This window comes from Amia ocellicauda, chromosome 4 (genome assembly GCF_036373705.1).
Source record: "Amia ocellicauda isolate fAmiCal2 chromosome 4, fAmiCal2.hap1, whole genome shotgun sequence".
Lineage (NCBI taxonomy): Eukaryota > Metazoa > Chordata > Actinopteri > Amiiformes > Amiidae > Amia > Amia ocellicauda.
In genome coordinates, this window is record NC_089853.1 from 965,240 (window position 1) to 1,070,914 (window position 105,675).

At 43.0% G+C, this 105,675-nt stretch overlaps 2 protein-coding genes and 1 long non-coding RNA gene across 3 annotated transcripts; 2 read left to right on the forward strand and 1 right to left on the reverse strand.

The window, feature by feature from the left end:
• The first annotated feature begins 17,170 nt into the window (after nt 1-17,170).
• On the forward strand, nt 17,171-51,085 carry LOC136747526 (mucin-5AC). The gene is made up of 49 exons (XM_066700407.1): nt 17,171-17,326; nt 18,130-18,207; nt 18,493-18,561; nt 18,696-18,957; nt 19,239-19,353; nt 19,908-19,998; nt 20,147-20,253; nt 20,617-20,833; nt 21,008-21,133; nt 21,384-21,501; nt 21,792-21,930; nt 22,169-22,279; nt 22,575-22,644; nt 22,926-23,063; nt 23,708-23,872; nt 24,034-24,128; nt 24,397-24,523; nt 24,622-24,877; nt 25,051-25,103; nt 25,328-25,428; nt 25,699-25,850; nt 25,983-26,121; nt 26,348-26,458; nt 26,705-26,884; nt 27,297-27,536; nt 27,752-27,908; nt 28,038-28,166; nt 30,274-30,424; nt 30,534-30,577; nt 30,697-30,987; nt 31,355-40,933; nt 41,293-41,555; nt 41,970-42,144; nt 42,661-42,911; nt 43,508-43,691; nt 43,882-44,092; nt 44,198-44,373; nt 44,757-44,826; nt 45,317-45,447; nt 46,225-46,256; nt 46,491-46,653; nt 46,990-47,091; nt 47,301-47,341; nt 47,485-47,607; nt 48,008-48,106; nt 48,950-49,078; nt 49,204-49,243; nt 49,915-50,032; nt 50,336-51,085. Exons 1-49 carry the CDS (start codon nt 17,248-17,250, stop codon nt 50,598-50,600), a joined length of 16,263 nt encoding a protein of 5,420 aa, XP_066556504.1. The 5' UTR covers nt 17,171-17,247; the 3' UTR covers nt 50,601-51,085.
• A 3,603-nt stretch (nt 51,086-54,688) lies between these two features.
• Nucleotides 54,689-105,290, forward strand: LOC136747529 (mucin-5AC). Its single transcript, XM_066700409.1, has 48 exons — nt 54,689-54,801; nt 55,977-56,045; nt 58,487-58,748; nt 65,023-65,137; nt 69,567-69,657; nt 69,807-69,913; nt 73,392-73,602; nt 73,768-73,893; nt 74,140-74,257; nt 74,548-74,686; nt 74,924-75,034; nt 75,311-75,380; nt 75,694-75,831; nt 76,155-76,319; nt 76,479-76,573; nt 76,858-76,984; nt 77,079-77,334; nt 77,574-77,626; nt 78,099-78,199; nt 78,446-78,597; nt 78,726-78,864; nt 79,096-79,206; nt 79,403-79,582; nt 79,729-79,968; nt 80,104-80,260; nt 80,357-80,485; nt 81,873-82,023; nt 82,154-82,197; nt 82,323-82,613; nt 84,884-92,461; nt 93,377-93,663; nt 93,831-94,005; nt 94,344-94,594; nt 94,724-94,907; nt 95,077-95,296; nt 96,464-96,642; nt 96,810-96,879; nt 97,056-97,186; nt 97,334-97,365; nt 97,510-97,678; nt 98,080-98,184; nt 98,387-98,427; nt 98,709-98,831; nt 99,273-99,371; nt 99,605-99,733; nt 100,009-100,048; nt 100,499-100,622; nt 104,485-105,290. Exons 1-48 carry the CDS (start codon nt 54,723-54,725, stop codon nt 104,702-104,704), a joined length of 14,184 nt encoding a protein of 4,727 aa, XP_066556506.1. The 5' UTR covers nt 54,689-54,722; the 3' UTR covers nt 104,705-105,290.
• Nucleotides 58,884-62,988, reverse strand: LOC136747532 (uncharacterized). Its single transcript, XR_010816528.1, has 2 exons — nt 62,943-62,988; nt 58,884-60,075 (listed from the first exon to the last, which is right to left on the reverse strand). It is a non-coding gene; the product is annotated as an uncharacterized LOC136747532 (long non-coding RNA).
• Nucleotides 105,291-105,675: the final 385 nt, after the last annotated feature.

Consider the following 105,675-nt stretch of genomic DNA (forward strand, 5'->3'; position numbering starts at 1 on the left):
ATGTCATTTTTCACATATAATGCTACCCCACCCCCTCTTCGATTTTGCCTGTCTCTCCTAAACTGTGTGTATCCTTCCAACTTGTATTCATGCCCATAATTTTCTGTAAGCCATGTTTCTGTCACTCCTACAACATTATACTCACACGCCAGCACTGTGACTTCCAAGTCTAACATCTTGTTCCTTATACTCCTGGCATTGAGGTACAGACATTTCACGTCTTTCCTACTAGCAGTTTCCCTTGGTTTTCTTTCCTTAGAGGAACATCTCCCATTGTCAGAGCTCCCTGCCCCCCTGGTTCCTAGTTTAAATGATTCTCAATTTCTCTGCACATACGCTCTCCCAATGCATTAGCCCCCCTTCTGTTTAGATGTAGACCGTCCGGTTTGTACAGGTCCCATCTATCCCAGAAGAAAGACCAATACTATATAAACCTAAACCCCTTTTTTTTGCTTGATTGATCAAGCATTGACCATAGTCAATAGTATTGGCAGCGCTGAGGTGGTGAAGGGCCCCCAAATCAAATTCTGCTTAGGGCCCCATAAAGCCCTGGGTATGGTTGTGGCAGGTTGTGCGATAATGTTAGATATTGCAATGGCAACATGTCCTGTGATGTCCAAATTCAGAATATTATCGCACATTGCATATTTTATCCTTATTGTGCAGCCATAATCATAACATTAATATTCAATTACATATCGATCCATAACCAAATTAAGTGGCTTAATTTACTTTAGGTGATATTGTGATCGTCACAATACAAAAAAAAAAGGATGATGGAATCTTTAGGTATTTATGACCTGGCCATATCTTTTAATGTTACTTTTTTCAAAAGGTGCATGGAGGCCCCTTGATCAGCCTTCAACATTGGTCTCAAACTCAATACCTCGAGCAGCGCAGTGTCTGTGGATAGGTCTACTTATTTCAGCAATCACACTGTCACCTATGTTTTCTCACATGAGGTAACTATTTAGTGATTTCAGGTGGTGTGGTGCAGGCTTGGAACAAAGAACTGCAGGACTGCAGCCCTTGAGAACAGGATTGAGAGCACTGGCCTACTATATTATAGTGGACAGTACAAAAAGCTTTGGGAAAAACAGACCTGATCAGCTTGTGATTACTTTCTATATGCCATAGACTATTTGGTGCAGGAACATTGTACTGACGACGCCATGCAGTCCGGATGGGTAACCTTCGCATCAAGATTGCTCCTGGATCAAGTCGCCGGCATTGACGCCCTTAATTGATGCCCTGATTGAAAATGGAGAGTCACATATATTAAAAATAATAACTGAAGAAAACGTAATTAGATGGATGTTATTAAGGGAGTAGTATATACGATGTATTGTGGACTGATAAAGACTAGGGAGCATGTGGCTCCTTAAATTCCTTAAACAAGCAACCAGCAGTTAGACAAATATGCACAATCAAATTTGATACTGGTTAAACCCATGTCATTTGGAACTGGTTGTCACGTTTAACCTCGGGGGCTCGGGAACAGGGGACCCAAGTGCAGTGCTGGATCCCGGGATGGTCGGACATGCGTGGTTCGGAAATCAGCAAAGCAGGGCAAACAAAGGCTGGGCACAGACGTGGTCGTGGTCACTGGCGGGGGTCGTGGGACAGGAACAGAGACAGGGACAGGGACAGGGACAGGTATTGTAGAAGGAACTGACAAAACTTCGCCCCGACTGAGGGAAGTGAGGGGATTATAAAGGGAACAGAACCTTGGTTGGGAGGTGCATGGTGAATGGGAGCAGAGTGTGAGAGAACAAGTGCACAAGGGTTGACCGGAATGTTAATAGACTGATTGCTGGGAGAGTGCTAAGAAAGGCAGGGAATTGGCGGCCCCTAATGGGGATAGAGCGGGAGTGCTAGGGGACCATGACACTGGTCTTCTTGAGGTTAAACAAACACTAATTCTTACTATGAATTCGTATGCCCCTGGATCGTGTATGTCCCAGCATCATTTTTAGCCAGCATTTGGATAAGTGCGTTGAATCTCCATCACCAAGGCATCCAAATCGTCATCGTTAATAGTAGATTATAGGTCTGATTTTCTACATTAGAAAACAATTACATATATTTTAGCTAACTTGCAGGGGAAAAAATAAACATGTAACATCTACATCTCATAGTATAGTAACTCAGGTTGGAAGCGCTTGAACTCGCTATTCCACACAGTGCTGGTGGCAAAATGAATCACAGCTTTTGGTCAAAGCTGCTGTTAATAATAACTGTAGGCCTAACTTGCTGTGTGTAATGTTAACTTTAACGTTTTAGCTAACTTTAACTGCTGACGAACAACTTTGCTATCCACCTATCTCCCGTCATAACAATTTTCTGGTGGAAATATATGCCACTCATACTCCGTTTCTCCCATCTATTTCTATTTCATATTGTTACACAAGATTGCATAATTGTTTAATGTCAGTCATGTTTTAATTGTGTTTACTGACCCTTGCGTCTTTAGGCGTCTACCTGTATTATAAGTGTTTTTGCCACCAGTTTCGTCATTGTAGCATCAGTTCGAGAGTGTACTGATTTGATGTCCAGTTTCTCGGGTTGACAGCCCAGACAACACGCAGGCAGTGAGCATGTCGCCTGAACCATCCAGAGGGGCGTCCCGCACATTCGCCAGGGGTGTTGCTAGGATTTGAGGACATCCGAGGCTTAGCCCGAACATCTCAATCAATCAATCAATCAATCAATCAATCAATCAATTTTTATTTGTATAGCGCCCTTCGCAGGGTAGCAACAGAGCGCTTTACAGACTGGTAAACATACAACAAATGTACAGCAAAATACATAAATATAATAAAATAAAATATAGACCTTTAAACATTTTACATGATCTAGAATAAAATGAGTGAACATTTAAGTAAATAAACCATTTAGGCACGGAGGAGAGAAAAACAAAACTCCTATGGATGGCATGTAGGAGAAAATGAATCTCTGGCTTAAGGCCTAGGCCCTCCAGGCAGTATAGTTATTACAGCAGCAAGGAGATCAGAAAGTTCTTTATTGGTGCTGCTGGCTGTGCTCTTCCCTCTGGAGGAGGCCTCTTGCTGGCTATCGGGGGTGAGGGGATTGGACCATCAACAGACTTTGGGTTGCAATGGCTTGTTAGACCTTGGGTGTGGATGCCCTGTTGACCCTCCGTGGTGAGGTATCTCTGGGGTGGGTTGTGCCTCATCAGACGTCCATGGTGGGGGACGAGGTGCCTCGTTGGACCCTCAGAGGGGGCTGTTGCTGGAAGACAAGAAGGCCGTCGTGCTCAGATACTGGTCATGCAGTGCAGGACATTTCAAGGAAGACAGTTGTGCAATTGCATGTCCATGGCACACCGGCGGCACTATGGGCTAGAAAAACAGAGATTAAACAGATGAGTCTTCAGACGTGATTTAAAGGCTAAGACAGAGAGGACATCTCTTACATTGGCTGGAAGATCGGTCCACAGCTTTGGGGCCCTATAACTGAATGCTCGACCACCTGCAGTTTTCTTGTGTATTTTAGGGAGCACTATGTAACCGGCTTCCTGTGATCTGACCTGTGGCTGACCTGGAGTGTATTCGATAAGGAGATATTTAGTAGGGAGGTGCCAGTCCCTTAAGTGCTTTAAATGTTAAGAAGAGCACTTTAAAGTCTATCCTGTAGGCAGCCAGTGAAGAGAAGCCAATACTGGAGTGATGTGTTCAATATTTTTTTTAGTTAGAATTCTTGCAGCAGCATTTTGGACTGAAGTGCAGAAATAGCTCTGTTTGTGCTGCCTGACAGAATGGCATTACAGTAATCCAATCTAGATGTCACAAATGCGTGTATCAATTTCTCAGTGTCCTGTAACGAGAGGAATTGTCTCAGTCTAGCAATGTTTCTAAGCTGTAGGAATGAAGATCTCGACACATTCTGAATGTGTGATTCAAATGATAGATTATGATCACAGATGACAGCCAGGTTTTGTGCCATCTCCTTAGGGGAGAAATTAAAGTTATCATTACTCAGTTTTGTTAGGGCATGATGAACAGTTCGATTTTTGTCTCCTAAAATTAAGACTTCTGTTTTGTCAGAATTAAGCATAAAAATTTTTTTTGTCATCCATGTTTTAATCTCAGACAGACAGCAGATTCGTTTTTCTAGGTCTATGGTATTGTTTGGATTTACTGACAGATATAATTGTGTGTCGTCTGCGTAACTGTGAAAGTTAATATTATGTCGTCGAATTATATCATCTAAAGGGAGCATGTACAATGAAAAAGTATAGGTCTGAGGACTGAGCCCTGTGGGACTCGTTAATCTGTACATATTGGAGTCTGTTTGACAGATATGATTTTAACCATGACAGCACATTGTGAGATAAGCCAATACGGTTTTCTAAGCGGTGTAACAAGAATTTGTGTTCGATTGTGTCAAAAGCCGCACTGAAGTCTAATAAAATAATAACACGGGCGTGCCCTACGTCGGAGGACTGAAACATGTCATTCAATACATTTAACAGGGCCGTTTCCGTACTATCGCCGGAACAGAAGCCTGATTGGAATTTTTCATAATGATGATTATCAGTTAAAAAAGCTTCCAACTGGTTTGCAACCGCTTTCTCTGGAACCTTAAAAAGGAAGGGAAGGTTTGAGATAGTTAGATAGTGTTTAAGTTGGTTTGGGTCGGCACTGGATTTCTTAAGAAGTGTTTTTTTACAGCTATTTTAAACGATTCAGGAACAGATCCTGAGGATCAAGAGACATTAATAATATTGTGTATTCTGTGAATAATTAATGGCAGAGATTGTTTTAGTAGTTTAGTGGGTATAGGGTCTAGTGCGCAGGTTGTAGTTTTCATTTTAGTAATTAAGGAGACCAATTCCTGGTGATTTACTACGTTAAACGAGTCCAAGGTAGGCAGGGGCTGCCTCTACGGCATTCTGTTTTAAGTGAGCGAGTGTGTTTGTCAAACCATGGTGAGTGTTTTGTTGGTTTAATTTGTCGAGTCCTTAATGGGGCTACTGTATCTAAAGCAGTGCTTAGTGTATTGTTGAAATTATTTAATAATTCATCTGCAGATCCTGTTTTGATAAAGCTAGCATTTGGCAACAGGGTAGTGAATTTATGCAGTGAGTTTCTATGTTCCTCTCCTGTGTTTCTGATTCTACTCCAGGCAGCTCAAATATAATAAGGCAGTGGTCGGAAATCGTCTGGTTTTGGGGTGATATTATTAGGTTGTGAATCTCTACCCCATGGGAAATAACTAGATCTAGTGTGTGATTGTGACAATGTGTGGGTCCAGACACATGCTGAGTGAAGCCTACAGACTCCAATAGGGACAAGAAACTAACAGTGAGGGGGTCGTCTTAAATGTCAATATGTATGTTAAAGTCCCCCAAAATAATGAGTTTATCATAGTGTATGGCTAAGTCAGATAAGAGATCGCTAAATTTGGTCAAAAAAAGGAATAGGGGCCTGGTGGCCTATAAATAGCTATAAGCTGAAGCTATAACCCCCCCCCCCCCCCCCACGGCCTGTTGCATGGACCTTCTGGCAGTAAGAGTAGTCATTAGGGGAGGCTTCTACTAATGCAATAGTGTCGTCTGGTCTTAACCAGGTCTCAGTCAAGGTGAGCACATCTACAGTGAGGGAAAAAAGTATTTGATCCCCTGCTGATTTTGTACGTTTGCCCACTGACATAGAAATGATCAGTCTATAATTTTAATGGTAGGTGTATTTTAACATTGAGAGACAGAATAACAGCAAAACAATCCAGAAAAACGCATTTCATAAAAGTTATAAATTGATTTGCATGTTAATGAGGGAAATAAGTATTTGATCCCCTATCAATCAGCAAGATTTCTGGCTCCCAGGTGTCTTTTATACAGTTAACGAGCTGAGATAGGAGCACTCTCTTAAAGGGAGTGCTCCTAATCTCAGCTCGTTACCTGTATAAAAGACACCTGTCCACAGAAGCAACCAATCAATCAGATTCCAAACTCTCCACCATGGCCAAGACCAAAGAGCTGTCCAAGGATGTCAGGGACAAGACTGTAGACCTACACAAGGCTGGAATGGGCTACAAGACCATCGCCAAGCAGCTTGGTGAGAAGGTGACAACAGTTGGTGCGATTATTCGCAAATGGAAGAAACACAAAATAACTGTCAGTCTCCCTCGGTCTGGTGCTCCATGCAAGATCTCACCTTGTGGAGTTTCAATGATCATAAGAATGGTGAGGAATCAGCCCAGAACTACAAGGGAGGATCTTGTTAATGATCTCAAGGCAGCTGGGACCATAGTCACCAAGAAAACAACTGGTAACACACTACGCCGTGAAGGACTGAAATCCTGCAGCGCCCGCAAGGTCCCCCTGCTCAAGAAAGCACACGTACAGGCCCGTCTGAAGTTTGCCAATGAACATCTGAATGATTCAGAGGAGAACTGGGTGAAAGTGTTGTGGTCAGATGAGACCAAAATCAAGCTCTTTGGCATCAACTCAACTCGCCGTGTATGGAGGAGGAGGAATGACCCCAAGAAGACCATCCCCACCGTCAAACATGGAGGTGGAAACATTATGCTTTGGGGGTGTTTTTCTGCTAAGGGGACAGGACAACTGCACCACATCAAAGGGACAATGGATGGGGCCATGTACTGTCAAATCTTGGGTGAGAACCTCCTTCCCTCAGCCAGGGCATTGAAAATGGGTCGTGGATTTGTATTCCAGCATGACAATGACCCAAAACACACAGCCAAGGCAACAAAGGAGTGGCTCAAGAAGAAGCACATTAAGGTCCTGGAGTGGCCTAGCCAGTCTCCAGACCTTAATCCCATAAAAAATCTGTGGAGGGAGCTGAAGGTTCGAGTTGCCAAACGTCAGCCTCGAAACCTTAATGACTTGGAGAGGATCTGATTTTGAGTGGGACAAAATCCCTCCTGAAATGTGTGCAAACCTGGTGGCCAACTACAAGAAACGTCTGACCTCTGTGATTGCCAACAAGGATTTTGAAGGGGTCAAATACTTATTTCCCTCATTAACATGCAAATCAATTTATAACTTTTTTTAAATGCATTTTTCTGGATTTTTATGTTGTTATTCTTTCTCTCACTGCTGATCATTTCTTTGTCAATAGGCAAACGTACAAAATCAGCAGGGGATCAAATACTTTTTTCCCCCACTGTATGTGTGTGTCAGTTATGGTGTCATTTATTAAGGCTGCTTTGCTAGGTAGTGAGCGGATGTTTAAGACAGCAAGCTTATACATGGGAGAAGTAGTGTGAGCAGGTAATTTGTGTCATGTAGTTTTAACTTTTATTAGATTGATCTTTTTTTTATTTTTCTAAGAGTATCTACGTGCTCCTCCAACATGTGTACTTGTTCCGCCAACTCCTTATTAACTACGCAATTTGTGCAAGTAAAATGATCATTTTGGTCGGTGGATCTAACCATGGTAAACATTCTGCATGACAAACAGTAAATGGCATTAGAAAAATACATATTAGAAGTGTACATATTTGTGTGCCGCTGTTGTTTTTGCTTCACTTCTCGGAGGCAGATCCGCGGTGCAGGCGCTCCTGTGTGGGGCGCTGTTGTTGTTGCTCTTGCTGCACTTCAGAGGCGCAGAGACTCCCGGTCACGTCCACACGTCTGCTGTCTCGTTGGATCACTCGCTCTCTCAGGTCTGTGGGGGGGTCTGGGGAGATCCTCCCCCGGAATTGTTTTAGATAACAAGCTCTATTTTGATGCTTTTTTTTAATGCTATTTTTATACACTCTGGCACCTTACTTACATAATAACATAAGAAAGTTTACAAACGAGAGGAGGCCATTCGACCCATCGTGCTCGTTTGGTGTCCATTAATATCTAAGTGATCCAAGAATCCTATCCAATCTATTTTTAAATGGTCCCAAACTTTCATCTTCTACCACATCGCTAGGGAGTTTGTTCCAGATTGTGACAACTCTCTGTGTAAAGAAGTGTCTCCTGTTTTCCATTTTGAATGCCTTGAAGCCCAATTTCCATTTGTGTCCCCAGGTGCGTGTGTCCCTGCTGATCTGGAAAAGCTCCTCTGGTTTGATGTGGTCGATGCCTTTCATGATTTTGAAGACTTGGATCAAGTCCCCATGTAGTCTCCTCTGTTCCAGAGTGAAAAGGTTCAGGTCCCTCAGTCTCTCAGTAGGACTTTCCCTTCAGACCTGGAATAAGTCTGGTTGCTCTCCTCTGAACTGCCTCTAGAGCAGCAATATCCCTCTTGAAGTGTGGTGCCCAGAACTGCACACAGTATCCAGATGAGGTCTAACTAGCGCATTGTACAGTCTTAACATTACTTCCCTTAACATAACACCTGACCCTGGGTCCGTAACAATTATATTCGGGGCTACACTCAAAAGATTTGGGGCTGCAGCCCCAGCAAAAATGGCTGGCGACACCGCAGTTCACAACTCTATCTGGACTGGCTGGTGCTTTGGGTGTGTGTGTCTCTGTGTGTGTGTGTCTGTGTGTGTGTCTGTGTGTGTGTGTGTGTGTGCGTGTGTGGGTGGGTTTATGTGGTTTACGAGGATATTTTTAGGTTACACACTGGTAATTACAAGGTTATTGTCACATGTTATTATTATGTTAATGATAAGCGTCACACGTTGAACACGTGACCTATTACAAGGCTTATAAAAATGGATGTTTGATGCACAACGCCCTCTTCTGCTTCATCCCCTTGGCATTAGCTGACGAGCCTGTGTACATGCCTGAGAAACAATACTTTAATAAAAGCAATCAAGATTTACATATGTTCTCACTGGTCTTTGAATCCTGTGTTCTCGGAAACGGTGCTTCAGCTCCACAGGCCCTACGAAGGGGTAATGGAAAGCCTAGCAAGAGACCTGTACAACTTTCTTGACCTTGTGGCCAAGGACATGACAGTTATTATGTTATAAAGGTGGTTTATGAGGTCATTGCTAATGTCCCCATAATCCAAATTGCTTAAAAACATACTAAATTATGTTTTATTGAAAATGTAAAAATGCAGAAAGTTTTTATGAGGGTTAGGTTTAGGATTAGGGGATAGAATCTATAGTTTGTACAGTATAAAAATCATTATGTCTATGGAGAGTCCTCATAATGATAGCGGCATCAACATGTGTGTGTGTGTGTGTGTGTGTGTGTGCACTGGGGGGGAGGTTGGTCTGGGGAGGAGACCAACACAGACACGCAAGTAGACGTCTGTATATAATCGCACAGCAGTACTGTTATGGTAAATAAAATATATTATTGCAATTGGATCAAAAGACCCGGGGCTTAAGCCCCGGAAGCCCAGGCCTAATGACGCCACGGACCTGCGCTTCAAGTAACTGGACATCTTCCACACGAACACAGTGCTCAATCAGTCCCAAACCATTTACAACTTCTACATCCATGTCTGTGTCTTGAAGAGCACTTATCCGCCCGAGTATTTAAAAGAAGTCTTCAATACAGGCCAAAATAGTATCCAACGATAAACCATGTTGATCAGTTTGATCTGCCAAGAATAGCATTATATCTCGGAGCCACCGATGTCTTCTGTATCGTCTGTGCAACAACTTGCATAGAGAGTCAATGCTGTTCTGGTGCTGTTGCTTTGGTCTGAATCTGTGAGATAACCACACCCCATTCATTTGAATATACCACATGGAAATGTGGCATTATGAAATAAAAGTCCCCTGAAATAAAAATAGTCATAAAAAACATAATTTTGAAAAATAAAAAACGATTTATTTATATATTGACTCATTTAAATATTTATATTTACATTTATGTATATATTTATTGTCTCATTGATTTATTTCAGGATTGATTTCATAGCCATATTTATTTATTTATTTGTTTGTTTGTTTGTTTGTTTGTTTAATATTGACTCAAACGACATTCCATAGGATTCTTTTCTCAGGTTGTTCCACTCCAAATTGTACCACTCCCAATTGCTAGTTTTAACTTTTTATTTTTATACATTTTTGACAGATTATAATCTCTTTCCTTCTAAACTTCAGATTCTGACTTCAGGTTAGGGGTAATTATTTGAAATTCATATCAAAGCAGTCTTTGCCATTCCTCTCCCTTGATTCCTACAGGGTGGGTATTGGGGGTGTGATGGCTTTGAGGAATGTGAAAAATGGTTCAAATGTTACCTAGAGTTTCTTACTCTCTATATTGTCAAGTCTTAGTTCTATCAATTACATTTTCAAGTCCCTCAAAGCAGGACCTTACAGTTGACACCAAACAAGCCAGGTGTTCTTTTTCGGTGACATTACATTTGAGTCCCAGGGGGGCTGGTTTGATGCCCATGTCAGTGTCAAATAGGATGTGTGAATAATTTTCTTACCAAATGTTAATATTGTATTTTATGTGAAATATAAATGGTCCAATGGTTGTTTTAGCTAATGCTCTTTCTTTTAATAGTTAATGTGGCTTATTCATGTTTTGGTTCTGAGGTAGAATTACTTCAGTATCATTAAATTAGTTTTAAGTCACCTTTTACTGTTTGTTACAAGCTGAGGGAGAAGCTGGGTAAAACTTCTGTTAGCAGCATGTAGTTTGTATTTGGGTTTGTTGCCCTGGTCTATGGAATATATAAAGTGCCTTGAATGTCTGAGTTTCACAGAATAAATCTTCAGGTGCAATGTGGTGCTGCTCTCAATGGCAGCCCATGTGTCAGTTAGGGTGTCTCCAGCATGGACATGTTATCTGTCCAGGCCTGTGTTGTAAAACTTAAGTCCTTTGACACAAGCCTAAATTTCTCGGTTAGGAAGGTATATGAATTTCTGAATATATTTGCCAAAATAAGGTTGTATGATTTATAGGTGTATATATGTATAATTTAGAAGCTGTTATACATTTTAAATCAGCTGCCAAAGGTTTAGATTTACTGGGTTCATCTTAAGTTCTTTCACCTGGTCCTGTAATCCTTCTGCCTCTATAAGAGCTCTCAAAGTCCAGTGACTACAGCCAAAGTAAATCCCCAAGCACCATCCACATGGCTTTAAAATGTATCGCCAAGCTGCCTTTGAACAGCCCTCTGGCCGTGCAAATGAGGAAGACTGCTGTGACATATGCCTCCGTCCAGACTGCACAGGCCACTTGCAGCAAGTGACCTTCTCCTTGGGCACTGTTTCCAGACACGCCTGCTTCACAAATTATCGCAGCTTGAACAATACAACTGCAAGGGTGGGGGCATTGCAATCTATCACTATGTTGCCATATGAAGTGCTCTTATTTACTTGGTAACCCCCCCTTTTCTACTTTTTCCTTTCACTGGTTCAATTACCTATACAAAGGTCAGCTCTAGCTAATCCACATTTGAGTGATTAAATTCCACTAATTGTCTATAATAGACTTGTGCTTGTGGTTTTTTATTTATTTTACTTTTTACTTTTACTTTTTGCATATTGCATTGGTCTGGGGTTGTGTTTGGCCAGCTCTCAGGCATTTGTTCTAGTGACAATGGTATCAGCACCACCTCTTCGTTATACAGGATGTGGTAGTTTCAGACTAGGCAGCCCTCTGTTGCGGTATTGTGTGGTAGGATACTAGGTTAGCCATAACCGCTCCTGTACATGGCACAAGCCTCAAGTCTGAATGGAAGAGAAATCTTTACTGGGAAACTGATATGATCCCCAGGATACAAGTGCAGGACAACACCCGAAGTCCAAAACCTGGTTTTGTCTAAATGAGCCAATTTGTTATGTAGGAGGGCACTGTGGGGCTGTAACTCCCTTCTCTTCCAGTATATACCCCCCTGGTAGGGACATAACTTATTAACAGCCATGTGTTTTACAGAAAGGGCTGCTGGAAGTATCCAGTAGTTATTGACTATGCAAGTCTGCAGTTTACTTGAAGGCTACATTGCTGTGTGAATTACCACTTCAATAGGAAATTAGATTCGATCACCTCCAATAACCATATTTAACTCATGCAAATATTAATTAAGTTTTATAATATATAACTTTTAAAGTTAGGTATTACATATCATTTAAAAGTTTTTATATATGTAAACATATAGGGCATTAATTAGATTCCTTAACATATACAAAACGTATGGAAACTTGGTATGTTATGGTCTGTTTAATTTCTTATGTTGTTCGCTGTTCTCAGGACTCACCGCACCTAAAGAGTCAACAGAATTACATGGGAAGACAAACAGAGAGGGACTGACGCTACACTGAGTTTAATCAGGTTTGATTTACCAAGCAGGTTGATATTGACACATGGGTGGTGAGTGGCGGCCTGATTGACAGAGGACTGCTTAGTGTCATTACCAGTAACGCCATCATTGTTTACCGCTTAATCGTTGGGCTGAGGAGATGTTTGAAGCTGCAGACCAGAACACACTGCAGGGTGGTTTTGTGTCAAGGAGTTCTGTCTAAATGGGGACATCTGCCCTCCCTGCTATTCTGGAAACCAACCAATGCACAGCAACAACAATCATAAAGAGGAAGTTGTTGCGCAGGATTGGATGTCAAGACAAACTAAATTGCAACATTTTCCAAATGGGAAATGCAAAGTAAAACCTAGAAAAACATCATCTGAAGTACCTGTTTTTCCATAGTTTTCCCAATGTCCGTTTTATCAACCGAAACCCCAAACTAGAGTTTAGCACAAGCTTCCCAATGTGCAGCTGGCCAGCACCACCACCCCTCCTTGAACGATGGCAATCTGCTAAAGTGACGCCAGTACACGCCAGCGGTCTCCTTCTGGTCAGCAGAGATGAGAATATGAGGAGTGATTTCTGAAGCCCAAATGAAACACTGAGCATGCCAAAGCACAGGCAGAGAAACCTGATGTCCTGGGGCTCAGACTCTCTGTACCTGGGTCAATGGCATGCGGTTCAGTCTGGAGGAAGTACACATTATTTACTCTTATAAAAGAGGCAACAATTACTCAAATTAGCACAAATGGAAATCCAAGCTCACTTGTGTGTTATGAACCTGGACTGCTGTTACCCTGCAAGATTGAATTTCTCACATCAGCATTTCTGATTTATTTAATAATTGTCCCCTCAAACCTTCAAGAGAACCTGCATTGCTCTTATTAATAATAATTATTATTAAAATGTCATTAGGATTTTAGAACCTGTTCATTTGTTTGATAAGTTACCTGGAGAGATTCATATCTTGAACACCTTTACCTGAGAAAATCTGACAGAGAAAATGTTTTCTGTTTTTGACGAGTGGGTGTGGGCGAAGTTGTTAGATATGATATTTGTATTATGATACACTTGAAAAGACCGATTTCACTTATGTGCGTAAGACTTATGTCTAATCGTAATCTTTACATCTCTGACTGGTCACGGTTTGCATTGTGGGGGTAAAATGACTAATATTTGTAGTTGCTAATAGTACACCAGAACAAATATGAATAAGTACAAGGCATAATGGGAAATTATGTGCTCTATCTGAATCAACAAGAGGTTTATTAGGTAATAAAATAATATAGAGAGACAAGAGACAGAGATACAGAGTATCTCCAGACTCGGCAATGGATCTGAGCCCCAAGAGAATCGGGTGCGGCCATTCGTGGGTTGAGACCATAAGACAGAAAAAAGAAAACTCCATAATTGGGATAAATTGGTTAATATGCAACTCTGGATGTTACCATTGACTCTCCACAGGAATTAGATATGTTGAAACTTCCTCCAATGCCATTGTCTTGACATGTTCAACATACTGGGACATAAATGCTCTCCCCTGATTAAAATTCAACGACAAACAAAGATTACACAGAACATGACATGACCAGCTGAGATGAGATTTACAATGCCATCATTGAACAAGTTCTTAAAGCAAAAATTATTACAAAATAATATAATTCAATAAGTGGCATTGAGTTAATTGACTGGTTAATTAAAGCTAAGATAATTGGGCATGTCAAACAGTATCAGCAAAGGACACATTTCTCATCACTGATTCCAACCACAATCCTTGTGAACTGACGAGAGAATCCCTTCTGCTACTGAGCTAACCAGACAGCTGAGGTAATCCCCAAGATAAATTAAGCAGTCTGGCCTCTCCCTCTCTCTGGTTCTGCTTTACTAACAGAGGACAACCCACCACACACCACCAGGTCACACACGGCGCAAGTTGTAGTTCTGGGTTGCTTATCCCAGTAGAGTTCTCTCCCCGTCAGTTACACATAAATCCGCGATTGAATGAATGAATAAATAAAGCATTCATTTAAAGATGTGGACACCATTTTATATGATCCTGTCTTCCCCCTGTACAGGCAGAGGCTGCTAAGGAAGCCATGATCTCACCCTAGCTTATCAGAGCCCCCATCGCCAAGGCTGTCATAAAGTGTCTGGCCCACATCATGCTGGGAGGGATGCTCTGCTCCTACCGGGACACATCACCTGGTCCAGCTCTGGGGCACCAAGTTTTATGCAGACTTATTGTAATGAGTACGTTGTAGCAAAAACAACAGGTATGTCTCACATTTAAGCCCACGGCAATCTTGCTGTTAGTATAAGAAAGACCTTCAATCTTTATTTATTCTGGAGGCTCTAATGTGTTGTCAATGTTAGCTGAATGAAAGGCAAGATAAATACACAAATGCACACAAACCCAAGCGCTGATGATTAGAAAGAGATTGACACCCAGGGGTGGAGAGAGGGCACACATACACACACACACTGCTTCTGTCTTTTTCCTCCTGCTTTGCACATCGGACAGTCAGTTATTGCTGAAATGTGCTCAATGTGTTTCAATGCTTCTTGGACTTTTTACTACCCATGAAAAGGATGAACTTCAAAAACGTCCAATTACACTTTTAATCCTTTTAAGCATAATTTATTTATTTAAGGTTGCCATGAAATGTATATTCTACAGTCATGTCTCCTTCCATCTGAATTACTTTTACAGCCAGGAAAAGAACCTTCCCCTTGGTAATGACATGAGGTAAACACAAGGCACTGCTTTTTGGGCCATTGACCCCATCGCCTGATAAAGACAAGAATTGTGTTTAATGTGTATTGTCCTTTAGCTGCCACTGGTCACCCTGTGTTCATTTTGTGTGCACATCAACAAACCCAGTGAAAACCTGATAGGTACACCCGTTCTCATGTGTAAATGGAAAAGTTAAAGAAAGAGAGACAGAATGTATTAGATGTCTAGCAAATTCTCCCTCCTGTCTCTCTGACTCTGTGTCAGATCTTGGCAGTGCACTGTGCCCAGTGTTGGCATTAAATCCTCCAATAGCAAGACGTCATCTCATTCCCTCAGCTGGAGCATGGATGTCAACCCTGCAATATCCCACTACCCATAAAAACCACAGACAGCATTACTGTAACACGTCAACATCCCTCCAGTGGAGATGACATCCCAATATGATTAACAGTGTGTGTGCGCTCAATGTCCTTCCGTATGAAATTTGCAAAGATGTTATAGATTCTCCTCATCCAACCAGTCTGGGCACTGTTAGCAGCTCATTCAACTGCGGGAATGCAGTAACATTCACCCTGAAGGAATATTCTAAGTTTTTCCTTGTATCAGCGGGCAGATATAGGATATGAGTTCACAAAAGGCCACAAGACTGGTATTCTCAGCACATCCAACTGACACTTTAGTTTCTCTAGAAAAGATTACAAAGATACAAAGAGGAAGGTCTTTTATAACCAAGCCATGGGCTTAGCCTCAGTGTAGCTGTGAGAGCTGGGGTGGGGGAGATGGGCAGGGATGGGTACTGAGGGACAGAGGACATGTTTCCTGTATTTCCTCCTGGATGGGGAGTTGGGACTATAATAATAATAATAGTAATAATAATAATAATAATAATAATAATAATAATAATAATAATAACAACAATAATAATAATAATAATAATAATAGTAATAATAATAATAATAATAATAATAATAATAATAATAATAATAACAACAATAATAATAATAATAATAATAATTATAATTATTATTATTATTATTATTATTATTATTATTATTATTATTATTATTATAGCCTGATACCTTTACATTATACATGGAATATTGACCAATTGATTGATGAGTTTTGTTGTAGAGCTGAGAATTCAAACATTGCCAAAATGTCCTGGGGATTATGGGAGCAGGATTCCAGACCTAGTCTGTGTTCACAGCTGCAATATCGAAACATATGTATTAAAAAAATCTCTGATTATCCACCTGCACCACTGCCAAGGTGGCAGCCAGCAGTCCTGCACACCTTTTTGAAATCCAGGATGTAGTTCCTGTGTTGGCCAGTGACTCATTCTGCCTAATTTACCAAATCAACAGCCACTGTGACTTTCCATTGAGACATGAGAAATGACCTAGTGGATGATAGCTGTTCGATGTGTGCTTAGGATTCTGGAGCATTTATTGGGATTACAGCAGGACAAAAGCTAGGCATTATTCATTCAGATGAATGCCCACATACAGGCTTGCTATGATGTTCCTTTGGACTACATTACACCTGGAACACAATATATTAATTCTTATGTTTCAACATTAATATAGGAATCACTGCATTGAGAGGAACCTGTCAAACTTGTGCATTCCCAAATGGTATTGATTACAGTCATTTCACAAAGGCAAATTTCTTCAACTAGTTTACGATTTTGTCTCAGCTCAAACAGCCGACATCAGCCCAGTTATGTACTCATGATAAGGGAGATTAAATTGTATTTCCTTTCCAATGTAATCATTTTCTGTCACTTCTAAAGCCTGATTGCTAAATGAATGTATTTGTGGACATTTTAGGAGAGCCATTGCATATATATATATATATATATATATATATATTACTTGTGTAGACCTTACAAAAAATCCTTTCATGTTCCCGTAATATGCATGCTGGACTGGAATGCGCAGTATCTTAGTCTCAATAACTTTTATGTTTCACAAGCACTTGATATCTTGATCAACTTCAGCCTACCCTGCAGAGCTCAAAAGATATCATTGTCTGACTGCGTGAAACGAAGGCAAGAAAGAAAATTAGAAAGTCACAATTTCACACTTTGAACTGTTCTTGTCCGTTCTGAGCGCTGCCTTTTGAAACCCAGTGAAGGGAAGGTCAATGAGAAGAATGCCCAAGCGAGCGCAGAGAGGCAGATGCTTGGGGTTGGGTGTCTTTGCCTAAATTGGACAAGGTGCCAAGCTCAGCCCTCAGCTCCACCTCTGTCTTTGACTTAGAAGAAAGATTGGCTCTTAATCAACACCAGCAGTATAAGACCCACAGGCAGAGCCCAGGGGAGAGCATCTTGCTGTGGAGCACCTGTCAGCGAACCCCCAGGGAACCATGGGGACAGCGAGGAGGATGACCATGTGGGCACTGATCTGGATGTCGATGTCTGTTGGATACGGCTCCATGCAGAAAGGTAGGCGGATGGGATTTTCAATACACCATTACAGTGCAGAGTGCTTGCTCTTGGGGGTCTAAACCTAATACAAATAGGAAATCAGGAAAGCATGGTCCTACTAGAATTTGTATAGTGTACATGAATACATACCTAAACACATACAGACTCTCCCAAACACGCACATAGACTCTCTGGGTGTCAGAACAGTATCCTTTTTGGCAAAAACTTATCTGCATCTTTGTAACACCTTAGCAATAGTATCTTGCTGGTGAGGCGCCTGGTGAAGCTGGTGAAGCGGATTTTAGTTGCTGCTGTTTTTTTGTTCTTTCCATGAAGCAACAAGAAGTGTTTATGAACAATTGATTTTAGAATTACAACAAAGTTGAATTTAAGAATGTGAAATTAGTTGTGTTGTGTTTTCTTCTTAGAAGGTTAATACATTATGTATTTTGTATCTAATTCTAATAATCTGTCTGATATGATGTTGAAAATTGATGATATTGATTATTGGTTGTGTATCTATAGTATTCTATCTGAATATCAATAGCTAAAGAATAATTACAACAGTCTACAATCTTCCATTAGTTTCCACTGAGCTCCATTTTTAGCAATTTCAGCAGCGGTGGGCAGGATAAAAATAACTGACTTATACTATTGGTATTATATACCATTTTAAACAAAAGGATAGACCTCTACATGTTAGTCTGTAATGGAGTTTTAATCCTCACAAAGTTCCAAATACAGCTCAAATATATCTATCTGACTGATTTATAGTGGTGACAATCTGTAATTGTATACATCTGGTGTTTGTCTTTATGCAGGAGCTAATCAACAACAACAACAAACACAGCAAACAGACTATGACTACGGTGACACTGTTCAGCAGCAACAAACCACAGGTAATTCAAAGGCAACAGGCAGACTCCAGAATCAGACAGGCCCGCTGGGACACCTGGCTGCCACCCACAGCTTAGAATCAATGCTGCCGTAGAACAGACTAGCTATTTTCTTTAAGTGTCTTCATGAAGATTTAATTGTTTCTCGAGACCTCAAAGCATTAGAGTAAACAAGGGAAGTAGCCCGTGTTTTCTGCTTGTTTTCCTCAGCCTGAGCATGCTCAATACAATGTGAATAGCTGCTGAGGAATCACTAATTATTATCCATTTGCATCTGTCATTTCTTAGACAGACCACCGAGCCCTGGCCAAAAGGTCACGATCATCCCTTCGATGACCAAGATACCCATGATACCAGGTAACACTAATACAAAATGTGTATTGAGTGCCTTTACTAACTACAGACCTCAGCTATGTGGCCCTTCCATGTTGACATTTTGATTAAGCTAAAGTGCCCGGTTCATCGATGTCTCTGCCCCCCGTCTTCCCCAGGAGTGAGCCCGGCGCACAATGGCCAGGTGTGCAGCACGTGGGGTAACTACCACTTCAAGACCTTCGATGGAGACATTTTCCAGCTGCCATCCACCTGCAACTACATCCTGAGCTCCCAGTGCAAGAGCAGCTACGAGGACTTCAACATCCAGCTGCGGCGCCAGGTGGTGAACGAGCTGCCCACCATCACCAAGATCACCATGAAGCTGGACGGCATGGTCCTAGAGCTCGGGAGCGACTCCATCACCATCAACGGGAAACGGTGAATGCTTTGTCTCGACCCATGTACAGTGCTGTGACAACGATACACATCTGGGGCACGAGGGCCAGAAGCTTACCCTGAGGCTCTCAAAGCATGACCTCGAGTTGGGCTCTTTGTGGAATAATTTAAAGTTATCAAAGTTTGAGAGGTTTTTTGTTTTGTTTAAATTAGTATATTAAGTAGCCAGATAGCAGAGCAAGGCCAATAGGAGTGCACCAACATTTTAGTCAGCTGATGGAATTCTGATGAATACATTCTGATGATGAATCCATTCCTTCCAGGGTGACCCTGCCATTCAGCCAATCTGGAGTTCTCATTGAGAAGAGCACCTCCTACATTAAGATCACTGCCAAGCTGGGTCTGGTTGCCATGTGGAATGGAGATGATGCCTTCTTGGTACGAAACTATTCTATGTAATCTGATCTTTGTAAATAATTTAAGATTGATGAACCAAATAACAAAATACCATCTGGGGACTGAACCCCATTGTACCACACATTTAGGCTACTCACTTAGGTACGAACAATATATTCTGAGGCCAACACCCTTCAGTATCAGATAATATACTACTCACACAATGAAAGATAAGAGACAGATAAGATAAAACTCACTCAATGGGTCTCCTAGAGCTGCTCCTGAAATGGCCTCCACCTTTGGCAATGCGGAGGCAGCAGGGGAATCACACCCTGCTAACGTGCTTGTGACTAAGTTGATAGGCTTGAAGAGCAACCAACTCACAGCACTTTAATCAAACCAGTCTCCTACTATGCTACGAGTTTCATTGACAGTGATGGGTAGTATCAAATATACATATTGATACATTTTAATAAAGTAAAATAGTAGGGAGGCCTGGATTCCTACAGTCCTTAATTTACTAAACTATGATCAATGTGTAACAAACATCACCCATTTCTGATGTGTGAATTCAAGCTGTGCATAATATTCGACAGCTGGAGATGGACGAGAAATACAGGAACCAGACCTGTGGGCTCTGTGGGGACTTCAATGGGGTCCAGCTCTATGATGAGTTCATTAAAAACGGTAAGCCACCTCTACCTGCGACAGAAGACGCTGAGTGACAGCAGAACAGTATGTCAGGTTCAGCTGTCGGTGTTATATCACATTGCATTTAATGGAAAATCAAGATATCTCTGACACAAAATCCAAATTCTCAAACTCACTTTTAAAGGCATGAAAATATCTCCCCTTGACTTTGGACACTTCTGGAAGATGGACGGCCCCACAGAAACCTGTGAGGAACCCACACCTGTGTCTGATAGGAACTGCTCAGGGCTGGTAAATGTCTTAATTCCTCTCTTGCTCCAAAGCTCACAAAAGAAAATGAACAGATATTGTGCCTTCTCAATGTCATAATCAATTCCAAGATATACAGCTATGGAAAAAATAAAGACACCACTCCAAGGTCTCTTAATTCCTTCCAGAGCTGTATGCCTGATTGATAGTTACTGGGTTAATACCTACACAGTAACCACAGTAACAACTCTAGAGCCATTATCACCTCAACAGCACAATGCAAATTCAAGTTTCTTAAACAGTGTGTTTGCCTGTTGTAAATTAAGTCACTGTGTGTTTCACTGCATTACAGTGTCATTACAGGTGCAATAAATCCCTGTCCTTGTTGCTCTTTCCTTGTCACAGACATCAGTGTGTGAGCAGCTCCTGTCCAGCCCAGCCTTCAGCAGCTGTATGAGCCTGGTCTCCATTGACTCCTTCATCCAGGCCTGTGTAGAGGACATGTGCCACTGTGGCAACAGCACCAGCACTTTCTGCCTTTGCAACACACTGTCTGAATTCTCCCGGCAGTGTGTGCACGCCGGCGGACAGCCGCAGCAGTGGAGGACCGTAGAGTTCTGCTGTACGTCTCCCCCCAATCTTCTGCTACTGTCTTCTTGTGAACAAGGGGTTATTTTACTGAAGGAAGCATTAGACTTCATGTAGAGCTGACATGAAAATGAAAGAAGTCACAGTGCAGCTGCATATAAAACTAGACAATCCATTAAACCTGACTGAAGCCTCCTGTGTTCTGCAGCTAAGAAATGCCCTTTCAACATGGAGCACCAGGAGTGTGGGATCCCCTGTGCTGACACCTGCTCCAACCCAGAGAGAGGCCAGCTGTGCGAGGACCACTGCACTGATGGCTGCTTCTGCCCCCCAGGTACCTGCTGCTCCACTGGCTGGAGCTCCTCTCTCTGCTCTGCGCTGCTCTTCAGTCTCACACTGCTTGCTGCCCTGTTGTAACGTGACTGTGCAGCGATTGGGCGAGCTTGTGTGTTTTGCATGATTACAGCTGTACTAGCCTGGATTACTGTATGTTATTATTCTAGCGCAAAGTCAAGTTCTAGGTCTTCGTGCCTTCATACACTCTGATAGGGCTTTTCCTGACTGACTGTGATTGTCTTCCTAAGGCACTGTCTTCGATGACATCAACCAGACTGGCTGTGTCCCAGTGCAGCAGTGCTCCTGCAGCCACAATGGAGACACATACAAACCTGGAGAGTCCTACTCCAGCCACTGCAGCCACTGGTGAGCAAGGGCCCACTTTCTGTCCTCTGTCACAGGGCGCAGGCCAGCATGCATAATCAGACAACATCATCAAGGGAGACAAGACATGTATCTGGCTAACTGAAAGAGTATTGAAGAGAAGAGTATGTTTTCACCAACCTATAAGTATGAATAAATTAATGAATAACAATAACACATCTGATAGAGCATCTGAGCTACTCGGCAAATGCTTAGAGTGAAGAAAGGTTTTGATGCAACACAACACGTGCCTCCAGCAAATGTATACATCAGCTCTGTAACTGTCTGTGCAGCACCTGCAATGGAGGCCAGTGGAGCTGCCAAGACCTGGACTGCCCGGGGACCTGCTCTGTAGAGGGAGGCTCCCACATCACCTCCTATGATGGGAAACCCTTCACCTTCCATGGAGACTGCTCCTACGTCCTCTCCAAGGTGTGCGATACCACCTACCAGTTGTTTGGATTTTTGTGTGTTTTAAAAGGATCAGGAGCAATTAGTCAGCTGTATGGGCTCACATTGTATTGAAGGTCCTACTGCTGTGAATGCATACATCTTTCTCTGATTGCATACTGATCTCCTAACTTACTTCCTGATTAATTACCATATGAATTGTTTTTCATTGCACTCTTCCTTGTTTTCTTGTCTTGTGCTGTTTCTGTTTCTGCTGTAGCAATGCAACAGCAGTGCATTCACAGTTCTGGGAGACCTTGTCAAGTGTGGACTGACAGAGACTGAGACCTGCTTGAAGGCTGTGACCCTGGCCATCTCAGGAGGGACAACTGTAAGTCATCTTAAAAGGACTTTCTTAATCAACCACTGACATGAATACAGACAAACAACATCTCTGATGAAGTTTGTGAAGCACCTTGTTGTCCAGCACTGGTGTGCAGGCTGGGAATTACCCAAGTTATGAGAAGAAGGACCTCTTTGAGCCCTGAGGTTAGAAATGAACTATCTATGCCAGGACAAGTCTTTCTTCAAGTCTGACCTGGAACAACCAGTAAGTGGTAGCACATGTATCAGCAGTAAAAGCTACCAGGATCTCTGTGTATTGACACTGCATTTGTAATTCCCAGGTGATCAGCCTCCTGCCTTGTGGAAGTGTCTTTGTGAATGGCATCTTTTCTCAGCTGCCTCTGACCACAGGTGAGACCTATTCCCTTATCAGTACTGTAGCTCCAAATCACAGAGGCATGAGCTATACTGATGTGTCTGTGAAATGCATAGTGTGCCTCCGGGAACCAGGTGAATGGGCACACTGGAAGCAGGTAACTGATGAACGGATTTGCAGGGCTCTGCTCAGTTACCCAGTTTGCAGCTGGGTCTGTTGGCACTCATTGTTATCCAATTCAATTAACTGGTTTCAGTCTAATGCTAATGCTCTAACCCTTATTTGTTGAATTTTCTGTGTGTCTTGTTCCTCACAGCTGACGTAATCATCTTCAGACCTTCCACATTCTACATTGTTGTCGAAACCTCCATGGGGCTCCAGTTAGAGGTCCAGCTCACCCCAATCATGCAAGTCTACATCACTGCCAGCTCCTCCAACAAGGGGATGACATGTGGTATGCCTAGCCTCAGCACTACTGACCCCACCCCCTGATCTGTGAAAGCTCTAGGGCCACCTGTCTCACATGAAGCCCTGTATTAGCACTTTTTAGCAATGATCAGCACTGACTATAACATGGCTAGATTTCCAGTCTATGAAAAATAATAATCTACTAATACTTCTTATTTATTGAGTACCTTTCATACCACAAAGGTTCATGACGCTTCACAAAAGAAAAAGAGCCCAAAGATGCAATTAACATATAGAATAAAACAAGAGATACAAACAGTAGAGTAATACAACACTAAAATACATAAAACATGATACAAAACTGTTCCAATATTAGCAAATAAAATAAAGTAATAAATAGCAGAGAATTACACATTGACACTAAAATGAATAAAACAGCTAAAACAGAATAACACTATTTAAAACAAGTACAATTGATTTAATATGCTAGTCTATATATGAACCCATAGGTCTTAAGCCTAGATTTAATAGTTACAAGTGAGTCACAAAAGAGATCAGAAACTTATGGCGTAATTTAGCCCTGCAGTACAATGCATCTCTCTCTCTGAAGCAAGTCTACAAACTGGATACAACATGATACATATAATCAGAGGGTGGCTGTAGCTGATAAATTACTCCTCTCCTCTCCAGGTCTCTGTGGAAATTTCAACAATGTCCAAGCTGACGATTTCAAAACCACCAGTGGGGTAGTGGAGGGAACAGCCGCAGCCTTCGCCAACACTTGGAAGACCAGAGCCAGCTGCTCGGATGTGACGAACAGCTATGAAAACCCCTGCAGCCTGAGTGTGGAGAACGGTACGACATTCTGGGACACCAGTCTGTGTCAATCTCCCCCCCCCTACGCCTTAACTACTGACTGGGGCTCTGTACTGTTCAGGGGTCTGGGAAACTGGGCTCACACATCTTAAGGAAATACTTGCATAACTTATCCTCACATTTCTCTCCCCATTTCACAGAGAAGTATGCCAAGCACTGGTGCTCCATGCTCTCAGACCCTAATGGAGTGTTTGCTCCCTGCCACTCTGTCATCAACCCAGATACCCAGAAATCAGTATGTGTCTCTTTACTTCTTGCAAAACACAACCATCAGGAGGATACAATAGTATTTACAAACAGACATTTTTTTTCTACTGCCCTCAAAATATAATGTATTAGTCTGCATCCAACAAATGTCATTATTTGTGCAATAAGTCAGGCAAACTGGTGTTCTGTGAGTCAGGATACTTCTGACACCTCTTGCATCTTGAGCATTGTTGACAGTGTTCTCCTAGACAAAGGCTTTTTCAATGTTAACCTATGACCTCCTTTCCTTTCCCCAGAACTGCCTCTACGACAGCTGCAACTGTGAGAAAAGCGAGGACTGCATGTGTGCTGCCATCTCCTCCTATGTCCATGCCTGCGCTGCGAAGGGCATCACGCTGGACAGCTGGAGATCCAGTATCTGCAGTAAGTGTGTTTAGGTGTCAGAAGCCTATGGGGTTTCAGGGACAGTGAACTGAAGGTGTTTGTGCTGAGACTGAAACCCTGCTTCTCCCCCCCCTCAGCCAAATACTCCAGCAACTGCCACAAGACCCTGGTCTATGGGTACAGCATGACCAGCTGCCAGCGCACCTGCCGCTCCCTCAGCGAGCCGGACCACACCTGCCAGGTCCAGTTCGTGCCTGTGGATGGCTGTGGCTGTGCCGAGGGGACCTACATGGACGAGGAGGGCAAGTGCGTCCCGCCCACTGAGTGCCCATGCTACAACAAGGGCTCAGTAGTGCCGGCAGGGGAGGTCATCAGCAAGAATGGAGCCATGTGGTAAGAGGCATCGTTGATCATTGTCACTGAGCACTAACCGATCCAACAGGTTTACCGCTTTTAACACAGAAGCCACTGACTTATGCTGTCTATGTCCCTGTGTCTTCTGTTGCTGCACACAATTAAAGTACAGCTGTGTATTATCTTTATTACTCTTCTCATTCTCTTTACAGCACTTGCAAACATGGGAAACTGAACTGCATTGGACGCCCAGCACCCAGCATAAGTGAGTCTGAGCTTACATCAGTCTACACCTGAAGGGGGAATTTCATTGTTAAACAAATGGTGATCCGACACCACGTTTCTTCTGTACTTGCTCTGAGATTTGTGGTAGCCTTGGTAAAACTTGTTGGTGAATATTGGGACACATTAGTTTATGTCAGGACTTGGGAACACCAAGAAAGATATGGGGATATATAATGCTTGCCTATTGTTTCTTTCGTTTTGTAGCCTGTAAGAAACCAATGGTGTTTTTCAACTGCTCTGAGGCTGGGGCAGGAGCCAAGGGATCTGAGTGCCAGAAGGGCTGCCAGACACTGGACATGGAGTGTGTAAGTGGGGCAGATTCTTCACACTAATTAATATTGAATGCAGGCCTGAGTTGTGTGCTTACTTTGCATTATTTCACATGAACACAGTCTGCATGTGTAGGATGTAAACCACTGCACTCCCCACCAGAGAAGCATTGTACTCGACACGAACTACAGCACAAACTGATGGGGAAGGATTCTCATGGGGCAACTTCTACACGTGCTCAAGCTTTGCTCTAGACCAGATTCATGCTATACCCAGATGGAATAATACCTCACCTCTCCTTACAGATCAGCACAGAGTGTATTTCGGGCTGCATGTGTCCTGAGGGGCTGGTTTCTGATGGGAAAGGAGACTGTGTACAGGAAGAACTCTGTCCTTGCGTCCACAATGGAGCTTCGTTCCAACCAGGGCAACAGACCAAAGTGGACTGCAACACCTGGTACTCTCATCTCTCAGAGGGCATCTTATTTGTTACAATATGCAATACAGAAAGCAGCACAGAAACTTATAAAACTACATAGAAAATATGTATCTGCTCTGTATTTGTTCACACATGTCGTTTTCCTTTTAGTACTTGCAAAAACAGGAAATGGCAGTGTACCACTAACCAGTGTCAGGGCACCTGTGCCATCTATGGAGATGGGCATTACATCACGTTTGATGGGAAGAGATTCAGCTTCAATGGAGACTGTGAATACACTCTCACTCAGGTACATCTCAGCGTGTCCATTCTACTTATGAATCATAGTGAAAAGAGCAGGACCAAGCTTCCTTCAACCACATTAGAATAGCAGTTTACTTGGGTTCTCTGCATCACTTATATCTTTTCTTCCATGACATGAATGAAGAGAAAAACAGATGTCCAATTTGATCCTGGCTATATGATACAATTAAGGGTAATTTGTGATCCCACTGCTCTATCTCTTTATTGTGCAGGACTACTGCAGCAAGAACAGTGAAAACGGCACCTTCAGAGTGATCACTGAGAACATCCCCTGTGGCACCACAGGCACCACCTGCTCCAAGGCCATCAAGCTCTTCCTGGGGGTGAGTATGGCAGTCCACTGCAATTCAGTAAGTGCATGCTCAATGGCAACTCTGCTCTGGCATTATTCACAGAATGGTTATCTGAAAAAAATTAAACAAGAAAAAGTAAAAGAAAACCATCAAATTAACCTTCCTAAGAAACACCTGATAATTATGGGCTTTTAACATAAAAAAAAAAAAATATATATATATATATATATATATATATATATATATATATATATATATATATATATTTCTCTTCAGAACAATGAGCTGAAACTGTCAGAAGGAAACTACCAGGTGGTCCAGAGAGACACGGGTGTAGAAGTTCCCTACCAGATCCGCTACATGGGGATCTACCTGGTGATTGAAGCCAACAATGGACTGATCCTTATGTGGGACAAGAAGACCAGTATGTTTATCAAACTGAGCCCTGAATTCAAGGTGAGTGATGATGACTACACTAAGGACAACTGGAATAGACCACAGTGTGACATCGATTACGTCATACAGAAACAAAGTCAACAGTCTTGAGTAGTGATTAGGGCTCTGGACTTTAGAGTGGAGGATTGTGGGTTCAATCCCCAAGTGGGGGGCACTGCTGTTGTACCCTTGAGCAAGGTACTTTACCTTGACTTTTCCAGTAAATGCCCAGCTGTATAAAGTGATACAAATGTAAAAATAATGTGGTATTTTGTAACAATTGTAAGTCACCCTGGATAAGGGTGTCTACTAAGAAATTGGGTAATAATAATAAGGCAATCTTCCCTCCAGCACAGAAACCAGCCTTATGTAAGAGGTATTCACATTAGAATTAAAGCTGCTTCTTCTGCTGACCACTATCTTCCTGCCACAGGGCCATGTCTGTGGTCTGTGTGGAGACTACAACGGCAACAGAAACAACGACTTCACCACCAGGAGCCAAGCAGTGGTTGTAGATGCGCTGGAGTTTGGAAACAGCTGGAAAGTGTCTCCCAGTTGCCCCAATGCTGTGGTTACAAAGGACCCCTGTGTCTCCAACCCCTACAGACAGTCTTGGGCTCAGAGGCAGTGCAGCATCATCAAGAGCCAAGTGTTTACAGCCTGCCACTCCCAGGTAATCAGATCAGGCTGCAGCCACAGTTATGCCAGTTAGTATCAGTGCTGCATGATTTTAGAAATCTGGATTCATTGGCAGGTTTACTAGTACATCTCACATCATTGTCTGTTGTACTTTGATGTATCTATTTGGGCTGACAAGAACAACAAACTATGAAATAAACCACTAAAAGTAGGAGTAGTAGAGTCATTGCAGCTTTGTCTGCTCTGCAGGTGGACCCGTCTCCATACTATGACGCCTGTGTGACAGACTCCTGTGCCTGTGACAGTGGAGGAGACTGCGAGTGTTTCTGTACAGCTGTGGCCTCCTATGCTGCAGCCTGCAATGAAGCTGGTGTTTGTGTGGCCTGGAGAAGCCCAGAGATCTGCCGTAAGTCACAGCCTGAAGAAACATCCACTCACCCCTCCACTCTGCCAACTAGAGACAGGAAGCCAACCTCATGGGAGGTAAAAGACAAATTAAGTTGATTAATTGTATGCTTTTCTTCCTTCCCTGCAGCACTGTTCTGTGATTTCTACAACCCCCCTGGTGAGTGCGAGTGGCACTACAAGCCCTGCGGATCTCCCTGCATGAAGACCTGCCGGAACCCCTCTGGGAAATGCTCCAATCAGATCCCAGGACTGGAAGGTAGGAGTTAGATCAGCCATCACTGCCCAAATCCCTTGACAAATAATGTTGCACCACTTTGCTGCACATATCCATGGTTTCCCCTGACAATTGTATTACATATATGAAGTTGAAATGTTCTTGTGGACATTGTGTAATTTTGGCCCAATTTCTTGATGCATAGCACAAATGTAAAACGTAAATCTCAAGCTCAATCCAAACTCTGATGTCTGACAGCCTGTGCCTGAAGATTAAGCAGAGACTGGGGCAACATAATTAATCAGACTATATTATACTTTCAATTGCTCAAAAATATGAGTATGAATGTAATACAAAAATATATATATATAATACTTACAGACGTGCTCAAATTTGTTGGTACCCCTCCACAAAAAATGAGGAATGCACAGTTTCCTCTAAAATAACTCGAAACTGACAAAAGTAATTGTCATCCACCATTGTTTATTCCATATTTAATAGAAATCAGACTTTGCTTTTGATTGTGTTTTTCAACATAATATTGTAAATAATAAAACAAATGAAAATGGCATGGACAAAAATGATGGGACCCACAACCTAATATTTTGTTAGGCAATCACTGCAATCAAACATTTTCTGTAACTCTCAATGAGACTTCTGCACCTGTTAACAGGTAGTTTGGCCCACTCTTCCTGAGCAAACTGCTCCAGCTGTCTCAGGTTTGATGGGTGCCTTCACCAGACTACAAGTTTCAGCTCTTTCCATAGATGTTCAATAGGATTCAGATCAGGACTCATAGAAGGCCACTTCAGAACAGTCCAATGTTTTGTACATATCCATTCTTGGGTGCTTTTAGCTGTGTGTTTTGGGTCATTATCCTGTTGGAGGACCCATGACCTGCTACTGAGACAGAGCTTTCTGACACTGGGCTGTACATTTCGCACCAGAATACCTTGATAGTCTTGACATTTCATTGTGCCCTGCACAGATTCAAGGCACCCTGTGCCAGGTGCAGCAAAGCAGCCCCAAAACATAACCAAGCCACCTCCATGTTTCACTGTAGATATGGTGTTCTTTTATTTGAAAGCTTAATTTTTTCGTCTGCTAGTCCAAAGGACATTCTCCCAGAAGGATTGTGACTTGTCAATATGCATTTTAGCAAATTCTAGTCTGGCTTTTTTATGTTTTTCTTTCAAAAGTGGAGTCCTCCTTCTTCCATGGAGGCCACTTTCACTCAAAAAGCGATGAATGCTGTGATCAGAAACTGACGTACCTTCACCTAGGAGTTCAGCTTGTATTTCTCTGGCAGTTATCCTTGGTTCTTTTTCTGCTATTCACACTATCCTTCTGTTCAATCTGGGGTCGATTTTCCTCTTGCAGCTGCGCCCAAGGAGGTTGGCTACAGTTCCATGGACCTTGAACTTCTTACTAATATTTGCAATTGTTGTCAAAGGAACATCAAGCTGCTTGGAGATGGTCTTGTAGCCTTTACATTTACCTTGATCTCCTCAGACAACTCTGTCCTTTGCTTTCTCTGGTCCATGTTCAGTGTGGTGCACACAATGATACCAAACAGCACAGTGACTACTTTCTTCCATTTAAATAGGTTGAATGACTGATTACAAGATTTGAAACATGTCCGTCCATCTTTGAAACCACTTATCCTGGTGAGGGTCACAGGGAAGCTGGTGCCAATCCTGGCAGGCGTACACCCAGAACGGGATGCCAGTCCATCGCTGGGCAACACATACATACACAGGGCAATTTAGATCAATCTGACCTGCATGTCTTTGGACAGTGGGAGGAAACCGGAGTGCCCGGAGAAAACCCACGCGGACATGGGGAGAACATGCAAACTCCACACAGACAGGCCCCCTGAGACTAATTAAAGAAACAAATTAGTTTGGAATATCACTTCTAAGGGGTACCAACAAATGTGTTGAGGCCATTTTAGAATATCTTTGTAGAATGAGCAATAATTAATCTATTTTCACAGCTTCTTTGCTTTATTCTATGATATACCAAAGGCATGCAAGTATACATGATGCAATAGCTTTTAATTTCATCACTTTTCAGGAGGAATGAAGCATTATTTCAATGAGCTGTAAGGGTACCAACAAATTTGAGCACATCTATATATATTCTTTAGGTTGCTATCCAAAATGCCCTGCTGCACAGCCATATTTTGATGAGGATTCGATGACATGTGTGACGAGAGAAGAGTGTGGCTGCTATGATGGAGATGGAAACCATTACAAAAATGGAGAGAACATTCCTTCCACTAAGAACTGTGAAACATGGTATATTTTCAGCTATTCAGCAATATGTGAAACAAAAAATACAAAAAAAACTGTATTTCCATATAGAGTATATGGGTGGAATATATCAATCTGTTTCTTTTTTTTGTAGCCATTGCAAATCCAAGGGAGTGCATTGCAGCCATGATGTTCATGGTAAAGAATAATCTTTTATCATTTAAATTGTAATTCTATTGGGGTTAAGTAAACAAGTGTGATATACATGCATGACTTTAAGCAGAACTGTTGAAATATTACCTGGCTCTCCATTGCAGCTTGTTCCTGCACATACAAAGGGAACAAGTACCCGTACGGTGCGACCATCTACAACACCACGGATGGGATCGGGAGCTGCATTACAGCTGTGTGTGGTGACAATGGGGCAGTTCAGAGGGATATGTACAATTGTACACACACCACCACCCCCACACCTCCATCGTCAACCACAACCCCCAGAAGTACAACTACACACAGCACTACCACGCCACAGCCAACCACAACAGTGTTCAACTTCAGCACACCATCCACTCCAATTTCCACACCATCCACTACAACTTCCACCACAAGTAATTGTTTTTAAATCTCTTTCTCTCCCTCTTTGATACAAATAGGCATGACACATGATATGAAGAAAGTTGCAAGGTTATGATAAATAAAGTGTATCATACCTTGTGATGAATGGCCACTACATCAGAAAATACAAAGTAAACCATACTAATAGCACAACTGTAATTGTATCAGACAGTATTTATGTTACATAAGTGATGTAGAGCTAATTGTTTTTAATTACCTTTAAAATATTTCAGCAATTAAAAGATTAAGTCTTTTGATTATTATTCTTAAAAAGCACCATTTTGGTTAAGCTACATGCAGCACATGCTTCTTTTCTTAGAAAATTTCACACAATGTATCTATATCTTTCTTTTGGTGAAGAAACTTCACCAGGAACCACCAGCTGCGTGGAGGAAGTGTGCCAGTGGTCAGTCTGGTATGACATCAGCGTACCAACTGCAGACAATGAAGGGGATCATGAGACCTATGATAACATCAGAGCTAAAGGACACACAGTATGTGCTCACCCTCTTCAAGTGCAATGCAGGGCCCAGGATTACCCAGACACCCCTCTGGGAAGCCTTGAGCAAACAGTGCACTGTGACAAATCATATGGGTTTATATGCAACAACAAGGAAAATCCCACCATCTGCCTGAACTATGCCATCAGAACATTCTGCTGTGTAACAGTGCCATGTGGTTTATCCTCTACTACAACCACACATCCTTCAACAACACCCACAAAGACAACCACAAGCTCACCATCAACAACAAGGACATCAACAACATCTTCACCAACTAGAAGCTCTCCAACATCGTCACCTTCAGCATCTTCACCAACCACAAGCTCTCCAACATCTTCACCAACCACAAGCTCTCCAATATCTTCACCAACCACAAGCTCTCCAACATCTTCACCAACAACAAGCTCTCCAACATCGTCACCTTCAACATCTTCACCAACCACAAGCTCTCTTACATCACCAGGAACCACCAGCTGTGTGGAGGAAGTGTGCCAGTGGTCAGTCTGGTATGACATCAGTGTACCAACTGTAGACAATGAAGGGGATCACGAGACCTATGATAACATCAGAGCTAAAGGACACACAGTGTGCGCTCACCCTCTTCAAGTGCAATGCAGGTCCCAGGATTACCCAGACACCCCTCTGGGAAGCCTGGAGCAAACAGTGCACTGCAACAAATCATATGGGCTTAAGTGCAACAACAAGGAAAATCCCACCATCTGCCTGAACTATGCCATCAGAACATTCTGCTGTGTAACTATGCCATGTGGTTCGTCCTCTACCACAAGCACAGTTCCTCCAATGACACCCAAAAAGACAACCACAAGTTCTTCAACATCATCACTGTCAACATCTTCACCAACTACAAGCTCACCAACATCATCACTTTCAACATCTTCACCAACCACAAGCTCTCCAACATCATCACCTTCAACATCTTCACCTATAACCACAAGCTCCACTGAACACAGCAGCACCACTACAGTAACATCAACACATGTCTCCACCTCATCCCCTGTCACAAAAAAAATCATTACAACATCAACTGAAATCACAACAATATCGTCCACCAGCTCGGCAACTACCTGCAGGCGTCAGTGCAAATGGACCACTTGGTACGATACAACTTTCCCTACACTCGGAACACCAGGAGGAGACACTGAAACCTATCATAAGATCAGAGAGAAAGGCTTCAAAATATGTGACAACCTGAGCCAAATTCAATGCAGGGCAGAGAAGTATCCAGAGAAGGACATCCAAGATGTGGGTCAGGTTGTGCAGTGTAAACTTGCTGAGGGACTTGTATGTAAAAATGAAGACCAATCAGGTCCCTTCCCTCTGTGCTATAACTACCAGATACGAGTTCTCTGCTGTGATGATTATCACTGTGAAACAACAACACCAGTCTCTAAACCACCAACCACCACAGAGACCACAACTGGGCCTTCCTCTTCTACAGAGCCTATGTCAACTCAGCCACCCAATTCCACTACCTCTCCTCCTACAACTGTCAGTACTACAACTACAATATTAGTCAGTACCACAACTGAAACAACTACACCAACACCAACACCTACATTAACTGGCATTTACTCAACAACAACACCTATCACTACAACAACACCAACAACAACACCTACCCCTACCACTACCCCAATGCCAACACCTACCACTTCACTGACACCAACATCTACCACTACACCAACAACAACGCCAACACCTACCACTTCACAAACATCTACCATTACACCAACACCTTTTGGTAGACAAACAACAACAACACCTACCACTACACCGACACCTACACCTACCACTACATCAGCAACAACACCTACCCCAACACCAACACCTTCCACTACCACTACCCCAACACCAACACCTACCACTACCACTACCCCAACTCCAACACCTACCACTTCACCAACACCAACACCAACACCTACCACTACATCAACAACACCTACCACAACACAAACATCAACACCTAATGCTACACCAACACCTACCACTACACCAACAACACCTACAACTACACCAACACCTTTTGGTAGACAAACAACAACAACACCTACCACTACACCGACACCTACCCCTACCACTACATCAGCAACAACACCTACCCCAACACCAACACCTTTTGGTGGACAAACAACAACACCTACCACTACACCGACACCTACACCTACCACTACATCAGCAACAACACCTACCCCAACACCAACACCTACCACTACCACTACCCCAACGCCAACACCAACACCTACCACTACACCACCACCTACCACAACACCACCATCAACATCTATTGGTACACAAACAACACCTATAACTACACCAACACCAGCACCTACCACTACACCAACAATACCTACAACTACACCAACACCTATTGGTACACAAACAACAACACCTACCACTACACCAAAAACAACAACACGTACCACACCAACAACAGGGACCTCCTCACCATCATCAGCACTGACCCCGACTACCCATAGCTGCCTTGTGTGTGAATGGTCCCAGTGGATTGATGTGAGCTATCCTACTGCTGGTCCTGACGGTGGAGACAGTGACACCATCTCAAAGATCAGGGCGTCTGGCATTGATATCTGTGAGGAACCAGAGGAAGTGCAGTGCAGAGCTGTCGACTATCCAGGTATTCCACTCTCAGATTTGGGACAGAAAATAGAGTGCAATCCAACGGTTGGGCTGATTTGCAGAAACAATGATCAAGGCATTCCACCAATGTGCTTCAATTATGAGATAAAAGTGAAGTGCTGCAAAAACAGATGCTCCACCACTTCCATAACCACACCTACACCCACCCCAACAACCCCAACCACACCTACACCCACCCCAACAACCCCAACCACACTTACACCCACCCCATCAACCACAACTACACCCACAACCACCCCAACAACCAGAACTACACTTACAACCACCCCAACAACCACAACTACACCCACAACCACCCCATCAACCACAACTACACCCACACCCACCCCAACAACCACACCTACACCCACCCCATCAACCACAACTACACCCACAACCACCCCGACAACCACAACCACACCTACAACCACCCCGACAACCACTACAGAAACCACCACTGCCACTTCTGGAACTCCAATAACCACCACAGAGACCACCACTGGGCCTGTTACGACACCTACATCTACATCAACAGAGACCACTACCTCCAAACCAACACCAACCGTGACTACCCATAGCTGCCTTGTGTGTGAATGGTCCCAGTGGATTGATGTGAGCTATCCTACCGCTGGCCCTGACGGTGGAGACAGTGACACCATCTCAAAGATCAGGGCGTCTGGAATTGATATCTGTGAGGAACCAGAGGAAGTGCAGTGCAGAGCTGTTGACTATCCAGGTATTCCACTCTCAGATTTGGGACAGAAAATAGAGTGCAATCCATCAGTTGGGTTGATTTGCAGAAACAATGATCAAGGCATTCCACCAATGTGCTTCAATTATGAGATAAAAGTGAAGTGCTGCAGAAACAGATGCTCCACCACTTCCATAACCACACCTACACCCACCCCAACAACCCCAACCACACTTACACCCACCCCATCAACCACAACTACACCTACAACCACCAAAACAACCACAACCACCCTAACAACCACTACAGAAACCACCACTGCCACTCCTGAAACTCCAATAACCACCACAGAGACCACCACTGGGCCTGTTACTACACCTACATCCACATCAACAGAGACCACTACCTCCAAACCAACTACTCAGCAGAAATCTACAACTACTAAATCAACCGATTCAACCAAAATCAACACCCCTCCTGAAACAACTTCCTCAACTTCCACAACTGAAACATCAATAACCACCACACAGACCACCACTGAGACTGTTACTACAACAGAGACCACCCCAACATCCACAACCACCGCAACAACCACTACAGAAACCACCACGGCCGCTCCTGGATCTCCAATAACCACTACAGAGACCACCACTGGGCCCATTACTACACCTACATCCACATCAACAGAGACCATTACCTCCAAATCAACACCAACCGTGACTACCCATAGCTGCCTTGTGTGTGAATGGTCCCAGTGGATTGATGTGAGCTATCCTACCGCTGGCCCTGACGGTGGAGACAGTGACACCATCTCAAAGATCAGGGCGTCTGGCATTGATATCTGTGAGGAACCAGAGGAAGTGCAGTGCAGAGCTGTTGACTATCCAGGTATCCAGCTCTCAGATTTGGGACAGAAATTAGAGTGCAATCCATCGGTTGGTCTGATTTGCAGAAACAATGATCAAGGCATTCCACCAATGTGCTTCAATTATGAGATAAAAGTGAAGTGCTGCAGAAACAGATGCTCCACCACTTCCATAACCACACCTACACCCACCCCAACAACCCCAACCACACCTACACCTACCCCAACAACCCCAACCACACTTACACCCACCCCATCAAACACAACTACACCCACAACCACCCCAACAACCATAACTACACTTACAACCACCCCAACAACCACAACTACACCCACAACCACCCCATCAACCACAACTACACCCACAACCACCCCAACAACCACACCTACACCCACCCCATCAACCACACCTACACCCACACCCACCCTGACAACCACTACAGAGACCACCACTGTCACTTCTGGAACTCCAATAACCACCACAGAGACCACCACTGGGCCCGTTACGACACCTACATCTACATCAACAGAGACCACTACCTCCAAATCAACACCAACCGTGACTACCCATAGCTGCCTTGTGTGTGAATGGTCCCAGTGGATTGATGTGAGCTATCCTACCGCTGGCCCTGACGGTGGAGACAGTGACACCATCTCAAAGATCAGGGCGTCTGGCATTGATATCTGTGAGGAACCAGAGGAAGTGCAGTGCAGAGCTGTCGACTATCCAGGTATTCCACTCTCAGATTTGGGACAGAAAATAGAGTGCAATCCATCAGTTGGGTTGATTTGCAGAAACAATGATCAAGGCATTCCACCAATGTGCTTCAATTATGAGATAAAAGTGAAGTGCTGCAGAAACAGATGCTCCACCACTTCCATAACCACACCTACACCCACCCCAACAACCCCAACCACACTTACACCCACCCCATCAACCACAACTACACCTACAACCACCAAAACAACCACAACCACCCTAACAACCACTACAGAAACCACCACTGCCACTCCTGAAACTCCAATAACCACCACAGAGACCACCACTGGGCCTGTTACTACACCTACATCCACATCAACAGAGACCACTACCTCCAAACCAACTACTCAGCAGAAATCTACAACTACTAAATCAACCGATTCAACCAAAATCAACACCCCTCCTGAAACAACTTCCTCAACTTCCACAACTGAAACATCAATAACCACCACACAGACCACCACTGAGACTGTTACTACAACAGAGACCACCCCAACATCCACAACCACCGCAACAACCACTACAGAAACCACCACGGCCGCTCCTGGATCTCCAATAACCACTACAGAGACCACCACTGGGCCAATTACTACACCTACATCCACATCAACAGAGACCACTACCTCCAAATCAACACCAACCGTGACTACCCATAGCTGCCTTGTGTGTGAATGGTCCCAGTGGATTGATGTGAGCTATCCTACTGCTGGCCCTGACGGTGGAGACAGTGACACCATCTCAAAGATCAGGGCGTCTGGCATTGATATCTGTGAGGAACCAGAGGAAGTGCAGTGCAGAGCTGTTGACTATCCAGGTATCCAGCTCTCAGATTTGGGACAGAAAATAGAGTGCAATCCATCGGTTGGTCTGATTTGCAGAAACAATGATCAAGGCATTCCACCAATGTGCTTCAATTATGAGATAAAAGTGAAGTGCTGCAGAAACAGATGCTCCACCACTTCCATAACCACACCTACACCCACCCCAACAACCCCAACCACACCTACACCTACCCCAACAACCCCAACCACACTTACACCCACCCCATCAACCACAACTACACCCACAACCACCCCAACAACCAGAACTACACTTACAACCACCCCAACAACCACAACTACACCCACAACCACCCCATCAACCACAACTACACCCACAACCACCCCAACAACCACACCTACACCCACCCCATCAACCACACCTACACCCACACCCACCCCAACAACCACACCTACACCCACCCCATCAACCACAACTACACCCACAACCACCCCGACAACCACTACAGAGACCACCACTGCCACTTCTGGAACTCCAATAACCACCACAGAGACCACCACTGGGCCCGTTACGACACCTACATCTACATCAACAGAGACCACTACCTCCAAATCAACACCAACCGTGACTACCCATAGCTGCCTTGTGTGTGAATGGTCCCAGTGGATTGATGTGAGCTATCCTATCGCTGGCCCTGACGGTGGAGACAGTGACACCATCTCAAAGATCAGGGCGTCTGGAATTGATATCTGTGAGGAACCAGAGGAAGTGCAGTGCAGAGCTGTCGACTATCCAGGTATTCCACTCTCAGATTTGGGACAGAAAATAGAGTGCAATCCATCAGTTGGGTTGATTTGCAGAAACAATGATCAAGGCATTCCACCAATGTGCTTCAATTATGAGATAAAAGTGAAGTGCTGCAGAAACAGATGCTCCACCACTTCCATAACCACACCTACACCCACCCCAACAACCCCAACCACACTTACACCCACCCCATCAACCACAACCACCCTAACAACCACTACAGAAACCACCACTGCCACTCCTGAAACTCCAATAACTACCACAGAGACCACCACTGGGCCTGTTACTACACCTACATCCACATCAACAGAGACCACTACCTCCAAACCAACTACTCAGCAGAAATCTACAACTACTAAATCAACCGATTCAACCAAAATCAACACCCCTCCTGAAACAACTTCCTCAACTTCCACAACTGAAACATCAATAACCACCACACAGACCACCACTGAGACTGTTACTACAACAGAGACCACCCCAACATCCACAACCACCGCAACAACCACTACAGAAACCACCACGGCCGCTCCTGGATCTCCAATAACCACTACAGAGACCACCACTGGGCCCATTACTACACCTACATCCACATCAACAGAGACCACTACCTCCAAATCAACACCAACCGTGACTACCCATAGCTGCCTTGTGTGTGAATGGTCCCAGTGGATTGATGTGAGCTATCCTACTGCTGGCCCTGATGGTGGAGACAGCGACACAATCTCAAAGATCAGGGAGTCTGGCATTGATATCTGTGAGGAACCAGAGGAAGTGCAGTGCAGAGCTGTCGACTATCCAGGTATTCCACTCTCAGATTTGGGACAGAAAATAGAGTGCAATCCATCAGTTGGGTTGATTTGCAGAAACAATGATCAAGGCATTCCACCAATGTGCTTCAATTATGAGATAAAAGTGAAGTGCTGCAGAAACAGATGCTCCACCACTTCCATAACCACACCAACACCCACCCCAACAACCCCAACCACACTTACACCCACCCCATCAACCACAACTACACCCACACCCACCCCAACAACCACAACCACCCCATCAACCACAAGTATACCCACACCCACCCCAACAACCACAACTATACCTACACCCACCCCATCAACCACAACTACACCCACAACCACCCCATCAACCACTACACCCACAACCACCCCAGCAACCACACCCACCCCAACAACCACCCCAGCAACCACACCCACCCCAACAACCACAACCACCCCATCAACCACAACTACACCCACACCCATCCCAACAACCTCAACTATACCTACACCCACCCCATCAACCACAACTACACCCACAACCACCCCAACAACCACACCTACACCCACCCCATCAACCACAACTACACCCACAACCACACCTACACCCACCCCATCAACCACAACTACACCAACACCCACCCCAACAACCCCAACCCCACTTACACCCACCCCATCAACCACAACTACACCCACAACCACCCCAACATCGACACCCACCCCAACAACCACAACCACACCTACAACCACCGAAACAACCACTACAGAAACCACAACTGCCACTCCTGAAACTCCAATAACCACCACAGAGACCACCACTGGGCCTGTTACTACACCTACATCCACATCAACAGAGACCACTACCTCCAAACCAACACCAACCGTGACTACCCATAGCTGCCTTGTGTGTGAATGGTCCCAGTGGATTGATGTGAGCTATCCTACTGCTGGTCCTGATGGTGGAGACAGTGACACCATCTCAAAGATCAGGGAGTCTGGCATTGATATCTGTGAGAAACCAGAGGAAGTGCAATGCAGAGCTGTTGACTATCCAGGTATCCAGCTCTCAGATTTGGGACAGAAAATAGAGTGCAATCCATCGGTTGGGCTGATTTGCAGAAACAAAGATCAAGGCATTCCACCAATGTGCTTCAATTACGAGATAAAAGTGAAGTGCTGCAGAAACAGATGCTCCACTACTTCCATAACCACAACTACACCCACACCCACCCCAACAACCACAACACCCACAACAACCCCAACAACCACACCCACCACAACCACACCTACACCCACCCCATCAACAACAACTACACCCACACCCACCCCAACAACCACAACCACCGCAACAACCACTATAGAAACCACCACTTCCACTCCTGAAACTCCAATAACCACCACAGAGACCACCACTGGGCCCGTTACTACACCTACATCCACATCAACTACTAAACCAATTCCTTCAACCAAAGTCAACACCCCTCATGGAACAACTTCCACTACAGAAACCACAACTTCCACAACAGAAACATCAACAACCACCTCACAGACCACCACTGAGCCTGTTACTACAACAGAGACCACAACTACACCTACAACCAGCCCTACAACCACACCAACCCCTACAACCACAACCAGCCCAACAACCTCACCTGAAACCTCAACAACACCCACATCACCCACTCCTGGCACTTCAACAACCACCACAGAGACCACCATGGGACTTTCATCTACTACAGAAACCACAGCTACATCAACAGAGACCACTACCTCCAAACCAACTACTCATCAGAAATCTACAACCACTAAACCAACTCAGCCACCCAAGACCACCACCTCTACTCCTGCAATCACTCTCACTACAGAAACCACAAACTTTACAACTGAAACATCAACAGCAGAGATCATGACTGGCTCAACATCAACAAAAACACCGGAACCTATTGTAAAACATACCACTGAACGATCCACAATCATCCTTTCTTCAACAACAACTGCCAGCACAACAACTCCAACAACAACCTCAGAAACAACCACGACCGTTTCAACAGCGACCACTGAATGTGTTTGCCATTACCATACGCAGATCATACCACGTGGTAAGTCACATTATCCTGAGTAGCATTTTCATATAATTAGTCAATAATAGTTCATTATTATGTGCTGATTCTCAGATCATATTGGTGTCCCTTTAGTCATATCATGTGAGTCACTAACTTACCTTGCACAATTCATGGACGGGATTAATGGTATTTTGTTATCCCTTATTTCCTTAAACTCTTCTATTTCCCACTTAAACTGACAAGTCCCTGGGGAGCATTCTAAATATAGGTGAATAAGATAAATATTTACTTTGGACAATCATGTTGATGATGTCTACCTATATCAAAATAATACAGGTCACAAATGTTAAACCTGTGTTCCCTACTGATCCTTTACGTTCTGTCTGTACAATCAGGTTCAGAAGTGTACAACACCAACGACGGCGATGGCTGGTGCTTTATTGCTTTCTGCAATCAGTTGTGTGAAATTGAGAAAACATCAGGACCTTGTTCTAGCACTGTTCCACCTTCAACCAGGACTACCACTTCCCCTCCAGTCAGCACAACAACAGAAGTGAAGACCACCACGCCGAAGCTGTCCCTCACAAAGACATCGACACAGTCCACTCCTCAGACAACTACCGCTCCCCCCTGTGACTCCCTCATGCCTCCTAGGAAGGTACACCCTAATTGTTTCCAAATAATAAAATATTCACAGGCCCAAGGTAAACCATCCACTGTGTAGTAGCTTATTTTGAAGCACACAGTCCTGTTCAGTTTGTTAATTTCTTTAAGGGGCAGTAGCAGCTGCTGAGCAGTGTATGTAAGTTTGACTGTAAGCAGTGGCATAAGATAAAGAGATACCCAGTAATTTAAATGTAATTGATGAGAAAACAGTCAAAGTGTGTATCTGAATGTCTTGAGCTCACACTAATAGTCCAGTTCACTATACACAGTGGAGTACGCAACCATCTGGCCTTGGAAAAAACTTTTGCCAGCTGTATTCAAGGAGAAACAAATGAGGATTGCAAAAATGAATGTATTTAGCTAAAATATGTTTTCTTCAAAATCATATTTATATTTTTTACATTAGCACGGTGAGACATGGAAGATTGATAAGTGTACCACGGCAACTTGCCATGGAGGCTCCAACATCACTGTGCAGCCCTTGTCCTGTAAGGCTGTGGAGCCGCTCTTGTGTGCCAGTGGGTTCCCTCCAGTCAAGGTCTATGACGAATCTGGTTGCTGCTTTCACTACGAATGTGAATGTAAGTTCTTGGAAAACAAACACATGCAAACGAAACAGAAGTGACTTGTTTTCTGGAAGGTGATTACAAAATTAGACAAATTTAAAACACACTGGACAACTGGACACGGTCAAGTCATCTCTCTAACAGAGCACACAAGCCTAGATACTGATTTAGTCTTAGTGAATTCTGACCATAGTCTGCAGATACAGCGTGTAGCAGTTCTACAACAGGCATCCCCTGGTTTCATAAGGGTTCACAACATTAATATTAAAGATATGAATTTCACCTTCAGGTAAGGAAGACTACTATAGCAAAGAAGCTTTCATCCAAAATCCTGGCGGCACCTTTCTGCTGTATTGTCAGGACAGTTTCATCTGTATTGGATGCACAATATCCAAACGTGTCAAATTGCAGTGTGGCCAACGTGCTGAAACATGATCAAGTTCATTGCAGGTACTCAGAAAGGATAATGAAACAAGCCTGGGTTCATTTCAATATCAGCCCTTTCACCGAGCCCCTTTTGTTCCCTTGCAGGTATTTGCTATGGATGGAAAGACCCCCATTACGCCACCTTTGATGGGCAACACTACAATTTCCGAGGAAACTGCTCCTATGTGCTGGTGCAGCAGATCACGGCCAAATACGATCACTTCCGCATCACTATTGACAACTACAACTGCCACAACAAGGATGTGCTGTCCTGCCCCAGTGCTCTGACTATCTACTACAAGTCCTACATGGTGGTCCTGAGACAGGATAACAGCACAGGGATTCCCCAAAATCAGGTTAGATCAGCCCAGAGTGGAGTTTTTGCTAATTCATTTGTTCGTATTTCATGGTGCTGTGTATTTTATCAAAATAAATAACCAAATAAGCTGTTGTGGTATCTATGTATTTAAAAAAGTTACATTTATTCTCCTAATGTATAAGGTATAATTATTATCTTTGTAGATATGGAATTTATAATTGAATTTGGGGAGTACACAACCCCAATTCCACCCACCCACTTCTGCTCAATAAACTACAAACACCTGCGTCTAATACATTCCCCTAGCGTGTGTAGTTTCGCACCCCACTCCCTCCCCAGTCAGCAACAGCCCCCGGGCTCATTCTTCTAAACAGGTGGATCCCACAGTCCAGCCCCTTCTGCCAGGCTTTTGCTCCCCTCAGTCAAGCAAGTAAAGCCAAAAGCTTAGACGTTTAGCCTAATTGGGGTTGTAAAACTACTGAAATATAGTAATGCTACTTTATACACTGGTAGAATAAATTGTGTACCTTAACCATTTTATGTTTCATCATATAATTCTTCATAATGTTGATGGTGATGATGATGATTATTATTGTTACTATTAGTTGATTATTTGCTTCTGAACCTCCTCAGATATTTGTCAACAACAAGCAGATCTTCCCCGCCTATGACAATAGCGTCCTGTCCATTACAAGCACCGGGATCGATGTGGTTGTGGAAATCCCGGAGATCCAGGCTCGAGTGTCGTACAAGGGCCTGATGTTCAGCATTTTCTTGCCCTTCTCCCTCTTCCATGAAAACACAGAAGGGCTGTGTGGTAAGAGCTGAGCTGACAGGAAAGACATCCCACTTGATCTCAGCACGGTGCTTTGCTCACTTCTGTTTAGAATCAAGAATCAAGAATGACAGAGTTGGTAGCAACAAAAAATCTCAGCGCAGGACACCACACCTGTTGAAGTGCAGATTTTAGTGTAAGACTAAGACAGCTTCTTCCTCCCTCTGTTAAGGAACCTGTGACAACAAGAGGAAGAATGACTGCCGGTTGCCGGACGGGAAGATTGACGACTCCTGCACTGACATGGCCCACCACTGGAAGATTCCTGACAAGGAGTATCCCTACTGTGATATGCCCACGCCTACTCCACCTACTGTGCCAACTGGAACCACAGAACCACCATCCACCTGCAAGCCAGCCATCTGTGAAATCATCAACAGCAAGTAAGCAGGACAGTTCGCCCCGGTGTCCTCCAGACTGCTGTCTGCAGGTGTCAGGTCTTGCTGCTGTGTCATTCAGCACTAATGCGATCAATTCTTGCACTGCAGGGTGTTTGAGATGTGCCATGACATTCTGGATCCACTGCCATTCTACGAGCTCTGCAAGGCTGACGTCTGCCACACAACCAACAAGATCGGCTGCTTCAGCTTGGAAGCGTACGCCTCCATGTGCGCATCTGTGGGCAGCTGCATCGACTGGAGAAACACCACAAACGGAGAGTGTGGTAAGGACCCGTGCCTGTGATAAAGTTTGTGTAGGAAGCGCAGAGAGCTGTAGTACCCTGGATACGTTAATGATGAAGGATGCCAAATGTGTGTGGTAGCACATCAAACACACACGGCTTAAGAAACAAGAAGGGCAAAACACCTCTCTCTGTATCTACGTATGTCTGTGTCTTTATATACATATATATATATATATATATATATATATATATATATATAGAGAGAGAGAGAGAGAGAGAGAGAGAGAGAGACATTTATATGCTAAATATAAATAGATAGATAGATATGTATCTGTATCATATGCCAATTGCAAAAATAAACTTGTCTCTTATGCCAGTAGATGCCCCTGCTCTAACCTCTCTTGTGCTCTGTCTCTATACAGTGTATCCCTGCCCAAGCAACAAGATCTACCTGCCATGTGGTCCTGCAGTACAGCAAACCTGCAATGCCCAGTAAGTTGTAAACAATGCAATGCAAACACAACACAATTCAGTTAATTAACATGCAATCCCGTTATCCTCTGAAGAGGCTTGGCGTAGAGCACGATCACATTCGTGGTTCTGAACTACATTTAAGATCAGATATCTCGTCCCAAGGTCTGTGTTATGCTCGATTTCCTGCTGCTGCCTTGAGGCCTAGACCCAGTCACAACCATGGCCCATCTCTCATTACAGTCCAATACTTCATCATGTTTATTTTTAAAATATGCATTGGAATGTAGACTGTGATATGAAAACAAAGTGTTGGTGGGTATACGTGTGTAATTGCAGTTAGATGGTAGGCACTGTAGTTTCCAAGTTTAAACACTACAGTTCAACTATTCCCTATCTCCCTGGCAGAATCCTTGGTGGCACTCAAAACAATAGCCTGTAAGATCCTTTATCTATCTGTGAGCATTGCTGTGAACAGAGTATCAATGCAGTTTCTTCAACTGTCAACCAGGTACAATGAGCAGCACATCCAGCAGAGCAAAACAGACGAGATCATCAACAGTCTGACAGAAGAGGGTTGCTTCTGTCCCAGTGGAATGACGCTTTTCAACCCATCCTCAGACATCTGTGTCTTCTCCTGTGGTAAGAGCGTCTGGCCACTGCACTGACTACAAGTATCTCAAGATATTTACTAGATGAACAAATAAACATACTCAAAAGCTGCAACCCAGAGCCAAGATCTGTTTACATTTCATGCAAGACAGCTTTCAACTGCAACATAAAACTAGGAATACCATCCTGCTTAGGCCTAGTTTGGGATTTCAGTGTTATACAGCACCTCCAATAGGTATTTCAGTTTTATACAGCACCTCCACTATGTATTTCAGTGTTATAAAGCACCTTCACTATGTATTTCAGTGTTATAAAGCACCTCCAATAGGTATTTCAGTGTTATACAGCACTTCCAATATGTATTTCAGTGTTATATAACACCTCCACTATGTATTTCAGTGTTATAAAGCACCTCCACTATGTATTTCAGTGTTATAAAGCACCTCCACTATGTATTTCAGTGTTATAAAGCACCTCCAATAGGTATTTCAGTGTTATACAGCACTTCCAATATGTATTTCAGTGTTATATAACACCTCCACTATGTATTTCAGTGTTATAAAGCACCTCCACTATGTATTTCAGTGTTATACAGCACCTCCAATAGGTATATCAGCTCCAGCTGTTAGTGAAGATAATAAAATAAATAACATCTCAATTCTCATGATGATGTCCATGAAGTTACTCTCTCGTTACTCTACATTACTCTCTCATTGCTCCAATGTGTCATGCTTAAGGAATATTTACTCAATTACAATATTCACATTTTCTTAACTGTTGTTTTTTGTTGTTGTTTCTTTGTTTTAGACTGTACAGGACCTGATGGAAAACCAAAACAAGTAATGACATTTGATACTACCTTGACTTTATTTTAGTGCCTGTTTACATAATGCATGTCAGTGGGTGAGAGGAGGATTCAGTGGTTATGGACGTGTTATAGAAATTATTTTTAATGGGAGATCACATCTACAATTCTGATGTGTTCCACAACACACATCCACAACTCTATGACACTTTCACTTTCTTATCGAGCATGTCTGGCTTTTGGATTCCCTCATTGTGTTTTCCTGTAGCCTGGTGAGACGTGGCAGAGTAACTGCAATAACTGCACATGCGACTCGGACACAAGGAGTGTTCAATGCCAGCCTCTGCCATGCCCAACCCAGCCTCCCCTCACCTGCGATAAGCCAGGCCAGAAGATGGTGACAAAAACTGACAACTGTTGCAAGATATGCGGTGAGTGACGGGAGGGATGAGAAGCACATCCCAGGGCCAGGTAACAGACCAGCTCTAGAGCTTTGAGATGTAGAGCAACATTGTGATTTATTTCACAAATGGAGGCTGTTCCCAAGAGAGTTCCCAGTATGCAGCCAGCAGGCACCTTCTTCAGGCACCGGAGAGAGTGACGAAGTAATGAGACAGGATTCAGGTTGCAGCTGTAACAGTAGAACAGCACCTCTCTCTCCATCACAGAGGAATCTATAGGACTTAGGGGCTTGTGACTCGGTGCAGAGGTGACTCCTGATGCAGTGCGGTGATAACGTGTCCTCTTATCCCTCTTCTGCTTCACAGAGTGTGATGTAAACCTATGTCCAAAACCCCCAGTCTGTCCAGTAGGATCCAGGCTAGAGATGAATATCCTTAAGGATGGCTGCTGCCCTGAATACATTTGCCGTAAGTTCATACTGCTGTGTGTCTCAGTGTGTGTGTTTGCCGGTGTAACTAGGCGCCTGTCAGGAGTCTACTTTGAACGAGAGAGGACCCAAGACAACAGTGTTTCTATCAATACCTGTCACATACACAGGGTCCCCAACGGCCTGCTAACACTGGATTAGCCAGACAGAGAACTAACCAAGCTGATGTGACATTGTTCTCTTTCTCAGGAGCGGTCCACGTCTGTGTCTTCAACAACACTGAATATCAGGTAAGACCCCACTTGCATTTGTGTTTATTCCACAGTGCACACACTTGGCTGGCACAAACCTATGTAATGTCAAAACATAACAATTCATTCAATAATTCATCACTGACTCTAAAGAATATTTTCTGTTGTATGTGTCATTGCAGCCAGGGGTGTCTGTTCCTCAAGGAAAATGCCAGGAATGCATGTGCAGTCATGACGAGGATCCAGTTACCAAGCTGAATATCATTGACTGTATGCCGAAGCTCTGTGACAAGCACTGTCCGCAAGTATGTGACTTCTCACTTTGATTATCACTACAGGGTGGAGGATACTCAACAAAAAACGAAGTGTCTATCAAACTGTTTAAAGTAACAGCTTCTTAATATTACACTAAGATAAGCACATTTAATTTGTTTTGGTGTGATTTTAAGTGGTTTCTCAGACGATTGCTCTTCATAAAATTGTTTTGTTAATAATATCCAATGGCCATCCCAACAAGAGCTTCATGCAACAGTCATAGCTTTAACATAGCTCAATCAATTGGTCAGGATAATTAAGACAGACAAACACACAGGCAGACAGAAAAAGGCAGAAAGAAAGGAGGGGAGGTCAGGCCGGAATCACCTCAGGCATGACCCCTGTCTGTCTGTGTGCAATTCATGTAAAATGTACTCTTCATCTCCACAGGGCTATGTGTACCAGGACGCCCCTGGGCAGTGCTGTGGACAGTGTGTACAGAAGAGCTGTGTCATCCTGCTGCCCAACAACACTACACACACCGTCGAGGTGAGCACACAACACTCCCCAGCAACAGACACAAAAGTGCAGCCAATAAAACGCATCTCAGCCAACAGCATAGCAGTACTACTGTGGTGATTACGTGCCCGTCACACTAGTGTCGTGCCAGTGGACAATAACCACTCAGATGCTGAAAGGCCAAACCAGACATGCAGGTGACAGAGCGATCCCGGCCACTGAGCCAACAGGCGAGAATATTTGAACATAAGTCATGCACGAGAAAATAAAATAACACATTAACATGTACATTTATGACATTTACATTAAAGTTCCTGACACAATTAAACAAAGCTAGGTGTGCCACAAAATATTGTAAATTAAGGTATGCCTTATTGTAATACATCAGTAGGTTACCTGCCTACCTTAAACACTGAACTTTTCACTTCATATAGAGATAGAAAATTAAAAAGCCTGCCACCTCAAAAATATTGTTCTCAACTGTGAAACGCACTGCGGTGTTGGAAGAGAGGTTACATCAGGAGATTAACTGCCCATAATTGCAACATAACATTTTCTTGTTATGTGTGCCTAGGACTTTTGGATAAGACACACATGAGTAACACTATATATTTAAAAAAAAAACTCCCTACCAGCATTATACAACCTCAGTACAAGATCAGGGTTCTCAGTGAAAGTCAGTTTTGTATTGAGGTTGATAGTGGGGAGGGGTGGGTGGAGGGTGTGCTGCACACAGTATTAGGTTGAACAGGTGTGTCTTCATCTTGAAAGGGTTGAAAACTGCGCTCAGCCGTGCTCTGACTCCTTAGAGATGAGGTCAGGAGTCGTGCCTGGCTTGGCCAGCACTAATGATCCCCCCTTTCCCTCCAACAGCCTGGGGAGATCTGGACACCCCCCGGTGACAAGTGTGTGCACTATGAGTGTGTGAAGATCGAGGACCAGTTCGTACCTGTGGAGGCCAAGATCACCTGCCCACTCTACGACCCCAAGGACTGCATTCCTGTAAGTGGCTGAGGGGCGGCGCAGCCCACAAGGGTTACCTGCCTTATAACTAGCAAACAAACACAACTAAGTAAGAGTACTCAATAAGACACCATGCTAATATACGAATTACTGTACTTTTGCAGGGAACTGAGGAGCTCGCCCCTGACGGATGCTGCTCTGCCTGTAAGTATTCCAAACTCCATTGACACTGCTCCACATGCAAACTTGTAAGACTCTTATATTGTTGTTAGCACTATTGGCATTGCTGGTAATAGCATTGAGTGAAAATGTGAGCGGTGGAAAGTGGATTGTGGTTGCAGTACAATCTTAATGCTTATTAGCTATATTTCGTAAGTCGCCCTGGACAAGGGCATCTGCTAAGAAATTAATAATAATAATAATAATAATAATAATAATAATAATAATAATAATAATAATAATAATGCATAAATGTGCAATCAATTAATAAAAACCATGAATCGCATCAATGTGTGATCACAGATATTAGATAAACCTTTAACAATCAAATAAACATGCAAGCACAATCAAAAATATGTTAAATATATTACAAAAGCTGTATAAATAAAAGAAAATCAAGCAAGCTAATTAAGCTTTTAAATGTACCAAAGGTGACAATAACATCAGAGCAGTAGGGAGTGTCACTTGGACCTGTCAGAGCCCCCTGTGACTTGTGTGTCAGTCTCACTGTCTCACTGCTTCAACCTGAGGCATTTCAGTGCTCAGTGCCAAAGGCTTCTGTATGAAAGAAGCCATGTCTTGCCCCGGTGACACATAGGCACCTGTGCATTCCTTCTGGGGCAATTACTGACTGAGTGGCTGGTGAATCTCCGCAGGTATCGTCTCGAGGTGCACCCCTAAGAGGAACACCAGCTACATCATCAGCAACAGCTGCCAGTCCAGCGTCCCTGTGGAGACGGTGTCCTGCGAGGGAACCTGTGGCACCCACTCCATGTGAGTCTCACAAAGTATTTTTCATACAGCTCCCTTGGCTACATTTGTGTTTGAGCTTTTACAGCTGATGAGATTATGCTCCCTCTTCCAACTGGCAGGAAAAAAAAAATCACCTTTCAGATGTGTCCAGGATGAACTAATGTTGTACCATCAAAGGCTTCTCCTTTCTTCTCCTGACTACTAATCCTACCGACTGGACTCCACTGCCCTTGCCCTCAGTGTACACTGAGCCTGGTGTGGGCATCCTGTGTGGGCACTGCTCCCTCCCCAGCACACTCAGACCTCTCCTTCTCCCATGCACAGGTACTCTGCTGAAGCCAACACCATGCAGCACTCCTGCTCCTGCTGTCAAGAGATGGTGACCAGCAAGAAGCAGGTGCAGATGATCTGCCCAGATAAAAGCACCTTCACCTACTCCTACATCTACATTGAGGAGTGCGGCTGCCAGAAGACCAAATGTGTGGACAGCGGCACCTCTACAGATACCAGCCAGGGCCAGGAGACTCTACCCAAGGGCCAGACACCCAGTTCCAAGTCCTTGGGGCTTAAAGTCCGCAGGCGACGATAAAGTAGAAAAAAAATGACGACTGTGCTACTTTAAAACCCTCGCTTTGTATGTTTGTTAGCTCTTATCACATTTCATTTAACTTGCTTACATCAGACTGCAACAAAACAATCAAAACAACTGATCAACTTTTCAGTTAAACCTGGTTTAGAACTGCACAGGGTGCTCTATTCTCTTGCTATGTCACTTTGCTTGCTTATATTATTAGCTGTTAGAGAAAACACAGGGAGGAAGACTGCTGGTGTGCTCTAGTGATATGGTTTTGTTAAAATATAAAGTGTCCCAGTCATTTAGTTGAACTATTGACTGTAAAGATAGAAATACTCTGTTTTCTTAGACTGTATGCACTTGCACAGAAACCTTTTGTTTTGTTGTTTTAAAAAGCCATACCCATGGGTTTGACCACAGCATGCAAGTGAAAATGTGCCTCCCTTTCCCATTCACCTGTAGAAGCTGAACCACACCAATAAATATTAGCACTGCGCATATCTCTGTCTCATTGTGTCAATCAATCACACCCACACACTGAGCTTTCCACAGAACTTCACTTACAGCACAGGCACTACTACTACTACTGCTGCTGTACTACTACTACTACTATTACGCCTACTACTGCTGCTGCTGCTACTACTGCTGCTGTTACTGCTGCTGCTACTACTATTACTTCTATTATGAATATTATTGTAAAATGTAAACTGTAGTGCTTCTATAAAGATGACAGGACTGTAGATTATATTCCATGATGAATCCATCTTTCTTTATCACCACATCTTCCCCCCACTCCTCTCTCTCTGTCCACCCCTTCACTCAGGCTGCCCCAGTGTCTTCCCTGCACCTCTTTCTGCGCATGTACTATAACCTCAACCCTTCTTCTCCCTCTCTGTCCCCATCTCTCTACCTCAATCTCCCCCTGGCTCAAACACCAGCACTCTCTCCTTCTATGTGTCTCTTTCCCTTTCTCACCTCGTCAAATATAAATAAAGTAATCAATATTTCTGTCAATATTTGGCACCTTTGGTGGCAATTACAGCCTTGAGTCTTTGTGGATAAATCTCTACCAGCTTTGCACATTTGGACACAGCAATTTTTGCCCATCCTTCTTTGCAGAATTGCTCAAGCTCCAACAAGTTGGATGGGGACCTTTGGTGAACAGCAACAATTTTCAACTCTTTTCACATATTCTCAATTGTATTGAGGTCTGGGCTTTGACTGGGCCACTCCAGGACATTGACCTTTTTGTTTTTAAGCCACTCCAGTGTGGCTTTAGCTGTACGTTTGTGGTCATTGTCCTGCTGGAAGATGAATCTTCTCCCAAGTCCCAGGTCTCTTGCAGACTTCAGCAGGTTTTCTTCCTCTGTACTTTGCTGCATCCATTTTGCCCTCTATCTTTACAAGGTTTCCAGACCCTGACTCAGAGAAGCATCCCAATAGCATGATGCTGCACCACCATGCTTCATGGTAGGAATGGTGTTCTCAGGATGATGTGTGGTGTTAGGCTTGCGCCAAACATAGCGCTTAGCGTTGAGGCCAAAAAGCTCTATTTTGGTATCCTCAGACCATAGAATCTTCCTACACTTGGTCTCAGAGTCTCCCACATGTCTTCTGGTAAACTCTATCTCTAGATTTGATGTGAGTTTTTTTTCAAAAATGGCTTTCGTTTTGCCACTCTGCAATAAAGGCCACTTTTGTAAAGCACCTGGGCTACTGTTGCAGTATGCACAGTGTCTTCCAGCTCAGCTGTGGAAGACTGTAACTCCTTGCAATAGGCCTCTTGGTGGCCTCCCTGACAAGTGTCTGTTCATACAGGTTCTCCACCCTGGATAAACAAACAGACCACCGTCTGAATGCCCACAGGCAGGAACAAATATACAATATAATTTTCCATACATCTACTGTGTAGTCTGACTACAATTCACAGGGCATGTCAATGAACAAACACATTTTAGTTACACTGAGGGTGTTTTTTTGTCTCTTTCTGCATCCTGTATTTATTTTCCACCTGAAGTATATATCTATATCTATCTATCTTTAGATCTCTCTGTTTGCAGAGTGAAAGCTACTGGACCATGATGTGCACACCTGTGCCAATTAAACATGCATTCTTGCAGTGTCGAAATTGTAAATAATTGCAATCTTGTGATCTTTTGGCACAGTGGAAAAACATATAGTGCTCAGCAAGGTGTGAACAGAAGTGGATTATGCTCAGCTCCGAGGCTCGATCCCTGGTGTTGAGAGAGGACTTGTCTGTGGTATGGCTGCTACACATCACATATGTCTTTCCCTCTGCCCAATGTCTCTATCATCTCAGATTAACTGAAACGACTTGATGTCAAGGTCACTAAGTTTATTGACATATGAGGCTGTTTTCTCATGTTTTAGTCTAAGTGTCATTATGCAGTCAATCAAGGATGATTAATATATATATATATATATATATATATATATATATATATATATATATATATATATATAAATCATCCTTGATTGACTGCATAATATATATAAAAAATAACATTTGAGAGATGTTTCAGTTTTATTGTCAGATGTCCATTACCCAGATATCCAACTGATGAAGGACAATGATAAGTAACAGCAATGTACAATATACCAGGGAGTGTACTATTACAGATTACTTCTACATGGACTGTGAGAGTCTCCGGTGCTTCCATCAGTATCAGAAACAGAGCTTTTTGAGACACCTTTCACACTTCTGGAACTGGTGCTTTCCGAGCCTCGTTCTCACATGGACCGTGAGTAAGATCCATTGCTAGTCAGTCAGACACACAATAATTCACAATAATAACAGCTATGGAAGTGGTGCTGTTCTGTTCTTTTGTTATTCTTGCATAAATGTTATTGCACATGTAGGGCAAGTTGAACACAAGTCCTGTTATTTTTTTTATTTTTTTAATAAATAAAATACTTAAATACACCGATCAGCCAAACATTATGACCACCTGCCTAATATTGTGTAGGTCCCCTTTTTGCCACCAAAACAGCCCTGACCCATCGAGGCATGGACTCTACTAGACCTCTGAAGGTGTGCTGTGGTATCTGGCACCAAGACGTTAGCAGCAGATCCTTTAAGTCCTGTAAGTTACGAGGTGGGGCCTCCATGGATCGGACTTGTTTGTCCAGCACATCCCACAGATGGTCGATTGGATTGAGATCTGGGGAATTTGGAGGCCAAGTCAACACCTTGAACTCATGATTCATCAGACCAGGCCACCTTCTTCCATTGCTCCGTGGTCCAGTTCTGATGCTCACGTGCCCATTGTAGGCACTTTCGGCAGTGGACAGGGGTCAGCATGGGCACCCTGACTGGTCTGCGGCTACGCAGTCCCATACGCAACAAACTGCGATGCACTGTGTGTTCTGACACCTTTCTATCAGAACCAGCATTCACTTTTTCAGCAATTTGAGCTACAGTAGCTCGTCTGTTGGATCCGACCACCCGGGCCAGCCTTCGCTCCCCACGTGCATCAATGAGCCTTGGCCGCCCATGACCCTGTCGCTGGTTCACCGCTTTTCCTTCCTTGGACCACTTTTGATAGGTACTGACCACTGCAGACCGGAAACACCCCACAGGAGCTGCAGTTTTGGAGATGCTCTGACCCAGTCATCTAGCCATCACAATTTGGCCCTTGTCAAAGTCGCTCAGATGCTTACACTTGAGATTTAAATCATAAATCGTCCATTAATTTGAAAAGGTCGAGATTTTATTTTAAGGCAATATCGCCTAGCCCTGTTCTGAAGATTAATGAATCAGAAATAGTTTGACTGGAAGAAAGAAAAATATATAAATAAATGGAAGACAAAATACAAAAATAAAAATTGCCTGAGGTTTCTAATGTCTTTAACGTAATATGAATATAAACTGTTAAAAATAACAGAACTTTCCTGCGTATCTCAAAGCAGGTGTAATCTGGGCATCTCCAGTGTCAACACTGCTGTGTTTCTTTGAGGATTTAAAAAAGTGCCCTATTTACATAAAACTGTGAAGTTCAGCCCACAGTCCTACCTCCCACAGCCCCTGGCCCCTCCACACAACTGGTATAAAACCCTCAGCCAGAGCCCAGGGATGGCACCTTACTGTGGAACCTGTCAGCAAACCCCCAGTGAACCATGGGGACACCAAGGATGATACCCACGTGGGCGCTGATCTGGATGGCGATGTCTGTTGGACCCGGCTCCATGCAAACAGGTGGGCAGATGGGACACATAAGTCCACCTTGTGTTGAAATCAATGTTCTAAATTACAATCAGTGAAGCAGGAAAGTATTTTTCATAGCAAAATCTATATGTAAAATCCATTTAGTTAAAGTTTACTTTTGCTCTGTGACTCGGCGCAGCATCTTTGATTGACAGGTCAATATGTAAGTCTATAAAACATGCTGATATAGCTGCTCCCCATTTACATTCAAAGCAATGGTTTATAAACATTTCATTTTAAGGTTATAAAATCTTCTGGAAACTTTTTTCATATTTCATGACATTTTCTAATCATCTCAATTTAAAAATATAAGCTAAGGATTGATGTGATGCAGAGAAAAAAACATCTAGAATAATGTTATCATTTATTAAGAACTTTCTTGAATGCATAGTAATACATATTCACTTGCTTTTACATGTGTACTAATATGAATTACCAAGATTACTCTTAAAATATTCCTATTTTATGTTGAATATAAATGTATATAAAGAATAGGTCATCTAATGATTTGTCCTTAAACAATAATATTTGGAAAAGAACAAATACACACGCTAATAATCTATTGAGGAAATGGTTTGAATTTGCAAGTATTTTATATAGTATGAATTGCTTAATCAGAACCCATTGTAATATCTAAGTAGATATGAAATCCCGATCTATTGTATGAAGATTAATGATTTATAAGCCTGAAGGAGGCAGTCATTGCAGTACTGTGCAACCCTGGTGTGCACAGGACCTGCTTATTGAGGCTCGGTTTTTGAATAATGCATCATAACAACAAAGGCAACTCTGATATGACTGAAGCAAACCCAGAAGTTAAATATTAAAATATCATCCCGATTGTTCTTTTTAAAAGAAGTTAAAGAACAACAGCAATAAACTCAGCAGACTACAGATAATATTGCTATACTGATGTTGTCTGCGATCTTGTGCTCACTACAGTGTGTAAACACAATGTGACACAGAACTCCAGTGAATTTGCATTAAAATGCTTTAAACATTGAATTGTCTGCATGATATTTCGAACCCTCCGTAGCATAAACAAATGAATCATTGTGGATTTTTGCCAGCGTAGCTATCTATAGACTGAGGACACTAAATACGAGAATATACACTAAGACACCCAGCTTCGCTCTTCATTTTTCTTATTTCTGTTTTTTGCTCAGACAACCCCGTGACTCCTGGCCAAAGAGTTACAATCATCCCTGCAATGACCCAGACACCAATAATGCAAGGTAAGGTCAATATGCAGTGCATTCACTGGCATTACTAAAGGCCACCTAAAATCTGATTGGGGGAACATGCTCCTCCTTCATTATCTGTGATTATCTGTTTGAGGTTGCTCACATAAGCTTTCAATTGAAATATCATTATCAAATCGAAGACAATATCCCTGATTGTTAAAGTTACTGGTTTGCTAAGTTAACCACAACATAAGATCATAAGAACATATGAAAGTTTACAATCAAGAGGAGGCCATTCGACCCATCGTGCTTGTTTGGTGTCCATTAATAACTAAGTGATCCAAGGATCCTATCCAATCTGATATTAAATGTTCCCAAATTGTGTCTTCAGCCACATCGCTGGGGAGTTTGTTCAGATTGTGACGCCTCTCTGTGTGAAGAAGTGTCTCCTGTTTTTTGTCTTGAATACCTTGAAACCCAATTTCCATTTGTGTCCCTGGGTGCGTGTGTCCCTGCTGATCTGGAAAAGCTCCTCTGGTTTGATGTTGTCAATGCCTTTCATGATTTTGAAGACTTGGATCAAGTCCCCACGTAGTCTCCTCTGTTCCAGGGTGAAAAGGTTCAGTTCCTCAGTCTCTCAGTAGGACATTCCCTTCAGACCTGGAATAAGTCTGGTTGCTCTCCTCTGAACTGCCTCTAGAGCAGCGATATCTTTCTTGAAGTGTGGAGCCCAGAACTGTCCACAGTATCCAGATGAGCTCTAACTAGTGCATTGTACAGTCTGAACATCACTGCCCTTGTTCTCAATTCGACATTTTTGACAATATACCCTAACATCCTGTTTGCCTTTTTTATTGATTCCCCACATTGTTTGGATGGAGAAAGTGAGGAGTCCATGTAGACTCCTAGGTCTTTCTCATGCATTACTTCATCTAGTTCTGTTCCTCCCATAGTGTAATTATAGTGGACATTTTTGTTACCTGCATGTAATACCTTGCACTTGTCCACATTGAATTTAATCTGCCAGGTGTCGCCCACAACTGAATATTATCTAAGTCCCTCTGAATAGCCTGTGCTGCTGAGATTGTATCTGCTGAGCCACCTATTTTAGTATCATCTGCAAATTTGACAAGTTTGCTAACTATCCCAGAGTCCAGATCATTAATATAGATTAGAAAAAGCAAAGGCCCTAGTACTGATCCCTGTGGAACTCCACTAACAACCTCACTCCAGTTAGAAGTGACTCCTCTAATCGACACCCTCTGTTTCCTATACATCAGCCAGTTCATAATCCATCTACTTTCATTACCCTGAATGCCTACAGCTTACAATTTGAGGATCAGTCTTTGGTGTGGAACCTTATCAATAGCTTTCTGAAAATCTAAGTATATCATATCATATGCTTTCACCTGATCTACAGCTGCAGTTGCATGTTCAAAAAATTTGAATGAATTAGTAAGACATGATCTGCCTCGTCTAAACCCATGTTGACTATCTCCAGAATATGGTTTTCATTAAGATGTTCCTCTATTTTCTGTCTAATCATTTTCTCCAACATTTAATGCGGGTGAGACTGATTGGTCTGTAATTTCCTGGCTCAGTTTTGTCCCCTTTCTTGTGGATTGGTATGAAATTTGGCACATCCCGTTCTAAGTGTCATTTGGAATATTTGAGTTAGCGGCCTATAAATAATTTCCCTAATTTCTTTAAGTACTGTTGGAAATATATCAGCTGGTCCAGGTGATTTGTTTGTTTTTAATTCTGCTAGTCCCTTTAGTTCCTCCTCCTCATTTATCCTGATCTCTCTTAGGGTTTGACTGGACTGGTTGTTAACCTTTGGCATGTCATCTGTCTTTTCTTTTGTAAAAACCTCTGTGAATACTCATTTAGAACATTTGCCACATCTTGTTCGTTTTCCAAGATTCTTCCATTTTTGCCCTTTATCTGTTTCACTTCCTGCTTTATTGACCTCTTGCTGTTGTAATATTGAAAAAAGCTCTTTGCATTAGTTTCAGCTCCAATAGCTAGGTTTCTTTCTATTTCCCTCTTTGCTTTCCTGATCCCTTTCTTAAGGTCTCTTTGCAGCTCAACATATTCTTTGTATTTTGTTTTTGTATGCGCTATACAACATTTTCAACAGCTGTCAACAACAATGTATGTAGCCAGTATCAACACAACAGTACAATACAAATTCGAACTTCTTAAACACTGTGTTTACCTGTGGTCTAATCTGGGACACATTTCCTCCTACATTCTCTAAGAAAATCTTTTCAGGGATGGTGAGATAACAGAAACTAATCTAAACAAAAAAGAAATATGATATCATGTGCATGGGTTAATTATGGTGTACTTGTTACAAACACACACACACAAAGTAAACAGCCCAGTGGCAGAAAAACAAGTTAAACTGCACTCAACCTGCAAAAGGGGAATTACCTATGTTAACACCGTCCCGTCCGGCTCATTGATGTCTCTGCCCCCCTCTCCTCCAGGAGTGAGCCCTGCGCACAACGGCCAGGTGTGCAGCACGTGGGGCAACTACCACTTCAAGACCTTTGACGGAGACATTTTCCAGCTGCCATCCTCCTGTAACTACATCCTGAGCTCCCAGTGCAAGAGCAGCTACGAGGACTTCAACATCCAGCTGCGGCGCCAGGTAGTGAACGAGCTGCCCACCATCACCAAGATCACCATGAAGCTGGACGGCACAGTCCTGGAGCTCGTCAGCGACTCCATCGCCGTCAACGGGAAAGGGTGAGTGCTTTTGAGGCATCACCTCTGGTCAGCCATAAAGCTAGGGTGACCCTGCAGGATGCAGCCGCACCGTGTGAATGCAGGACTATGAACACAGTCTAATTGTTCCTCTGTATCAAGTTGAAAATGAAATGATTATATCTGGGCATGAGACATAAGATTTATTTTCAGCCTTGATTTAGTCGTCACTCAACAGTACACTTATTTTGTGACAATGAGAGGATCTTTCTGTCACTCCATATAGTTACTCATCACTTATCAGGGGTATAAAATAACGATGTACAAATACTTAATTCCTGTATAATTAAGTATGTTTTTCAAGTATTTTTACTTTACTTCAGTATTTACTAGTTGTGGCTACTTTTACTCCATCTATGAACAAAATAATGTACTTTTTACTCCACTACATTTCCCACAGGTCATTAATATGAATATTAAAACTATATGCTTCATTCTGCAATTCCATAACACTATTCACATACAGTTGACCATTTTGAAAAAAAAAAGTCATTTCATTGGCCTTCACACTTGGCTTTCAAAGTAGTATGCCCACAACGAAAAAAAAAAGTTTCACCGCGCAGCTGCATAAAAAAAAAAAATCTAACGTTAATAATGGGTATGCAAAATGTTCGGGTGAGTTTGACGAGTTGTGGGAGAAACAGAAGGACACAGACACCCGCTCCAAGCACATGGCACAGATGACTGAGTATTGATCTGAAAGTGATGTGACCTGCGTCCGAGCTGCAGTGTCAATCAATCAATCCATTTTTATTTGTATAGCGCCCTTCGCAGGGTAGCCACAGAGCGCTTTACAGACTGGTAAACATACAACAAACATACAGCAAAATAAAATACATAAATACAATAAAATAAAATATATACCTGTAAACATTTTACATAATCTAGAATAAAATGAGTGAACATTTAAGTAAATAAACCATTTAGGCACGGAGGAGAGAAAAACAAAAAACTCCTATGGATGGCATGTAGGAGAAAATGAATCTCTGGTGGTCCACGGCTTAGGGCCCAGGCCTAATGGCTGCCTCCCCTCCAGGCAGTATACTTATTACAGCAGCAAGGAGATCAGAAAGTTCTTTATCGGTGCTGCTGGCTGTGCTCTTCCCTCTGGAGGAGGCCTCTCGCTGGCCATCGGGGGTGAGGGGATTGGACCATCAACAGGCTTTGGGTTGCGATGGCTCGTCAGACCTTGGGTGTGGATGCCCCGTTGACCCTCTGTGGTGAGGTGCCTCTGGGGTGGGTTGTGGCTCATCAGACTTCCATGGTGGGGAGACAAGGTGCCTCGTTGGACCCTCAGAGGGGGCTGTTACTGGAAGAGAAGAAGGCAGTCGTGCTCAGATACTGGTCATGCAGTGCAGGACATTTCCAAAGACAGTTGTGCAATTGTATGTCCATGGCACACCGGCAGCACTATGGGCTAGAAAAACAGAGACTAAACAGATGAGTCTTCAGCCGTGATTTAAAGGCTAAGACAGAGGGGGCATCTCTTACATTGGCTGGAAGATCGTTCCACAGCTTCGGGGCCCTATAACTGAATGCTCTACTACCTGCGGTTTCCGGCTTCCTGTGATCTCAATGGCCGACCTGGAGTGTATTCGATAAGGAGATCTTTTAGGTAGGGAGGTGCCAGTCCCTTAAGTGCTTTAAATGTTAATAAGAGCACTTTAAAGTCTATCCTGTAGCGCACGGGCAGCCAGTGAAAAGAAGCCAATACTGGAGTGATGTGTTCATGTTTTTTTGTTTTTGTTAGGATTCTTGCAGCAGCATTTTGGAAATAGCCGTTTGTGCTGCCTGACAGAATGGCATTACAGTAATCCAATCTAGATGTAACAAATGCGTGTATCAATTTCTCAGTGTCCTGTGTAAGGTCGTGGTAGTGCAGTGTACAGTATTGTTTGCTTTCCATGATTAGAAATGCATTGTATTAGCATGCGGAGTGTTATTTTGGTAATTAGCAGCTGTTTTGTGTTTCACAGATCGATGGGTTTTGTGCATGTAGCTGTGTAGTGTTGTCATAACGTGTTTTTTCGAGCTGGTTATGAATTGTCCATGTTGTAAAGCGATGCAGTGACCTGTATTCTTGTGGCAGGTACAGCTCTCAAATCTCACACATTGCCCCTAAAATCTTAAGCATTTGCCCCAAACATGTTTGTGCCCCCCTCTGGCTCCTGCTTTTGCCGGCGGCAGTGGTATCTGTCACCGCCTTTTCTTTATGTGACAAAGCATTGTCGTTATGAACACTTGGTAGCTATGCAAAAACATTGTATGTAATTGTAATATCAATTATTGTGCATCATAAGTTATCATCGACCGAAAATAGTTGTGAAGTCATTTCTGATGCCCCCTTGCGAGTTAATCCTGCCGCCGGACCTGGACAAAGATTAGTTACACTCTCCTGCGTCAGACGTGAATATAAACTGTGTTGGTGGTTCACACTGGACGAGCGGAAATGGCAGACCTGCCTGTATTTCAGTAGGAGCTCCACACTGCTATAAGGAAATCAGCATCGTTAAGATTTAAAGTCTATTTTCTAGATTATTCTGCCGCGACTGAAAAGAATCTGATCAATCAGAAGTGACGTAAACCCACGTGAAAACACGCACAGTATACGCATGCGTCCCAAAGTAAACTGTGGACGACGAGAAGTTAATGAGCTACAGCAATAACCATTACTTTATCATTGTAAATTAAAAAACACACACATCCATTAAAAAGACATGGGTGAACATCACAGCAGTTTTACTTTAATGACAGCTGTCCATAAAACTATTAATAAATAATATGCATAATTAAATGTGATTTTTATTTTACATACTAACTTTATTATTAACTGTATGATATAAATAGTACAATTGTATATGAGAAAAGGTCCCAAAATCATGTCCATGGTGATGTTTACACTTTTTATAAAACAAGTTTTTAAGATGGCATGTGTAAGAACATCACATTTTATAATGATATATATATATATATATATACATACAATGAAAATTTGATTTTGTTGCCGCACTCTGATTAATTAGGTATTTATAGCCCAGATGAAGACACAGTAGTGTCGAAAGTCGTTGTTATTCAATAAAATGAAACTTTTGTAATAAAGAGTTGTCTAAATACCCCAGCAGGCAAAATACATTAGAAACAACGTTGAATATACATTGAAAATTGATTGTATTTGCAAATGGAATCGACGTTGAATCATCAACGTTGATTTACCATTGAAAATACAATGTCGATTCCATTTGCAAATCCAATCAATTTTCAATGTATATTCAACGTTTAAATATGACGTCGAAACAGCGTTGTTTCTAATGTAATCTAATGTATAAAACATTGAAATTTAGTTGCAAATTGGTTGGATTTGCAAATGGAATCAATGTCAATTGTCAACATTCCTTCAACATCAATTTAATCAGTAAATGCAAACAAACACAGAGAGAGAGTGAGTGATGACAGAGTTAATCTCGGTGGAGAAGAAAAGAAAACAACTAAAATACACTTGTTAACTATACAAAAACAGTAGAGGAAAAAACATTGTACAACTAGAATGAAAACTCCAAACATCGTTTTTTTGGCTGAAATTACTTTATTTTCATGTGTTAGAAGAAAGACAGAACCCTGCACACATTGTGTAGAAAATAACTCAAAATGTGTCATAGTACTATTAACACATTATTTGTGTAGAATTTCTACACTGTATATTAAACCTGAAAAACAGATTTTAAAAATGCTATCAATCTTTTTAAAACTAGTTCCATGCAAGTTATGGTTAGAGAGCAGTTTTATACACACCCAGTTTTTCCAATATGTTTTGTACTTTTGTACTCCAGTTGAATTAAAGTTTAAGGGAAAAAAAAAACTATACACCGACATTTTTCAAATTTCAAATCGTCAACGGTCACTGATAAAATATTTTAATTGTAGTTACTATTTTGATAATACATTTGATTAATGCACACATAATACAGTTTTGTTATCATGCACTGAAATATTTTGCTAGTAAAACTAGCCGTTAATTACTTATTTAAATTAATGAAACTCACTTATATTTTTCCTTTAGAGGAATGTGCTTAAATTCCAATTACATACCTTCATCATTTTCTACAGTATATAGCAGTTAAACATTTAAGCAGCAAAGACCCTTTCAACAGCCTGCACAATATATATATATATTCTTACTTGAGAAATCCTTCCTCCATACAGCCGGCTTCAGTTAAAATGGAGGCTCTTCCCAGGCTGTGCTCAAGTTTAGAGGCTTTCGCGCTTTCATCTGATTCGTCAGCTAAGCGGTTTGTCATAGAGTACCATTATATATATATACACACACACACACACACACACACATATACATATACACATACATATATAAGTATGTGTATTTATGTATGTATATTAACGGATATATATGTCTGCTATATATATATATATATATATATATATATATATATATATATATATATATATATACATATATATATATATATATATATATATATATATATATACATATATATATATATATATATATATATATATAAGTTAATTTTGCGCATTGTCACTCAAAAAACACCCATGAAAAAAGTACCGTCTGGGGAAATACATTGTGTTTTGACTGTCACGACGTCTATTCAACCTGAAAGCAACATATATTTTGACGTTGATGAATCGTTGCCAAAACCACATTGAACAGTAGTTGTATTAGAATATAAGAACATAAGAAAGTTTACAAACCAGAGGAGGCCATTCGACCCATCGTGCTCGTTTGGTGTCCATTAATAACTAAGTGATCCAAGGATCCTATCCAGTCTGTTTTTGAATGTTCCCAAATTGTCTCTCCAGCCACATTGTCCCCACGTAGTCTCCTCTGTTCCAGGGTGAAAAGGTTCAGGTCCTCAGTCTCTCAGTAGGACATTCCCTTCAGACCTGGAATAAGTCTGGTTGCTCTCCTCTGAACTGCCTCTAGAGCAGCGATATCTTTCTTGAAGTGTGGAGCCCAGAACTGTCCACAGTATCCAGATGAGCTCTAACTAGTGCATTGTACAGTCTGAACATCACTGCCCTTGTTCTCAATTCTACACTTTTGACAATATACCCTAACATCCTGTTTGCCTTTTTTATTGCTTCCCCACATTGTTTGGATGGAGAAAGTGAGGAGTCCACGTAGAGTCCTAGGTCTTTCTCATGTGATACTTCATCTAGTTCTATTCCTCCCATAGTATAATTATAGTGGACATTTTTGTTACCTGCATGTAATACCTTGCACTTGTCCACATTGAATTTAATCTGCCAGGTGTCGCCCACAACTGAATATTATCTAAGTCCCTTTGAATAGCCTGTGCTGCCGAGATTGTATCTTCTGTGCCACCTATTTTAGTATCATCAGCAAATTCTTGTTGATCCACGTCGCAACTAGATTTCAACCACGAAATAACGTTGAGTGCCTGCTGGGTACCTAATAAGTGAGAGTGCAGCTACAAAATCAATTTTTAATTATATATTTTTTCCTTATTTGGGCCAGCACCTCATGGGAGTAAAGATGCTGCAGTGCATGGTGCTTTTAAGTTCATTTGTATATAATATATTTAGTAACATCCTGTGGAGTTTTGAGATTCAAACCCAGTCCCCTGCACCACAGTACAATAGATTACATTATAACAAATGTGATCACTGCACTTATTTTGTTTTGTTTTTTATAATACAACTCTTTGGTGTGTGCGTGCTCGTACTTGCATGTGTGTGTGAACAGTGAGCTTGCCTAGAAAATTAAAAATAGGCTATTATATATATCCCCCAATGTTACCCTTTGTTAATATTGAATACAAATGAAAGTAATTTCCAGATATGTGCCTAAATAACATTTATTTTTGTTGGACATGGTTTTCTTCAAGATAAAATTGAGGAACCATAAAAATAAAATACCTTCATAATTTATGGAAAATATAATGTTGGATTAAAACATCAAATTAATCTATTACATGCCTCGTCATAAGGCTCAAACACAAACACATGCACATTCACTTTATTACTAAAATTTACACACAATTTACTTTTACTTTTGGTACTTGAGTACTCTTTGAAAGTAGCTACTTTCATACTTTTACCCAAGTACTGTTTGAATGGGAGAGTTTTTACTTTTACTGGAGTACATTTTTGATAGAATATTTTTACTTTGACTTACTGTAAGTATGACGTCTGACTACTTTTTACACCTCTGCCACTTATTTACCTCTAACCAGAATACCACGTCCATTCCTTCCAGGGTGACCCTTCCGTTCAGCCAATCTGGAGTTCTCATTGAGAAGACCAACTCCAACATCAAGATCACTGCCAAGTTGGGTCTGGTTGCCATGTGGAATGGAGACGATGCCTTCCTGGTATAAATCTACCTACGACCTAAATTCTAGCTTTTATATTTAATGTTATTATTATACTCAATACATACACTCATTATACAAACTTTGGCAGGTTGTCAGGCCACAGCACACTCTGCCACATGTCCACATATTTCTACTGACTTTAAGCATACAGGCTCTCTGGTATAAAAAAACTATAAACAAATGTATGTATCATAAAAATGATGATGTTGGTTCAGGCAGGGTGCATGCCTCCTGTATGACCAGCCATCAGCAATCTCCAAACTTACAGAACAAACAACAGTGATGAGAACATTAAGTGGGTCTCTCACAGCAAGTGTATGAGCAGTCTCTTCTATTATGTTTGGTGATGTAGAGGCATCATTGGAACGACACCACCTACCCCACGTCATTCAGACGCAACTCCTGAAGAGTACCTAACTCCCAACACTACCTATCCATCTTTCTTACTAACACATATCACTCAGGTTTCACTGAAAGTTTCACTAAATATCACTTCATATATACTATACAGATGGGTGACAAATTAAAGGAAAAAACAACATAAAGTGTCTCAGTAAGGTCTTGGGCCACTACTAGCCGCCAGACCAGCTTCAATGCTCTTGGCACAGATTCTACGAGATTCTCCATTCTTCCAAAAGATATTCCCTAATTTGGTGCTTTGATGATGGAGAGCGCTGTCTAACACATTTGCCTAAACTCTCCCATAGGTGTTCAATTGGGTTGAGATCTGGTGACTGCGAAGGCCATAGCATATGATTCACATCATTTTCATCCTCATCAAACCATTCAGTGAGCCCTCATGCCCTGTGGATGGGGTCATTTTCATCCTGGAAGAGACCACTCCCATCATGATAGAAATGTGTCACCACAGGATAAAGGTGATCACTCAGAATAACTCTGTCATTATTTGCAGTAACTCTTCCCTCTAAGGGGACAAGTGGACCCAAACCATGCCAGGAAAATGCCCCCCACAGCATAACAGAGCCTCTGGACCCCCTCACTGTAGGGGTCAAGCAGTCAGGCCTGTACCATCCTCTTGGTGTGGCACACATGCACTCACCCACTTCTCCAGCACAATAGCCCATTTAGCAGTCTTTGTGACTGAAGCTCCTGCCATTCGTGCCCCAATAATGACCCCTCTTTCAAAGTCACTTACAGTGCATCCGGAAAGTATTCACAGCGCTTCACTTTTTCCACATTGTTATGTTACAGCCTTATTCCAAAAATGGAATAAATTAATTATTTTCCTCAAAATTCTACAAACAATACCCCATAATGACAACGTGAAAGAAGTTTGAAATCTTTGCAAATGTATTAAATAAAAAACAAATAAAGCACATGTACATAAGTATTCACAGCCTTTGCTCAATACTTTGTTGAAGCACCTTTGGCACCAATTACACCCTCAAGTCTTTTTACGTATGATGCTACAAGCTTGGCACACCTATTTCTGGGTAGTTTCTCCCATTCTTCTTTGCAGGACGTCTCAAGCTCCATCAGGTTGGATGGGGAGCGTCAGTGCACAGCCATTTTCAGATCTCTCCAGAGGTTCAAGTCTGGGCTCTGACTGGGCCACTCAAGGACATTCACAGAGTTGTCCTGTAGCCACTCCTTTGTTATCTTGGCTGTGTGCTTAGGGTCATTGTCCTGTTGGAAGATGAACCTTCGCCCCAATCTGAGGTCCAGAGCGCTCTGGACCAGGATTTCATCAAGGATCTCTGTACATTGCTGCATTATTCTTTCCCTCGATCCTGACTAGTCTCCCAGTTCCTGCCGCTGAAAAACATCCCCACAGCATGATGCTGCCACCACCATGCTTCACTGTAGGGATGGTATTGGCCAGGTGATGAGCGGTGCCTGGTTTCCTCCAGACATGACGCTTGCCATTCAGGACAAAGAGTTCAATCTTTGTTTCTCATGGTCTGAGAGTCCTTCAGGTGCCTTTTGGCAAACTCCAGGCGGGCTGTCATGTGCCTTTTACTGAGGAGTGGCTTCTGTCTGGCCACTCTACCATACAGGCCTGATTGGTGGAGTGCTGCAGAGATGGTTGTTCTTCTGGAAGGTTCTCCTCTCTCCACAGAGACACGCTGGAGCTCTGTCAGAGTGACCCATCGGGTTCTTGGTCACCTCCCTGACTAAGGCCCTTCTCCCCCGATTGCTCAGTTTGGCCGGGTGGCCAGCTCTAGGAAGAGTCCTGGTGGTTCCAAACTTCTTCCATTTACAGATGATGGAGGCCACTGTGCTCATTGGGACCTTCAATGCTGCAGAATTATTTCTATACCCTTCCCCAGATCTGTGCCTCGATACAATCCTGTCTCGGAGGTCTACAGACAATTCCTTGGACTTCATGGCTTGGTTTGTGCACTGACATGCACTGTTAACTGTGGGACCATATATAGACAGGTGTGTGCCTTTCCAAATCATGTCCAATCAACTGAATTTACCACAGGTGGACTCAAGTCAAGTTGTAGAAACATCTCAAGGATGATCAGTGGAAACAGGATGCACCTGAGCTCAATTTTGAGTGTCATGGCAAAGACTGTGAATACTTATGTACATGTGCTTTTTTTGTTTTTTATTTTTAATACATTTGCAAAGATTTCAAACAAACTTCTTTAATGTTGTCATTATGGGGTATTGTACGTAGAATTTTGAGGAAAATAATGAATTTAATCCATTTTGGAATAAGGCTGTAACATAATGAAATATGGCAAAAGTGAGGCGCTGTGAATACTTTCCGGATGCACTGTAGATCCTTTCCTCTTGCCATCTTGATCCAAAATCGAGGTCAACTGGGCCTGCTCAGAATTTTTATACATGCCACAGAGCATGAGAGGATGTTAATTGCTTAATTGCATCTGCATTCGTTATGTTCCTCCACTCATTTATTTAGGTTTTTCCTGTAATTTGTCACCCATCTCTATATATATGCATATACACTCACCTAAAGGATTATTAGGAACACCTGTTCAATTTCTCATTAATGCAATTATCTAACCAACCAATCATATGGCAGTTGCTTCAATGCATTTAGGGGTGTGGTCCTGGTCAAGACAATCTCCTGAACTCCAAACTGAATGTCTGAATGGGAAAGAAAGGTGATTTAAGCAATTTTGAGCGTGGCATGGTTGTTGGTGCCAGACGGGCCAGTCTGAGTATTTCACAATCTGCTCAGTTACTGGGATTTTCACGCACAACCATTTCTAGGGTTTACAAAGAATGGTGTGAAAAGGGAAAAACATCCAGTATGCGGCAGTCCTGTGGGCGAAAATGCCTTGTTGATGCTAGAGGTCAGAGGAGAATGGGCCGACTGATTCAAGCTGATAGAAGAGCAACTTTGACTGAAATAACCACTCGTTACAACCGAGGTATGCAGCAAAGCATTTGTGAAGCCACAACACGTACAACCTTGAGGCGGATGGGCTACAACAGCAGAAGACCCCACCGGGTACCACTCATCTCCACTACAAATAGGAAAAAGAGGCTACAATTTGCACAAGCTCACCACAATTGGACAGTTGAAGACTGGAAAAATGTTACCTGGTCTGATGAGTCTCGATTTCTGTTGAGACATTCAGATGGTAGAGTCAGAATTTGGCGTAAACAGGATGAGAACATGGATCCATCATGCATTGTTACCACTGTGCAGGCTGGTGGTGGTGGTGTAATGGTGTGGGGGATGTTTTCTTGGCACACTTTAGGCCCCTTAGTGCCAATTAAGCATCGTTTAAATGCCATGGCCTACCTGAGCATTGTTTCTGACCATGTCCATCCCTTTATGACCACCATGTACCCATCCTCTGATGGCTACTTCCAGCAGGATAATGCACCATGTCACAAAGTCGAACCATTTCAAATTGGTTTCTTGAACATGACAATGAGTTCACTGTACTAAACTGGCCCCCACAGTCACCAGATCTCAACCCAATAGAGCATCTTTGGGATGTGGTGGAACGGGAACTTCGTGCCCTGGATGTGCATCCCACAAATCTCCATCAACTACAAGATGCTATCCTATCAATATGGGCCAACATTTCTAAAGAATGCTTTCAGCACCTTGTTGAATCAATGCCACGTAGAATTAAGGCAGTTCTGAAGGTGAAAGGGGGTCAAACACAGTATTAGTATGGTGTTCCTAATAATCCTTTAGGTGAGTGTATACTTATACTATTGATTCCAATCATCTGTTCATATTGGATATGGATAAAACATATCCATTATGCTTAATACTAAGTCACATGAACTTAGAAATATGATAGAAAACCAGCAGTGAAATATAAACTGTATTTGCTAAACTAGTACCAATGTATCTCTGTGTTAATATGATTTTATTTTACAATACTACACATTATGAAAAAACATTTCCAGAAGAGCTTTTCTAGATTTCATACCATGTGAAAGTCACTCTGTGCCTTGTGTTGTGCAGCTGGAGATGGACGAGAAATACAGGAACCAGACCTGTGGGCTCTGTGGGGACTTCAATGGGGTCCAGCTCTATGATGAGTTCATTAAAGATGGTAAGCCACTTCTACCTGCGACAGAAGGACACTGAGTGACTGTAGAACAGTATGTCAGCTTCAGCTGTCAGTGTTATATCACATTGCATTAAATGGAATATCAAGATATCTCTGATACAAAATTCAAATTCTCAAACTCCCTTTTAAAGGCATGAAAATATCTCCCCTTGACTTTGGACACTTCTGGAAGATGGACGGCCCCACAGAAACCTGTGAGGAACCCATACCTGTGTCTGATAGGAACTGCTCAGGGCTGGTAAATGTCTTAATTCATTAGAACATAAGAACATAAGAAAGTTTACAATCGAGATGAGGCCATTCGACCAATCGTGCTCATTTGGTGTCCATCAATAACAAAGTGATCCAAGGATACTATCCAGTCTAAAGAAAAGGAAGAAATGGCTGCAACTGCAGGTGTTTCCCTTTACTAACTCAGACTGGAGAAGTAGAGTGCTTTTATCAGAGAAGTTTATTCATACACAAGCAGCTTGGGGAGGATCTCACACAGAGGCGGTCTCAGTGTAGTTTCTCCAAAGTTAAATTCCACATTCAGGCATAATTATACAAAAATGTTTGTGACATGACAGACTTCTGTCCACTCCTGAAGAGGCACAGATGGCAGTTTTTAGATGTCAGATGACAGTTTAGGCAGACTTGACTCACATTGGCTTACATGAGGTCAGACACATATATATATAATTATGGCATATACAATATTTCAGTTCTTCTTTAGCTGCAGACCTCAGAGCAACTCCATGTAAGGCATTTCTTATCAATCCCATTTACATTCTTTATAGAACAAGTTCCTTTTTCTACACAAGACTAAGGCACGTACATTCTATTTTTAACTAGTCAAAGACAACTCTTTTTTAGTCATATGGTTCTCTGTGCACTTATATTTTTAAATGTTCCCAAATATTCTGCATCAACCACGTCACTGGGGAGTTTGTTCCAGATAGTGATAACTCTCTGTGTGAAGAAGTGTCTCCTGATTTCTGTCTTGAATGTCTTGAAGCCCAATTTCCATTTGTGTCCCCGAGTGCGTGTGTCCATGCTGATCTGGAAAAGCTCCTCTGGTTTGATGTGGTTGATGCCCTTCATGATTTTGAAGACTTAGATCAAGTCCCCACGTAGTCTCCTCTGTTCCAGGGTGAAAAGGTTCAGGTCCTCAGTCTCTCAGTAGGACATTCCCTTCAGACCTGGAATAAGTCTGGTTGCTCTCCTCTGAACTGCCTCTAGAGCAGTGATATCTTTCTTGAAGTGTGGTGTCCAGAACTGTCCACAGTATCCAGATGAGCTCTAACTAGTGCATTGTACAGTCTGAACATTACTGCCCTTGTTCTCAATTCTATACTTTTGACAATATACCCTAACATCCTGTTTGCCTTTTCTATTGCTTCCCCACATTGTTTGGATGGGGAAAGTGAGGAGTCCACGTAGACTCCTAGGTCTTTCTCATGCGATACTTCATCTAGTTCTATTCCTCCCATAGTGTAATTATAGTGGACATTTTTGTTACCTGCATGTAATACCTTGCACTTGTCCACATTGAATTTCATCTGCCAGGTGTCGGCCCACAACTGAATATTATCAAAATCCCTTTGAATAGCTTGTGCTGCCGAGATTGTATCTTCTGAGCCACCTATTTTAGCATCATCTGCAAATTTGACAAGTTTTCTAACTATCCCAGAGTCCAGATCATTAATATAGATTAGAAAAAGCAAAGACCCTAGTACTGATCCCTGTGGAACTCCACTAACAACCTCACTCCAGTTAGAAGCGACTCCTCTAATCGACACCCTCTGCTTCCTATACATCAACCAGTTCATAATCCATCTACTTACATTAGCCTAAATGCCTACAGCTTACAATTCGAGGATCAGTCTTTGGTGTGGAACCTTATCAATAGCTTTTTGAAAATCTAAGTATATCATATCATATGCTTTCACATGATCCACAGCTGCAGTTGCATGTTCAAAGAATTCTAACAGATTAGTAAGACATGATCTGCCTCATCTAAACCCATGTTGACAATCTCCAAGAATATGGTTTTCATTAAGATGCTCCTCTGTTTTCTGTCTAATCATTTTCTCCAACATTTTGCACGTGATGCAAGTGAGACTGATTGGTCTGTAATTTCCTGGCTCAGTTTTGTTATCTTTCTTGTGGATTTTTATGACATTTGCTGTCATCCAGTCAGTTGGCACATCCCCTGTTCTAAGTGTCATTTGGAATATTTGAGTTAGCGGCCTATAAATAATTTCCCTCATTTCTTTAAGTACTGTTGGAAATATACCATCTGGCCCAGGTGATTTGTTTGTTTTTAATGCTGCTAGTCCCTTTAGTACCTACTCCTCATTTATCCTGATCTCTCTTAAGGTTTGACTGGACTGATTGTTAACCTCTGTGAAATACTAATTTGGAATATTTGCCACATCTTGTTCGTTTTCCAAGATTCTTCCATTTTTGCCCTTTATCTGTTTCACTTCCTGCTTTATTGACCTCTTGCTGTTGTAATATTGAAAAAAGGTCTTTGCATTAGTTTTAGCTCCAAGAGCTATGTTTCTTTCTATTTCCCTCTTTGCTTTCCTGATCCTTTCCTTAAGGTCTTTTTACAGTTCAACATATTCATTGTATTTTGTTTAGTCTCTATCCCTTTTGTATGCACTATACAACACTTTCTTTCTCTGTTTTTTTGCATACCTCTATTAAACCATTTTGGTCAATGTTTTTTGGTCCTCAGTTTGCTAAGCTTTGGTACAAATTCCTCCTGAGCCTCAAGTAGTATATTCTTAAAATGTAACCATCCATTTTCAACTGAATTTGTATCCAGTGTTCTCTAGTCTACCTCTTCTAAGTGCCGCCTCATACCTTAATGGTTTGCTTTTCTAAAATTGTAGACCTTTGTTTTAGAGTTGGTCCTTGTTTCTTGAATGCCTCAAAGCTAACTATATTGTGATCACAGTTTGCCATTGGTTCTCTAACTAGTGTCCCTCTGACTATATCTTGGTCATTTGAAAAGATCAAGTCAATGCATGCACTCTCTCTGGTTGGTTCCCTGACAAATTGCGTTAGAAAGCAGCCATTTACCATCTGAACCATTTCTATTTCTGCTTCTGTAGTCGCAACTGGGATTTCCCAGTCTATTTTTGGGAAATTGAAATCCCCCATGATAACAGCCACATCCTTGCTACATGCAGTCCTGATTACACTGTACAGTGCAATATCTTTCTGAATATCTGAGTTGGGTGGTCTGTAACACACTCTTACCACTAATCCTTTGGATCTTTTATTCAAAAGCTTAACCAACAAAGATTCTGTTTCATTACTATGATCTAATTTGAGTTATTCTGCCTCAGTGTCATTTCTGTCATCTCTTGCTCCAAAACTCACAAAAGATAATGGACAGGTATTGTTGCCTTCTCAATGTCATGATCAATTCCAAGATATATGCCTGATTATTAAAGTCACTGGCTCAGTTACTTAACCAGAGTAACAACACTGTAACCATTATCACCTCAACAGCACAATGCAAATTCAAATATCTTAAACAGTGTGTTTGCCTATGGTAAATTATTATTATTATTATTTTTATTTCTTGGCAGACACCCTTATCCAGGGCGACTTACAGCATAAGTGCAATACAAATTAAGTCACTGTGTGGTTCACTGCCTGCGCCTGTGTCATTACAGGTGCAATAAATCCCTGTCCTTGTTGCTCTTTCCTTGTCACAGACATCAGTGTGTGAGCAGCTCCTGTCCAGCCCGGCCTTCAGCAGCTGTATGAGCCTGGTCTCCATTGACTCTTTCATCCAGTCCTGTGTCAAAGACATGTGCCACTGTGGCAGCAGCACTTTCTGCCTGTGCAACACACTATCTGAATACTCCCGGCAGTGTGTGCACAGCGGCGGACAGCCGCAGCAGTGGAGGACCGCAGAGTTCTGCTGTATGTCTCCCCCCAATCTTCTGCTACTGTCTTCTTGTGTTATTTTACTGAAGGAAGCATTAGGCTTCATGTAGAGCTGTCATGAAAATGAAGAAAGTCACGGTGCAGCTGCATATAAAACTTGACAATCCATTAAACCTGACTGAAGCCTCCTGTATTCTGCAGCTAAGAAATGCCCTTTCAACATGGAGCACCATGAGTGTGGGATCCCCTGTGCTGATACCTGCTCCAACCCAGAGAGAGGCCAGCTGTGCGAGGACCACTGCACTGACGGCTGCTTCTGCCCCCCAGGTACCTGCTGCTCCACTGGCTGGAGCTCCTCTCTCTGCTCTGCACTGCTCTTCAGCCTCACACTGCTTGTTGCCCTGCCCGTGACTGTGCAGCGATTGGGCGAGCTTGTGTGTTTTGCATGATTACAGCTGTACTAGCCTGGATTACTGTATGTTATTATACTAGAGCAAAGTCAAGTTCTAGGTCTTCCTGGCTTCATACACTCTGATAGGGATTTTCCTGACTGACTGTGATTGTCTTCCTAAGGCACTGTCTTCGATGACATCAACCAGACTGGCTGTGTCCCAGTGCAGCAGTGCTCCTGCAGCCACAATGGAGACACATACAAACCTGGAGAGTCCTACTCCAGCCACTGCAGCCACTGGTGAGCAAGGTCCCACTTTCTGTCCTCTGTCACAGGGTGCAGGCCAACATGCATAATCAGACAACATCATCAAGGGAGACAAGACATGTATCTGGCTAACTGAAAGAGTATTGAAGAGAAGAGTATGTTTTCACCAACCTATAAGTATGAATAAATTAATGAATAACAATAACAGATCTGATAGAGCATCTGAGCTACTCAGCAAATGCTTAGACTGAAGAAAGGTTTTGATGCAACACAACACGTGCCTCCAGCAAATGTATACATCAGCTCTGTAACTGTCTGTGCAGCACCTGCAATGGAGGCCAGTGGAGCTGCCAAGACCTGGACTGCCCGGGGACCTGCTCTGTAGAGGGAGGCTCCCACATCACCTCCTATGATGGGAAACCCTTCACCTTCCATGGAGACTGCTCCTACATCCTCTCCAAGGTGTGAGATACCACCTACCAGTTGTTTGGATTTCTGTGTGTTTTAAAAGGATCAGGAGCAATTAGTCAGCTGTATGGGCTCACATTTTATTGAAGGTCCTGCTGCTGTGAATGCATACATCTTTCTCTGATTGCATACTGATCTCCTATCTTACTTCCTGATGAATAACCATGTGAATTGTTTTTCATTGCACCCTTCCTGTTTTCTTGTCTTGTGCTGTTCCTGTTTCTGCTGTAGCAATGCAACAGCAGTGCATTCACAGTCCTGGGAGACCTTTTCAAGTGTGGACTTACAGAGACTGAGACCTGCTTGAAGGCTGTGACCCTGGCTATCTCAGGAGGAACAACTGTAAGTCAGTTTAAAGGACTTTCTTAATCAACTTTGCTGAGGTGTGTGAAGCACCTTGTTGCCCAGCACTGATGTGCAGGCTGGGAATTACCCCAGCTATGAGAAGAAGCACCTCCTTGACTGAGGTTTGAGCCCTGAGGTTAGAAATGAGCCATCTATGCCAGGACAAGTCTTTCTTCAAGTCTGCCCTGGAACAACCAGTAAATGGCAGAACACGTATCAGCAGTAAAAGCTACCAGGATCTCTGTGTATTGACACCACATTTGTAATTCCCAGGTGATCAGCCTCCTGCCTTGTGGAAGTGTCTTTGTGAACGGCATCTTTTCTCAGCTGCCTCTGTCTACAGGTGAGACCCATTCCCTTATCAGTACTGTAGCTCCAAATCACGAGGGTATGAGTATTACTGATGTGTCTGTGAAATGCATAGTGTGCCTCTGGGAACCAGGTGAATGGGCGCACGGGAAGCAGGTAACTGATGAACGGATTTGCAGGGCTCTGCTCAGTTACCCAATTTGCAGCTGGGTCTGTTGGCACTCATTGTCATCCCATTCAGTTAACTGGTTTCAGTCACAAGGCACCTTGGGACTCATTACTGTGACTAATATGCTAATGCTCTGACCCTTGTTTGTTGAATTTTCTGTGTGTCTTGTTCCTCACAGCTGATGTAATCATCTTCAGACCTTCCACATTCTACATCGTTCTCCAAACCTCCATGGGGCTGCAGTTAGAGGTCCAGCTCACCCCGATCATGCAAGTCTACATCACTGCCAGCTCCTCCAACAAGGGGATGACATGCGGTAAGCCCAGCCTCAGCATTACTGACCCCACCCCCTGATCTGTGAAAGCTCTAGAGCCACTTGTCTCACATGAAGCCCTGTATTAGCACTAGTTTTTAGTGACTTTTCTTGCTGCTCTCCTAGCTTAAGATAACAGATGCAAATCCCCTGATTATAGTCACACAACATAAACATCTCAAGGGCTACAAAGGGAGAAATTAGCCAAAAGCATCAATACAATGGAAATCTTAAGCAGAGACAATGGCCACAATATGAAATTCTTTAGCCTCTGATAGCATCAGAAATATGGTACATTACTGACTTATTAAATTTGCTTACTCCAGGTCTCTGTGGAAACTTTAACAATATCCAAGCTGATGATTTTATGGCCATGAGTGGGGTAGTGGAGGGAACAGCCGCAGCCTTCGCCAACACCTGGAAGACCAGAGCCAGCTGCCCCGACGTGAGGAACAGCTATGAAAACCCCTGCAGCCTGAGTGTGGAGAACGGTACGGCATTCTGGGACACCAGTCTGTGTCAGTTCCCACCCCCATGCCTTAACTACTGACTGGGGCTCTGTACTGTTCAGGGGTCTGGGAAACTGGGCTTACGCATCATAAGGAAATACTTGCATAACTTAACCTCACATTTATCTCCCCATTTCACAGAGAAATATGCTAAGCACTGGTGCTCCATGCTGTCAGACCCAAAAGGAGTATTTGCTCCCTGCCACTCTGTCATCAACCCAGATACCTACAAAGCAGTACGTGTCTCTTTACTTCTCGCACAACACAACTATCAGGATACAATAGTATTTACAAGCAGAAAATGTATGATTTTCTACTGCCTTCAAAATATAATGTAATAGTCTGCACCCAACAAACGTCATTATTTGTGCAATAAGTCAGGCAAACTGGTGTTCTGTGAGTCATGATACTTCTGGTACCTCTTGCATCTTGAGCCTTGTTAACAAGTAGAGAGGATACAGTGCTCTCCTAGACAAAGGCTTTTTCGACGTTAACCTACAACCTCCTTTCCTCTCCCCAGAACTGCCTGTATGACAGCTGCAACTGTGAGAAGAGCGAGGACTGCATGTGCGCTGCTGTCTCTTCCTATGTCCATGCCTGTGCTGCGAAGGGCGTCATGCTGGACGGCTGGAGATCCAGTATCTGCAGTAGGTGTCTTCAGGCGTCAGAAGTCTGGGGTTTCAGGGACAGTGAACTGAAGGTGTTTGTGCTGAGACTGAAACCCTGCTTCTCCCCCCTCAGTCAAATACTCCAGCAACTGCCCCAGGACTCTGGTCTATGGGTACAGCATGACCAGCTGCCAGAGCACCTGCCGTTCCCTCAGCGAACCGGACCACACCTGCCAGGTCCAGTTTGTGCCTGTGGACGGCTGTGGCTGTGCCGAGGGGACCTACATGGATGAGGAGGGCAAATGCGTCCCACCCACTGAGTGCCCATGCTACAACAAGGGCTCAGTAGTGCCGGCAGGGGAGGTCATCAGCAAGGATGGAGCCATGTGGTAAGAGGCATCGTTGATTATTGTCACTAAACTGTGTGAAACCAAACATTCAAAAGGTTTTAACTTAGAACAATATTGAAGAAATGTCTAATTTCCCTCCATTTAAATATATATTTGTAGGGAAAGGCAAGTCCATCTGGAATCTTAACTAGGTTAATTAATCATGTTAGACCTTTTTGGAACACAGTGCACCTGGACATCTGCAATGTGTAATATCTTTGATCTTGATTTATTTTCAGCACTTGCAAACATGGGACACTGACCTGCATTGGAAACCCAGAGCCAACTCTAAGTGAGTCTTGTTTGAATTTCTAGTATTGATTAGCAACTACAGTATATTGAATGTATCCAAATTAATTAATGTTATCTAATGCTGGGCCTTTGTGTATCTACCTTTGTGTCTGTGTCTGTGCAGTCTGTGCAGAGACACTTCTGAAGAGGGAATTTCCTTGTGAAATAACAACTGTGGCCAGACACCAGTATGTGTCAGCTGGAAAAATGTGCTAATGAATATACAATGTGGGGACGAATATGGGTGTGTGGTACATGAATATCTGTGGTCCCTTTTCATAATTAATCTCTCAGTATAAAGAAATAATGAATTATGAGTCAAGCTCATAACCTCCCAGCTGTTTGAACATCTCCCAGCGCTGATCAGCCACTGCCTATTGATCTCTGCGAAACTTCCATAGCAGACAGGAAGTCACACATATCTAAGTAGGAATGGAGATATTCAACAATTTCCCATGTTTTCCATTTCATAGCCTGTATGGAACCAATGGTGTTTTTCAACTGCTCTGAGGCTGGGGCAGGAGCCAAGGGATCTGAGTGCCAGAAGGGCTGCCAGACACTGGACATGGAGTGTGTAAGTGGGACAGACTCTTCACACCTGAGTTGTGTACTTTTTTGGAAATATTTCACATGAACAGTCTACATGTGTAGGGTGTAAACCACTGCACTCCCCACCAGAGAAGCATGATACCCGACACAAACTAGAGCACAAACTGACAGGGAGGGTTCTCATGGGGCACCTTCTACACTTGCTCAAGCTTTGCTCTAGACCAGATTCATGCTACACCCAGATTAAATAATACCTCACCTCTCCTTACAGATCAGCACAGAATGTATCTCGGGCTGCATGTGTCCTGAGGGGCTGGTTTCTGATGGGAAAGGAGACTGTGTACAGGAAGAACTCTGTCCTTGCATCCACAATGGGGCTTCGTTCCAACCAGGGCAACAGATCAAAGTGGACTGCAACACCTGGTAATCTCATCTCTCAGAGGGCATCTTAGGGCAGCATAGAAACTCATAAAGCCAAATGCAACATAGAAAATACTTGAGTATGCTCTGCTCTGCTCTGTGTTTGTTCACATGTGTCGTTTTCCTTTAAGTACTTGCAAAGACAGGAAATGGCAGTGTACCACTAACCAGTGCCATGGCACCTGTGCCATCTATGGAGATGGGCATTACACCACGTTTGATGGGAAGAGATTCAGCTTCAATGGAGACTGTGAATACACTCTCACTCAGGTACATCTCAAAGCCCTGCAGAATAAAACCTCAGCGTGTCCATTCTACTTATGAATCGAAGTGACAAGAGCAGGACCAAGCTTCCTTCAACCACATTAGCAGTTTACTTGGTTCTCCATATTACTTCCATGACATGAATGAAGAGAAAAACAGATGTCCAATTTGTTCCTGGCTGTATGATACAATTAAGGGTATTTTTTTATCCCACTGCTCTATCTCTTTATTGTGCAGGACTACTGCAGCAAGAACAGTGAAAACGGCACCTTCAGAGTGATCACTGAGAACATCCCCTGTGGCACCACTGGCACCACCTGCTCCAAGGCCATTAAGCTCTTCCTGGGGGTGAGTATGGCAGTTCACTGCAATCCAGTAATCCAGCAATCCAAATGGCAACTCTGCTCCAGGATTATTCACAGAATGGATATCTGCACAAAATAAAACAAGAAGAACTCTAAGAAAACCATCGAATTAACCTTCCTAAGAAACACCTGATAATTATGGGCTTTTAACATTTAAAAAAATGTGTATTTCTCTTCAGAACAATGAGCTGAAACTGTCAGAAGGAAACTACCAGGTGGTCCAGAGAGACACGGGCATAGAAGTTCCCTACCAGATCCGCTACATGGGGATCTACCTGGTGATTGAAACCAACAATGGACTGATCCTTATGTGGGACAAGAAGACCAGCATGTTTATCAAATTGAGCCCTGAATTCCAGGTGAGTGCTGATGACTACACTAAGGACAACTGGAAGAGACCACAGTGTGCCCTCGATTACATCATACGGAAACGATCCTTATGTAAGAGGTATTCACATTAGAATTAAAGCTGCTTCTTCTGCTGACCACTATCTTCCTGCCACAGGGCCATGTCTGTGGTCTGTGTGGAGACTATGACGGCAACAGAAACAATGACTTCACCACCAGGAGCCAAGCAGTGGTTGTAGATGTGCTGGAATTTGGAAACAGCTGGAAAGTGTCTCCCAGTTGCCCCAATGCTGTGGTCACAAAGGACCCCTGTGTCTCCAACCCCTACAGACAGTCTTGGGCTCAGAGGCAGTGCAGCATCATCAAGAGCCAAGTGTTCACAGCTTGCCACTCCCAGGTATTCAGATCAGGCTGCAGCCACAGCTATGCCATTGGCAGGTTTACTAGTACATCTCACAGCCTTGCCTGTTGTGCTTTGATTTATTTTTCTGAGCTGAGTAGTAGAGTCATTACCGCTTTGTCTGCTCTGCAGGTGGACCCGTCTCCATACTATGATGCCTGTGTGACAGACTCCTGTGCCTGTGACAGTGGAGGAGACTGCCAGTGTTTCTGTACAGCTGTGGCCTCCTATGCTGCAGCCTGCAATGAAGCTGGTGTTTGTGTGGCCTGGAGAAGCCCAGAGATCTGCCGTAAGTCACAGCCTGAAGAAACATCCACTCACCTCTCCACTCTGCTAACTAGAGGTAAAGGACAAATAATTGTATGCTTTTCTTCCTTCCCTGCAGCACTGTTCTGTGATTTCTACAACCCCCCTGGTGAGTGTGAGTGGCACTACCAGCCCTGCGGATCTCCCTGCATGAAGACCTGCCGGAACCCTGCAGGGAAATGCTCCAATCAGATCCCAGGACTGGAAGGTAGGAGTTTGGTTTCAGAACCTTGTTACAGATGTTGTTCAACATAAATTAGGCTTCATATGTTACCTGATTTGTGAAATCCATACATAAAAATGTATCAAACAATTAAATGAATATACAGACGGGTGACTAATTAAAGGAAAACCCAACATAAAGGTGACAAGAGGATAAAGGTGAGCACTTTGTCATGATTTGCAGTGACCCTTCCCTCCAAGGGACAAGTGGACCCAAACCATGCCAGGAAAATGCCCCCCACAGCATATCAGAGCCTCTGGACTCCCTCACTGTAGGGGTCCAGCAGTCAGGCCAGTACCATTCTCTTGGTGTCCCACACATGCACTCTCCCACAGAATATGGTGAAAGGCTCATCTGACAATATCACTTTTTTCCACATTTCTGTAGGCCAGTGCCTATAGTTCTTGCACCACTGAACGCTCAAATGTGCATTTGTCTTTGTAATGAGGGTTTATGCGCAGCAGCTTCTATAATATCCCTCTCTGTGTAGTTCTCGACGAACTGTTCTTGCTGACACAATCTGATCATGTCCTGCATTGACATTCTCAGTCACCTGGGAAAGAGTTGCTCTTCTATTTTTCCTTACATATTGCAGTACTGCATGAGCATCACGGTTATCGAATGTGCACTTTCCACCACAATGTCCAACTCTATTTACTGATGTCCTTCCTATAGATCTAAATGCAGATGTAACTTTAGTCACTGTTCCTATTGAAACACTAGCCAGTTGAGCAGTCTGTGTGACTGAAGCTCCTGCCATTCGTGCCCTAATAATGACCCCTCTTTCAAAGTCACTTAGATCCATTCCTCTTGCCAACTTGATCCAAAATCGGGGTCAACTGGGCCTCCTCAGCATTTTTATACATGCCACAGAGCATGATAGGATGTTCATTGCTTAATTGTATCATGTAGTACACCTGTTTGGAGGCATCTGAATTCGTTATGTTCCTCCACTCATTTATTCAGGTTGTTATGTCAATTATGTTATTTTGTATGTATATATATATATATATATATATATATATATATATATATATATATATATATATATATATATATATCTGGAAAGCTTTAAGAGACCACTGCAAATTTTTCTTAAATCAGCATGTCTACATGTATGGCAGCCATTCCATTCCATTCATATTTTTATTTGGAATTTGGGAGAAATGTTGTCAGTAGTTTATAGAATGACCAAAAATGTTCATTTTACAGAAACACATACCTATAAATAGTAAAACCAGAGAAACTGATAATTTTGCAGTGGTCTCTTAATATTTTCCAGAGCTGTATATATGTGTATACATAATTTACATAGATACAACACAAGACAGACATAAACATTTATGGATATATATGGTCTAATATTCTTTAGGCTGCTATCCAAATTGCCCTCCGACCCAGCCATATTTTGATGAGGACTCAATGACATGTGTGAAGAGAGAACAGTGTGGATGCTATGATGGAGACGGAAACCATTACAACGATGGAGAGAACGTTCCTCCCACTGAGAACTGTGAAACATGGTATATTTTGTGTTTAAATAACTTGCAATGAAGTTAATGAAAATTAAACATACATAGAGAGCTCTTCTTAAACGCTATGTTTGTCAGATCATGATGATGTAGAGAACTAAACATTACATTTATTTTCTAGCCTCTGTAAGTCCTTAGAAGTGCTCTGCAGCTACAATGAACTTGGTAAGCATATTTGCCATAAACATAATTTAAATGTAATTGTGTGGTATATATATATATATATATATACACTTACTTTAGGCTTCATTGAATGTGAACAAATAATAATGTTAACCTCTCCTCTGCAGCATGCTATTGCACATATAATGGGAACAAGTATCCGTACGGTGTGACCATCTACAACACCACGGATGGGATCGGGAGCTGCCTTACGGCTGTGTGTGGTGAAAATGGGACAGTTCAGAGGGATGTGTACAATTGCCCAAACAGCACCACCCCCACCACCTCATCATCAACCACAACCCCCAGAAGTACAACTACACACAGCACTACCACGCCGCAGCCACCCACTACAGTGTTCAACTTCACCACACCGTCCACTCCAGCTTCCACACCATTCACTCCAACTCCCACAACAAGTAATTGTTTTTAAATCTCTCTCTCTCTCTCTCTCTCTCTCTCTTTCTCTCTCTTTGAAACAAATACATGTGATACATAAGACAGGAAGACATAAGGGTCATGATGAAAATAGGATTCAGACCTTGATGAAACTGATGAAAGGCCACTACATCAGAACATACAAAGTACGCCATACTGACAGCACTACTTTAATTGTATGTTACCTTCAGAGAGGTGCATCCTTTTACCAGCACTAGGTTGGAGTGCAGGGTGTGTTCTCTAGGTGGGATCAGCTGCTTTCCAGTTCAACTATAGCATTACCAGCTGTGGTTCAGAGCTGTCAGGAGAAAATTCCACCAATGGCACTGCCAGGGGAGATGTTATTTTTATAATAAAGGAACTCATTATTATCAGTCTACCCATACCTGTACCACGTAATAAGAGCATTAAAAAACTTTAATTTAAAATTCAATAATTAGTTCTCGGAATTGCTTACACATCTGAAAATAAATCTACTACTTCTGCTTCAACTACTACTTACAATAACACATTGAAAAATAAAACATAAAATAAAAATATATAAATCAATCAATCAATATATGAACTGTTCATGAAACTTTTGCTTCCTCTGAAATGTACACCAGATTATGCTGTTTAAGCACCATTGTGACCACAGTGCTTGCATATACAGTGAGGGGAAAAAAGTATTTGATCCCCTGCTGATTTTGTACGTTTGCCCACTGACAAATAAATGATCAGTCTATAATTTTAATGGTAGGTGTATTTTAACAGTGAGAGACAGAATAACAATAAAAAAAAACGGAAAAACGCATTTCAAAAAAGTTATAAATTGATTTGCATGTTAATGAGGGAAATAAGTATTTGATCACCTATCAATCAGCAAGATTTCTGGCTCCCAGGTGTCTTTTATACAGGAACGAGCTGAGATTAGGAGCACTCTCTTAAAGGGAGTGCTCCTAATCTCAGCTCGTTACCTGTATAAAAGACACCTGTCCACAGAAGCAATCAATCAATCAGATTCCAAGCTCTCCACCATGGCCAAGACCAAAGAGCTGTCCAAGGATGTCAGGGACAAGATTGTAGACCTACACAAGGCTGGAATGGGCTACAAGACCATCGCCAAGCAGCTTGGTGAGAAGGTGACAACAGTTGGTGCGATTATTCGCAAATGGAAGAAACACAAAATAACTGTCAGTCTCCCTCGGTCTGGGGCTCCATGCAAGATCTCACCTCGTGGAGTTTCAATGATCATGAGAACGGTGAGGAATCAGCCCAGAACTACACGGGAGGATCTTGTTAATGATCTCAAGGCAGCTGGGACCATAGTCACCAAGAAAACAATAGGTAACACACTACGCCGTGAAGGACTGAAATCCTGCAGCGCCCGCAAGGTCCCCCTGCTCAAGAAAGCACATGTACAGGCCCGTCTGAAGTTCGCCAATGAACATCTGAATGATTCAGAGGAGAACTGGGTGAAAGTGTTGTGGTCAGATGAGACCAAAATTCAGTTCTTTGGCATCAACTCAACTCGCTGTGTTTGGAGGAGGAGGAATGACCCCAAGAACACCATCCCCACCATCAAACATGGAGGTGGAAACATTATGCTTTGGGGGTGTTTTTCTGCTAAGGGGACAGGACAACTGCACCGCATCAAAGGGACGATGGACGGGGCAATGTACCGTCAAGTCTTGGGTGAGAACCTCCTTCCCTCAGCCAGGGCATTAAAAATGGGTTGTGGATGGGTATTCCAGCATGACAATGACCCAAAACACACAGCCAAGGCAACAAAGGAGTGGCTCAAGAAGAAGCACATTAAGGTCCTGGAGTGGCCTAGCCAGTCTACAGACCTTAATCCCATAGAAAATCTATGGAGGGAGCTGAAGGTTCGAGTTGCCAAACGTCAGCCTCGAAACCTTAATGACTTGGGGAGGATCTGCAAAGAGGAGTGGGACAAAATCCCTCCTGAGATGTGTGCAAACCTGGTGGCCAACTACAAGAAATGTCTGACCTCTGTGATTGCCAACAAGTGTTTTGCCACCAAGTACTAAGTCGAAGGGGTCAAATACTTATTTCCCTCATTAACATGCAAATCAAATGCGTTTTTCTGGATTTTTTTGTTGTTATTCTGTCTCTCACTGTTAAAATACACCTACCATTAAAATTATAGACTGATCATTTCTTTGTCAGTGGGCAAACATACAAAATCAGCAGGGGATCAAATACTTTTTTCCCTCACTGTACATATCCTTCTTTCTGTGTCCTACTACAGCTGAGGAAACTCAACCATCGGGAACCACCAGCTGTTTGGAGGAAGTGTGCCAGTGGTCAGTCTGGTATGACATCAGCGTACCAACTGTAGACAATGAAGGGGATCACGAAACCTATGATAACATCAGAGCTAAAGGACACACAGTGTGCGCTCACCCTCTTCAAGTGCAATGCAGGGCCCAGGATTACCCAGACACCCCTCTGGGAAGCCTGGGGCAAACAGTGCACTGTGACAAATCATATGGGCTTAAATGCAACAACAAGGAAAATCCCAACATCTGTCTGAACTACGCCATCAGAACATTCTGCTGTGTAACAGTGCCATGTGGTTTATCCTCTACTACCACAGTTCCTTCAACAACACCCACAAAGACAACCACAGGCTCACCATCAACGACACCTTCTCCAAGCTCCACTGTACACAGCAGCACCACAACAGTAACATCACCACAGGTCTCCACCTCATCCACTAGCTCGGCAACTACCTGCAGGCGTCAGTGCCAATGGAGCGATTGGTACGATATGACTTTCCCTACGCTTGGCACCCCAGGAGGAGACACTGAAACCTATCAGAAGCTCAGAGAGGAAGGCTATGATATATGTCACAATCCGAGCCAAATTCAATGCAGGGCAGAAAAGTATCCAGAGAAGAACATTCAAGATCTGGGTCAGGTTGTGCAGTGTACACTTGCTGAAGGACTTGTATGTAAAAATGAAGACCAGTCAGGTCCCTTCCCTCTGTGCTATAACTACCAGATAAGTGTTCTCTGCTGTGATGATTATCACTGTGAAACAACAACACCAGTTCCTTCATCTATTACAGAGACAACTACATTCACCGAAACAACTACATCAAATGAGAGCACCACACAGACCACAAATACACCATCCACTACTATAGAGATCACACAATCCACAGAATCAACTACACCTACATCAACTGAGAGCACAACAGGACCCACAACACCCACAACTGGTACCTCAACAACCACCATAGAGACGACAACTGGACCATCCACTACTACACAGACCACACAATCCACTGAATCAACTACACCAACATCAACTGAGAGCACAACAGGTCCTACAATACCCACAACTGGTACCTCAACAACCACCATAGAGACCACAACTGGACCGTATACTACTACAGAGACCACACCATTCACTGAATCAACTACACCTACATCAACTGAGAGCACAACAGGTCATACAACACCCACAACTGGTACCTCAACAACCACCATAGAGACCACAACTGGACCTTCCACTACTACACAGACCACACCATCCACTGAATCAACTACACCAACATCAACTGAGAGCACAACCTCCAAAGTATCTACTCCAGAAAAGACTACAACTACTAAATCAACAGAACCACCCAGCACCACTGTGCCCCCAACAAGCACTTCAACATCAACTGTGAGTACAGAAACTACCACTATTATAACAGAGACCTCCACACTGACCCCTACTATTCCTAACTGCCTTGTCTGTAAATGGTCAAACTGGATAGACGTCAGTTATCCTGATTTTGGACCTGACAATGGAGACGATGAAAGCATCACAACGATCAGGGCGGCTGGTATTGATATTTGTCAGAAACCAGACGATGTGCAATGCAGAGCTGTAGAATATCCACATACAGCACTATCCGATTTGGGCCAGCAAGTAGAGTGCAATCCATCAGTAGGACTGACTTGCAAAAACAAAGATCAAACTGAAGTACCAATGTGTTTCAATTATGAAATAAAAGTGAAGTGCTGCAAAAACATATGTGAACCAACTACAGCAACCACTTCAACAAAAACTGTCAGTACAGGAATCACAACCGCCACGACTGAAAGCACAACAGCACCTACAACACCCACAACTGGTACCTCAACCACCACACAGACCACCTCTGGACCTTCCACTACGAGAGAGACCACACAATCCACTGAATCAACTACACCTACATCAACTGAGAGAACAACAGGACCCACAACTCCCACAACTGGTACCTCAACAACCACCATAGAGACCACAACTGGACCATCCACTACTGCACATACCACAGAATCCACTGAATCAACTACACTTACATCAACTGAGAGCACTACAGCACCTACAACACCCACAGCTGGTACCTCAACCACTACACAGACCACCTCTGGACCTTCCACTACGAGAGAGACCACACAATCCACTGAATCAACTACACTTACATCAACTGAGAGCACAACAGCACCTACAACACCCACAACTGGTACCTCAACCACTACACAGACCACCTCTGGACCTTCCACTACGAGAGAGACCACACCATCCACTGAATCAACTACACCTACATCAAGTGAGAGCACAACAGGACCCACAACACCCACAACTGGTACCTCAACAACCACCATAGAGACCACAACTGGACCATCCACTACTACACAGACCACACAATCCACTGAATCAACTACACCTACGTCAACTGAGAGCACAACAGGACCCACAACACCCACAACTGGTACCTCAACAACCACCATAGAGACCACAACTGGACCATCCACTACTACACAGACCACACCATCCACTGAATCAACTACACCAACATCAACTGAGAGCACAACCTCCAAAGTATCTACTCCAGAAAAGACTACAACTACTAAATCAACAGAACCACCCAGCACCACTGTGCCCCCTACAAGCACTTCAACATCAACTGTGAGTACAGAAACTACCACTATTATAACAGAGACCTCCACACTGACCCCTACTACTCCTAACTGCCTTGTCTGTAAATGGTCAAACTGGATAGACGTCAGTTATCCTGATTTTGGACCTGACAATGGAGACGATGAAAGCATCACAACGATCAGGGTGGCTGGTATTGATATTTGTCAGAAACCAGACGATGTGCAATGCAGAGCTGTAGAATATCCACATACAGCACTATCCGATTTGGGCCAGCAAGTAGAGTGCAATCCATCAGTAGGACTGACTTGCAAAAACAAAGATCAAACTGAAGTACCAATGTGTTTCAATTATGAAATAAAAGTGAAGTGCTGCAAAAACATATGTGAACCAACTACAGCAACCACTTCAACAAAAACTGTCAGTACAGGAATCACAACCGCCACGACTGAAAGCACAACAGCACCTACAACACCCACAACTGGTACCTCAACCACCACACAGACCACCTCTGGACCTTCCACTACGAGAGAGACCACACAATCCACTGAATCAACTACACCTACATCAACTGAGAGAACAACAGGACCCACAACTCCCACAACTGGTACCTCAACAACCACAATAGAGACCACAACTGGACCATCCACTACTGCACATACCACAGAATCCACTGAATCAACTACACTTACATCAACTGAGAGCACAACAGCACCTACAACACCCACAGCTGGTACCTCAACCACTACACAGACCACCTCTGGACCTTCCACTACGAGAGAGACCACACAATCCACTGAATCAACTACACTTACATCAACTGAGAGCACAACAGCACCTACAACACCCACAACTGGTACCTCAACCACTACACAGACCACCTCTGGACCTTCCACTACGAGAGAGACCACACCATCCACTGAATCAACTACACCTACATCAAGTGAGAGCACAACAGGACCCACAACACCCACAACTGGTACCTCAACAACCACCATAGAGACCACAACTGGACCATCCACTACTACACAGACCACACAATCCACTGAATCAACTACACCTACATCAACTGAGAGCACAACAGGACCCACAACACCCACAACTGGTACCTCAACAACCACCATAGAGATCACAACTGGACCATCCACTACTACACAGACCACACCATCCACTGAATCAACTACACCAACATCAACTGAGAGCACAACCTCCAAAGTATCTACTCCAGAAAAGACTACAACTACTAAATCAACAGAACCACCCAGCACCACTGTGCCCCCAACAAGCACTTCAACATCAACTGTGAGTACAGAAACTACCACTATTATAACAGAGACCTCCACACTGACCCCTACTACTCCTAACTGCCTTGTCTGTAAATGGTCAAACTGGATAGACGTCAGTTATCCTGATTTTGGACCTGACAATGGAGACGATGAAAGCATCACAACGATCAGGGCGGCTGGTATTGATATTTGTCAGAAACCAGACGATGTGCAATGCAGAGCTGTAGAATATCCACATACAGCACTATCTGATTTGGGCCAGCAAGTAGAGTGCAATCCATCAGTAGGACTGACTTGCAAAAACAAATATCAAACTGAAGTACCAATGTGTTTCAATTATGAAATAAAAGTGAAGTGCTGCAAAAACATATGTGAACCAACTACAGCAACCACTTCAACAAAAACTGTCAGTACAGGAATCACAACCGCCACGACTGAAAGCACAACAGCACCTACAACACCCACAACTGGTACTTCAACCACCACACAGACCACCTCTGGACCTTCCACTACGAGAGAGACCACACAATCCACTGAATCAACTACACCTACATCAACTGAGAGAACAACAGGACCCACAACTCCCACAACTGGTACCTCAACAACCACCATAGAGACCACAACTGGACCATCCACTACTGCACATACCACAGAATCCACTGAATCAACTACACTTACATCAACTGAGAGCACTACAGCACCTACAACACCCACAACTGGTACTTCAACCACCACACAGACCACCTCTGGACCTTCCACTACTACACAGACCACACAATCCACTGAATCAACTACACTTACATCAACTGAGAGCACTACAGCACCTACAACACCCACAACTGGTACCTCAACCACTACACAGACCACCTCTGGACCTTCCACTACGAGAGAGACCACACAATCCACTGAATCAACTACACGTACATCAACTGAGAGCACAACAGGACCCACAACACCCAGAACTGGTACCTCAACAACCACCATAGAGACAACAACTGGACCTTCGACTACTACACAGACCACACAATCCACTGAATCAACTACTCCTACATCAACTGAGAGCACAACAACACCCACAAGTGGTACCTCAACAACCACCATAGAGACCACAACTGGACCATCCACTACTACACAGACCACACAATCCACTGAATCAACTACACCAACATCAACTGAGAGCACAACAGGTCCTACAACACCCATAACTGGTACCTCAACAACCACCATAGAGACCACAACTGGACAATCCACTACTGCACATACCACAGAATCCACTGAATCAACTACACTTACATCAACTGAGAGCACAACAGCACCTACAACACCCACAGCTGGTACCTCAACCACTACACAGACCACCTCTGGACCTTCCACTAAGAGAGAGACCACACAATCCATTGAATCAACTACACTTACATCAACTGAGAGCACAACAGCACCTACAACACCCACAACTGGTACCTCAACCACTACACAGACCACCTCTGGACCTTCCACTACGAGAGAGACCACACAATCCACTGAATCAACTACACTTACATCAACTGAGAGAACAACAGGCCCTACAACACCCACAATTGGTACCTCAACAACCACCATAGAGACCACAACTGGACCTTCCACTACGAGAGAGACCACACAATCCACTGAATCAACTACACTTACATCAACTGAGAGAACAACAGGCCCTACAACACCCACAATTGGTACCTCAACAACCACCATAGAGACCACAACTGGACCTTCCACTACTACAGAGACCACACCATCCACTGAATCAACTACACCTACATCAACTGAGAGCACAACTTCCAAAGTATCTACTCCAGAAAAGACTACAACTACTAAATCAACAGAACCACTCAGCACCACTGTGCCCCCAAGAAACACGTCAACATCAACTGTGAGTACAGAAACTACCACTATTATAACAGAGACCTCCACACTTACCCCTACTACTCCTAACTGCCTTGTCTGTAAATGGTCAAACTGGATAGACGTCAGTTATCCTGATTTTGGACCTGACAATGGAGACGATGAAAGCATCACAACGATCAGGGCGGCTGGTATTGATATTTGTCAGAAACCAGACGATGTGCAATGCAGAGCTGTGGAATATCCACATACAGCACTATCTGATTTGGGCCAACAAGTAGAGTGCAATCCATCAGTAGGACTGATTTGCAAAAACAAATATCAAACTGAAGTACCAATGTGTTTCAATTATGAAATAAAAGTGAAGTGCTGCAAAACCATATGTGAACCAACTACAGCAACCACTTCAACAAAAACTGTCAGTACAGGAATCACAACCGCCACGACTGAAAGCACAACAGCACCTACAACACCCACAACTGGTACCTCAACCACAACACAGACCACCTCTGGACATTCCACTACGAGAGAGACCACACAATCCACTGAATCAACTACACCTACATCAACTGAGATCACAACAGGACCCACAACTGGTACCTCAACAACCACCATAGAGACAACAACTGGTACCTCAACAACCACCATACAGACCACAACTGGACCTTCCACTACTACACAGACCACACAAACCACTGAATCAACTACACTTACATCAACTGAAAGCACAACAGGCCCTACAACATCCACAACTGGTACCTCAACAACCACCATAGAGACCACAACTGGACCTTCCACTACTACAGAGACCACACCATTTATTGAATCACCTACATCAACTGAGAGCACAACAGGTCATACAACACCCACAACTGGTACATCAACCACTACACAGACCACCTCTGGACCTTCCACTACTACACAGACCACACAATCCACTGAATCAACTTCACCTACATCAACTGAGAGCACAACAGGACCCACAACACCCACAACTGGTACCTCAACAACCACCATAGAGACCACAACTGGACCATCCACTACTACACAGACCACACAATCCACTGAATCAACTACACTTACATCAACTGAGAGAACAACAGGCCCTACAACAGCCACAACTGGTACCTCAACAACCACCATAGAGACCACAACTGGACCTTCCACTACTACAGAGACCACACCATCCACTGAATCAACTACACCTACATCAACTGAGAGCACAACCTCCAAACTATCTACTCCAGAAAAGACTGCAACTACTCAATCAACAGAACCACCCACACCCACCACCACTGTGCCCCCAACAACCACTTCAACAACAACTGTCAGTACAGAAACCACAACCCCCACAATTGAGAGCACAATGGGACCTACAACACCCACAACTGGTACCTCAACAACAGGCAGTACAACACCAGAGGTAATTACAGGCTCAACACCTAAGCCAACACCTCAGAAAACAACGGAAAAACAGGAAAAGGAAACCACAACACTATCAACACACCCTCCAAGCACCACAACCCCTTCAACAACAACTGGGAGTACAGAAATAACCACTACTACTCCAGCATCCTCAACATCGTCTGTTACCACACCTCCTAAAAGAACCACAACCTCAGAAATAATCGCAAGTACGAGTATGAGCTCTACAAGTGCATCTACATCAGTTTCAACAGTGACCACGTCTGCTCCTCCCAGTACAACATCTCATTGTGTTTGCCATTACAATGGACGGTCATTAACACCTGGTATGTTGAATTACTTTTTGATATACCTACACAGACATTCATTCATAGATTCATATATGAAATTACAGATACATTGTAAGTATATCAAATATGACAGCTTCATGGCCCAGTCACATTCATAGCGTATCTATACATCACGTTGTGTTAGAAAACGATCAGTGTGGTAAAGAAGGAATGTGTTGTTGGGCAGTACTGAGAAACTGGTCACGATTGGAGTTCATTGGGGGTCTTTCCTCTTGCCCACTCCCTAGAGGTGGACGATATGAATTTAAATCGATATCACAGTATTCTCCACCATCCAGACGATAATTATATAATATCATGATACACAAATTTTATTAACTACAATGATAATAATAATAATAATAATAATAATAATAATAATAATAATAATAATGACAAGATTGCTTTTAACCTGAAAGGGTGAAGCATTGGACATAGTATGCACTTGAAAAGCTTTATTTTATTCTGCAAATGTTGTTGTAGTTTTTTACTTCTGTGGCAAAACAAACATAAATAAACATATATTAATTATATAAGTTTAAAGTAAAATTGATTGTGAAAATATTTAAATTACTGAAAATGTAATGAAAATGAAAACAATGATTGCAAATACAAAAAGTGCAGTTTGTTTTCAGCATAACTACTCATTACAATGTAATCAAACTATAACTTTGTTAAGCTTCGCACCCTGTTTATGTGGGGTGCGACAAGCAGACTCTTTAGTCATTCCGCACAGTGCTCGCATTCTTGTTTTACAGATTCTGCACAGATCTACGTGGCTCCAGCAATTGGTTCTAGCTGTAACCATTGCCAGTGTAGGAAACAAACAGGAACGTCAATCAAGGTCTCTGGAATTTGAGAAGCTAAACCTGTGTTCCCTACTGATTGTTTATGTCCTGTCTGTACAATCAGGTTCAGAAGTGTACAACACCAACGATGGCGATGGCTGGTGCTTCACTGCTTTCTGCAATCAGTTGTGTGAAATTGAGAAAACCTCAGGACCTTGCTCTACCACTGTTCCACCTTCATCCAGGACTACCACTTCCCCTCCAGTCAGCACAACAACAGGAGTGAAGACCACCACGCCGAAGCCGACTCCCACAAAGACATCGACACAGTCCTCCACTCCTGAAACAACCATCCCCAGCACCCCAACCACCACACCTGGAAACTGTGACTCCCTCACACCACCCAGACAGGTACACCTGAATTAGTTTACTAGCACACACACGATATTAGACAGGTGCTTAATACAAAAATAGGGCCTGGGTTAACATGTTTTAAAATATTTTTCTCTCTGTTTTCATACATACTCACATAATACGATGAAGGTTATTTTCCATTACTTTCATTATCGTTACGTTAGCGTGGTGAAACCTGGAAGATTGATATGTGCACAACTGCAACGTGCCACGGAGGCTCCAACATCACCGTGGAGCCCGTGCTCTGTGCGCCTGTGAAGCCACTCGTGTGTGAGAGCGGACGAACCCCAGACAAGGTCTACGATGAATCTGGATGCTGCTACCATTACGAATGCAAATGTAAGTCTGCTTTGGGAAAAATAACAAAGAAACACAACACATGAGAATTGACAGAGGTTTTTAAAGGAGTGCCTTATCAACTTACCAACAAAACCCACAGAAGGGTTAAAGCATATCTTGATTGTTTCCTTCCAAATCCATTGTGGTGGCGTACAGAGCCAAAATGATGACTATTGTGTAACAGTCCAAATATTTATGGACCTAATTGTATATATACATACATCCATACATACATAACTGTACGCAGAACATTTTCATTTACTTCTTTATAAAGAACTGGTCAGTTTCAATGCCAAAGACCAGTCCTTTTACGGGACTTTTTCCTTGTGCCCTCCCAGGTGTATGCTCTGGATGGGGAGATCCTCATTACGTCACCTTTGACGGAGAATACTACAACTTCCAAGGGAACTGTACCTACGTGCTGGTCAAGGAGATCAAGGCCGTGCATGACAACTTCCATATTATTATTGATAACTACTTCTGCAATGCCAGGGACGGGCTGTCCTGTCCCAGGTCCCTGACTGTGTATTACAAGTCCTATCAAATTCTTCTGACCCAGAAGCAAACAACATCAGGCACTACAGACCTGGTAATGTTTACTCATTATTTTTTATGATACATATATTATTGTACCTTTCATTAAATAGGCATAAACAGACTACCGTTTTCCTTTATGTTTAATAATCATAGTCATTTCTATATATTTCTCCTTCCTCAGATATACATCAACAACAAGCAGATCACCCCATCCTATAAGAATGCGGACCTCGTTATCACAAGCACTGGCATAAACATGGTTTTGGAAATACCGGAGATCAATGCTGAAGTCTGGTTCAATGGCTTGATGTTCACCATCAGTCTGCCCTATTCCCTCTTCCACCAGAACACAGAAGGGCAGTGTGGTACGAGCATCCTATAGATCTGTACATTAAGTTTGACTTACAATCCCCTTTTTTATCCAATGCTGGAAGCTTTGTTAACAAGTACTGTGTCATCAGTTTCAATCAGCCGTTGACTGTCCTGACAGTCTAACGACACAATGTCCTCCTTTCCTCTCCCCCCTCCATAAAGGAACCTGTGACAACAAGCGAATGAATGACTGCCGGCTGCCCAGCGGAAACATCGACCCCTCGTGCTCCAACATGGCCAACCACTGGAAGATTACTGACAAGAATAAACCCTACTGTGAGACGCCGACCCCTGCACCACCCCCTGTGACTACACCGCCACCGCCACCAACTACCGCACCTACACCCTGCAACCCACCAATCTGTGAGATCATCAACAGCAAGTAAGCGGGTCCACTTTTAATAATATCTATAAGCGAAAGCTGAAGATACATTATACAATTTGTGCAGAACTGTGATTGTGCTCCACAACATGTGAGACTATAGACAGTGCCTTGAGGAAGCATTCAGAAGCAAATTTTGTTGCCGTCTGAGATCTTAATCTTGGAACTGTTCAAAGCTGGTAGAAGCCTATCCAAAAGGACTCACAGCACTAAATGGCTTCCAAAGGTGCTCCCACCAGGATTGGGGTCAATTCCACTAATTAAATTCCAATTCAATTATCCCTTTAAATTCCATCAAATCAATTAATTATCCAAACATTTCCTAAATTCCTTTCCAATTAAATTCATCTCAATTCCAAATTCGGATCAATTCTGCTAGCTCAATTCCACATTTGGATCATACATCTCCCAAACCAATTCCTTAATCCTTAACGGTTTCCTTCTTTGTTACCATCACTACCATCGTTTTCAAAGTGATCAAACACCAGAGGCTTCTCTGACATTGTGAAAGTGTTTGTCCAAATCGGTAGGCAGTGGGTCCTCAGCCAGTCCAGGTTCAATCACAAAATCAGGGTTCTCAGTAACAGTCCAAGTCAAAAACACAAGCAATCCTTAAAAAAATTATATGTTAACACAGTCAAAACCACCACAATCCTTCTACCCAACAAACAAGGAGAGCGAGGTAGGTCCTTATATAGTACGTTTTAGAACAGTGGGTGATTGTAAGTAATTGAGATGGTTCTTGTGACATATCCTTCCCAACAAGAGGGCAGGACTAGGACACGGTCTTGTATGAGTGTTTTTTGCATATTACAAATTCAGTTCCAGCTTAAAATGTCTAAATTCCAATTCAATTCCAATTCCAAAGACTGAAACATTCACAATTCTAATTCATGAATTTGAATTACAAGAATCATTAAGAATTCAAATTGGAATTGATCAATTAAAAAAACTATAAGATTTGAGCTGGAATTAGCCTATGCATTTCAATTTAAATTGAATTGACCCCAACCCTGGCTCCCACCAAGTAATGACTTAGGGGGCTGAATACTTATGCAATCAGTACAGTTTAATTAATTTATTTTCTTTGCAGGTTTTGGTGACATTCAACTTTGTTCAACCTTGTTGTGCTGCTCAGTGATAATTTGAATGCCTGTCTTGTTTTAGTATCTTTGAAGAGTGCCACAAAGTCATCCCCCCACAGCCATTCTACCAGGCCTGCAAGTTTGACGTCTGCCACATGCCCGGCACCAAGATTGGCTGCTCCAGCTTGGAAGTGTATGCCTCCATCTGCACATCGGCAGGAATCTGCATCGACTGGAGAAACGCCACCCACGGAGAGTGCGGTAAGGCCCCATCTGTGACATGACTATGGAGGGACCACAGAGAGGTGCTGCACACTGACACACAGACATCTGACGAAAGCGGCTGTTGATGTATGTGTGTGGATTTGACATGGCCTGTTCACGGTCTCTCAGACCCTTACCCTCTCTCACTCTCTGCCTTCATGCAGTTTATAACTGTCCAGAAATCAAGGTTTACCTGCCATGTGGACCAACGGTTGAGCCAACCTGCAATGCCAGGTAAGGGAAAAACACGAGGGCACAGTTAAAACACACATCAACCTGCAATGCAAGGGAGAAATACACAGGCACAGTAAAAACACACCGTATCTACTACCGTATAAAACTATTTCCTTTTGATTGAAAGTGAACAGAAGCTCCACTGACTCTGCATCATTTTTAATAACTTTAAACAGGTACAATGACAAATACATCATGCAAAGCAAGACCCAGCAAGTGACCAATAGTGACGTGAGGGAGGGCTGCTTCTGCCCCACGGGAATGACCCTTTTCAACTCCTTCTCAGATACCTGTGTGCGCTCCTGTGGTAAGAGCTGTGGTCACTGCATGCAGTATCGCAACATGTGTAAGAGATAATCCTGCGTCTGGGCTCAGACTGCCACTGGGCGCTCGAACTGCAGTACAGTATTTACAGTTTTCACTGGTATAATGAACTGGTTTCTTTTCTTTCTAGACTGCACTGGGCCTGATGGAATGCCCAAACAGGTAATAACAACTTGTTAGCCTCCATCTCGCCTCAGACATATCTATAACTAGTCTATAAATCTGGCTGTACAAAAACTCAGAGTACTTTCACTCTGTTTAGTTTGTGAAACTCATGGGTTATTCATTCATTGTGTTTGCCTGTAGCCTGGTGAGACGTGGCAGAGTAACTGCAATGAATGCACATGCGACTCAGACACAAAGAGCGTTCAGTGCCGCCCCATGCCCTGTCCAGTCCAGCCCCCCGTCACCTGCAACGAGCCGGGCCAGAAGACGGTGACTGAAACTGTCAACTGTTGCAACATGAGCAAATGTGGTGAGTGACCAGAGGGGTGAGGAGCACACCCCCAGGGCCAGGGCGCCATGCCGGTAGCAGACCAGCTCTCTCAAGAGCTTCTAACACTGGAGAGAATAATTTAATGTAATGCTGTGTGTATATAGCTTGTATATAGGATGATCATCAACTGATATTGTGAGCATAAAACAAGGTAACAGTGATGACAATGTGGCACCTTGAGAGGTTCTCCACACAGCGGCTGGTTCCTGACAGGCCCCCAGTGGGTGTCCTCAGGGCTAGTTCTGTTCCTGCTTGTCTCCATCAGAGAGGAATGCAGTTACCAGAGACAGCCAGTACTGTAGAGGGCGTGCAGTGAAGGCATGTGACTCCTGACGCAGTGCGTTGTTAACGTGTCCCTCGATGCTTCTTCTGCCTCACAGAGTGTGATGTAAGCCTCTGTCCAAATACTCCGCTGACCTGTGACCCAGGATTCCAGCCTGAGATGAAGATCCCCGAGGGGGGCTGCTGCCCTGCGTACACATGCGGTGAGTTGACACTGCTGGGTGTCACCGCTTGTTGAGTCGAGCACTCAGCACTGTGTCACTGAATACACTGAGTCCTGTAAACATGTGCTATTGACCTAGGCATTCACTGTTCTTGCCTGTGAGTAATGCAGTTTATACAACACTTACCAGTTTAATACAAAAAATGGGTTTACCAGTTTAAAAGTGTGCTCTTCCTTTTCAGTGCCGAAGGGTGTGTGCGTCTTCAATAACACTGAATATCAGGTGAGGACTCTCGTTGTTATTGGGCAGTGCCTGTGCAAAATAGGAGCAAGGAAGGGTGTGTAAAACCTGAATGGAAACAACTGATGGTCATTAAACCACCAAGCCTGCAGATGTTCAATAAGTGGGAGGTTTCTTCTCTTTCTTTGCTGTTTTGCTTTGTTTTGTCTATCCTGCATTTTGTATGAGATCTATGTAACCAGATAGGCAAGGGTAAAATGAAAACAGGTCAAATCTCCAGTCCCATCCATTAGTCTAAGACTGTGTCCAATAATCCAATACAGCCTGGAGTCGAAGTCCCTGAAAACTCATGTGACCACTGCCAGTGCAGCTCTAACGTGGACCCAAAAACCAAGATGAACACCATTGACTGTACACCAACGGAGTGCGACAAAAACTGCCCGGCAGTAAGTAACCTCTCTTCCCCTAACTCTGGTTAATTTCTCCTAAAAAAATATTGTGAAATAAACAAAGAAAATTAAAGCACCAAAGCGTAGGAAAGCAAAGAGAAGTCACTGTAAAGCACAGAGAAACTGGCAAAGCAACTACCGAGCAAATATGGGGATGTTAAAGTAAAAGTGTATTATAAAACAAACTAGAGCCTGCAGCCTTTTTCTCACACTAACATCTCAACAAGAGTTAAAGCCACACATTGTTACGGTTTCTCAGAGAGAGTCATATACAACACACAACGATCTTTTATTGTTACAACCTAACATATATTTTGTATATTTTTGTATTGTATTTTTATTTATTTTCGGATCTCAGAGATCCATTAACAGCTCCTCACCCATTAATTGTCTGCCTGTGTCTGAAGCAACTTTTCCTCATCTGCACGTTCTCTACAGGGCTATGTGTACCAGGACGCCCCAGGACAGTGCTGTGGACAGTGTGTACAGGAGAGCTGTGTCATCAGTCTGCTCAACAACACAGTACAAATCATTGAGGTGAGCCTGCAGCACTCCCCACAGGGGGTAGCTTACTACTGGAAACACCCATCAATGTGGCAGACAGCACAATACTGGGCTATTGGCCACATTCCACTGGGCATCTGAGGTGTCCCCATGGCAATCACTGCTTTAACCGGCTTAATCTGAAAAGGGTTCGCGCATGGCAGCTACACAGTGAAGTTGTGTCTTTAGCCTTCATCTCCAGACACTAATGATCCCCCCTTTCCCAGCCTGGGAAGATCTGGACGCCCCCCGTTGACAAGTGTGTGCACTACGAGTGTGTGCAGATTGAGGACCAGTTCGTACCTGTGGAGGCCAAGGTCACCTGCCCACCCTTCAACCCCATGGACTGCATACCTGTAAGTGCCTGAGGGGCCTGTAAACACAGGAGAGTACAACTCTACACCAGAATAGTGTTGAGGGGGTATTTCTGAGGAGTATATGAGTGAATTATTAAGACACAAAACAGACGAGTGTTCAGTAATATATCCCATATTTACCTTGCTCATTTTTACAGGGTATTGGTAGACCAACACCACCCATAACACCTCTGTTATCAAAACCAAGTATTAATTTTTAATGCCAATCCCCTCACAAATGTGCAGAGAAATTATGTGTCTATTGATTATTGCAGGGGACTGAGACAATTGCCCCAGATGGGTGCTGCCCTGTATGTAAGTATGCCGAGTCTTTTAAAACTATATAAAAAAAAGTCTTTCTCTCTGGTGATACCACCACAGAAATAATAAATTACAGAAATGACAGTTTAGGGAAATGATTTGGTAGTTGTTTTGCCCATGGATGTTACAAGCTCTGATCCTGGTGAATGATAGTTTATGTTATTGACTTATATTAATCACCCATCATTGTTGTGCCTCTCAATGCCTCGCTGCTATGTGGCTGAATCTTAGGCTGCTCAGAGAAGAGGGGATATGGGCTTCATATAGACGTCGGTTTGAGTGAGTGACTCAAAGGCATGCAGAAGGAACTATATGACTACGAATCCTGTAGTATATGCTTGGTGTTTTAGACGCTTGTTTGTTGAGCTATGTCCCAGGGACTGTCCAGCAGGACCTGCCCGTTGCCTGTGACAGGTCGAGTGATCTTTGTTGTGTTTTGTTCAGGTGTTGTGATACCAAAGGACTGCAGAATTAAGAGGAACATCACCCAGCTGGTGAGCAGCGGCTGCAACTCCAGCGTGCCAGTGGAGATCACGTCGTGCGGGGGCTCCTGTGGCACCTACTCCATGTGAGTCTGAGAAGTGCTGGTGTTGCATTGCTGTGCTTCTTCTGTGTCCTTTACTCAATTGAAAGGTCACAGGTGTTGCAGGTCCATTTCTTTTTTAATGTAACATGGCTTACAGAAAATGATGGGGATGAATACAAGTTGAAAGGATACACACAGTTTAGGAGAGACAGGCAAAATCGAGAGATGGTGAGGTAGCATTATATGTCAGAAATGACATTGAGGCAGAAGAACTCAAATTAGATCCCAGTAACGGAACAGAATCTTTGTGGGTGAAACTTTTGAACAAGAGATCCGGAGGATTAGTGGTAGGAGTGTGTTACAGACCACCCAACTCAGATACTCAGAAAGATGTTGCATTGTACAGTGTAATCAGGACTGCATGTAGCAAGGATGTGGCTGTTATAATGGGGGATTTCAATTTCCCAAACATAGACTGGGAAAGCCTAGTGGGGACTACGGAAGCAGAAATAGAAATGCTTGAGATGGTAAATGACTGCTGTCTAACTCAATGTGTCAGGGAACCAACCATGGAGAGTGCATGCATTGACTTGATCTTTTCAAATGACCAAAATAGAGTCAGAGGGACACTATTTAGAGAACCAATGGCAAACTGTGATCACAATATGGTTAGCTTTGAGGCATTCAAAAAACAAGGACCAAGTAAAACAATGGTCTACAATTTTAGAAAAGCAAACCTTAAGGTATGAGGCGGCACTTAGAAGAGGTATACTGGAGCACACTGGATACAGAGTCAGTCGAAAATGGATGGTTATATTTCAAGAATATACACTCACCTAAAGGATTATTAGGAACACCTGTTCAATTTCTCATTAATGCAATTATCAGTTGCTTCAATGCATTTAGGGGTGTGGTCCTGGTCAAGACAATCTCCTGAACTCCAAACTGAATGTCTGAATGGGAAAGAAAGGTGATTTAAGCAATTTTGAGCGTGGCATGGTTGTTGGTGCCAGACGGGCCAGTCTGAGTATTTCACAATCTGCTCAGTTACTGGGATTTTCACGCACAACCATTTCTAGGGTTTACAAAGAATGGTGTGAAAAGGGAAAAACATCCAGTATGCGGCAGTCCTGTGGGCGAAAATGCCTTGTTGATGCTAGAGGTCAGAGGAGAATTGGCCGACTGATTCAAGCTGATAGAAGAGCAACTTTGACTGAAATAACCACTCGTTACAACCGAGGTATGCAGCAAAGCATTTGTGAAGCCACAACACGTACAACCTTGAGGCGGATGGGCTACAACAGCAGAAGACCCCACTGGGTACCACTCATCTCCACTACAAATAGGAAAAAGAGGCTACAATTTGCACAAGCTAACCACAATTGGAGAGTTGAAGACTGGAAAAATGTTGCCTGGTCTGATGAGTCTCGATTTCTGTTGAGACATTCAGATGGTAGAGTCAGAATTTGGCGTAAACAGAATGAGAACATGGATCCATCATGCCTTGTTACCACTGTGCAGGCTGGTGGTGGTGGTGTAATGGTGTGGGGGATGTTTTCTTGGCACACTTTAGGCCCCTTAGTGCCAATTGGGCATCGTTTAAATGCCACGGCCTACCTGAGCATTGTTTCTGACCATGTCCATCCCTTTATGACCACAATGTACCCATCCTCTGATGGCTACTTCCAGCAGGATAATGCACCATGTCACAAAGGTCGAATCATTCCAAATTGGTTTCTTGAACATGACAATGAGTTCACTGTACTAAACTGGCCCCCACAATCACCAGATCTCAACCCAATAGAGCATCTTTGGGATGTGGTGGAACGGGAGCTTCGTGCCCTGGATGTGCATCCCACAAATCTCCATCAACTGCAAGATGCTATCCTATCAATATGGGCCAACATTTCTAAAGAATGCTTTCAGCACCTTGTTGAATCAATGCCACGTAGAATTAAGGCAGTTCTGAAGGCGAAAGGGGGTCAAACATAGTATTAGTATGGTGTTCCTAATAATCCTTTAGGTGAGTGTACTACTTGAGGCTCAGGAGAAATTTGTACCAAATTGAGGACCAAAAAACATTGGCCAAAATGGATTAATAGAAGTCAAAATGTCATACCAATCCACAAGAAACAGGACAGAAACTGACCCAGGAAACTACATACCAATCAGTCTCACCTGTATCACCTGTAAAATGTTGGAGAAAATGATTAGACAGAAAATATAGCAGCATCTTAATGAAAATCATATTCTTGGAGATAGTCAATTTATTGGAGTTTTTCGAACACGCAACTGCAGCTGTAGATCAAGTGAAAGCATATGATATGATATACTTAGATTTTCAAAAAGCTTTTGATAAGGTTCCGCACCAAAGACTGATCCTCAAATTGGAAGCTGTAGGCATTCAGGGTAATGTAAGTAGATGGATTATGAACTGGTTGATGTATAGGAAACAGAGGGTGTTGATTAGAGGAGTTGTTTCTAACTGGAGTGAGGTTGTTAGTGGAGTTCCACAGGGATCAGTACTAGGGCCTTTGTTTTTTCTAATCTATATTAATGATCTGGACTCTGGGATAGTTAGCAAACTTGTCAAATTTGCAGATGATACTAAAATAAGTGGCTCAGCAGATACAATCTCGGCAGCACAGGCTATTCAAAAGGACTTAGATAATATTCAGTTGTGACCCGACACCTAACAGATGATGTAGACAAGTGCAAAGTATTACATGTAGGTAACACAAATGTCCACTATAATTACACTGTGGGAGGAGTAGAACTAGATGAAGTAACGCATGAGAAAGACCTAGGAGTCTACGTGGACTCCTCACTTTCTCCATCCAAGCAATGTGGGGAAGCAATAAAAAAGGCAAACAGAATGCTAGGGTATATTGTCAAAAGTGTAGAATTTAAAACAAGGGAAGTAATGTTAAGACTGTACAATGCACTAGTTAGAGCTCATCTGGATACTGTGTACAGTTCTGGGATCCACACTTCAAGAAGGATATCGCTGCTCTAGAGGCAGTTCAGAGGAGAGCAACCAGACTTATTCCAGGTCTGAAGGGAATGTCCTACTGAGAGACTGAGGGAACTGAACCTTTTCACCCTGGAACAGAGGAGACTACGTGGGGACTTGATCTAAGTCTTCAAAATCATGAAGGGCATCGACCACATGAAACCAGAGGAGCTTTTCCAGATCAGCTGGGACACAAGCACCCAGGGACACAAATGGAAATTGGGCTTCAAGGCATTCAAAACAGAAAACAGGAGATGCTTCTTCACACAGAGAGGTGTCACAATCTGAACAAACTCCCCAGCAATGTGGTAGAAGCTGAAAATTTGGCAACATTTAAAATCAGACTGGATATGATCCTTGGATCACTCAGTTATTAATGGACACCAAACAAGCACGATGGGTCGAATGGCCTTCTCTTGTTTGTAAACTTTCTTATGTTCTTTCTTATGTTGTTTGGATGGAGAAAGTGAGGAGTCCACGTAGACTCCTAGGTCTTTCTCATGCGTTACGTCATCTAGTTCTATTTCTCCCATAGTGTAATTATAGTGGACATTTTTGTTACCTGCATGTAATGCCTTGCACTTGTCCACATTGAATTTCATCTGCCAGGTGTCGGCCCACAACTGAATATTATCTAAGTCCCTTTGAATAGCCTGTGCTGCCGAGATTGTATCTGCTGAGCCACCTATTTTAGTATCATCTGCAAATTTGACTCTAATTTGTTAGAGATATTCATTCTTTCTTCTTTATTATTTATTTTTTAATGATGTTGTACTCCTCCTCACATCTGAGCACCAGAGGACTGGACTGCACTGGCCTTGCCCTCAGTGTACACTGGCACTGCTCCCTCCCCAGCACACTCACCCCTGTCTCTCCGTCTCCCATGCACAGGTACTCTCCTGAAGCCAACACCATGCAGCACTCCTGCTCCTGCTGTCAAGAGATGGCGACCAGCAAGAAGCAGGTGCAGATGATCTGCCCAGATAAAAGCACCTTCACCTACTCCTACGTCTACATTGAGCAGTGCGGCTGCCAGAAGACCAAATGTGTGGACAGCAGCACCAGCGCCCCATCCTCCAAGGAACGCAAAAGCCCCAGAAAGCGACGATGAATGAAAAACGAAAGGATGACCTCGCTACACTGATTTAAAAACCATGTATTAAGTTTTTGACTTCAGTTGTTTTATTTTTATTTAACTTGCAAACATTAAGCTTTATTAGTCTGCTGCTTATGTGGATTTATGATGGTTCTTTTATATAACAGCTGGGTACTGCTGCTGTATACTATATGTGTTCTTTCTGTGTTACTTTGTTCATTTACGTTTCCTAACTTATTTAATCTATGGCGGAAAGATTTTTTTTTCATCTGGTTTTTATTAAAAATACAAGGCTTTTAAATATACAACACTTTTGGAGAAAGAAACAAACCATTTATATATATTTGATTTGCATGGGTTGGTAGAATATGTGCAGTTAAGACTCCAGGCAGTTTAGAAATGAAGGATTTTCCTTGTATCATTAGGACTGTTTTTGTGTAAAAGCTGTTACGTCTTACAATGTGAAGGACTTTAGTTTTTTTTTGTTTATACTATTAATTCCATAATAGTCAAATCCATGGAAATGATAATGTTGAAATGTACCTCTTTCTTAATCCTGTAAATCGCCAAAGTTTATGAATAAATCTTAGCATTTAGCATATCTATATGTATCCCTGTGTCACTGCAAAGTACCCGCACCCCACCCCGCTCTCACGGGAGAAAACTCTGTCCGCCCCCCGCTCTCACGGGAGAAAATACCATCACCGTCAGGAATTATTTTGCCTAGGGCCCCCACATACCCTAGAATTGCCTCTGCTTACAGACACATCAACACAAATAATGTCACAGCTAAGGGTGGCCAATTTAGCTGGAGCACCTGATCAACCAAGCGATCAACCTCTGTTTAACGAGCGAGGGAACTCATTCCACCAACTGCACCCCGTGCACAGGCTCGGAGCAGGACCAAAGAAAACCAAAATAGACCCAGGTAAGTTAATGATATTTATTCATACAGCGATCAAAAAATGAAAGACGTCAGGTAAGTG

Coding starts and splice junctions, on each gene's coding strand:
- LOC136747526 (XM_066700407.1), top strand. CDS start 17,248: ATGGGGACAGCGAGGAGGATGACCATGTGGGCACTGATCTGGATGTCG. Junction 26,122..26,347: donor GTGAATACACTCTCACTCAG/GTACATCTCAGC, acceptor TTTATTGTGCAG/GACTACTGCAGCAAGAACAG. Junction 27,537..27,751: donor TTACAGCCTGCCACTCCCAG/GTAATCAGATCA, acceptor TCTGCTCTGCAG/GTGGACCCGTCTCCATACTA.
- LOC136747529 (XM_066700409.1), top strand. CDS start 54,723: ATGGGGACACCAAGGATGATACCCACGTGGGCGCTGATCTGGATGGCG. Junction 54,802..55,976: donor ACCCGGCTCCATGCAAACAG/GTGGGCAGATGG, acceptor TTTTTTGCTCAG/ACAACCCCGTGACTCCTGGC. Junction 79,207..79,402: donor CCATTAAGCTCTTCCTGGGG/GTGAGTATGGCA, acceptor ATTTCTCTTCAG/AACAATGAGCTGAAACTGTC.